Raw genomic sequence first — 144,179 nt, 5'->3', positions numbered from 1 at the left:
TAAAGAAAATCACACGTTTGTAACGACGTGAGTGTGAGTAAATGAGTTTGCTCTAAATGAAAAAAAAAAAAAAAAACAACAACAACAACAACAACAACAAAAAACCTTAAGGTTTAGTTTTATATTTCATTTTTGCCTTTGTATTATAATCTGAAAATGTAACCGTAAAGCGGCACACGGACAAGCACTTCACATAGCAAATAACTGGTTGATTTCATATTACTTGTAAACTACTATAAATAGATTTAAACACCTTAAATACATAAACGTTCAAAAACACAAACCTCTGTTGAGCCAGATGAGAGCGGCGCAGTCTTATGACGTCTGAACGCCAGGTCAAAATAAAAGTCCTGTCTACTCACTGTTCTCAATCGGACTACTGTTCTTCTGTTCGTCTGTGTCATTTTAACAATAAAATCTGTGCCGGTTTTTTTTTTTTTTTTTAATTATTATTATTTGTGGAGGAAGTAAAATAACTACATTGGCAGACTTTACAGAAGGAACAACGATTAAGTAAACAGAATTAAATAAATAAAATAAAATATGACGATTTATATGATAAATAAGATATATATGATATATGAATATTTATAAAATATATGAAAATATGACAAAAAATGGAAAGATCTGTATAACAAATTGTAAAAAAACAACAACAACAACAACAACAACGGTATAACACATTGTGCAATTTCTGTGTAAAAGATGGACCAATATGTCAAACATACAATTCTTGAAACACCAGTTAAGAAATTGTTATTTAGTGAAACTCTTTACTTATTAATTAAAAGTTTGAAAATACACAGCTTTGTCATTTCAGCAGAACCAGAGTCGGGGATCTTTGAACCACTGCAAAAGTGAAACAGCTAACAGAAAAAATGTCATTCAATGTTTTCACTCTCTATGATCTTTCTATACATCAAAGTGCAATGCCATTCTTTGAACAAATGTAAAAAAAAAAAAAAATTAAAAACATTTTCTGCATGTATAGTAGAAAATAGCAGGATATTAATAATAATAAAAAAGATTGGACCAAAAACAAAACAAACCAACAAAAACCAGTGATTGCAGGAGATAATAGGCCTGTAATGTGTTGTCTTGACCTTATATGGGCCCATAGACTCACTGTTTATGTTTCACTTTGCCCAAAGCAGAAACAGAGAAACAGTCTTTTAGTTTCATTCTTAAAATGAACATGTTGCTGTATTCATATCACTTCATAAAATAGTGTACTCACATTACTCTGTGATGCCTCAGAGCCCTATCTTTATAAGAATTAAATTGTTTAATCATGTTAAATACAGAGTATCACTACAGAAACATAAACTGCATATGGTGAACTTTGAAAGAGTGTTTCTAAAATAACTACAGTTTGGTTTCTTTTTCTAACTGAATTTACAGAACATTTACATCAGCAGCACATCTCTTCCTCCATGTGATGAGTGCAGCTGTGATAAAAACAGCCAAAAACACGAAGCCCAGCTCTCTGAAAACTACAGACTTACTGAAGGATACTGGGTCAGATTCAGCCGTTTGAAACTGTGGTGGAAAGAAACAACAGGAAATGAAATCTGTACGCAACAGACAAATTTTGGACTGATTTAAATTTCATTGTAATGTTTACAATGACAATAAAGTAACTGGATCTAACGTCTATCTAATGTTTTGCAGTTTTGATTGTTTGAATGTTTGTTAGTTTTTCTTTATCAAAAATAATGTCCAGTTTGTTGTCCAGAATGAGGTGCTTCATTGTGCAGTTGTATTTATGTTCCTCACGTAGCTCTTCTTCGCTGATCACCAAACTCTTCCTCATCTGATAATCCATACATACAAAGAAAGCAAAACAAATGAGTTCAGAAATTAAGTTCTGTGTAATAAAGTAGAATGACACTGGCAAAAAGTATTGAACACATGAAGAAAGAGAGGTGCAAAAAGTCACAGAAAGCCAAGACACCAGCAGAAATCTATCAGTAATTAGAAAGCAATCCTGCCAGTAACACTTTATAATAACTTTCATTAATAAATCATTAACAAACATTATATATTGTTTACCCAATCCTTACTTAATATATTCACATATCTAGAAATATGAGATAATGTGCTTGTTAATGTTAACTAATGAACTTATCAAACATCACCAAATGATTAACAGATCATTATTTAATGTAAATTGAAATGCTTACAAATGTCATTAAACTTTCAATTCATATGATCATAGATTAAAAAAAAAATCTTCAAATGATTTTGACAGATGGTTTACAATGATTTAAAGCTTCATTAATAAATCATTAACACACATCATATAATGCTTAACGGATCATTAGTTAATGTTTACAAATGTCATTAAACTTACAATGCATTTTGAAAATCTACAAATGATTTTTACAGAAATTCTACAATATTTACAAGCATATTTGTTCATGAACTTTTGAATGCTTATATAATTGTCATTGAACTTCAGTTCACACAGCTAATGCTCATTTTTACATTTACAAATGTTGTGAAAATATAGCTTATAGGCACTTCACAAACTATTCATGTTAATATATTAATTAGCTCATAATCATAGTCTGTAAAGGTCATATATTTGGCCTTTGTATGTTCTGTCAACTTCTACTATTTGCACATCTTAAATTATTTATTAATCATTTGTTCATGTTTTTGCAGTACCCAATCTAAAATGGAGTCTATTCATCATTTGTAAATGTTTATAAAACATTTACAATTTTTTTTTAGTAGGCTATCTTTATTGGCACTGGACTTTTAGCTACTTTAACAATGTTTGTGTAAAGGGTGGTTAGTTAAGTAAAAACATATCACACATTGTAATTTGGGTGAAAAACATGTTTTTATCACCTCAACACTTATATTAGTATACTATTGTGTATCATTGTGACGACCTGGGTATTCATTGGGTTTTTTCCAGTAGAAGACTGATGACTCCGCCCCCCCGTAACCCGGTTGCATCAGTGACACCTGTGCCCAATTTCCCTTGCCTCTTTAAGAGAAGCAAGCTCGATGGCTGGGGCGCGGGCGGCCAACTTGATTGTTTTTCGTTATGGTTTGATAATGGTTCTTTTTGCATACATCACGAGACTACAGCACAGCACATTACATTTTCACACATACCTTTAGGACGCAATTACTGACTTTTGAATACTACCATACTTTGTTTTGTATAGCCTATTTGTCTTATTTAAATAAAACGTTTCTTTACGAATTGGCTCTCTTATGTCCCAGTTTTTGTTGCGTCCCCTTTTGAGTCACGGGGCGTAACAAATGGGGGCTCGTCCGGGATTAGGCTAATTCTATGCCTTATTTGAATATGTTTGATTATTTGGATTGTTTTGTTGTTTCCTATTCCTTTAAAGGGGATTTGAAATTATTTGGTCGTGACGTCTGGGGGATCCCAATTTGAATAATTACTTCACGATAGGTGCTTTGGGGACATCTGAAAGCATTTTGTGCAGTCGTTTGGTCGTCGTTTGAATCCTCCGACTGGTAAGTTTCCTTTGTGCAATAGTGTTTGTTTTGACTTGGAATTTATCCCTGTTAGGTTTAGCGGTGTGTTTCCTTTGAGACATATCGGGTTTTGTTATTTTTGTAGTGTTGTGGTGAACGCGGGTAGTAGCGGTTGTCTCGGGAGCATTTCCATGGTGTTGAGAATTGTCGCTGGTTTAACTAGTTGCAGTTCCACCCACTGGGCTTGTGTGCTTAATTTCCCCCCGCCAGTATCCACATGAAGATTTAGGTTTTAGTTAAGTAGGTAGATTTTTAAGAGTTAGATAGTGGGTTAATTTCCAAGTATTTGATTGCACATTTGAAAACTTTCAGTCTGTGGTTTATTTGCTTATGGCTGATATTGACCAATTTGTTGAATCGCCGTCGCACGTGTTGTTAAATAAGTGTACAAAAGAACAACTTTTGAAAATCGCTGAATATTATGAAGTAAAACTTAGCGATAAGAGAATAAAAGAAAGTAGCATTAAAACTGAGTTGAAAAATAAACTGGTTGATAAGAAAGTTCTGATAGCTGAAATGAGTGAAAGTGACCAGCACGTAAAAAGTTTGACTACACAGTCTGCTTTAACTTTTGACCAGCAAAAAGAGTTATTATTGTTACAAATGGAACATGAGAAAATAAAGCAGAAGTCGGAGCGTGATAAAATGGAATTCGATAAAGCAAAGATGGACTTGCAGTTCTTAAAACTGAAGCTCATTGAAGAAGGTAAAGTTGGTGACGTTGGGTCAACTGTTGGTGAGAGTGAGAAGTTTCCACTGAATCAAAGCTTAAAACTTGTTTCTAAATTTAATGAGGTTGATTCCGGATGTTTTTTTTACTATGCTTGAACGTGTTGCTGTGTTACAAGGTTGGTCTAAAACCGATTGTGTTCTGTTACTACAGAGTGTATTGGTTGGTAAGGCGCAGTTAGCTTTTGCTGCTTTGAGTACAGATGACTGCAGAGATTATGAAACCGTTAAATTCGCGGTTTTGAAAGCATATGAGTGTGTACCAGAAACATATCGACAACGTTTTAGGTCTTGTAAAAAGGAGCAGGGACAGACTCATTTGGAGTTTGTGCAAGATTTAAGACGACATGTTACTCGTTGGTGTGCGTCGCTTAAGGCCAAAACATTTGAGGAACTGCTTGAATTGATTATAGTTGAACAGTTTTAAACTTTCCGTTTCTGATCCAATTGCGATGTATATCAGTGAGCACAAAAATTGAGTCTCCTGAGGCGGCAGCATTGTTGGCTGATGACTTTGTGCTCACTCATAAAAAACACTGCTGCTGATTGGAGAACACGTGAAGTTGCCACGAATCGCTTTACATATGCTGGTTCTCAGGGTGGGTTACTTTTTCTTCAGGGAAGTTTGATCCGTCTAAAATCTGTAATTACTGTCGGGGAAAAGGCCATTGGAAAGGGGACTGCCCTATACTTAAAGAGAAAAATAAACCGATTGATGTAAATAAGTTTAAGCCTGCTGCAGTTGCAAATTCTGTTCATTCAAGTGGTGTTGAGTCTGGGAATAAACTGTTTAATGATGATTTGTCCACTTATGCTCCTTTTATTACAGAAGGTCGAGTGTCATTGTCAGAAGGAGTTGAAGTTCCTGTCAGAATTTTACGTGACACAGGAGCTATGGATTCTTTCATTTTAGAGTCCATTTTGCCGTTTTCGGTGCAATCTGAAACTGGTAATAGTGTGTTAGTTCGAGGTATGGGCTTAAATACATTAACAGTTCCTCTTCATAAGGTTAAGCTTCACTCTGATTTAGTGACTGGGGAAGTAGTAGTGGGTTTGCGTCCTGCTTTACCAATTGAGGGTGTACACCTTATCTTGGGAAACAAATTAGCAGGAGACAGGGTGTGGCCAAATGCGTCTCCGTCTCCTATGGTTTCATCTAGTGAAGAGTTGAGTGAGCACGAAATGGTGGTAGACCCTGTGGGTGTTGTAACCATAGACTGTAAAAAAATATGGACGTAGTGTCCGTGACGTCACCCATAGACTCCTCAATAGCGGTTTTGAAGCTCAAATTGTGCAGAGCGGGCCGCCGTCATTTTTTGGCAGCGCGTCACCGCGCGACTCTCCCGGAACCGGGGAAAATGGGCAAAAAGGCGGGAGCTGGTTGCTGAAGCCACGCCCACCTAGCGCGCCGGCATTGTCAGCAGCGGCAATCCACCTGTCACTCAAGTGGCCACGCCCTTAATTATGCAGAACTTTAAGGCTTAATATAATTTAAAAGGATTAGTTATAAAAAAATTCACCCTCATCACAGTTGTCATGAAGGGCAAAATTAGCAATATAGACCAAATCATTTTTTCAACCAGGCTGTAAATATGTTTTTTTTTCTGCTGTAAAGTTGGGCATTTTAACATGGAGAGTCTATGGGACTGACTCCCTTTTGCAGCCAGCCTCAAGCGGCCAGTCGATGAATTGAAGTTTTAGTCACTTCCTTATTGGCTTCACGAGAGAGAGCGGGAGGTTGCCGCTCGGTTGTAACTCGCGCTATGGCTAAAAGTATGGAGTATTTGAAGGCCTCAAGAAAGAAGTGAGTTAAAGGCACAGCACGTTTTTTTGCCTGTACCTGATTTGTCTACTCTGCCTTTTCCTCTGTCTGCAGATGAGCTGAGTAAAGAACAACAGTTAGATTCCACTTTGGATGAGCTGTTTACCGCTGCACTTCAGGATGGCGACGTACCAGATAAGGCTAGAAGCTATTTTGTACAAGATGGGTTGTTGCTGAGGAAATGGAGTCCGCATGGTGAGAATTTTGTGGGAGATCCTATTGTTCAGGTAGTGGTTCCCACAAAATTTCGGCATGGCGTGTTGGAGGTTGCACACGAAAAGTCGGGTCATTCTGGGGTGCGTAAGACCTATGATCGTGTTTTGCAGTATTTTTTTTGGCCACGTTTAAAGAGCAATATTTCAACCTACATACGGTCATGTCACGTTTGTCAGGTAACCAGTAAGCCAAATCAAAAACTGAAACCGGCTCCATTACATCCGATTTCTGCTGATTGTAATCCCTTTGAACATCTTATTGTTGATTGCGTGGGCCCTATGCCCACCTTCAAAATCGGGAAGCAAATATTTGCTTACGGTCATGTGTTTGGCTACACGTTTTTCCTTCGGCCTATCCATTGCGAACAATTACATCGCGATCAATTGTAAGAGCTTTGTCACAATTCATGTCATTTTTTGGCATTCCTAAAATCATTCAAAGTGATCAGGGTACTAACCTTACCTCTCATCTCTTCCAACAGGTTTTAAAACAGCTTAAAATCAAACATAATCTTGCTAGTGTGCATCATCCGCAAAGCCAGGGAGCATTGGAGAGATTTCATCAAACGCTGAAGTCTCTTCTTCGTGCTTATTGTGTGCAGTTGGACAGAGATTGGGAGGAGGATTTGCCCTGGTTACTACTGGCTGCACGTGAGGTTGTGCACGAAACCACTGGGTTTAGTCCCAACGATTTAGTTTTCGGTCATAAAGTTCGTGGGCTTTTGGCAGTGTTTACAAAGTTCCGTCAAAATTTCTGACTCGCCGAAAAAAATCTGTTGTCGTACGTTTATGGGTTTAGACAGAGGTTAATTGAGGCTAGAGCATTGGCCAGAGTTCAACTAAAAAAACAACAGGCAGGCATGAAACGGTTGTATGATCGCCAGGTGGAACGTCGTGTTTTTGAGCCAGGAGACCAAGTTCTTGTGTCACGTCTTTTGCCATCTTCTTTTGAAGCAAAATTTGAAGGCCCGTATGTGGTGAAGCGTAAACTGAGTGATGAAAATTATGAGATTTTCACTCCGTCTCTCGGAGAAAGTTAACTCAATTATATCATGTGAATTTACTGAAACCATATTATGAGAAGTCTAGTGCGGAAGTAAACCCTGTTCGTTCTGCTCTCCTTGCTGTTTCAGGTGCTGGAGCTGGGTTTTGCTCCGGGCAAATGGAGAATGAGGGTAAAGAACCAGATGATGGTATATTTTACGTGGACGTTTAAATAATTCTGAGTCTCTGGAAAGGGTTAAACGATGTTCTGGTCCACTTGTCTCCTTCGCAGGTAGCGGAGTTGAGTGCACTTTTGCGGAGTTTCCCTGGGTTGTTTGGAGATACGCCGTCGCGAACAGATTGGGTTGAGCATGATATTGATGTGGGTAATGCTTCCCCTGTCAGACAGCGTTATTATCCGTGTGTCACCAGAAAAAAGAGATTTGATGGAAACAGAGATTAAGTATATGCAAGAAAATGATATTGCAGTTTCTTCGTGTTCTGACTGGGCGTCTCCATGTCTATTAGTAGGAAAACCTGATGGGTCTGTAAGGTTTTGTACAGACTTTCGAAAGGTAAACGCTGTGACAAAGCCTGATTGTTTTCCACTCCCTCGGGTGGATGATTGTGTTGACCAGGTAGGCTCAGCTAGGTATGTAACTAAACTTGACCTGCTAAGAGGTTACTGGCAGGTGCCTTTGACTCGGCGAGCTCAAGAAATCTCTTCCTTCATTACTCTCCATCAGGTCTTTACTCCTACAAAGTAATGAGTTTTGGGCTTAGAAATGCTCCTGCCACCTTTTCAACGCCTGATGTACCGTGTGGTATCAGGCCTTGAGGGGTGTGCTGTGTATTTAGATGATCTGGTTGTCTTCAGTGACAGTTGGGACTTGCACTTACAACGTCTGCATGCAGTTTTTGATGCGCCTTTCGGAAGCTAGCTTGACTGTGAATTTAGCCAAGTGTGATTTTGCTCGGGCCACTGTGACATACTTGGGTAAAGTGGTCGGAAGTGGGGAAGTTCGACCATTAAATGCAAAAGTTCAAGCTATTCAAGAATACTCTGCGCCTACTACCAAAAGAGAGCTTATGCGTTTTTTGGGTTTAGTGGGTTATTATCGTTCCTTTTGCTGTAACTTTTCGTCAGTTGTTGCACCACTTACCGATCTTTTGAAAACCAAAACAAAGTTCATATGGTCGTCAAATTGTGCGCTAGCTTTTGAAAATGTTAAGTCTCTATTGTGTTCATCTTCTGTCCTTGCGGCTCCTTGCTTTGAAAGGTCTTTCTCTTTGCAGGTTGATGCAAGTCAGGTTGGAGCTGGAGCTGTTCTCCAACAGTCTGATGAACACGGGGTTGTTCGGCCTGTCAGTTTCTTTTCGTGCAAGTTCAACTCATACCAGCTAAATTATTCCGTGGTGGAAAAGGAGGCTCTAGCTTTGGTTTGGGCGTTACAGCATTTTGACATCTATGTTGGCTCAAGTCAACCTGTTGTCATTTATACAGACCACAACCCATTGACGTTTTTTAAATTCTCTTTACTGTCCTAACCAAAGGCTGATACGTTGGTCTTTGTTTCTTCAGGCTTATTGCCTTGATATTAAGCACATTAGAGGGTCTGAAAACGTTGTGGCAGACGCACTGTCACGTTCCCCTATGAATGATGCTTAAGTTGGTGTTAAAAAACACTATTTTGGCTCTGGTTGCTGTCCTTGGTACTTAATTTTTTTTCTGTATGGGGCTTATGTTTTTGTTTTAATTGTTTGTGTTTGTTTGCAGGGATTCTTAACAGATCCCTGTTCTAAGGGGAGGAGTGTGACGACCTGGGTATTCACTGGTTTTTTCCAGTAGAAGACTGATGACTCCGCCCCCCCGTAACCCGGTTGCATCAGTGACACCTGTGCCCAATTTCCCTTGCCTCTTTAAGAGAAGCAAGCTCCATGGCAGGGGGCGTGGGCGGCCAACTTGATTGTTTTTCGTTATGGTTTGATAATGGTTCTTTTTGCATACATCACGAGACTACAGCACAGCACATTACATTTTCACACTTACCCTTAGGACGCAATTACTGACTTTTGGATACTACCATACTTTGTTTTGTATAGCCTATTTGTCTTATTTAAATAAAACGTTTCTTTACGAATTGGCTCTCTTATGTCCCAGTTTTTGTTGCGTCCCCTTTTGAGTCACGGGGCGTAACAATCATTAAACAGAATATTCCTTGAGTCATACATCAACAGGAGGGGGCAAAAAACTATTTTTTCAAGAAAATACTTCATTTATCAAAACAATGCAATATAAACAGATTGAATTGTGTTCCTTTATAGTAATCAAATTGACCCTTGCACACTTGTTAACCCCTTACCCAACCTTAAACCTATACCACCAAACCTGTCCCTAACCTTAGTATTACACCTCAACAGCAGCAAAGGTTGTGTATTAACAAAAGATTTTAATCACTGTATAACATCTGTTAAAATCATTTGTAGATTTTCAAGATGTGCATGATCATATGAATTAAAAGTTCAATGAAATTTGTAAGCATTTGAATGAAATGTTAATTATTAGGTAATGTTTAATACATTTATTAGTAAACATTAACAAGCACATTATTTCACATTTCTAGATATGTGAATATATACTGTATGAACTAATGATCCGTTAAGCATTACATAATGATTGTTAATTATTTATTAATGAAAGTTATTATAAAGTGTTACAGAATTAATAAATGAATCAAGTACATATTTTTTACTTGTTTCAGACACATGTGAAACAATGAGCTCATGACTAAGAAAAATGTAAAAATGATATTAATTCTTACAAATTTTAATCTTATATGTTAACCATGTGCTGAAAAGGACCCACATTTCCCCATCCCAGGAGATTTTATTCTTATTGGTATAGAGGAGATACTATATATATCTATATATATATATATATATATATATATATATATGTATATATATGTATGTATATATATAGATAGATAGATAGATAGATAGATAGATATAGATAGACAGATATAGATAGAGGTATAGCTTGATATATACTTTACTTAAAACTTTCACTCAAATGTAAAGAGAGAGAGAGAGAGAGAGAGAGAGAGTTTGCCAATTTAACTACTTCTACTGGACCCACAATAAAGATAAGGCCAAAATATAGCCTATTTGTAAAAAATGTAAAAATGATCAAGGTTATGTTTTGTCTGTTATGTTTTGAATCTATCATTTATGTATTTGTTGAGTAATTTCCAAAACATAAAATTATGTTTTTAAAAATAAATTTTCCTAGTTTCACAACCAACTCCACACACTGTTGCAATTCACCTAGAGATAATAATATTTTATAACTTTTATTTGGGAATAGCGACTAATGGTAATAATAATGACGATGATGATGAAGATGATAATAGGCTAATAATAATAATGATGTCGGGTTTTTTTTTTTTACGCTAGCAGATATTTCGTTGTAAATATTTTCAACGATGTTTTGTATTAGCTAATGGTTATCTATAATATTTCGCGGCGGTCTCCGGTCTTCTCTCTGTCCCGATGACAGCGCGGGTGTGGCGCAGGTTCCTCCCACCTGTTGTGCAGCAGTGATGCGCTGCTCCTCTTGGGAGACACGTAAGACCTACAATCCTGACAACAGCCTCCTGATATTTACTGGAAATAGCGTTTTAATCAGCGTCTTATAAAGAGTAATTTACTACCATTGTACAATGACTGCGAATCATGTACGAAAGCGTCGAAAAGGAGGCTCAACGGAAAGATAACGGTAAGAAATAAAGCTGTAGCCTATCAAAATATCTGTTAGTAGTAGGCCTTCTTAGAATATTCATGACTCAGAGCTTCCGTCGTGTGAAAACGCTACTTTTCATTGTGTGCTGTGATTCTCAATTTTAGATGCATTAGTCAAAACCGATCGCTGTGATCCACTGGAAGACGCAACTCCAAACTGGAGTTGTTACAAACTGATTTTTGATCCGGTTTTGATCGGCGGAAGTCAGAAACTGTACCGCTATGATGGACAGCACTTCAGCGCACCGGTGAGTACATCTGGTTTTAAGCAGAACAAAAAATAACGACTAACATTTATATAGATGTTAACATAAAGATTAGTTATCCAACTTAATGAGATCTAATCCTACTGTATTTACACTGTCTGTATTCTGCATTGTACAAATGATGCTCACATAATTGTTGTCCGCCAGCATCCTGAATGTTTCCCTGTGGATGTTATACAAGATCCCAGAATTGCACGTTTTCGGACAAAATTCAAAGAAGCAGATCTCCCAGTCCCCAAATTTAAGGTTAGTAGGCTACTTTGTTAAAGGCAAGCTATAAAAATTAATAAACACGTAACCCTCTAGTTACAGTATATTGGTATTGACTTTCTTGGTGTTTGGAGTCCCTGAGAAAATAAAATGTGTAAATCTTTTTTTTTATTAAATATTTTCATCTATCTATCTATCTATCTATCTATCTATCTATCTATCTATCTATCTATCTATCTATCCAATTTAACATTGTTCCTCTGACTTTGTGAGATAAGGTATTTTTTTAAGAAAGGTGATTGTGATCAACTCAACCCCAACAAAACTAATTCTAGAAAAATCAATACAGCAATTTTAAGATGTAAACATTGATTCAATAAAATGTAATTGTTTTATTCCTGTGGTCTCTGAGATCCCAAACAAGTCATGTAACATTTTTCCTCACATCGTCTGTAGCGTTATCAAACTTATAGTCGTTTCTCAAAAGTATCAAACAGATGTTGATGTATGCTATCTGGCCAATTAAAATTTCCCTTGGGTTTCTCATATCCAAAACACAACAACGAAAATAATGCCATATGTCAATAAACCTTTTTTTTAGGTTGATGAGAATTATGTTGGAGCACCGAAGGAGCTGACATTTGCAAGGCTTAATGACAACATTAGAGATGGATTCCTATCTGAAATGTGTAAAAATTTTGGAGAGGTTCAAGATTTGAAAGTTTTATACAATCCAAAGAATAAGAAGCATTTAGGAATAGCAAAAGTTGTTTTTGAATCTGTAAAGGCTGCAAATAATGCAGTAAAAAACCTCCACAACACTTCTGTGATGGGAAACAACATCCATGTAGAGTTTGACCCCAAAGGTAAATACATTTCTACCTTTTTTTTGTTTCTATAATACCTTATCAGTATCTTCTAAATAAAATATTTCATGAACACATGTATGCAATCAGTTTTAATTACCGCATTTACTGTATTTGCATGCATTAAATGATTCATGATCTTCATTGTTTTAGGTGTGAAGAGGAACCGATACTTCCAGATGCTTGTTAGTGGTTTATATACACCTTTTACTCTGCCTGTTGGAGAAGAGGCCTGGGGGCCCCAGTCACCATCCTCATTCATTGACTCTTTAACTGTGAGTACAAGACCATAGGCTCTGCTTAACATATTATTTATTTATTTTTTATTTTTTTTGGAAACCTGTGGATTTATTGTTTTAGTTCACTTGTAAATATCTTTCAACATTTCAGGAGTGTGAAACGCTGAAGAAGCTGACATACACATTATCATCATCATCCTCAATATGTAATGGCTCCCCTTCGTTAGATTGTTCTACTCCTTTATCCATGGATACCGCCTACTCCAGCATGCATCAGGACACACCCAGTAGCTTCTGGCAGACCCCTCAATACCAAGATACCCCCTGCACCCCTTCTCTGACCCACAGTAGACCAGGCACACCATCTCAATGTGAGGAGAACCCAAATGAATCAACACTGATAAACAGTGCCTTCAATGTCTCTTTCATTCAGTCCATTCCAAACATCTCACAGCTTCAGCCTGATCATGTGACCCAACCAGCCTTAAGTAAACCTAGCATTATTCAAGGTGCAGTGCAAAACTTTTGGAAGCTAGGTGGAGCTCCTTGTCAAAATAGCAGCTTTTCAAATAGGCAAAGAACTCCAGGACGCAATCCTCACTTTACCAGCCATGTTCGTAAAGGACACCAGGTCAGACCTCTTGAGAGCAAGTACCAAAACGCATATAACCGTAGGCCACAGCACCACTATATACATAGACCTGTATATAGGGGAGCTCACTACCGATCTACAGCCAATCAACTGCCTTTTAGAACATTTCAGGATGCTCCGGATAAGCTCACAGGCCAAAACTTTACTGGCTCAATCAAGGGCCTCAGTGTTAATCACAGATCTGTTGGTGAAGATCCTCCATCACTTCCTAATTTAGATATACTGCCTCAAAAGGCTATTGGAGTGGATGTTTGTCACATTCTTCTTGATAAACATATAAATGCAAATAAGTCAGAAAATCATTTCAGTGCTACTCAAGTACCTTTTAAGACAACCCATGAGGTGAAGCAAAATCATTGTCCACCACAAGGCCAATCTTCTCACTCATATACCCCAAAGCCGTGTTCTTCCTCTGAAACCACAGAAGATCTTTCAGAGCCTACAGTGCACTGTCCTTCTCCAGAATTGGAATCTCCTGCTCTGGAGTCAAAGCCTGACAGCCTGGACTCTCGCATCCAGATGCTTCTTAGTGGTGGGAGTCCAGTTCTGCTTCTTCTAAACCAAGAAAGTTCAGACTCAGAGACTTCAGCTACTGAAGAGCATGGTCCAGACTATTATCCTCAGGCTTCTCCCAAAGCTCCCAGCCCCTCTCCTTCTCGTTCCACAGATGTGGTCCTAAACTGTGACCAAACATCATCTATTGCGAGTAATAATGGCTCTCATCCAAGAGAAAGTTTATCTGGTATTGAGGATGTGAGTCTCACTTCACTATATGATGTGGGAAAAGAAGACCATGAACTTCAGTCAGCTAAGAAGCCCAAGGTCAACCCAAATGAAGTTGAAGATACTTCAGATCAGCCATGTAGTATACCAGTGATCTGCAGTAACAGGAGCTCTCCTCTGACCATTCCTCAAATGTCCCCACCTCCAATCCCTATATCACCATCTGCTCACTACCCCTGCCTTCCATCTCCTAATTTACCCTCAAAACTTGGTCCTTCTCCACCAATGGCTCCATTGTTACCTGGATACACTCTGCCTAGTTCTTCTTGCTCATTGTACCCTCCTCCAAAGATCCAGCAAGTCTGTAGGCCACCCAACTGGCAGGGTAGCCAAGTACCTCTTCCTATTCCAACTAGAATAACACAAGTGCAAACCTCATTCTCACCTCCCTTCCTCCCTCCAACCTTCAATTTCATGACTTATCGCCCACCATTCCCTTCCGCTGGGGGTTCATCTACAATGTTGAGGTACAGACCACCTTGGCCTCCACCCCCCATGCCCAGGTTTGACCCCTCAGTACCTCCACCGGGGTATGTCCCTATGAATGAATCACCCCATAAGGCAACAGTGGATGGAGTTCTAGCTGTTGTTGCTTCAGAGCTACGGGCTATCGTAAAGAAAGACATACATCGCAGAATGATTGAGATCGTTGCATTCAAAGCATTTGATCAGTGGTGGGATGATGCAGAACAGGCATTTAAGGTGGGATTTATTTTTTTATTTCAGCAGTAGTGATGGAGCGAATAGTGTCAATCTGTATTTCCATTAACATTTCAACATTGTTTTCATATATATCATGTTGTGCACTTCAAGGTATCTACCCCAACTGTTAAATCGGGAGGAAATAAAGATACAATGCTCAGAGTGGTGGAACAGAGCCTAAGAATGGGGAATGCAGGGGTTGAAAGCTCTGTATTGGGCACAGGAAAAATAAGTCTGCATGGTGGCATCAAACTACCATCTTTTAAGGTACAACTTTGGCACTTCAGTAAATTTCAAGATATACCATAGAAGAGCTGATTTAGTATGCTTTGTGCACTTCAGTAAAATTTTGATTAAAAAAAAGTTTATGATTTCTGATTTGTGTTTATGCTCAGTTAAAGAGGAAGGACCCATTAACTGAGGCCTCCAGTGATGTCAAACGGATCTGCCCTTATCCTGGTCTTGAGCACTCGGAGGATGAAGGTTAGTTTGGAATGCTGTTTCACTTGGTTTTATAAAACCCATGATGTGAGTGTGGAAAAATGATCTGTTTTCTATGGAATCCTACCTTACTACCTTAGAGATAAAAAAAGATGACTGTGACTTTATATAGTATCTTCTGATTGTGATTCCACAATGGAGCTTTATTTCTTTATCTTACATTTATTTCACAATTACATTTTTTATCTTGTACTAAGAGGTGGAAACATGCTCCCATAGTTTTTTAATATTATTCAGAAATGTACTGTATAAAGTTTAAAGTTTAAATTTAAATTAAAGAATTTGCATTCTACTTACATTTAAAGTAATCTTACACAATAACAAAATATGGTCAACCTTTATTCTGTAGAATCAGAGCCGCAAACAGCCCTAGATATTGTTGAAGAGGACACAACCAAAAATTCCAGTGAGGACTCAATGGTGAAACGCAGGCATTCCAGACCTCTAGCATTAGATAGTGAGGAAGAAGAAGATGAAGAGGTTTCTGACAAAGCAGAGAATCCAAAATCTCATGTGTCTGCTCAGGTATTGTTTCACTTTTATAAACAAAGATGTACTTTTATAAAAAGTAATATTTAAGCTGAAATTGTGATTAATTCCCTGTCACAAATGGACACGAGTTTCATGTTGTCATTGTGTTTTTCAGGAGGGTGATGAGATGAAAGTTGATGAAGTACGTAAAGATGAGAAAAGTGATCCTAGTGGTATCATAGAGGATGAAGATCTCTCAGATACAGGTATTCACTGATATCTGTTAATAAATAGTTACACTGAAAACTGGAGTAATGATGCTGAAAATTTTGATTTGCTAAATATATTGAAGCACAATATATATAATTACTATCTATCTATCTATCTATCTATCTATCTATCTAATAATAATTTTATTTTTTTTACTTCTTGTATGACAAATTTATTGTATGTTTTTTATATCTTTCAGATACTATCAGTCACACAAGTTCAAATTCATCTACTTCTAAAAGCCAAGGATACGACTCCTTAGACTCTCCCAGAACTGTCTCTGATTCCTCAGCTTCTTCTCCATCTGGTATTGACTCCTCAGTTTCCTCTATATCTGTCTTTGACTCCTCAGATGACAGAAGCTATGATTCCTCGGACTCTCTGTCTTCTGGGGAGGACGATCAGTTGGATGGTGAAAATTCTTTTCCTGAAACTCCACATGAGGACAGAAAAATAGAAGAGACTATATGGATTTCTTCAGATGAGGATGAAAATGAAAATCAGGAGATCATTCACACTCCTGTTTACTCATCTTTTACACAATGGGAAGAAGATCTTGACCCCCCTGTGACCCCGTCTGCTCCAGATTTAATAGAAAGTGATGTGGACCATGAATTGTTCGGTTAGTTAATAGATTTTCTGTTTTCACATAAAACACAAATCAACCCCCATGTTTCCAAAATTAAAATAAAGGAATCATATATATGTATATATATATATATATATATATATATATATATATATATAAGCAGTGCAGAGTCTGTGTTCTCATATATTAGTGTTGTCAAACAATTAATCGCATCCCAAATAAATGTTTTTGTTTTCATAATACTGTATGTGTGTGTACTGTGTATATTTATTATGTATATATAAATAAATGTTATGTATATATAATTACACAGACATGCATGTATATACACTGAACAAAATTATAAACGCAACAATTTTTTTTTTACCCCCATTTTTCATGAGCTGAATTCAATGATCTAAGACTTTTTCCTATGTACACAAAAGGCCTATTTCTCTCAAATATTGTTCAAAAATCTGTCTAAATCTGTGTTAGTGAGCACTTCTCCTTTGCCGAGATAATCCATCCACCTCACAGGTGTGGCATATCAAGTTGCTGATTAGACAGCATGATTATTACACAGGTGTGCCTTAGGCTGGCTACAATAAAAGGCCACTCTAAAATGTGCAGTTTTATCACACAGTGAGGGAGCGTGCAATTGGCATACTAACTGCAGGAATGTCCACTAAAGCTGTTGCCCGTGAATTGAATGTTCATTTCTCTACCATAAGCCATCTCCAAAGGCATTTCAGAGAATTTGGCAGTACATCTAATCGGCCTCACAACCGCAGACCAGGTGTAACCACACCAGCCCAGGACCTCCACATCCAGCATCTTCACCTCCAAAATCGTCTGAGACCAGCCACCTGTACAGCTGCTGCAACAACTGGTTTGCATAACCAAAGAATGTATGCACAAACCATCAGAAACCGTCTCAGGGAAGCTTATCTGCATGCTTGTCATCCTCATCGGGGTCTCAACTTGACTGCAGTTCATTGTCGTAACCAACTTGAGTGGGCAAATGCTCACATTTGATGGTGTCTGGCACTTTGGAGAGGTGTTCTCTTCATGGATGAATCCCAGTTTCACTGTACAGGGCAGATGGCAGACAGTGTGTATGGCGTCGTGCGGGTGAACGGTTTGCTGATGTCAACTTTGTGGATCGAGTGGCCCATGGTGGCGATGGGGTTATGGTATGGGCAGGCATATGTTATGGACAACGAACACAGGTGCATTTTATTGATAGCATTTTGAATGCACAGAGATACCGTGACGAGATCCTGAGGCCCATTGTTGTGCCACTCATCCACGACCATCACCTCATGTTGCAGCATGATAATGCACGGCCCCATGTTGCAGGGACCTGTACACAATTCCTGGAAGCTGAAAACATCCCAGTTCTTGCATGGCCAGCATACTCACCGGTCATGTCACCCACTGAGCATGTTTGGGATGCTCTGGATCGGCGTATACGACAGCGTGTTCCAGTTCCTGCCAAAATCCAGCAACTTCGCACAGCCACTGAAGAGGAGTGGACCAACATTCCACGGGCCACAATCAACAACCTGATCAACTCTATGCAAAGGAGATGTATTGCACTGCGTGAGGCAAATGGTGGTCACACCAGATGCTGACTGGTTTTCGGACCCCACCCCGGACACCCAATACAGTAAAACTGCACATTTTAGAGTGGCCTTTTATTGTGGCCAGCCTAAGGCACACCTGTGTAATAATCATGTTGTCTAATCAGCATCTTGATATGCCACACCTGTGAGGTGGATGGATTATCTCAGCAAAGGAGAAGTGCTCACTAACACAGATTTAGACAGATTTGTGAACAATATTTGAGAGAAATAGACCTTTTGTGTACATAGAAAAAGTCTTAGATCATTGAGTTCAGCTCATGAAAAATGGGGGCAAAAACAAGTGCTGCATTTATAATTTTGTTCAATGTATTTTAGAAAATCAGGTTATGTTTATATATTAAATATATTTATTTATAGTATAAATTATACGAATAGAAATATAGACATGTAAATACATGTATAAAAGTTTTAAAATATATGAATGTTTGTGTATTTATATATACATAATAAATATACACAGAACTCACACATATATTATGCAAACAAAAACTTTTATTTTGGATGTGATTAATCGTGATTAATCATGATTAATCGTTTGACAGCACATATATATCTATACTAATATATATATATATATATATATATATATATATCAGAGCTAGTTTTCTGATCCAACTGGTGTAGCAAAGCATTAAGAAATATCTAAATCATCAGTGTTGTCAAATGTGATTTGTGGTTCGGCTCTAGCAGATTTGGATCCAGCTAGCACAGAAGACCCAGAGGAGGAACTGAGCGTAACAGTTTATATGCAAGGTCTGAAACTGCCTGAGCCTCTCAGATACACCTTACAGGACCCAGTTAAACACTGTTTAACAAACAAACTACAGCTCCCAGACCCAGTGATATTCTTCTCAGACCAGGAGTCAGAGCTGCCAAGCCCACCGTCTCCCACATACAGAGGATTGTCAGGTATGGTTTACTCTTCACTGATCCATTTCACATTTCCAACAATTATTATTATTATTATTATTTTTTTTTTTTTACGTTTCTTTCATAACTTCTTATAATACACTTTTTTCAACAGCAAGTTTACACAAAATAGCAAAATTAAGCCAATAAAAGGAAAAGAAAGGGAAAACAGTGCCTTACAACCCCACAGTGAACAAACCGAAAGCCACATATTTCGTCATTTATATGACTTTTGATTTAGAATTTCGAGTTTGTACATATCTAAACACAAAAATGTAGAAACACATGCACATACATATATATGTAAATATGATAATTTTACAATTTTCTTTTTATAGTAACTGATTTCACATTTGTCTGACTACTGCTAAAACATCTTTGTCTAAATAAGAATAATGTTATTATGTATTAAATAATTTATATATTTCTATATTTTTTCATTTTGCAATAATATATGACAAACTTACAGGGCTGCCATTAGAAAAATCCTATATATGTATAATAATAATCAATAACTAATTAGGTTTTTGCACCATAATAACGTAGTAAAAACACATTTATTTGCAAAATATTTACAGTACATGCTGTTATATTTGGATAATGTTACTTTCCTTTATGCAGTATTACTGTAATGTTGGATAATTCAGCTGATTCAAACTTTTTTGTATTACATTTGTTTTGTAATCTTTATATTTTCAATCATTTTTGCTTTTAGATGATTTGGAGACACAATACACTTCAGATTCAGAGGACCAGAGAGTTATTACAGAAACACTGGAGGATTCTGAGAACCTCAGACCCATCACACCCACTGGATCTTTGTCTGACATTGACCCTGACATGGAGCTGGGACGGCGATTTTCACCTCCTACTATTGAGGAGGTGGAGCTGCCTCACACACCTGGGGGATGTCTGGAAATGGAGGAGACTGAGGATCATATTTTACCTCCAGGACCACCTACACCACTACCACCTCCTCCCTCTCCCACAGGCATCCAGGAACTTCCCTCATCACCCATTTACCACTGTCCTCTTCTCCCTTCCTTATACCCCACGTATGAGGAAATACCAAAAACACCAGGCCGGGTAAATGGAGCACGCCACGTTTATCACTCTGAGGGAATAACACCAGCGGGATTACTGCAAGAGACCTCACCAAGAATGGGAAGCCCCTGTAACCCCGTCCTGTCTCCATGTGCTGACAGCGGGATCCCAAGGACTCCAGGGAGAGACATGTCTCTATCTCCACCTGTCCAAACCCATAGAGAGCTGTGGGCTAGTGCACACCATGATCACAGCTCAGAGGTGCAATCTAATAATTTCAGTATAAATAGTAGTCATGCACCTCATGACCGTCATATCTCCTCACGACGTCGAACAGCTTGTTTAGACACGGCACGCTTGAAAAGGCGGCGAGAGCGGCTTAAAATGAGAAGACGAATGATTGAAGTACAACGGACAAGACAATACACAAATATAAATACTCCTTCTCCTTTACAAGTGAACAATGTAACAACAAAATCTTCTTCAAATCGGGTTTTGGGGCCTTTGGATTGTGTCTCAGATAATAGGACTGAACAAAAACCACCAGAAGCCCATCGAGAGAAGTGTTCCGTAGAAGACAAACACAAACAGAATGAGAATCAAAGGCTTCAGGAGTCTTCTTATGTGTGGAGAAGGTGGAGAGAACCATCATCTACACGTCGCCTCATCTTCTCTCCTCGTTCTGAGAGAAGAGAGAAGTTGGTCCTCCATGCTGTGTGGACCAAAGGGGTGAATGAGGAGGAGATCAATCACTTGAAGGCCACTTATGAGAGGCTTGTGGTGGAGGATAAAGAATGTGATTGGTTGAACAGCACACGCTGGGTCCCACATCCTCATATCCTTAAACACATACATGTCATAGTCACAGTACTTGATAATGTTTTTTTTTTTTCAAATGTATTGAAAGATATGTTAAAATATATTGTCAAATATCTATTTTCCATATGCATATTGCTCTGTTGTTTGTTCCTTGACTCTCTTGCACCAACCAGCACTCCTGACGACAGGCCAAGAAGGTGGCGGGATGGCATCAGGAATCATGTGACAGGTTGTGCACGCAGTGAGGGTTATTACTTCATCAGCAAGAGGGAAAAGCTGCGATATCTCAGGGATGAACTTTCTGCTTCAGAACAGTTTATTTCAGATAATCAGGTGAGAAAGAAATAGTGTTGTTATTGTTAACTGAAACCTTAACAAATTGTTTTTGGTAATTGAAATAAAGCTGAAATAAAATAAAACATAAACATTATATTAAAAACTTCAACAAAAAAGTAAAAACTAATTAAAAAAATAATAAATACAATTATAGTAATCTAAAAGTAATACTGGAAAAAAAATTATGATTTATTTGTCTGTTACGGTTACCATTCATTTGTAAATAATTATATAAACGTGTTTAAAGAACTTAAAAATACAATCAGTTATTTCTCTACATTATGTCTGTGATTTAAAGTCATTTTCTCACTACAAAAAAGTTTTACTCCTAAAGAAATTGCAAGTATAACTCATATGAAATGAAAAACTAAAATAGAAAAAAATAAATGTATTCTACCATGGCCACCATGTTATGACATAATCATGCATGTTGTGCAGTTTGACCCCTTTACTGTCATGAACAAAAACTCTATGCATCCACACCAGTAGGTGTCAGTATAAAGTCCAAGACCAAGATGTTTTCATTAATATGTCATGTCTTGAAAGTCATGATTTAAAGGGGTCATATGATGCGATTTCAAATTTTCCTTTCTCTTTGGAGTGTTACAAGCTCTTGGTGCATAAAGAAGATCTGTAAAGTTGCAAAGACTAAAGTCTCAAATTCAAAGAGATATTCTTTATTAAAGTTAAGACTCGTCCATACCCCCCTAAAACGGCTCGTTCTAACACGCCCCCACATGTCTACATCACTATGTGGGAAGATTTGCATAACGCCGCCCAGATGTTCACACAAAGAAAGAAGGCGTACCTTTTATTCTCGTTGTAGTATTGTTGTTGCCGCACCGCCATGTCGTATAGAAGCTGTGTGTTTCACTGTGAAAGCGAAACTACTTTGTTTGGCCTTCCAAAAGAAGATATCCGCTTCGTCATGCCTAGAGCTGATCCGTGCTGGTCGCTGAGGAAATACATCAACTTTGCGCTGTGGATCGCCGGATCGGCTTTCACCGTGGATGAAGCGGAGTCCACAATATGATAAGAGGCGTAACATTTCCATCACACGCTTGAGGTATTTGGCCAATCACAACGCACTGGATAGCTGGCCAATCAGTGCACACCTTGCTTTTCAGACCGATGAGCTTTGTAAAAATTGACGCGTTTAAGAAGGCGGGGCATAGAGAAGAAAATATAATGTACAGTATGTGGAAAATAATGTGTTTTTTAAACCTTAAACCGCATAAACACATTTCATTACACCAAATACACAAATAAATGTTCTTTTTAGCAACTTCATATGACCCCTTTAATGCACCTTTAAACGTAATTTACAGTCATTTGAGATTATGTGCTGATCTATGCAGGGGAAAAGTGTGCCAGCTCAGATTCCATCCTCATCCAGATCAGGATCAGAGCTCAGAGCGGAACAGCGTCGCCTGTTGTCCTCCTTCAGCTGTGACAGCGACCTCCTCAAATTCAACCAACTCAAGGTGAGAGCAGCTGTCCTAACAACAGCATAACACTATTTAAGAGATGCCAAAGTCTTCCACAACAGCACTGTTTTACTACTTCCTTTTTTGCATTTTTTTTATTTGGTCCACAAGGAATGTAAATATTTTCCCTCTTTACAGTTCCGTAAGAAGAAGCTGCGTTTTGGCAGGAGTCGTATTCATGACTGGGGGCTGTTTGCAGAGGAGCCCATTGCTGCAGATGAAATGATAATTGAATATGTAGGCCAGAGCATTCGACAGGTGAGATACACAATACAAAAAACTGAACTTAAAACACATATATAGAGATTTCAGCACTTATTTCTGAGTTAAAACAGTGAGTTCTTTTTCTTAAACTAGAAATATCAAGTTCCTGAATATTTGTATTTTTTATTATATCCCAAATTCTGTTTGTAGGTGATCGCAGACATGCGTGAAAGGCGCTATGAAAAGGAAGGTATTGGAAGCAGTTATCTGTTCCGGGTCGACCAGGACACTATCATTGATGCAACCAAGTGCGGTAACCTGGCAAGATTCATCAATCACAGTTGCAATGTAAGACCAAACTGATGTTTTTATAATACATTGTCAATATGCTAAATAATTATTTTTGTTGTTTAGTGTTTAGTATGACTGTAATTAATTTTCATTTTAACATTTTATGTTTACTGGTTTTATGTGTTTTTCCTTCCATAGCCAAACTGCTATGCCAAAATCGTCACCGTCGAAGCTCAAAAGAAGATAGTCATCTACTCTCGGCAACCTATTAATGTAAATGAAGAGATTACTTATGATTACAAATTCCCTATTGAGGATGAGAAGATCCCCTGCCTGTGTGCTGCGGAGAACTGTAGAGGAACTCTCAATTAGACAAGCACTCATCTTGCACACTCAAAGTATTAGTAGTAAACATGTTTCAGTCAACTTTAAGTCTGTGAGGAATAAGGGTTTTAAATATATTCTCAAGGACGTAACATATTCCTGACTGTCACAGACATTTGTCATTTTTCACAGGGGCAAATGAGTAATCATTTCCAGAAGCTCAGATTTTATATTCTGCATGTTTAAATTCGGAAGAATGTCCAGAGCAGAAACTTCAGGGCATATTTGAAGTTCTCTGGTAAAATGTGATTTTCATCATGTTTATTGTTAGATTGTTTGTATTAAAGTTAAATATGCTTTCATGAGTTTTATTGTGAAATATAAATGAAAATAAAAAAGTATATGTATTTTTCCAAATAAATGTTTTTTTTTCTGCATGCTATCAAACTTTAATACACTATTTAGTATTATATAATAATTAAAAATATACCTTCATTACAATAATGCAAACAAGAGATTTGATCACCTTGTTATTTTGCTTACTTCCATATACATAGCATAAAGGCAAAAAAAGGATAAAGTTCCACAAGTAGGCTAACTAGTGTTGCCAACTAATTTTTAGAGAAAGTTGCTAAAGGAAGGTTGATTGGTTGCTAAAGGTTGGTAAATGACGTTGTGATGTCATTGCGCGATGATGTCATAATCACAACTCAAAATTGGGTCACATCAAATCTCAGAAAATTATTTTATATATGTTAATTTAGATTTGTTTGTAAAAAAATAAGCATAATATTAAAAAAACTATTTTAAATACATTTAATTGTTGAACACTTACACATTTTTGAAAGATTACAAGTTTTTTTTTTAATAGCTAGTAAACTAGTAATACTACACGTTCTCAACAATTATGCTTTAAGCAGTGTATTATTAGTTAGCTAGTAGGCTATGCAGCACTCTTAAGAAATGTATATAAAAAATAGAGCACAATGTACTATGTTAATATAAAATAATTTTCCGTATTTTTATTTATTTTTTACCTGCATTTTAAATTATGCATTGTGTTTTTGGGTTCCAGGGTTACAATTGATAATGAATATGTCCTGGAAAATTACTGGTCTTTTCCCTATTTTCTTACAGTGTAGGCCTACTACTGATCAACAATCACAGGTACAAGCTAGAAGCTGCTAACAAGTATTACAAATAAACAATTATTCAATTATTATTATTATTATTATTAAACTGAACAATTGCAAATAGCAGCAGTCTTAATTCATGTGATATGTGTACTGCTAGGCATCTTTGATTTCCTCTTTTTGTGTAATTTGGATGGAAATTTTGTGCCTTGCCCTTTTTATTGTCTGAGTCACTTATCAAAAGTTGCTAAAAGTTGCCAAATAAATTTTAAAATGGCCAAGTTTGTTGCTAGGTGCGTTTGAAAGAAAAAGATTATATAGACACGAATAACGACTCTCGTTGTTGACTTGTGGCGTTATTTTCAGTGAGATTTCATTGTGCTGTGTTAAAATCAAAGAAAAAGGTTCTATTCTCATGAAAGGAATCTTTTTATTGTGCTTCATTTCCAATCAAGGTGTAATATTGTAAATTATGCATAAAGTACGTGTGAAAATACAGGATACATAAAACAATGAAATAGACCTCAGGAAGAAATTTGATTCCAAAATTATAATTTCCACTACCATATTATAATATTATTTCAACCATAAAATGGTGTTAAACATACAGTATAATTTGAGATATGATGTAAATGAAACTTTGGTGAAAATGTCCATGAGACATTTAGGTCAGATGTGTCTGTGGTTGCAGAAACACTTGGGTACAAAATATTGGCACATGCTTAAAAGCCAAACAAAAAACATGACAAAGTAAAACATTAGAGAGTTTACTATGCATATTTCAAAATATGTGTACCATGCATTTACTGTAAACAGGAAGAGCCAATTCAGAGTTTCTGTGATGTGCCATTTGGTGTAAGGATGGTGAGGTTTCCTCTGGCATTCTGGTCTGCTTCAATAGCCTCAAACAGAGATTTGAAATTTCCAGCACCAAACCCCTAAAACAAGAAAGCAATACTGTTATAAAGTTTTTTTTTTTTCATGTAGTAAGAAATACTACATATCTATGCATTTAGGAGACATTTCTAAAGAATAGTTTTTAATCAGTTGAATGCAAATTTATAGATGATGAACATTCATGAACTATTGATAGATTCTTGCTTACTTGGTGGTTGTGTCTCTGGATGACCTCCAGAAACACTGTAGGTCTGTCCTGTACTGGTTTGGTGAAGATCTGGAGTAGGTAGCCATTGTCATCAAAATCCACCAAAATTCTAAGTTCCTGTATAAAGCAATGCCACACTATTTTCACATTCTGTTTCAGACTTGCTACAGAAATTTGCATTCATGTGGACTGTAAGCTGGCCAGTTACTCTTTGCTGCATTTCCTTCAACTAAAAGGTCAAATTTAGACTGTGCATAGCTCCTCCTTCTTAATAGCTGATTAAACACTTTGATTACTTGAACTGGAAATATTGTCTTACCTCCAATATGCTGAGGTCCTCAACAATTTTGACTTTGGAAAACTTCAGCTTCTCCCTGAGCTGCTGGTAGTAAGTGTCAGGCACTGTCATGAACTCCATACCACGTTCCTTTAGGTTACGGATCTGAAGATATATTCAAAATGCCAACTTTTTCAGCATTCACAAAGAACAACGTAAACCTTTGCACACTACCTTTTGCCTTCTCTATCAATGTAAAACCTCTTATTGCTGTGGTTTACTCACTGCTGTGATGATGTCAGAGGTGTTCATGGCGATGTGTTGAACCCCTGCACCACCATAGTACTCTACATACTCCTAAAAGGAGAAAAATAGTCAGATAAATAGATGCATGCATTGTATAGATGAATGTAAGTACAGTAGATGTCATGTCTATAAAACATGCCTGAATCTGAGACTTGCGCTTCCCCATGGCTGGTTCATTAATTGGCATTTTCACAGTTTCTTCATAGTTGGCCACTACTATGGAGCGCAGCGCACTGTATTCCGTCTGTAACTGCTTGTCATCTACAGACCAGAATCTGTGGAACAGCAGGTTCCTCTGATACTTCATACAAACACGCACAGGTCAATTAACACAGTGATGCTGATGTAAAAAGCAATGGAAAAAATACAAGTGATAAGGGATCATCTGTAAAATTGATAGCAATAGTTATGGACAAGGTTAGAGTCGTTAAACGTTTATACATACATACATATATATATATATATATATATATATATATATATATATATATATATATATATATATACATACATATATATATATGATATATATATATATATATATATATACATACATACATACATATATATATATATATATATTTATATGTATATATGTATGTATGTATGTATATATATAAAGTTAAATTTCCCTTTCTTAAATATAAATCACTAATAATTCATTAATTAATTTATTTATATTCCTTTATAATTTATTATTATTTAAAATAATGTGTTATTGTAGCTTTAAAAAAAGCCAAAAACAATACTGTTTTCCCTTTGAATTACATTTTAAATAATTTTCTTACACCACTGACAGACTTTGTCTATTTGTAAGCATAAACTCACTAAATTTTGATACATTTCTTTAGAAAATAGGTATCTCGGTTTAAGAATATTTTTTCTGAAAAATCGACTAACATTTTTCTGCAGTGTATGTTCAAGAGCTGGACCTGATGACATGTGGTCTGGTTTAGATAATTTTGCTATTCCCACCCCTCACCACCCTCTTCCCCCCCTCCGTGCTGTGTCTAACTGTCTCCAGATGGTGTCTCAGACCCTTTGAAAATCATTTTGCTGAGTCATAATTACTTTGGTGTTTTCTTGCATAATAATCAGTCGTCCACTACCACAGATTAAAATGCAACCATCCCATCTGTCGTCTCCATCTATTCTCTCTGAGACTCTCTCTTCGGATCTTTCCTCTCTGTCTTCACGCCATCCTCACCATGGAGACACACTGCTGATCACTGGGGAGGGGCTCTCTGTGTATTCTGACTGGATGGGATGGATAGGGAGTTTCCCCCTAAAGACTTGCGCTGTTCTGAGCGAGTACCTTCGTGACTTCTTTTATGCTTTTCAGTCTTAACAACCCTGGCACAGAGGTCTGGTGCTGTCTGCCTGTTATTATTTACACATTTTGGAATAAGTTCAACAATGTGTTTAGATAAGTTTTATACCACTCCACTATTGGCACCATCTCATTGTCTGACTGATTTCCAACCACATGGTCAATGAAGTCCAGCTTCCCACTTGGCCTGGGAAAGAAAAATCACATTAAGAGACAAAGGAAGTGACTTCGATAGAAAACGATCCAAGTGTGATCTGAGATATGGACCTCTTATATGATAAGATGTGGATACATCATTTCAACACTGAACAATAGCAAACACAGTTTAACCATATTTATCATACAGTTTAAATACTACACTCACAGTTTTGCCAAGAAAGGGTCACAGAACAGAGGAGCATGGAATCCTGGGAGGAAGAGCCCATTATATCCTGCCCGCTCTACAAATGTATGAGTGGTATCACCATACTAAAACAATAAAGAAAGAGATATAGGAGAAGAATTATGACACACACACACACACACACACACACACACACACACACACACACACACACACTACCATGTAAAGGTTTGGGGTCAGTAAGATTTGAAAATGTTTTTGGCTATTCATTCAAATATGCAGTTAAATATTTTAAAATGTAATTTATTTTCTGTGTTTGCAAAGCAGCCATTTCTCCAGTTTTCCATGTCACATGATCCTTCAGAAATTATTCTAACATGCTGATTTGGTGCTCAAGAAAAATTTCTTGCAGAACAGCTTTTATTCGAAATTTCATAAAATATAAATACCTACTAAAATTTTTATTAATTTAATACATTCTTGCTGAATAAAATTATTAATCTGTTTTTTTTATATACATTAAATCATGACATTATACATACTGTCTGCAGAACTGCCAGCTTCACCCTGCCAAACTTATCCTCCACAACGTGAGGCTCTTTAATGATGATGGCACCTCGTTCTCTTGCTTTCTGTAGAAAAATAAGCAAGCAATGAGTTATTATTGCAAATGATGTCCAGAAAGAAATGAAACAAAAGAAGAAAGAATCAGCATTCACCTCTACTAGGAAGTCACAGTTCTCTACGGTGAATGCTACATCTTTAACACCATCTCCATGTTTTACCAGGTGATCTCCCATCTCTGTTCAAGGAAAAGGATAGATTATACAAAATAGAAAACAATCGAATATCAAGAATCTACAATATTTTTTACAGGCCTAAGTCTTACCTTTATTACCAGGATTCAAGGCAGAGGTGAAGACATAAATTATCTATGGGAAATAGCCATTGACATAAACATTGATCGAAGAACATGTTCTGAAGCAGAATAATTTGGAAGGCTTCTACAGAATGTATTAAACGTTCAATCCATAAGTAAAGAAGAGGATGGACAGGAATAATGACACATTCTGACTCTCACCTTGCCCTGTTTCACCACATGCGACACAACATCACGACTACCAGTCTCCAGCCCACGATACGCCAGGGGCTCAAACCCCAGTTTGGTACAGTAATAAGATGCTGCCTGGGAACATCACAGAGAGGAAAGCAAAGGTGGGGAGATTTAAGAAAATTCTTTATCTGTATCCATATACTTCAAATTTAGAAAAAGTATACAAACTATTTGCAGACTGATACTTCAAAGTGAAACTTTAGATATATTTAACTTTTTCTACATGTTGGCTATAGTATGATAATGGCGCCATCTACTGGCGAGATCTGAGAATTGGCCAAAATGTCTCAATATGGAACACATTAGTGAGTGGAGGATGGTGGTTTCTGCAGCTGCATGCTTATTTCTCCCACCCCTGAAAAGAGCCAATAGCATCTCCCTACAGGACACCTCCTCTAATATTCACAAACAAACAAAATCTATAAACATATATTGTTAAAGAATTACCTGTTTGGCATTTCCAACCCAGAAAGTGAGATGATCAAAGCAGACAAACTTGCCCTGCTCGTGCTGTTGACATAAACACAATTACAGCAATGAACACGATCTGCTTAACTGTTGGATATTTTCTATTTCAATGAAGAGTCTTATAGGATATAATTTGAATAGTGTAATGATGTTGCCTACAAGTTTAATGAGAAGCACAAGCAGACAAGTTCAGAATGTAGATGGCAGTGAAATATTAGTATATTAGGAGAAGGAAAGGGGGCAAGTTATTAAAAATAATGACCTACCTTTTCACCTTTGTCAGTGTAGGATGTCTAGAGAAAAAGAAATGAGGAATGAAAGCATGTTTGCAGTCAGTTTGCAAATCAAAGTCATCTTAAAAATGAAGTCTTACCATGTTTTAGTGGTTTTTGAAGGTAGCTTCTTCTTGGGTCAGTGGCAGAAATGAGGAGAGGTGAGTGCAGATGCTGCAGATGTGAATTTGTAGTATGTGAGACTCCGCCCACTGGCGCTCCGGAGAGGAGGAGAGCAGCAATCAAGATGCTCTACTGTTTAATATAAGTTACTATTTTACTACACTATTTAATATACTATTATGATTTCTAATGTAATCTTATCAAGTAATAATAAAATTAGTTTAATAAATAATTACTATGATTTTAAAACTATAGCCTATTTGCAGTTTATAATAAAGAGTAAGTCCAAAGTAAACAAAGTAATCTCTAAACGTACAAAACCAGTCAAATATACCTCAAAATAATTGATCTTCAGATTTTTGTCTATTTTAGAAGATACGCTGTGTTTTTTGAGTGCTTTTCTTTTTTCATGTTTTGTGAAGTTGTTTGTCTACAAGAAAAAGAGGAGGCACACAGTTCCTTCAACCCTATTGGCCAGCTGAGTTGCTTATGTAGTTTTCCATGTGAGTATGCAAGACCATTTCTGTAGTCATGTTTGACACACTTTTTTCTATCTGGGGTAAAAATTTTAATCAAATTGAAAGTTATCTATTAATGCTTAAATTGACAAAAATGAACAATAATTATAACTTTAATTAAAATAAATATAAAATAAATTCTACTTTAATTCCACCCAGAACTATTTTTCCTTTTAAATGAGTTTGTATTTCTGTTTAAATGTACAAATGATTTAAACTAAAATGATTAAATAATTACTTATGCAATTAGTTATTTTAACTTAATTTTAATTAAATTAATAGATAGTCGCCTGAGTTAATTTTAAATATGGTAACAATTAATGTAAATGATTCTAAAGAACTGCAGTGTCATTGTGACGCCTAAAATTCAAACTCCTCCCTGTCACTCCCCTTCCAACTAGAAAATGCATCTTAATAGTAAACATCAGGTTTACTGTTGCAGCCTCACTCCCCCATTTTGAATAGTTTGCAAAATGCTTTTAACCCACTGGGGACTTCATTAACAGTGTTTGAGATGATGCTGAGAACAGTGTTGATACTCAGGACAGTTATAACAGGTGTGATGTAACTTACATATAATTATTTGCATTTGCATTTACTCATTTAGCAAACACTTTTATCCAAAGCCACAGGAATACAACAAGTGTTTCATTATAGATAGATAGATAGATAGATAGATAGATAGATAGATAGCATTTGCTTTGCTTCTAAAATTGTAGCATATGGTCACAGAGCTACTGCTACTGTGAATCCCTGTAGTAAGAAACATGTACTATGTGTTCTCAGAAGTCCAAGCCTACTGAGAGCGGGTATTTCACCTTACACATACATACACTCGCAATAGCTGAAATTTACATGAGCAGATATGTAAGTGTTTGGTGAAAGGTGTTGATGCACATGAGGTATGTTTCCCAGAGAACAGTGAGTGACTGTCTGTAGCCAACGCTGATTGGACAGCTACAGTTCTTGAGGGAAATACAGCGCTGTTGGTCTCTCTTAGCTCAATGTGATCTCAACACAAGTCATAACAGAGATCAGAGATCAGATGAGAATGAAGAAACAACCATGAGACAAGCATGAGGAGAGGAGACAAGTAAAGTAAAGAGAACAAATAGAGCTAAACACCATGAATGAGCAGACAGCAGAAAATCCAGCCATCCTGGAGAAGTGGTTGCAAAAGAGGAGAAGCAGAGAAGACAAAGAGAAGGAGGAAATAAACATGCAGGTTGAAGCTGCGGAACATGCTGTTCATGAAGAAATGGAGGAGAAGATTGAAGCAGCAGAGGCAGTTACAGAAAAAGAAAAGCAGGCTAGAGTCCATTCAGTCTTCTCTTTGGTGAGGAGTCAGATCAGAGCGCAGGCCGGTTTGGATGGTCAGCGCATGGGCATACTGGAGGTTGTAAACCAACTCACCAAGGAACTAGAGAACAACAAGAAAGAACAAGAAGAACCTGGACTCACAGTTGAGATCAGCTCATCTGAGGAGAACGCAGTGGTTCAGGCGGCCCAGAAAGAGACTGAAGAACAGCAGATGACAGATAATGGAGAAAATAGTAAGGAAAGAGGAGAAGAGATATGTGTAACCTTGTTGGAAGAGATATTGTTGAACATGGAGTCATTAAGGAAAGATTTTAGAGAGGAGCTCGTTCAGCTTCGCAATGAGATGCAAAGCTACACAGACCAAGCGCTCTGCGGCTTGGAGACCCGCTTAACTAACTTACTGACAATACAAGTGCTGGCTCGCACAACTCCTTCTGCGCTTCCAAGAAACCACACAGTCGAATCCATGGAGACCAAGAAGCACAGACCTCCCAGCATGCCTCCTCTGGGGACATCTAGAAGACGAGTGCTCAACCGCACAATGACCACTATCACCCCTAAAACTTGCCTACCTCTGTCCCTGGGGCCCCGCTCCAATTCAGAGCCACTGGGGGGCTGGGGGACTGAGACCGCCAACAGCAACAGCGCTCAGATGTTGCTGAGGAGAGATCAGGCGGTAAGTCATCCTCCTGGGCCATTGCCTCCTGCTCTACCTCCTGCACAGAAAGGCAAGAAGGCTTTGCGAAGCAGGACTCGCATTGGTAAGCCAACATGCTAATGAGGTCTGTGATCCGAACACACACTAAAAGGTCCATCAGGGAAGAAACCATCATTATTCTGAACTTTCAGAATCAATGAAAGAGACTGCAAGATAAAATTGTTCAATATGAACAGCTGCAAAGAGAGCTAAGGAGCAGAATGGTTCTCTTCTGTGCTATTTTGTGTTGTTTGTCCATGAAACTATTGAAGACCTCCAAGAAAAATCCTTCTAAAGGACTCTCAGAGAGAGAGAGAAAAAGAAAGACACCATGGAGGTGAATTGTGTGTATAATGCTGATTTCTAAGACATAGTGACAAAATATACAAGATGAAGTACACATTAATTTCTAAATATGGTTATAGTTTTATCGCCTAGGTGCTATAATTTTACAATCACATTGCACCAAATGATTTGTGTTACTGAATAAATATATAAATATAAATGTCACTAAGTAAAAATATCTTTTTAAGGATACTAATATATGTATTTAAATTTGTTGTCCAACTGCATTAATCAAATGTACAGGTGCAAGTTAATGCACATTAAAAAAATGTAATTGCTAATGCTATTTTGTATTTTGGTTAATGTGTTTATTCTTGTAGATGTTTAATCAAAGAGGTGATTTTATAAAAAGTGTCAATTCACTTTTTTTTAAGTGAAATAAGGATGTTATGCAATTATATAGTCTGTAATAAAGAAAAACAATTTGTGTTGTAATTAATTTGTATACATTTGCTTACAGTTCCACTAGAACTTATAATGTGTTCATTGCATGGATTTAAAAATTCAATTACATTTCAGTTACAAAGCTTCTATTTAAATATATCTATTAACAGTTTTCCTAGAAAATCCCCATATCAAATTAAAACACAGTACAACTGCACAAGTTAATTTCAACAGTTCTTATAATTATGCATACAGTACAGGGGGCTCTGTGACCCCACACAACTGGTTTAAGAATGTGGTTTAAAACAAACAAAAACACACAAGAAAACTAAAAACAACAGAACTAGAATAAAACATATCTATAAAAGTGTCAGATGTTTAGGCACATCTTTTCCAACATGTACATCCCTCTGCAATATTTAGGAACACAAAAATATTATTATTGTAACATCAACAAAGGGAGTCATATCTAAAAGATTTACAAACCAAATCTGAGAATACAACTCACTTTTCCACAAAGCATTCTTCACAGCATTGTACAATAAAGAGCATATTTTGGATTTTTCAATCATGACAAGCTGGTAGCGACACCTGCTGGTCAAAACAATTTAATATCTACAATGATTCAGCCAATTTCAAGCGTTCAAGTGAAATTTATTTAATCCTCAAATTTTAAATATAATGTTAAAAATAAATATAATGGCGAAAGAAAACGGTGATCGTAAATACAGAAAACAAATCGCATATACAAAACAAAAACACATTCAAAAATTCCACACGCTGCAGGCCTGCTCAGGTTCTTTTCCTCTACATATATTTATATATGTTTTGTATACTTATTTTGAATTCATATTTGTTGCGAATTGTAAAAGTGTGTACAAATGTTTGTACATATTCTGGGAGTAAAAAAAAAAAAAAAAAAAAAAAAAAAAAAAAAAAAAAAGTCTGCGCAGGTTTGAATTGCGCATGCGCATGGCGCGCGTCCCCGTTTGATGACAGCTGTGCGCTGTGGCTGTTGCTAAAGGGAGGAGAAAATCTCACGACGGAGGGCTTTTTATCTCTTTCATTCGCAGCTAGGACCTTTGGAGGACTGAAACGAGAACTAAACTGTAAAACCCACCCATACCAGTCGCGACTGAATTCAGTACTTCACACCCAGCCGTCAAGTTAGTCGGTAAGTCTGCTGTATACTGGCTCGAGCTGGTTGACACTTTAGCGAGCTGAGCGTTAGCTGATTGTTGGCCTGCTTGTCTCGGGTCATGTTGTCACCTTTTGTTTTTAAGCCCGTTTGTTGCCAACTTAAGCTTTTAGGAACACGTTTGGGTTTCTAGGCATATTGCTACCTGAATGTAGATTTCTGTACGCTACAAAGCGGGGTATTTCATTTATTCTTGCGCTATAAAACACGATGAATCTTCGCTGACACACCGACTCTTGCAGCTTTTGTTGTTGTCTTGCACTTATCATTGACAGTCATGCTGCTGTGATAATTTGTCGGGAAATATGTGAAACCGAAAGGTAGGTTTAGTTGGCACATTTTCAGAAAATGGTAATTTGGTGTGTAAAATGAAACTAAAATAGTCATATTAAAAATCCATAATTTAGGGACATATGATTAAATAAAGATAAAAATGAAAGGAAATGTAAATACAGGAGTGCTGATGTGATCCAACTGCTGATCATTACAGTTACGTTGATATTCAGACCAACAGCACAATTGTGAGTTTGGTATTGCTTTTATACAGCAAATTATTAAGTGAGACGTTAGTGTTGAGTTTATGTTTCAGACAAAACTGCCCAATTTTTATACTTCTTAAAGTTGTTATGAAATGTATTGTACAGCATGAAAATTGTATCTCTTTTGTTGTAGATGATTTTATTGTGATCAGGATTTCACTAAAATGGCATAACTCAGTCTTCTTGTGAAAACACAGACTTGTCTCTGGTCTTGCTTGCAGAGCTTCTCCACTCATATAGTCGACTTAAACCCTGCGCTTTCATAATCAACTGCAATATTGCATTAACAATTAATGGACAGAACCAAGTCGCCGTCCTATTTTAATTTGTTTGATAATCCAGTTCACTTGGATGTACCGCACAATACAGAAGAAAAGTTTGTTGCTACTTCTTTTTCATTGTGACTTTAACTGCCTGTGAAAATTATCCCAAAATAAGCCAAAGCATTAAGCTTTGGTTATCACCATGTTATGCACAGAACACCGGTTTTTCTGAAAGTCCCATTGGTTTTAGACTGAATCAGCACTGGAATGCTCTGATTAGACATAATTAAGAGCAAATACAAAATACATGTGAATGGGTTTTGGGTAATTTGGGAAACTGTGATCTGTACTCTTGCTCAGTCTCAGAAAAGCGGGTCTTGTTTCTCTTAGAAGTCTGTCAAATCCTAGAGCGCTCTTGTTTTCCAATCACTCAGCTGTGAGGCTGGCACAGGATGGACTGCTTTTCTGATCTGGTTCATCCCCCAACTGTTCGGCCGTCCTCATGTAGCCTCATATTGTGGGTATGAAGCTCCTCCCATGACATCTCCTCAACACATGCCAAAGCTGTGACATTAGATCAGTGGCGCTCTTTCAGTAATATACTGGAGTTTATTTGATGCAGTAACTATTTTAGTGGTGCTTTACTCCTATCTCCACCTTCTTTTGCCTTCTAGTATTGTTGGAGTGCTACGTACTGACAAACCATTTCAGCTTTATTGGGTGTTTTGCATTTTTTGACAGGCTGCAGTTTTGTGTCATGTGATTGAGGCAGTGTATAAACTGTTTCTGGGACGTGCTATGAGGTGATGCTGAGGTCAAGCAGGATATGTTTCTAGCAGGGTCAGGAGTTAGGAAGTGTGAATCTCCTGATAGTAGGCCTATGTGTGTGATAATGTGCATGAGAGAGCATGCATTAACACACATAATAATGTCAGAGGGGCTCTTAACGTATTTTTCTGGTGCTCTCCTGTTGGTACTTAGTAAAACTGAGAAAATACTAAAAATTAATTTTAGATTGGGTCAATGGTTCCAGAGTCTTTTTTTTATTTATTTCTGATGACTTTAACAGAGGATGCACCTATTGAAAATTCTTACAGATAGTAATTTTTTTTTTTCATGGTGATAAGCAATAAATTTCTGATTTTAGCCTTTTAAATATTTAAAGGGGTCATATGATGTTGCTAAAAATAATATTATTTTGCGTACTTGGTGTAATGCGATGTGTTTATGCAGTTTAAGTTTTTTTTAGTGGTGGTGTTTATATCACGTTTATAATGGGCTCATCAGTAAAGCCGGTTCCGTGATTAGCGGTAAATGTCTGTCACCTGTTTTCAAACGGGAGCTAATACACAGAGCCGTACTTCACTGACAAGCTACGCAATATTCTGTTCATAATTGAGATTAATCGCATTCGATTATGAACACGATATTGCGTAGCTTGTCAGTGAACTACGGCTCTGTGTATGAACTCCCGGTGCATTTGAAAACAGGTGACGGATATTTACCGCTAATCACGGAATCCTGTGACGGATTGAGACACGCATGACAAATGCATGCGATTAATCATGCAGCCCTAAGTTTAAGGTTCAAAAAACACGTTATTTTCCACATACTGTACATTATTGTTTCTCCTCTATGCCCTGCTTTTCTGAAACGTTTATATTTTTACAAAGCTCATCTTTCTGAAAAAGCAAGGTGTGCTCTGATTGGCTAGCTAGCCAGTGTGTTGTGATTGGCTGAATGCCTCAAGCGTATGACAGAAATGTTACGCCCCTTAACATACTGTGATGCCGTGTCCCAGCAGGACGAGACTCAGTCCGGCTGCTCTGCTCGTGCACATCCCATCATCGGTTCTCTTTTAGCAGTTCAGTCAATGTACTGTTAGGAGTAACTGAATAACTCGGGATAATGGTTTATTTCGCATCAGAGGGAGTGTCAGGCACGTTTATAAATCAAATAACTTAAGTAATTTGTGGATAAGTGCGTACTGGAGATGCAAATAGTTTCAAACGATTCAGTTCGATTTGGTGAACTGGTTTGACCGGTTCACTATGAAGATCTAGTTAAATAGAATGATTTGTTTGCGATCCGGACATCACTAGACCAGACAAAACCAGTAAAACCCATTACAAATAAGGCATTTGTTCCATCCAGTGGGGACATAATTACTGATTATAATGACTTGTACTGTCTTTTTACGTGTTGCGTTGCATAACATAAACAACAAACAACAAACATACACTACACTGATCAAAACGCATTTGAATCATCATTGGCAAATTATTTAAATATAAAAAACGTACTTACGGGCTGTTAGTCAGAAGCGCCAGACTGCCCTTGCAAAGTTGGAACTGCCCCACTTTATAGAAACAGCCTTTGTTCCACAGATGCATTGAAAGCTAGTCTGCAGGTTCAGAGCTTTTTTGCTATTCTTGGCTGAATAATTTTGGTTGCCGAACATTTGGTGCATCCCTATTAAATATCTGGTATGGGCCAACTAAATATCTGATATAGTTAATTAATTTAAATCTCTAATACTGGGCGATAACAGTTGTGGTCATGTTATTCGTATCTCTGTTTTAAAATATTATATCTATGCCAGCATCTGTTGACTTGATGGTAATTTAAAAACATTTACTGTTTTTTTATTATAATAAAGCAAAATATTGTATGTGACTCAATGTATGCCCACTTCAAAAATATAGAAACATGAGAGAAATGTTTGTTTTATTTGTTTATTTCATTGAGGGATCATTTGTTGGCCTTTCTTTACATAATTGACCACTTTTTCAGATCTGTCAACAACTTCCCTATCTAAAACATGAGAGCTGTGATGATGGTTTCTGGGAGCAGCATGAAATTGTAATTCACAGGATTATGAATGTCATCTGTGTGCTGATTAGTCATATATAAAGGTTTTTTTTTTTTTTTAGAAAGTTTTGATTCATCATTTGGTTATTGGCAGTTATGCTATTCCATCAGCAGTCAAATTTATGGTTATTCTAGGCATAATATCCCCTCCATGTGTTGGCACAGGTGTTTCTTAGACCAATTATATTTAGTGACTTTGATGGGAAATCTCAAAGATGACTGATGTTAAACTGTGCATGTGGTCAGGGCCGCATTAATGCATGGGCTTACCTGGGCTTAAGCCCAGGGCCCCAGGCTGAAGGGGGGCCCCCGGTGATGCCAGGAAATATTGTAACTGCATTTTATAATGAGTCAACTGTTCCCGTTGCAAGTCCTGTGCGAGAGGGGTCAGCCAATTGCTCCCAAATACGAAAGAGAAAAAATGACAAAAATAAAGTGGAAAGTCAGACAAATTTGTTAAAAAAAATTCTAAATCTCACGGCACGCAGGCGGCAGGCCTAAAGGATGCAGATGCAGATCATGACGAAGGTAGGTTAGGGCTGGACAGTAATTCAATATGTATCGCAATATATAGTTTTTTCAGTAATGGTGATATGATTTTTAAACACACTTCCGATATTTTGATATACATTACCAGTGTTTCCCATACATTTAATTATTTGTGACATTTGAATTGGGGTCATATGATGTGCTAAAAAGAAAATTATTTTGTGTATTTCGTGTAATGAAATGTGTTTGTGGTTTAAGGTTAAAAAAAACACATTATTTTCCACATACTGTACATTATTGTTTCCTCTCTATGCCCCGCCTTTCTGAAACGTGTTGTTTTTTACTTTTATAATGTTTATGTTTATGAGAGGTGTGGTGTGATTTGATTGGTGTGCTGTGCATTGTGTTTTGATTGGTAGATTAAATGTGTGGTGTGAGTGATATGGTACTGACCTTACTGTGATGCTGTGTCCCGGCTGGAGCGAAAAGACAAAAAACATTAAAACCCATTATAAATGAGGCATTTGTTGCATCCAGTGGGGACATAATTACTGATTATAATGACTTATACTGTCTTTTTACATGTTGTGTTGCATCTCACTGTGCCGTGTAAACATAAAACCATGTCTGCATTTGTGATTGGAGAAATGACAAACAACAAGTTCTACTCTACACTAGGGCTGTGTATTGCCAAGAATCTGGCGATATGATACGTATCACAATACAGGGGTTGCGATACAATATGTGATACTGTAAGCAAGGTGATATATTGGGATATTTCTTATTTTAGGAATAGGATATATTTTTAGGAAAGCTGTCATTAAGAACACACCACCATATGCAAACCTTAGCAATAAATAAATACATAAATATATATATATATATATTTTTTAAACCAGTACACAGTGGGATCTGCATTTGTAAAAATCAGTCCCTGGAACATTTAACTTTATTGAACCACATTTTGTGCAGTATGAGTAAAGAGGGAAAAAATAAAGTGCTTGCAGGATCCTTTAGTTAAATGTATAATACGTATAAAATGTATTTTTATTAAAAAAGACCATATATTTTTATACCCTGCTTTAAAGGTTCACAGTTACAATGTCATAACATTTTGATCTGAACAAAATAATTACATCTGCTAATATCAATGATCTAATATCAATGAAAAATAAAGTGCTTACAGGATTCCTAAAGAAAACAAAACGATTGTAAAACAATAAAATATATACAGATATTGAACCTTTCCACTTGGATTTCACAGGTTTTTCAGTTTGTATTTATGTTCCGCGTGGAATCAAAGATACCGCGATGTGAGCACAGCCTCAACTGCACAAAACGCCCCCAAAATGAGAGAAAGCAGCAGCCGCGCGGCGATCCTACTGCCTGCTGCGCCCCGCGGGAGCCTCTTCACACAGAACGTGGTAAGCGGTTGAACCAAGGCAGCTCCCGCACCACGGTCCCACGGTGGACGTTACCACAAAAGCCCAAATGACGGCACACTTCAGCTTTGTACACCGAAACCGAAACAGGGACAATCCTTTCCTCCTCTTTTACTAGCAGAGAACTATATTAATGCTAACATTAGTGGCATCCCTAAATGCTAGTATTTCCTGACACTCAGGATTTGTTCACAGATGAAGACTGCCATCTAGTGGTCGGGATATAAACTCAAAACTAAACAACTGTCATGATTGATTTTTTTTTTTTTTTTAAATATCGATATTCCGTTTTTGAGAATCGATGCAGTATCGCCAAACAAAATATCGCGATACTCATGTGTATCTATATTTTCTTACACCCCTACTCTACACTGCTCAAAACTCGTGTTTGAATCATCTGTGGCAAATTCTTTAAATATAAAAAACTTACTTGCAGTCTGTGAGTCAGCATTGTAGTCTACTATCCCAGGATCAGGAAACAGTCCTCCATAAAATGCGTTGCACACATCTGAATATTTGGGTTGAACCGTTTTGGAACAGTGATATAAATACAACTTAACCACTGATTTCTAGTTGTGTCCTCTTTTGGAAGACCGATCAAAGTAGTTTCACTTTCACAATGAAACACACAGCATCTCCACAACATGGCAGCGGCGGCAACAACAATACTACACAGAGAATAAAAGTAACGCCTTCTTTCTTCGTGTGAACATTTGGGCGGCGTTATGCAAATCTTCCCACATTGTGACGTAGAGATGTGGGGGCGTGTTAGAATGAGCCGTTTTAGGTAGGAGTGGTTGACTCTTAACTTTTATAAAGAATATCTCTTTGGATTTGAGACTTTAGTCTTTGCAACTTTACAGATCTTCTGTATGCACCAAGAGCTTGTAACACTCCAAAGAGAAAGGAAAATTGCATCATATGACCCCTTTAAGGAACTTTAGTGATTTAAAAAATTGCATGTGTAGAGCAAGATTTGTGAAAACACATAAATAAACTTACTAGCCTGATAGAAAGATCCACAAGCAGAAAGACGTATTTGTGAAAGCGTGAATCAAAGTGCACAAAATGTTTTGTAAAGGTGTACCTTCACTAATTTACATTTCTACTCTGTTCCTTATTTTAGTATTAGTTCATAATGCATTTAACCAACATACAATTTAATGCTACACATTTTTATATGTAGATATCTGTATAAAACAGTCAGACTATGTGCATATGTGTAGTGTATGATATTTTGTATATTTTATATGACAGACCTATAGGTTTGGATGTTTTGTTTATGGCATATTTTTACTGCAAAATAAAATGCTGACAACTAGCGTGAATATATGCATTAATTTTGGTGGATGGAGGGCCCCTCAAGATAAAGCCCTGGAGCCTCTCACAGTCTTAATGCGGCCCTGCATGTGGTTATTTTATCTCAGGATTTTTGCCAAGGTCCTCAAACTTGCTTGGTGCACTATTTCTGTAAACCAAAGAGATATTGTTTTGCGTTGTCTAAAGAGAGCAGAAAGCATCCTGGTTTAGAGACATTTCCGTACAGTACTCCCACACCCTCCTGTATGCCTGGTTGGTGTAATAAAATAGATTTCTCAGAAAAGACTTAATGCTTGTTTATGGGATATTCAGTGGTCAGTCAGATACTAGTAGAAGCAGAAAAATGCAGATATGAACACAGTGAAAGGGCTTTTAGTATTGCCAAGTTTTTAAAAGAAATGTGGTTGGGATGCCTGGTCATAGAGAAAGCATCCCATTCCTCATCACATCCCCATTCACGTTAGCTGCCCTCATTCCTTAGATGTTGTCTTGCTGTATTCATAATGGCCAGGAAACATTTATTTTCCACTCTGATTTCTCATCTGCTCAGTCACTAGCACATCCACAATGCTGTCCATTGCCTAGTCAGATGGCATTCACTGCTGAATGGAGTGTGTGGGTAGTTTCTCATGAGTGGTCAGGTCTGCATTGCAAACATGTGAAAGTGCCTGATGTTGCATTCAAGCTGTGATTCATACTCCACACTGCTGTGTTTTAAGGGCACTGAGAGCAATGCCTCAACCAGATACAAAGAGGAAGGAGAAATGAAAAACGGATCCTTGTTAAGGCACCTACCTAACCTGAGAGTTACAAGCAACTCACACAAAGTGTTTCCGGTCAGTCTGTCTTAAACAGAATCGCTTTGTGTTGTGTTTAGACTTTAGGAAATGTTATCTGCACATCCCTACTTTAAACCACTGGGCTATGTGCTTGAAGACATTTAATATACAATATTTTGTTCTCTTACATAAGAATACTCTAAGCACACATTCATATCTCTCTCCATTCCTTCTCAGAGTGCGTCTGATCTACCTGCTCAAATGCTGTCAGATCTAATCCAAACGCAGCTCTTCAAAATAGAGGAACCGAAAAAAAGGACCTTCCTCCTGTTCCCAATGCTTTTGGAAAGTGCGCCTTTCTCTCAGTGTTGCTAAAAACAGCATCGGCTGCAGTCCAAAACCTGAAAAAAGTGAAAGTAGATGGATCTCTTGGTTTTAGTTGCTTGTGTGTTTATCACTGCTGTGCTGATATTGACAGCAGTGTGTTTTTTTTCCACCAGAGAAACATCCCTGGGATGTTTTAGAGCACAAACAATACTGCTGCACTCAGCCTGTGTCTTCTTGTATAAGATGTGAAACGTTTCCATTTTTTAAAAATAGATACATTGATGTTCTGTTGACCTTTTTGATCTTTTTGATCATCAGAATGGGACATCTGTGTCTAGAAAATGTTCTCAACTCCTTCAGCTTCCCATATCAGAAATTTGGCATTGGAAAAAAAACGTATGTTAGTTAAAAATGTCCATTTTTATTTCTCTGTGGTCCTTTCCTTTTTGTTAGGCTGAATAACTTATTATTTGTTTGTGGACATGTTAACCATGTCATATCAATACAGTAAGTACCACTTTTAATACATTACCATTCAAAAGTTTGGGTTTGTTATTTTATTTATTTATTTATTTTTTGAAAGAAGTCTCCTGTGTTCATCAAGGCTGCATTTATTTGATGAAAAATACAGTAAAAACAGTAATATTGCAAAAAATATAACAGTTTTACATCTTACAATTATAAAATTATAAAAGCAGTTATAAAGGACATTCATTTAAAATAGAAATGTTTTGCAAATTGTCTGATTATCTGTAAATATCTGTGTAATAAAAAAATCTTGCTAGCCTCAAAACCTCATAGTGTACATAAACATGATACCATATGGCCAACTAAGCAAAGTTTAGATCTATAGAAAGGTAGTCCTATTTGATTTGTGCCCATCTCTGAACTATTTATAAGTTTACTGACAAAAAGCAAGAAAGCCATTACAACGAGCTTAAACTTTATAGAATAGAAGAAGTAGGTATGTGAATGGGTGGCCATTTCCTCTGCCCCCAAGGCTAAATCTTCACATACCACTGCATTCAACCACAAAACACAGTGAGAACAGTGATGTGCTGTATTTGGCAGGATGACAAGAGGTTGAGCTGATTCAGGAGTGAGTGGTACAAGAGGTCTCTGCGGATGTACTGATATTCCGCTCTGTGTTTGTGGGCTGCTTTTACGGATGCGCAGGGGCCCGGGCGTCTCTGGGCTGCTCTTTGACCCACATTCTCCTGTGTAACTGTGCTTTACAAAGACCTCTTTGTGGCTGAGGAACGTTCCAAGAAATTATTCAGATTTTTTGCATTTTCTCTAGTTTGAATGTTTGTGTGTGTACGTTTACTTGTGTGTGCGTGCATGTGTGAGAAAGAGAGAGATTAAATGGGTGTTGTGTGGGTGTTTTCTGTTTGTCTATATCCCTCCATTATATGAGAAAGCAAAGGCGACTAATGTGATTTGCATATTATTTTTTGGCCATTCATGAAGCATGAAGTGTCTGTCAGGTCACAGTAGCAGGCTTTGTAATTGAGTTGTAGCTGCAATATGCACACTTGCACAGTGTTTCTCAACCAAGCTGTTAAATCTGTTTTTCACATTCTCTGAAGTTTATATATATATAAAGCAAGAAAGAATTTAGGATCTGGATCCTTTGATATATTCAGTATGCTGATTAACATCAGTATGTTGTTTATTTTAGTATTATTCATATGCTAGCTATTTATACTACTATATTAGCTTTTTATTTCATTTAAATTGTTTTAAATTCCATTTAGGCCCAATTTTTTCTAATTGCCAAGGCAGTTTTTTTTTTTTTGAGATTAAGTTTAGATTTTCTTCTAATATTTATATTTTAATGAATAACTTTAACAATAATAACACTGATTGATATAGACATTTAATTTTTTAATGAATAACTTTAATAATAATAACACTGATTGATATAGACATTTAATTGTTACATGGTTTGGAACATTTCACTCTGATTGGTCCTTCATATAAGATTTTAGATTTAGTTAGAGCTTGAGTAACCAGCATTGAGAATAAATTTAGTATTGTCCATCTGGGCAAAGGTCCTAAAAACATCTTCGACCAAGAGCAAATCTGCATCTCCATCCGTTAGAATTTTCTGAAGCATTGAAAATACATTTTGACTGTTGAAGGATATCAAAAACTACTTAGATTAAATGGGTTTATGTGTTTTTTTTTTTTTCTTTGAAGCTCTTGACTGTTGAAGGATACTGTTTAAAAAAGAGCAAATCGCATGCTCCATCTCTTTTCATTTCTAAGAAGCTCGAACTGCTTTGTTTGACCTGTCGTGTAGATAAGCATTAATGGTCAAAGATTTAAGCTGCACACTTTTTTGTTCATGGCTGACACTCCCTCTGAGTTGCAAATAGAACAAATAAACGGAATGATTAATTACTCAACAGTACACTGCTGAACTGATTTTGCGGCAGTTTCACGAGGAAAAATGAAACGCATCAAAGTAAATGCATTGTTGCATCGGTTTGTGATGACTCTGGGTGAAAAAGGTGAAGTAATAAAAAACCTTTCTTTCGCATGCCCTTTGTACCTTATAAAATTCATGCGAAAACGGTTAAAATTCATGCGATTTTCTTACACTGTGTTTTTGTTTTTTTTGAGTCTGGTAAGTTTATGAATGTTTGTATATTGTTTTATTTTTTAGTGTTTCTAAAATTCATGCGATTTTCTTACACTGTATGTTTGTCTTACACAGATGGATTTGCGCTATTCAGCAGCTCTGTTTATTTTTTTTTTTGACAGATGGATTTGCGCTATTCAGCAGCTCTGTTTATTGATTCTATGTGTAGTGATTCGTATCGTGTAAATGGCTCGGTTATGCAGTGTCCAGCTGTTATGAATGACTCCGGGATATTATCTACTGAATCCCTGTTGTGAAAACTCATACCACACTAATGACACTACACTTCAGAAGGAACCAAACTTGCTGCTAGATGAATACTTCTGCTTACTTCCCAGAAGTATTTTTACAACTTTTTTGTAGATTAATACTTCTGTTTTGTTACTAGAATTGTTTTTATGTGTTTTTCATTGTTTACTTATTGGGATGATTTTTGTGATATTATGTTGTGTTTTTACAAAAATATAAATACAGTCTTGGTTAGTACAAGAGAATTGTGAACAATTGAGACAGCAGGGAACAATCAGCCTGAGAAACTTAGCCAAAATAGCTTTATTTTTGGTCTGTCATAATTTTATATAGGCATTTAAAATTGACACGCATTTTAACTTTTAGTTTACAAAAATCTTTAACAGGTACGGAAAATTAAACATGTCACACAACTTAGGAACTTAATACACTACGATGACACATTTAATGGGCTGTCTTTGAAAACACTGTTATCCAGGTCACTGCAAAATCTCTAGTTGATTTATTGTAGTTAAAGGGGTCATATAATGCTGCTAAAAAAGACTGGAAAAATTGTTATCCAGGTCACTGCAAAATCTCTAGTTGATTTATTGTAGTTAATTAAAGGTTCCTAAAACACATTACTTTTCCATATAATGTGGTCTTTGCTTTTATTGTTGCATTAGTACCTCTGTGGATTACTGCCTTTCTAAAACGTGTGGCTTTGTTGACCTGTAGTGTAGAAGCTCATCGTTCTGCAAAGCGAGGTATGACATCTGTTTTGGCAGAACAACTATCTAGTGATTAATTTTGTGATTGGCTTCTTTTTGAATACTTCAAGCGTGTAAATGAAATGTTACGAAGCTTGTTGCGATTGTCGGTGTTGACCGGGGTATAAAAGGTGAAGTTTAAAAACCTACTTCGGTCATAGCACTTGACCACCATGCGATTTTCTTCCCCATCGTGTTGAAGTTTTAGCCCTGTATGAAAAAAGCACTTAATTCCGTTAGAGGACTACGTGCCTTCGTAATGGTTAGCGTGAAGCGGAACGATGGCGCCGCAGTAAAGCAGCAGGTGTCCGATTTCATTTAGTCATTTTGCTTTCATAATAGGGCCTCAGCTGGCAAAGGATGAGGGAAGATCTGGTTTCAAAACGAAATGCAAAAGCACCTATTTATAAATATTTTGGATTCAAACCAAATGTGAAAACTCATACCAACCTGACACTACACGTTCACGAGGCAACCTGTAAACTTTGCTAGATGAAAGTGGCAGCATCCGGAGGTCCCACTGCGAATTTGCACGCACATATTCCAAGCTGACTTAAAAAATGAAGCTGCCAACATGATGTCCAGCGGCAAAAAATCGACCACAAACTGTGCCCGAAACACAAACACAGCCTTCGGTAAGTGGTGCAATGCGCGATGCACAAAATACAAAAGGGACAATGCGAGGTGGAAACTTCGATGTTTGTGCGGTTTTTTTTTTTTTTTTTTTTTTTTTTTTAAAAGGCAGGCACTTTATTTAACGAATAGTGAATTTTTTTTTTAAATATCTTTCTTGTTTGATACTTGCACGATGTGTGCAGTGGTTCGTTTTGTTAATACGATGCACTTTAAAGGTGTCTTTCATAAGTGCTTTTGTCCAGTTTTTGCATTATTATTCATTTTTGCAATAAAGGGGTGTATACAAGCGAGTGTCTTATTGTTTTGTGTATTTTTATTAAGAATAAAATAAATTTACCCATGATTAATTCAAAAAAAATGCTACTGAATTTGCCATATAATGTAAAGTGAAAGTAAATTGAGACGTGTGCCTTTCTGAAACGACCGCATTTTCGGCCAGCGAAATCCCTGACACGCAAAAGCCCGGTATACACGGGATTGCGGTTTTTTTTTACATGTGATTGTGATTGGAAAAAATACTTATTACCGGTTTTTTTACATGTCGATTAACCGGTGGAAAAAATGTGATGCTGTCTCCCAGCACAACCAGACAAGACCAAACCCATTACTGATTATAATGACTTATACTATCTTTTAATGAGTTGCGTAATCGCGCCATGTAAACATAAAACCATGTCTGCATTTGTGATTGGAGAAACGACAAACAAGCGCTACTCTACACTGCTTAAGACTTGCGTTTGAATCATCAGTGGCTAATTCTTTAAATATAAAAAACGTAATTAGAGGCTGTGAGTCAGAAGCGCCAGACTGTCCTTGCAAAGTTGGAAATGAGGAACGGATGGTGGGCTGAGTGAGCGAAGGCCAGCTTGAGAATGGCGCGGCTGGTGGGCAACCACATGTGATAACCCCGGGCTGGACTCGGGCTTCACGGTGATTCACAGTGCGAAGTTGAGGTATTTCCTCAGCGACCAGCACGGATCAGCTCTAGGCATGACGAAGCGTATATTGTCCTCTTTTGGACGGCCAAACAATGTAGTTTCGCTTTCACAATGACACACACAGCATCTCCACAACATGGCGGTGCGGCAACAACAATACTTCAGTGAGATTCAAAGTTACGCCGCCTTTCTTTGCATGAACATTTGGGCGGTGTTATGCAAATCTTTATGTTAGAATGAGCCGTTTTAGGTAGGAATGGTTGACTCAACTTTTATAAAGAATATCTCTTTGGATTTGAGACTTTAGTCTTTGCAACTTTACAGATCTTCTTTATGCACCAAGAGAAACACTCCAAAGAGTGGAGGAAAAATTTAAATTGCATAATGGCCCCTTTAACTTAATTTTATCTTGAACAACAGTAAAAACACATTCATTTGACTAGAACAACTGTACTAGACAAACTGTACTTCCATCACTCACAGCCTATTTCTTAAAAAAAAAAAAGAAATCATGTCTAATTAATTATGGTCTGTGCTCCAAATGAAATTTTATTGTCTTTTGATCAGTATTCATTATCTCTGAATCCCGTTGAAAACAGCTGTTTATTTATGCAGTTGTGTATATATTCTAAAACTATTATTTTTAATTGCCCGGTGATTGTGATGTCTTCTGCAGCCTGGGATATACATAATACTGCTCAGGTCTTGTTGTTCATAATCCTCCCAATTCTTGTACTGAGTTTACATTAGTATTTACATGATGCTCTACTTTCATAATGCTGTTGTAAATATTCCTGCAATACCTCTAATTTGCTTGTCATGCTCTCCACCTTCAGCGCCGTGGCTGAGCTGAACGATGGTGAAGCCAGACATTCACACTCTGGCCCACCACCTGAAGCAGGAACGGCTGTACGTGGCATCAGAGAAGCAGCTCATCCAGCGGCTTAACAACGAGGTGCTCAAGACAGCAGAGAGGCTGTACCGCACAGCCTGGATCGCCAAACAGCAAAGGATCAACCTCGACCGCCTCATCCTCACCAGGTGACTGCACTCCAGACCAGTAAATCTAGTAGGCTCACCTTGTGATTTTCTTTCATGACTCATTACCTGATCAACTGAACCGGAAGAATTGCTAAATTCACATTGTGGATTATCTCAGTGGTTGAAACTAGGGAAAGAGCCAAATGAGCATTCTGGCTTGGCAAGTTCTAACATCGGATTGACTAATTCTTTTTTTTTTCAAAAATTTCTTTCTTTGTGGTACAAAAAATCCTGGATTTTTTTGTATTGAATGGATCCGTTAAGTCATACAGGTTTGGAACATCATGAAGTTGAGTAAATTACATTTTTAATTATTATTATTTTTTTTTTGATGCTAGAAACATCTTTAAACAACCTTCAAGTTTATTAAAGACTTTGATATTCAGTTGGGATTTTATAAGCTTGTTTTGAATAGTTAGCATAACCTGCTGAATTGCATTTGCACATTCATTACAGTACATCTCCAGCATGATCAGATTTAATCACATGATTCTCTGCAGTCCAGTTCTCTGAATGCATTCTTTCCTTTCTAGTGCGGAGGCCTCTCCTGCGGAATGCTGTCAGCATGCCAAGGTTCTGGAGGACACACAGTTTGTGGATGGTTATAAGACACTGGGCTTTCAGGAGAGTATCTACGGGGAGTTCTTGGGCCGCTTGAGGGAGAACCCACGATTGGTGGCATCTTGTCTGGTGGCAGGAGAAAGACTCAATCATGAACACACGCAGGGTGTCATCCACACAGTCTTCACCTCCCTCTATGGCAACTGCATCATGCAAGAGGATGAATGCTACCTGCTGCAGGTACATAAGATATATGTGTGTAGTGGTAGAAAAATAATTTTTTAAATATTATTTTATTTATTATAGTATATAATTTTGGGCATATTTATTATTATTAGTGCTGTCAATCAATTAAAAAAAAAAAAACGAACTAATTAATCACACCTTTTTTCCTGAAATTAATTGTGATTAATCTCATTTAACATTGAAGTTTTTAAATATACTTTTATATTGCAATAACTTCACATGCAATCTTCAAATTACACAAAGACAGTCTATTTGTAAATATTTGTGTAGTGAAATATTTTTTATGACTGAAGGTGAGTATCACTGATACCAATACTGATGTATTTATGAAACAGATTTTTTCTCCCCTTAATATTTAGTCATTGATTATAGCCATTAAGCATTACAAAATAAATGAGTTATCAATTTTAATCTTTATTAGACTTTAAAAAAATAACAATTTATAATTTATCTCGAAACAATATTCACATAAACCCATTATAATAAATGTCATATTTAGCTACCTGTGCCCTTCAGCAAGTAGGAAATATACAGACATTGAAAAAAGTTATCAGACACTAAATTCTAAATTAAATATAGATAATCCTTAAAGCTACAAAAGTTATAGATTTCCTCTTTTTTTTTTTTTTTTTTTTTTTTGTTCTTTGATTAATAGACTTCACAGCAGCTGGTTTATTCGTTTTTTTGGCTGCTATAACTTTAAAAGATGCCGCAGTTAAACGTGGCGCAGATCTGACATGCATTGAAATTTCTCACAACTTTTTATATTTTATTGCACTTTAATATGAAATGGTATACAGTGTGCTGGTGCATTTGTATGTGCAACTGAAAAGCATGTGTTACAAGCACAGTATAATGGCAAACAGTAGAGGAAAATTCATTTTTACTGACATATGGCCTGACAACATCTCATCTGACCACAGTTCACTGTTGTTATACTGAAGCTGCCTTGTCACCTGTACAGTTTCCATGCTTATTTGACTAGCGCTTGGCGCTGAGGCAAAGTTAAAACGCATTACTGAAAAGTCTCCTTTTTGATGTGATCGTAAAGACATTCTGCGTCTAAATAAACACAAATCTTCAACCCTAGGCTCCGCCCCTGCGTTAACAAAGTTAAATATTTTTAGATCCTTTAAACTGGAAAGTTAATCGCCTGTGTTAACGTGCTAATTTTGACAGTACTAATTATTATATATAATATTTAATTCATTTATTTGTTTATTATTTTATATATATTTATTTATTTTTAATTTTACTTCTTAAGTATTAGATCAGGGATGTGCCACTGTCCTGCAGAGTTTAGCTTCAACTCTAATCAAACACATTTTAACAAGCTAATCAAGATCTTAAGAATTACTAGGACTACAGGCAGGTAAGGTTTTTTGCAGGGTTTGAGCTAAACTTTGCAGGACATCGACACTCTATGACTGAAGTTGCCTATCCCTGGATTATTTATACCACATACCACATTGTGCTGTCCTACTTTCTCCAGGTGCTACGTTATTTGGTGGAATTTGAGCTAAAGGAGAGTGACAACCCTCGTCGTATGTTACGGCGAGGCACGTGTGCCTTCAGCATCCTCTTCAAACTCTTCTCTGAGGGCCTGTATTCAGCTAAGCTTTTCCTCACTGCAACCCTCCACGAGCCCATCATGCAATTGCTGGTGGAGGACGAGGACCATCTAGAAACAGATCCAGCCAAACTGATAGAGCGCTTTACCCCGGCCCAGCAGGAGCGTCTGTTTGGGGAGAAAGGCACAGATGAGTACCGCAGGAAAGTTCAGGCAGCAGTGGAGGCCAACGAGGCCAAGCTGGTAGCCCTGGTCAATACCTTTATTGGCTACCTGAAGCAGAACACCTATTGCTTCCCACAGAGCCTGCGCTGGATTATGTCTCAGATGTATAAGACGCTGGCACGTGTGGAGAGGTTAGAGGTCGGGGAGGTGAGGACGATGTGCACCGACTTGCTGCTCACCTGCTTCATCTGTCCAGCCATCGTCAACCCTGAACAGTACGGCATCATCTCAGATGCACCCATCAATGAGGTGGCACGTTTCAACCTCATGCAGGTAGAGGATAATGTTGTTGCATCAGTATATTACAAAACAACTGTAATGTGAGGGTCTTTCTTCAACTGCTGTCAGCTAGAAAACCACATTTTTTACGGTATGGTATATAGAGGGTTATGTACAGAGCAGAGTACAGTTTTCAGTTTGCTTCAAGCTCTGATTCTGAAGGTAAACATGGGTGAAAGTTATGACTTGCAGTTCAGTCAGTCAAAATTTAGTTCATTAAAATAACCAAATTATAAGAATCATTTGTTCATAAATTGTACTGCTATTATGTTTGCTTTTTCAAATGGCCAGCACAGGTGACAATATAGAAAGACATCTAGCCATATAAGTCAATAAAACCCTTTTCCTGAAACAGATATTTAGTGTGGTTCATGTCTGGCTGTGATATTAATATATTCTAAACAATAAAACCTAATTTGATGTTTTAGGTGGGGCAGTTGTTGCAGCAGTTAGCCATGTCTGATGCAGATGATGGAGATCCTCGACGTAAAAGCAGCTTATCCAAGTTTGATAAGGTAAGAGACAAACCCAGATTTCTGGAGCTCCTTTTTTCTTGTTGTCTTTTTCATCTTGTTACTATATGAAGATTAACATAGACTATTGGCGTATTGCATACTGTCCAGTTTACAATGTAATATGATAACAATAGCAACATTTCATTAGTGGAAACCAACTAACACCAGTGAAATTTCATGATTCTTAATACAATTTGACCGCAAAATGTTATATGCTATTGAACATACTCCTTTCTTTTAAAAGTTAAATCATATTTTAGTAAATGTCATCTGGGTATTCCATACATACAGAGCTGCACAAAGTACATTGTGCATATTACGCAAGCAGTATAAGTAATACATTGGTAGTACGCTATTCCAATCATAACCAGGAAATGTGAAATGGCTCTTTAACATGTTCCAACACTCTTTTTGAGGATTGACTCATTGCAGTTAGCTTTTACATCTTTTTAGACGTGTGTTGCTGCCTTTTTGGATGTCGTCATCGGTGGAAGAGCTGTCGAGACTCCGCCTATGTCATCAATGAATTTACTGGAAGGCCTCGCACGGACGGTGGTTTACATGACTCATAATCAACTTTTAGCTTTGGTATGTAATGCAGTGAAGAAAGAGATGTGTGGAAGGAAGTTAAAGGGATAATTCTCCCAAAAATGAAATTTCTGTCATTAATTACTCACTCTCATGTCGTTCCAAACCAGTCAGACCTTCGTTCATCTTTTTAAATTAAGGTTTTTTTTGATGGTATCCGAGAGCTCTCTGACCCTCCCATAGACAGCAAGGATATTACCACGATCAACGCACAGAAACGTAACAAGGACATTGATCGTGGGAATATCCTTGCTGTCTATAGGAGGGTCAGAGAGCTCTCGGATTCCATCACAAATCTCTTCATTTGTCTTCTGAAGAAGAACAAAGGTCTTATGGGTTTGGGATGACATGAGGGTAAGTAATTAATGACAGAGTTTTCATTTTTGGGTGAACATAAATAACCCTTTAACTTCATCTGAGTTTTATGATAACATCATCAGAACTACAAATGAGCTTAATTGGTTGTTCACATGGTCACAGTGAAATCACATCCCTCTAAAATATTGGTCTGAAGTTTTGTAATAAGTTGCACTATGACTTATATAAATTCCTTTGCAGTTTCACATCCTTTTCCTGCCTGAAATGTTAAGGCTTCATTAAAATGTTTATAGTTTAAACATTTTCTGAGCAGTTTAGCACACAGTGGGATGTCCTAAACATTGTCATATTCACAAACTAGTCTACCTTCAGTAAACTAAGACTATCCATTTAAATTGTAATTTATTACAATTATAGAAAATATAATGTAATACTAAAATGAGCGCATTTAATCACCTGCATGTGAATCAGCACAAAAGGCCTGTGACAGGCTTATGCTAATTATATGTTGATAAAGCAAACTTCTAAAGATGTCATGTCAAAGTATGATGTCATGTGATGTCAATTCAAAGACATTTGATTATTGTATCAGGATTGAATTTTCTTCATTTGAGAGCTTTTATGTAATATTGATGTGCAATAATTTACTGTCAATTTAATTAATCACAGTGTCATGTAATTAATTTAACATGAATAATCACTTTTTATTAATTTGACAGCCCTAATCAAAACATATCTCAGTGCTTTTACTGTACTTAGCTGTTACACAAGATTTAGATCAATGAAAAATGACTCGTCTACCTCACCCTCTTTCAAACCTCAGCAGAACATGTCTAAACCCATCCCATTAATATAGCAGTAACAGTCATACTGCATACCTTTACAGTCCTAATGCTTTAACTCTTCCTGCCCAACACTGTCAAGAGGCAATAACCCTCAGTTTCCCTGTGTTTTTCTTCTCAGCATGAGCAGCAAGATGTTCATCATCACACTGTCATTTACAGAGCCAATTAGCCCGACTCCTATGTTGTTATTGCATTAGACTCACTGTTTGAAATTCACTAATGATGATAGCTGAATAATGAGGCCCACCTGCTTTAATTACCAGCACTGATTAAGAAATTAAGTTAAAAAATTACCTGAAGATGTAAAGAAAGCTTGTTGTACATCTTTGCAGGCCTTATTTCACTGGATATCAACTTGGAGTGATTGCTTTATGGCATGTTTGTGCCAAAGAAAATAGAAATGTCTTTAACCTCATTTCTGTGTTCAGGTGGACTTTGTGCGTAGTGTCACTGCAGGAGATCAGCTCAGAGAAGAAGACCACCTGGCTCTGGAAACCCTACTAGCCAATGTACCTCAGTCCCGCACGACAAAGAGCAACAGCCTGGAGCTCACGCCCTCTAACACGCCCCAGCTCTCCCCAGCTACCACACCCGCCAACAAGAAGAACAGACTCCCTATTGGTATTCCTTCTACATTAACTTCACCGCATGTTGATTGCTGCAGATTCTTAGGAGACTAACCGTCTGATTACAGAAAGTGCAGTCGAGTATAATTTGATTCAATAATAAATGACACTTTATTCTGGTTCTTTGAAATTTTTCAAAAAGGATTGAATCAATTATTTCATCCAACTAAGTCAAGCAAAAAGTGTATCTGACTTACTTTTGAACTGCAAGTATCATTACTTTCAGTGATGTTCATATTGAAAGTAAGTTCTGTGCACTAAGGATGTGAAACTTAAAGGGATACTCCACCCCAAAATGAAAATGTTGTCATTAATCACTTACCCCCATGTCGTTCCAAACCCGTAAAAGCTTTGTTCGTCTTCGGAACACAATTAAAGATATTTTGGATGAAATCCGGGAGGCTTGTGACTGTCCCATTGACAGATAAAGTAAATTGTCCGAATTAGTCAGAACAGTCCATCTGCCATCAGTGGTTCAACCATAATGTTATGAGGTGACGAGAATACTTTTTGTAAGAGAAGAAAACAAAAATAACAACTTTATTCAACAATTTGTCTCCTCTGTGTCTCTCCGCATCACCTAGTGCCATTTTGGAGAATATGAGCTGAACGCAGGCAACGTACACTCTTCTGTGGGGTGATTTTCATTTTGAATTTTGGGGTGGAGTATCCCTTTAAATCCATGTTATTCTTAACTGGTTGTTTATATGATTGTGTAGTTGAGGACACACACGCACTATTTTTAAATAAATGATATTGTAATGATGATAATAATAATAATATTTTATTTAATGGATGACAGTAATTGTTTATTATTATTTATTTATTTTAAAATATGAGGATGAAAATAACAACTAACACACATACATACATAAATAATAAATATTTTTAGAATTCAACAAAAAATCTGAGTTGGCATGTATTTTTCACTGAGATCTTAAAATGAGCTTAGAGGAAAAAGTCCAAGATGATTGAGGTCAAAGAAATGTTGATTTAAAATCGTACAAAAACATTTTTCATTCAGTATTAAAAAGGTTTAATCAAGGTAATTCCGTTTTTTTTTTTTAATTGATTTAATTGAATTGCATTGATATATCGGTTAAGGTTTTTTTTTTTTTTTTCCTGCATGCAGCATAGTGCTGTTAGCTTAGCTACATGTTGATCTATATATAGCAATCCGTTATGAGCATTGGAGGTTTAAGAGTGGAGTCATAAGGATGCTGGAACTGCTAATATCTCTTCTGTACAACTCACTTAGACATGGACACTAGTTGTAGTGGTCTTCTATTAATTAACTACTGTCTGTTCTTACACTCATTTACTGATCTTTTACATACTGTTTATCTTATCCACCAACTCTCTGACTTTCCCCTTCTGCCTCTTCCACCTTTTTTTTTTGCCATGCTGCCAATGATCATCAGGACAACAGTTGGCAGCCATAACATGTTGGGAGCCCTCTGCCACTGCCCTGTCCGCTCATATACCCTTAGTAACCCCATTTGGTGGGTAACCCTGACACCCTGCCATGACCGACATGTACAAATACTCCTGTCCAGCCTCTCACTGCTACACACATGCCTTGCCAGCGCTTGCTGTGTCTGCTGTGTGTGTCCCTGTTATGCATTTTGCTTCTCGCTGTAGCACATCTGTGCTGCGTTACTTCTAGTAATATAAATGTAGTTGTGGTTGCTCAGACAAGCAAGACTGTTTATAGGGCCTTTCCCATCGCTTTAGTTCCAGAACTAAATGTACAGTACTAAAGTTCTGGGACGATTTTGTGCGAACTGTTTTCCAGTACCATTTAAAGGGTTGCATTCACACCGACAGTGTGTACTAGGATGTGACGTAAGCCGGTCGACAGCGATGTCATTTGTGCGTGGCTTTCAACAACGTTAACAAACAAGAACAACATTAACAACAGGAGGATAGAGGACGCTGTGATCGGATCTGTGTTTTTGTTGTGTCTCGCGGGTTTCTCAATAATAGACATGGAATGTCGATGTATATTTAAAGTGATTGAAAGAACGGGAAGGAGGACTAAGATTCTCCAACGACAACTGGCAGTGCTACAAGTGCCTGCACTTCAGCGTCCGTATATTTATCTCTGTTCGTCATACTTGCGAAAAAAGTTGACACAATATTTTATGTTTTAAATCATGGCGGGTGAGGGCGTTTTCAAATGCGTCTGGCCAATCAGTGTCTACTTGCGTCACGGGGAGTACCAGTTGTGCTGGTTAGACCCTGCTCCACAGTAGGAGCTAATTTAGTTCTCGAAAAAGGCAGTCCGGTACTAAAAACGGCCAAAAGTGGGTAGTTCCACAATTAGTTCTGGTACTATGAAAAGGTTCCTGCGGTGCGAAAGGCCCTTATGAGTGTCATAAATTTTGTAAGATGTACCTGCACCTTTTCCATCATATTCCACACTAGCTGTTTTCTTCATTTGATTTGTTTGCTCTTGTTTTATCCATTCCAGTTTCAATTAATTATACAGAGTTTTTTTTAAACATTAGAATTAGGTTTCATCAGCCATAAAAGGAAGCAGTCAAATTGGTCTTTAAGCAGGAAACAAAACACGTTTATTGTCTTAAAGTGTTATCTGTAAAAGCTATTTTGCCACAGTTCTCTTAAAAGTTTATGTTCACTTGTATGAACATAAAGTGCTAGTTCTCATGTAACACACTTAGCAGCCTTGCTGTTTCTCTAACCCTAACAGTTTGTCTCCATTCCCGCTCTTCCTCACCCAGCAGGCTCTCGCAGCCGAAGCCGATCGAACGTGGCTCAGGAGGGTGAGATTGAAGCCAGCTCCCAGGAGTCTCTGCAGGAGGTCACACCTGAGGACGTGCTAGTCATCTCGCTGGGAACCTCACTGCAGACCGTACCTGGGATGATGTCTGAAAACGAGGTCAGAATCTTGTCATGCTGTGAAGGTCCAATTGTAGTAGTTAACTAGTATAGTGATATTGGAAAGTGACTGCTGTGTCTGTCTGTAGGTTCTGACTCTGCATCTTGGAGATGGTGGACAAGGAGATGCCCCTGTTGATGACACCAAACTGCACGGGAAACCTGACAAAACGCTGCGCTTCTCACTCTGCAGTGACAACCTGGAGGGCATTTCTGAGGGTGTGTTTTCACCAGACAACCAGCAGATGGCTCTCTTGTACATAAGCTGTCCCATATACACCTAGTCTCATGTAGCCAGACATTCAGACTGACAGTTGAAGGTTTGGAATCCATGGCAGCTTTTATTGAATAAAGCCCATCCATGAGTCTGTTTGACCGACATGTCAAACAACCAATCATCATTCGTTTCGTCAGCGTCACGTTTCGGGGCGTGGAAATGTCGCCACAATAATAGACCGGAGTGTAAAACTCTGTGTGTATTTTAAAGATTCTATGCCATAAACTAAATATTTCACATAGTTTTGTTTTTAATGTGTTTTGTTTATTTTGTTATGATATTGTCTTGTCATTTGTGTTGTCATCTTGCTTTTTTCTTTCGTGAGGCAGTTTGGGAATCTTTGTTTCCAGGCGGAACATTAAAGAATGCCACTCACACGTCTCCCAGAAATCCTGTATAATTCAACCAATCTGATGACGACTTCGAAACTCCTGAAGTGTTTCCACGTTTGTGTCCCATATGCATCAGACGTTCAGCCAGCGGTCTGCGAGTCTGAGACTAATATACACCTGACATTTTCTTTTCTCATTATTACCTTTTGTAATAAAATTAAATATAATAATTTATATAATATTATAAATATTTTATTTTTTAATTTAATTAAATTTTTAGTTGAAGTTTAATGTAATGTAATTTAATTTTATTTTATATTTAATTTAATTAAATTGTTATTTTACTTCACATCACGTCATGTCACTTGCAGCCAGACAGGTTTTTTTGTGGGAGTACTGTTGTTGCAACAAGTGTTTTGTTGGATAATACCATCAACTAAGTTAGTAGTAGCTTGATGGTTAATAAGAATAATTGTGGCCTGTCTGCAGGGCCGTCTAACCGCTCCAATTCAGTTTCTTCTTTGGACCTGGAGGTGGAGTCTGTGTCAGAAGGAGGACCAGGGCCGTCTGGTAGCAATGGTGCAGAGGCCTTGCAGCTACTGGAACATGAACAAGGTGAATGTGTGTTTTAGAATAATTCACCATCTCTAGCAACAAACTAAATATGATTTATTGTGGAATTTTACAGTTAGAGTGGTTTAGCTTAATTATTACTCTGGGTTGCTTTTTATGTAGCCACTACACAGGATAATTTGGATGATAAGCTGCGTAAGTTTGAGATTCGGGACATGATGGGACTGACAGATGACAGGGACATTTCTGAGACAGTCAGTGAGACTTGGAGCACTGATGTCCTGGGCAGTGACTTTGATCCCAACATGGATGAGGACCGACTGCAGGAGATGGCAGGTATGATTACATTTCTGCAAATACTGCAAACCGTTCATATAACCTTTAGTAGTTTTTCCTCTCGTTGCAATTGAAATTTCACTTTGGGAACACATTTGATAAGTTTGAAAAAATCACAGTGAGATAAGGTTCATATTGGCGTAGTTGTCAGCAAATCTATTACTGCCACCTTGTGGTTAGCTGAAAAGTTGCACTTCTCAAAAAAGAGCTGAAGAAAGCAATAGATTCTGTTGTTGTAATTATATTTTATAATTATGTTTTCATATTGAAGACATTCTTACAAATCAGTTGTCATTTTAGCCATTTTCGTTCATATTTGCATTCCATTAAGCAACATTAAATAATTATAAATGAAGCCATTATTATAATAAAATGTAACAGTTTTTTTGTTTACACTTTCAAATTAGATTGCTATTGCAACAGTGCTCATTCAGACAAAATCATAAAACAGTTTACAAAATATACGGTAATGTACACTGCCACTCAAAAGTTTGGGATCAGGAATTCACTTTTTTTTTTTAAGAATTGAAAGAAATTAATACTTTTATTCAGCAAGGATGTGTTAAATTAATAAAAATTTATTATCAAAATAGATATTTTATATTTTGAATATGCTGTTATTTTTAACTTTTTTATTAATCAAAGAATCATGAAAAAAGGTCACAGGTTTCCAAAAAAAAAAAAATTAAGTAGCATATTGCATATTGATAATAAATCATGTCTGAGCTTTGCATCACAGGAATAAATGATATTTTAAGGTATAATAAAGTAGAAAACTGTTGATTTAAATTGCAGTTATAGTTCATAATATTGATGTTTTTTTTCTCTATTTTAATCAAATAATCAAATAAATGCAGCCTTGAGAAGCAAAAGGTACTTCTTGCTTCTCCTAAACGTTTGAATGGCAGTGTATTTCTTCCAACTCCCAGTTTTGGATAAAACATTTTTTGTCTCTAGTTCAACCTTTCCTAAATCAAGACTACAGGGTTAGGTTTATTGACTTAAAAATGTCAAGTGTTTGTAACATTTCTGTACAGGAACAGAGTGATGTGCAGAACAACCTAAAACTGCTTCTCATTTAATCCCACCACATTCCATCTCTCTCTCTCCATCTTTTTCTCTTCCTCTGTCTTTCAGTCAGTCTCTCTGTTTCACTCTGTTCCCTTGTCTTCCGTGTGCTCTCTCTTTCTCGCCTCCCTCTCTCTGACATTCACACAGTCCCTGCAGTCTTATTGACCTTGGTTCCTTCTCATTTGCATCCTCCATTTTTCATTCCTCGGAATATGGCGTTGGGGGACTTTTCCATCATTAAGTGAATTTACAGCGATTTCCTTATGTGTTTTCTCCGAGGGATTGGGTTATGAGATACACATTAAATATCCATTAATACCTCATTATCCCACTGATAAGATTACCATGATAATGAGGCAGAAATTCTAATTGTTTCACTACTGCGGGTGCCACTCATTTAATCATGCACCTGAAAGACGGGCGGCCCAGAGCCCCTGCCTCACTCACTGTAAACAGGGCCAGCGGGGGAAAGCTCTCCTGCAGGCCGACAAAACCTGCCCTTGTGCGTGTACGTATGCATGCGTATGTGGGGAGACGTGACCTGTGGAGAGCTTCATACAGAGCGCTCATGATCTCCGCTTCCGCATGACCATCAAACCCCCCTCCCCCACCCGTCATGCTGGCTGTTCACTCTCCCCCTTCCCTTCCAGCGCTCCATCTCCATTCTTCTGCCTTGTTAGGCGTCAGCTCCTGTTGGGAGTGTTTCGGAGAGATGAGGCGCTGTGTGGGATGCTGGTTGAGAGAATAATGAGGTTATGAGTGATGCTCTGCTCGATCCACACCTCAAAGTCACAACCCTGATGATACCGCATACGCGTGTCTGCGTCTGTGTGTGAGGAGGGAGGCTGCAATTAACCTTTGGCCATCTCTGTCACAGTCCGCCTACCTGCTGCTTTAGATCACAGACACCTCATACCCATGCGCTTCTTATGTGTGTGTTCTCTTCAGGGGCTGCGGCGGAGAATGCCTTGGGCAGCCTGCTGTGTCTGCCAGTGCTTCTGGACCCGTACGGTTCTACCATCTCTGAGACAACGAGCGAGGCGTGGAGCGTGGAGGTTCTGCCGAGTGACTCAGGTGAGCGCTGAACCCATACAAGGATGGTTCAGTTTGATGGTTCAGGTTAGAGTGTTAGTATTCAGATTTGGCTTTACTAAATAGAGCTATGAAACTCTTTAATAAATGTAGCTCTCTTCCTGGCTGCTGGGAAATACAGCATTCCAGCCATGCTAAAATACACAATTTACTAACACAAAACTGCTGATATCACTGGTCCAAAGATGGCATTTATTAACTTACTATACCTGTGTATAAGACTATAGCTTACAGTGGAGGGTTTCCAAAGCATCCCTCGTGATCTAAAATATTAACCTAAAGTGTCCCTTGAGAACCTGACAATAAACCTGTCAACTTATTTTTAGAGGATTTTATGAACGTAAATTAACTATTTTTAATAATTTTTACTTTTAATTTTATATACACATTTTTTAACATTTTTTAACTATTTAATATAGATATTTTATATTATAGATATATATATATATATATATATATATATATATATATATATATATAGATATAGATAGATAGATATTAATTTTTTTCATTTCTATCACTATTTCTGGTAGGAAAACATGAATAAATCAAGTGGGGCAAAAAAAAACTATTTGTATCAAAGCATTGGATCTGTGCTTTGGGACTTGAAGTGTTAATGCAGCCTGATGATGATGATGATTATTATTATTATTATTATTATTATTATTATTTATAATAATACTAATAATAATGTTAAAGATATAAAAATAATATTTAAAATAATAAAATAATTTATTAATAAAACAATGGAGCCTGATTAATAATAATAATAATAATAATAACAAATAATAAATATTTTTTAATTGACATCACTCACTGCTTTTTTTTTCTTTATTACTGACCATTTACTTGAATAAACACTCTAATTATATTTTCCATTGTTTTAGTTCAGTTTTATAATTAACATTTAACGTTTAACTTTTTCTTTTTTTATTAAACCAATGTGTTAAGTAGCATATAATTTTTTTGTTGTTGTATCAAGATCTTTTAAATTTAAATAATATTGTTGTTATCCATTACTGAAATTTGGTTATTGTGACAACCCCTAATGATAATCCTATAAACAGGACTAATTATGTTATGAATCATGCAGTTGTGAATAAGAAATAATGTAAAACCAGACTGTGCCAGTAGCAGGCATACGGCAGTCTGTGTGTGGTCTTGTCTCCCTGCCCGTTTTGCATCACAAACACTAGAAAGAGAGAATGAGCGATTGTTTTTTCCTTTGCTGGGGTTTGTTTCAGTTCTAGGCAGTGGAAAAGTAGACTCCGAAGACCAATTGAGACCTGCATTATTACAAATGAGCACGTAAATGAAAGCCCTCCACGGGGATGCCCTGGGTGTCTTTATGTGTGTGTGGATACGCTGTTTTCTACAGTTAATGAATCTGTGTTGCAGAAGCTGCAGACCTGAAGCAGGAGGAACGATTGCAGGAGCTGGAGAGCTGCTCGGGTGTGGGTAGTACTTCAGACGACACAGAGGTCAGAGAGGTCAGCTCCAGACCCAGCACCCCGGGACTCAGTGTCGTTTCAGGTACACATACACAAAAACCTAACTGTCTAAATGTGTTCAAATGAGCATTCGCTGTCAGTCTGGAATCACAGAATCGTGCAAAAGTCAACTTGCAGAATTCAACAATCCAAATGTTTTAACATCTCGCATGTCACATTTGAATGCTATTCTCTGCCTCGCCGAGTTCTTTATTCAGTGACTCTTCTTCTCTGACATGCTGATGAAGACGAATAGCCATGTAACACAACGGCAAACTCCTTGTGGGGAGTTTTCCCTGAGGACTTCGGCAGATGGATCGCCTTTCCCTTCCTCCTTCGTTCATTCTTGCCGTTTCCATCTCTCGTTCACCTACTCTGATCTCCCTGGGGATTCTCCTGCCCTCTTTGTGTGCTCAAGGGAGCATTGGCATTGGTTTCTTCGCTTCCATGAAGAGCTTGAAATGAGATTGGCTGTTCAACATAGCCACCACTCCATCATTACATGCTATACTTTTGCTTACTCTCTGAACTATTCTGTAGATCTGAGAGATATATGCACAGTCAAACTCTAGGCTCGTTTTGCTAAGGCAGCAGAATAAAGTGTTTCTTTTTTTGTCATTTGTTCCTTGTATCAGAGGTAGTATGTCATGAAAAGTTTCCTCTTTGACAAACCAAACTACTTCACAGCTCTATAGGTAATATGTTTCCTTCTGTGATTTATAGTTGGAGGTTTTGCTGATTTGTTACATATTGTTTGTGCAGGCATCAGTGCCACGTCAGAGGACATCCCCAATAAGATTGAAGACCTACGCTCCGAGTGCAGCTCAGATTTTGGAGGCAAAGACTCCGTGACCAGTCCAGATGGAGAGGACTCTGCTCATGGTACAAACACACAATCAAGTGACTGATTGAGCACATGCACACACATACACACTCATTCATTACTTAAAGATGCACAAAGAAAGTTTCACTCCTTAAGATATGAACCGATACAAGCTGTTTTGTGGTGCATAACACAAGTAGACTCTCATTGTGGCAGCCAAGATGCCAAGGTTTGGCTGGTTAGCATGGCTGTTATCCCTTGCTGGTAGATGATTCAACTTCAGTGAGACGCAATTCAGACAACATTTGCCAAAATGTGTCAGTACCATTTCTGATATTAGTGATTTTTTTTTTAAATATCTGACTTTTTGCATACATTTTCACTACCTTTCAAAAGTTTGGGGTCAGTAAGTTTTTCTAAATAAGTGTTTATTCAGCAAGGAAGCATTAAATCCAAAAGTGAATAAAGTCTTTTATAATGTTACAGAAGATTTCTGTTTCAAATAAGTGCTGTTTACACTGAAGACTGAAGTAATGGCTACTGAATATTCAGCTGTGCCATCACAGGAATAAATAGCATTTTAAAATATATTAAAACAGAAAATGGTTATTTTATATTGTTAAAATATTTCACATTTTTACTGTTCTTTGAACAAATAAATGCAGCCTTGTTGAGCATTAGAGACTTCTTTTAAAAACATAAAAAAATTGTTAATGTTTTTGGCTATAACATTTTATATAACTACTGGCTCTTCTTTATCAGTCAGGATTTTAATATCAGTGCGTCTGTATTTTTCCAGTGACTGTCTGCTTATGTTTCGGACCAGTTGATGAAAAATGGGTAGCAGAGAGCATAATCCTGACATATCAGTTGCTTAAAGATGGTGATAAGAGCCAGAAAAACATATAAACATGTAATAACTTGGTGCATCTTTAAGTTTTGTAAACACATCTATAAAGAATTATGTCAAACTATTTATCTTCAGACATGTTTTTATTCACTATTAAATCCTATCCTGCACAGCTGTTGAATATGTTTCTCGGGATTTCTTGTGTGGGAATAACTTATCCTTTGTTACTCATTTATTTCATCCCTTTATGCACCCCTCCATTTTTCCACCTCTCTAGGAGCTCACGGTCTGTCCTGTGCACCCTCTCAAGCAGATTCACTGCTGGCCATGTTCGATCCCCTCTCCTCTGGAGAAGGTAATGTCATTTCCCAGCATGCACTGCTGTAGAATGCAGTACTTACACATGTAAGAGCTAGAAAGGAGTGCCATTAATGTGCCTAATGACAAGAGCCCACTAAACAGCGTGTGCGCGGTGAAATAAAGCAAGCAATTGCCAGACTTCTATCCTATTATGGCCCATTCTTGTTGAATAGAGGTTTTTTTTCTGTTGGTGTTTAAAGGCTGAATTTGATTTGTGTCTGTCTAAGCCTACAAATCTACAATGGAAAGTTGCATAAATGTGTTGGAGAGACATTGTGAGAATACGTGTGTGTGGGGCAAGGTGAGGGGATGACAGGTTGCTAGACCTCACTGCAGGCGTTTTGGCTCAGCGGCCTGTCCCTACTGAGCTAGTGGCACAGAGCTGGCATTGGAAGGCACACAGCAGAGATGCTGTACCCTTGGAACAGGTGGCCTACTTTCACCTGAGGTCTGTCTGACTCTGACAGCTCTCTCAAGCTCTCTCTCTCACACACACACACACACACACACACACACACACACACACACACACACACACACACTCCTGCTGACGGTGTGCATGCAACCTTTTTTATGAATGCCAGTTGAACAGAAGTCATGTCAAGACCCTGGCTCTAGTTTTGTTTGTTAAGAACTGGAGGTTACGTTGCAAATATCAATATGCATAAACATTTTTCTCACAGGTATAGAGTTTAGCCTGTGACATGGTTTAAATACAAAAGTAAAGACCCTCTAAATTTGGGTCAAATGTCTTTGCAGGTTCTTCCACTGGCACCATCGTGAGGCCCAAGGTACACTATCCCCGGCCCCTTCACCCTCCCCCTGACCCCCCCATTCCAGAGGCCAGCATAACGGGCCACCAGGAGCCTCGTCCACCCCTCTTCGCCCCCCACCTGGCGCAGAGTGACCTGGAGCATCCCAAGCAGAGGCACTCTTACCCTGAAAGGCTGGTCAGGAGCCGCAGCACAGATGTGGTGTCCGCTGGCCGCAGACCCAACAGTGATCCCGGACTGAACCGCAGGACCGTGATGGAGGAGAGAGAACCGGCTGGGGCTTATTCCACAGGACCCACCTCCTCTCCCAGCAAGGATTCACTCAAAGGAGAGGTGAGAAAGATGGATTTATCAGTTTTCTGTAATCAGTATTATTTCTCTATACTTGCACTACTGTATCAATATTATTGCAATTTAAAATAACTGTTTTCTATTTTAATATAATAATTAAAATGTAGTTTATTCCTGTGATGCAAAGCTGAATTTTCAGAAGCCATTACTCCAGTGTTCAATGTCACATGTCCCTTCAGAAGTCGTTCTAATATGCTTACTCCAGTGTTCGTTGTAATATGTTATTTTATTATTAGTTTTGATATGGTTACTTATTTACTACACATATAATTTTTTGTTATGACATTAAAGTTCAAAAGAACACCATATTCTTTCTTTTTTTTATGTATTTAGTTTTAATTGAGTGATGAATAAAAATATTTCTTTATGTATGTTTTTTTTTTATTTGTGAGAAATTATTTATGTTTACTCAACTGTTACATAAACTGAAACTTAAATTAAATTTTTATTTTTTATATTTATTTTCTTAATTCACAGTTCAAGTTAATTGAGGTCAAGTAATTGACAGAGTGTAAATGTTTGAGTGAACTTGTTTCTTAAATGATCATGTTTTTGTATGTGTTCAGTCTGAGGACAGAAAGGACAGCGATGATGAGAAGTCTGATAGGAACAGACCCTGGTGGAAGAAGCGCTTTGTTCCTGCCATTCCTAAAGGTGAGGAGCCCAACTCTTATACCCTGAAGGTTTTTGTAATGAGTACATGCCTGCATTCATCATGTGGCTCGGGATCCAAATTGAAAACTTTAATATTGGCTAATACTGATATGGTCACTGCTCTAATGTGCATTCCTACAACTATAAGACTTCTTTAAATGGGTACTCAGATTGTTGCATTTCTGAATGTGAATCATTGTTTCTAATTGGAGAAGAAATTGTCTTTGTGATTTTCTTCTTTAATTTATTATTCTTTTAAAAAATCAAGTGTTTTCAATTGGCTGTTCTTTTCTTTCAGATGTTTGACTATTAAACACCACAAATGTGTTTTGCATGGAATTGCCTTGTATGTTTAAATGTTTGGGCTATAAAGTATATATTTTATTTTATACATATTTTAAATATTCTTTGACGAATCTAAAGTGCAAAAGAACAACATTTATTTGAAAAATAGAAATCTATTGTAATGTTATAAATTTATTTTCCATCGCTTTTGATCAATTTAATGAAAAACTAAAAAACTAAAACAATTTTTGGACAGTCAAACTCCCAAATGCAACTCGATTTGGTCTTACTTTCTGATGCTCATTAGCAATTAGCTTTTAGCATGGCCTGGGTTTGTGTTTGTGAAGCCCAACCCTGTCTGTTGCTGTCTGTGTTCCTCACACAGTGCTCTATTGGACTGCAGAGGGTGAACTCCCAGGTAACCCACTCTTCAAGCTCTCTCCCACTCAGTCTGGTGCTGTACACTAGCAGCCAGAATATTTGCTAGCTCCTGTAGACTTCTCCTCGCCACTGCGTGACGGCTCGAGCTGTGATGTGACAGTCACATCTTTTCCTTCATGCAGCCATCTTGGTTTTCCATAATTTATTTTGCAGTGGTTGAACTCTAAATAAGTATTTTGCTTCAATATGCACTTGAAAAAGATGCATAATTTTCTGGAGGGATATAAAAACTACCTTCTTTGGTATCAAGTCAAAACTAAAATAAATAATTTAGAAAGTTAAATACTTTATTAAATTAAAAAGAACAAGATTGTTTACTAGCATATAACTTTTTGTTGTGAAATCAAAATTAGTGTTGAGAGTTGAGATATTTTACTGTTCTTGGTAACTATTGAAATTTTAGTATCGGAACCTCAATTTTCATAGACTTTTCATATTAAGACGATCACATCAGTTTCGCCCACAGCCTTCATACACGCATGCACAATACATTCTGCAGCACAGAGGCCCACATCTGTGTGTTTTCACTTTTGTAGTGACATGCTTCCTGTTTTATTTCCCCATTACTGAATATTTGGTAGTGGCTCAAAAGCATTCAAAGCATGTTTGTCCGTTTGGTACAGTGGACTGGAGAGGGTCCGTGTCTTGAGGTTTTCCTTCTTGTAGGAGCACAGCTGCAGCGTTGTGTGATTTAATTTTTTTTGAGAATAACTGTTCCTGTTAAATTTTGCAGTGCCGATCGGGGGGCTGCGGAAGCGGGACAAGCTGGAAAAAGATGAGCAAGGAGCAGAGAGAGTACAACAAGGTCTGCTTTCATTTAACTCTTATCAAACATTCACTGCGGCCATTGTCCATGCTGATCACGTGTGTATGCATCTCAGGTATACCAGATGAGCCTTCAGCATTCAGGCAGAGCTCTAAGACCCAGTCAGCAGAGGCAATAATGGACAAGTATAAGTACATCATGGAGAGGCGACCCACCCACAGTGATGGGGCAGTTGCTGGATCTTATGTTGGACAAGGTTTGTCATATGACAATGTTCATACTCTATGTAGAAACGCTCTCTTTCTTCAGTATTGTGGAGTAAATAACTAAAAGTAGTTATGTTTTTAACAATTTATAGTAGTTTGGTACAGACATTGTCCCCACATGTGTAGCATTGTCCAATTCATTTGTTTTTACAGAGCCTTGTAGAGAAGGAGACAGTGAGCATGACTCCCCTAAAGACGAAGCCCTGCAGAACATCTCTGCAGATGACCTTCCAGACTCTGCCAGTCAGACAGCGCCACCTCAGGACAAGACATTCTCCTTCAGGTGTCTCAGACAAACTAACTCTACCTCACACTTTATTCTCTTGAAAGTAAAACCAGTACATTCTGAAAGTCTAAGTCTCAGAAACCAAAATCGCAATGAAAATTTAACAGAATCAGAATGAGGAGTGAATTTTGATCTAATGTGTGCATAACCCGTCTGTTGTATCTCTGCAGTGACATTAAGAAAAAGCTACGCCTGGCGCTGTGCTCTGCAGATTCGGTTGTATTTCCTATCATTCCACCGGCAACAACACGTAACGGTCTCCCAGACCATGCAGATCATGAAGGTTACTTATTATCTAGATTATCTTCTATTATATATACTTGCCTCATACTATTACACTACTTCTTACAAAGTTGTAATATGTTTCTTTTAGTTTATAATATTAATAATGATAATAATAAATGAATACTATTTTAAAAGAGTATTAGTTTTATATAATTAAAACTATTAACTGCAATAAAATTATCAAATTATTAGTGTTGTTAATAATAATGATAGTCATTATTATTAATACTTCAATTATTTATTTTTTATTTTATTTTATAAACTATTATTACTCTTGTCGATGTTGTTATTATTGTTTTCATGCTAGTATGCAGCCCTGTTTAAAAGGAACCTTCATCTGAACTTAAATTTTTGTAGCTCTGTACACATGGGGTGAAAGTAGCTGTTCCGCAGGTTTTGAGGTTCAAAACGCTGTGCATTTACGTCTGGCCCCTGTCTCCTCTCTCTCCTCAGACAACGAGATCGTGTGCTTTCTGAAGGTGCAGCTGGCGGAGGCCATTAACCTGCAGGATAAGAACCAGATGGCTCAGATCCAGGAGACTACGCGCTGCGTCAGCCACCTCGACCCCCGCACCTGCAGAAAACTGCTCACTGCCATGGCAGAGGACTACAGGTACACACATTACTCTCTTATTCTCTCTCTCTTTTAATATCTCCCTAACTTTGTCACATTGTTTCTCTCCTTTACTCACTTCTTTCACACACATCTATGAATCACCGTTTAATAAAAGATTGTGCTGACATATTTTGGGGCTCCATGTGATGGTTTTGTGCAATAGGAAACGGGCTCCGTACATCGCCTATCTGACGCGGTGCAGGCAAGGCTTGCAGACGTCTCAGGCTCATCTAGAGCGACTCCTGCAGAGAGTGTTGAGAGATAAAGAAGTGGCCAACCGCTACTTTACCACCGTCTGTGTCCGACTGCTCCTGGAACACATGGAGTCAAAGATGCTTGACTTCATCAAAGGTCTATATACGTCTCTGTGAATATGAAAACTGCTTGTAGTTGCACTTATGGTGTTGATTGAAGATTCCAGTGCATTTGAGTCCATTTGAGTCATTCTCATAGCAGAAGTGGATATTTGTCTCAATACAGCTGAGGTCTCAAACTTTAATTACCCAGCGGTTACTGGCTAGCTGGAGTTCTCCATTTTTACAGCTACTACTTGTATAGTTATGTATGCGTGGCTAGCCCTTTCCAGACTATAGTGACATATATCACGTACCTATCTAAAGTACTACTCTGTAGTTTAGTGGATTAATGATGTCTGAGATTGTATTCATGGAGAACTGCAGAGAGTAAGTAATTTAAAAATACAGTACTGTTCAAAAGTTTGAGGTTGCTTAAGTGTTTTAAAGAAATCTCTTATGTTCAGTAAGCCTGTATTTGTTTGATGAGAAATACTGTAAAAATCGTAATATTGTGAAAAAAATTACAATTTAAAATAAGTTAAAAAAAAATTATTATACATTAGAATGTAATTTATTCTTATAAGGGCAAAGCTCAATTTTCTGCAGCCATTACTCCTGACTTTAGGATCCTTCAGTCTTACATGATCCTTCAGAAATCATTTATTCATGTGTTTCTTATTATTATCAATGATGAAAACAGTTGTTCTGCTTAATACTTTGTGGAAGCCACAATGCATTTTTTTGCATATTTGTAAATAAAATACTTGTATTTCCTGTAAACAGGTAAAATAAATTGTCTGAAGCAGCTGCATCTGGTCGAAAATCTAAAATATTTTCTTAGTGCAAAATAAAATTACCCATGTGTACATTTAATTCAACTTAATTTGAGTGGTTGTATGAAGTGATAGTGTGAGATCCCTGCATTTAAGTCTGACTGTCTTTGTGGTTCTGCAGCATTTCAGTGCTGCACAGCAGCTGATGATAAGACAGCAGCCGTGGAGGATTTCCTGCGTTACCTGTATGGAGCCATGGCCCACGATGCCATCTGGCAGTACGCCAGTGAAGAGCAGCTCCAGGACGCCCAGATGGCCATCGAACGCAGCGTCATGAACCGCATCTTCAAACTGGCATTCTACCCCAATCAGGATGGGGACATCCACAGAGACGAGTGAGGAAACACATAAATGCTTATTCCTGTTAATTTCCACATTGTGTCTAAACCAGATGTGATGCATGATGCAACCTCCTCTATACTCATTTGTCTGACATTTTGTCAGTCAGACACAGTTTTTGTCTTTGTTGCACCCACAATGAAATCTTATTGGACTAAAATTCTGTTTATGCCTGCTTAAACACTAAATATGTTTCAACTGCCTGTGATTGTGTACAAGAAAATGGTATATGTGGTTAATGGTAGTATTTCTCCTTTATTCAAGCTATTCCATGAGCACATTCAGCGTCTGTCCAAAGTGGTGACGGCCAATCACAAAGCCCTGCAGATCCCAGAGGTAACCATTTGCACTATGTCTCAGAATATAGTTCGAAACAAAGACAGAAAAATAGCATTTAGTTTTTGCGTGAATCTGTGCAGGTGTATCTGAAGGAGGCACCGTGGCCCTCAGCGCAGGCTGAGATCAGGACCATCAACGCCTATAAGACCCCACGAGATAAAGTACAGTGCATCCTGCGCATGTGCTCCACAATTATGAACCTGCTCAGCCTGGCCAATGAGGACGCTGTACCCGGGGCGGACGACTTTGTCCCTGTGCTCGTCTTTGTGCTGATTAAAGTGAGTTAAGAGACACAACCATAGAGTGATAATGCTCATAACTGCGTTAAGTGTGTTGTGCATTCTGTAAGAGTACAATGATCATTTCTGATAGTTGGCACTAAGGCCCATAAGCATTGGGGTCTAAGTAATCAAATATGGCATTTAATAAAAATTTTCTCTTTAGAAGTTCGTTAAATAAATTCAGCTTGTTCTGTAATCGCAACTACAGTAAATCCATAACACACATTGACTTTATTAAACAGCTTTAAGATGTAATGAAAAACTTCACTTCATTTCAAATATAAGCAACTTGCAGTTTTAATTTTATAAGAACAGGATTCATTGCTTTGTCCTAAAAAGATACCTAATATTTATTTGTTTTTGCCTCCCTGATGCTTAAAAACCAGCTGCACAGTTATATTTCCAATAGGGCTGGGCGATAAAAGGATAACGATAATAAGCGCAATACAGTTTTACTTGATAAAGTGATAGCAAGAGTTTAATGTTTTATGTAATTTTTATTTGCCAAGGCATTTCAGTCTTTTCAATCTTCAATCAAAAAATTATTTTTCTGTTAAGTTATTTATTTTGTTAAGAAACAATGATTGGAAAAGTGTAAAGAACTCAAAAACGTGAAGTGTTTGTCATGTTGTGACCATAAGAGTAGTTTGAAACCACAATTAACGGTCTGCTTTCTACAACTTTCACGTAGGAGCAAAAATCTGCCTTTAAACTTGAAAGAAAGAAATATTTTAAATAGTGCTGACAAACGATTAATCGCATCTAAAATAAAAGTTTTTGTTTATATAATATGTGTGTGTGTGCTGTGTATATTTATTATGTATATATAAATACACACACACAAATGTATATATTTAAGAAAAATGTTTTGTTATATATATTACTATACAATATATTCAATATATTTATATATGATATAAATTATATGAATATACATGTAAATACATGTAAATATTTTCAAAATATATGCTGTATGTGTATGTATTTTTATATACATAATATACACAGTACACACATTATGTAAACAAAATTTTTTATTTTGAGTGCGATTAATCGTGATTAATTGTTTGACGGCACTAATTTGAAATTTATCATGATAATTCTCAATATCGTGACTCTTTTTGGCCATATCGCCCAGCCCTAATTTCCAATATTTGCTGATACGATAAATTAAAATATATATTTTTAAATTACATTATTAAAAAAAAAAAGAAAAAAAAATATATATATTGTGCATCTGCTAAAAATGATATTTAAAAAAAATTGTTGAAGATTATTCTTTTTAAGGATAATTTTATATAAATTACAGTTTAAATGTTTTGTGGTTGGTAAGATTTTTGTTTTAAAATGTTTTTGAAAGAAGTCTCTTATGCTCACCAAGTCTGCATTTATTCGATCAACAATACAGTAAAAAATTTAAAAGAACAGCATTTATTTGAAAAAAAGAAATCCCTTTACTGTCGTTCTTGATCAATTTTATGCATCCTTTCTGAACAAAAGTATTAATTCCTTAAAAAACTAAAAAACTTTTTAATGCTACTTTGCTTCAAGGTTAAAACCTGAAAAGTCTTCGGAAAAAAACTTAATGTACTGATACTACTACTAGAGCTTTTGTTTGCTTGATGTTAGTGTAAGTTTAGTTGTGTGTGTGTGTGTGTGTGTGTGTGTGTGGGGGGGGGGGGGGGGGTTCAGTTTTCCCCACCCATACCTATTTGCATTTGCTGTGCACACGCCCACACCAGATTTTCTAAACTTGTAAGTGCGCTTGAATGTGTAAGCATGCACAATGTGGGTGGTCAGATGTTATCTCCTGCGTTAATTCCCCCCTCTTGCTCGTTCTCTCCCTCCCTCCAGGCAAACCCACCCTGCCTTCTGTCCACCATTCAGTACATCAATAATTTCTACGCCAGCAGGTTGAGCGGGGAGGAGTGCTATTGGTGGATGCAGTTCACTGCTGCCGTGGAATTCATTAAAACCATCGACGATCGCAAGTGAAGCAGAACAGCCACCTGTATGGGCAGACTGTAGAAAAGAGAGAGAGAGAGAGAGAGAGAGAGAGAGGACAGCGCGGACATCTCTCCCCTTCATCGAGAACGTCTGTATAGCTGTACATAGAGGCAAAAACACTTCAAGTTTAAATTCGATCAAACATTAGCTATGATCATGACAGGTTTTACTATGCTGGGGTGTTAAAGGAATAAAACAAATAACGCGGCAGGTGGCTGCTCTCTACTGATCTCGCTTTTAACACATGTCTTTTTCTGTAGTACTGGGGAGGTGCTGGGGCTTAGAATCCAATTTTATATTAAACACAGATTTAGCAAGTAATTAGCTCTGTTAAACATACCTATCGAATGAAAAAGGGACCAGGAACTACCTGCAATGATCATGTGTCGGGACGCTTCAGAGGGAATCCATGATTCTGTCCTCCTTGTATAAACCGTGCAATCTCACCCCGTTCAAAGCTAACAGTCACACATCGAGTCATATCGAAGAGCGCATCACTATAGATGCTGCTGGTGTATCAATGTTACAGTTTATCAAATTAATCACGCCATCATTTTAATAGGGCAGCTTGTTCTATGAATGTAAACAGGTGTTGTCATTGTTGTACTTTCATTCTTTCCTACGTTTCCCAGACAATTTGGAAATAAGGGCCCACATATTTATATAAAATAAAATGTATTTATTACTTAACTCCTGTATTTAATGTTTCATTATATTTACTGACTTGTTCCGTGAATTAGTTGTGGGGCAGATGCACGCGGTTCGGTTGAGAAAACAAGTTCTAGAAATATTCAGTCTCACAGAGAGCTGTTAAAACAGGGTGTCTTCACATTAGCGGATAGAGTTGTAAATTAGTGCCTTGCTGATATTTGCAGTAACACTTGTTCTTTTAGTTCTGGTGGATTTTCTGCCACATCTCACATTTCTTGCGTCTTCCTTGAAGTGAGGAAGTCGGATCTGTCAAAGTCAAGCCTGGCTAAACACCACTATGCTATTAATAACAAACCTGAAATAAAAAGTACAACATGCCAAGTAGAAACACCCTACGTTTGGACAGTCAGTATGATGATTGTTATTTGTGATAATTGACTGCTGGGTCTTTCGATATGGTCTTACATGAGCGTTATTGCTGTCATCCCCAGAAATATTTTTATTTAGTTTGCTACTGACCTTTACTTGTGTTGAAATTCCATGTACTGTTTCAGAGTTCTTACTTTTGTAGGATTAAATCATTGCTATTTTTATAATGCAATTCCCAAGTAAAACTATGAGTTAGGAGGAATATTTTTTGTTTACTTTGAGGTTCACTCTTAGAAAGAAAGTGTAGGATGTACCCTCAAAGGGACAACTTATTTACCTCTAAATGGTTCATAGTAGTACCTTAAGTATGAACACGCACCTTTTAGGGGTAAATAAGGTGTGCATCCCAAGCTGGTACCATATTTTTTCTGATAGTGTGTTGTTTGAGTTTAGATAGCAAAGAACATTTTAACACTGTGGCATCATCAATGCTAGTGTATTGATGTTGAGGAGAATACATATATTGATACAGGCTACCTCTTGTCATAACCCCCTAACAGCTAGCACACATTCTTCATAACATAAACAGTTTTTGCTGTTGATATCAAATGAATTTCAGCACAGTATATTATTTAAACAGGAATATAAAATATCATGCTTTGTGTTATTGTTAAATTATCTTTATTAGATCAGAACTACCACTAACCTTTGCACACCAGTAGAACTAGGGCATAAGAAATGTATCTTTAATATTTTACGTGGTTGTCAAGAGTTTCCCGCTTCAAATCTGTCTTTTAATGTTACTCCTAAACATCTAAAAGCAAACGCTGGGGGCTTGGTGTTGGTTTTGTTCCTAAATATAGTAGATGCACTTAGAACAATTAGTTCTACCTCTGACTATGTACATAAAGGGATGAATAAAATGTAATGCATTCTTTTCCTCTAGCTTTTGTAGCCTTTAGAGCTCTGTATATACTTTTTTCTTTCTGATTTGAATGGTGCATGAACTCTATGTTGCCGGTTGCTCCCATGTATCTCTTTCTTGCACAAAGTGTAATACGAAGAGCATCGGCTACAAGACTCACTTCGCAGTGCACTTTGGAACAACACTGATATTCTGTGTATTATAGCATTTATATTCTATATATATGTTATTACAGAATATCTTTGTTTTTATTTGTTCCCTTTAAGTTGTAATGTGTTATAAAACAAAATCGCCTACATTTTCTGTAATGTGGAATTGGGTGTTATTGATTAAACATCTCAATATCTTGAATGGTTCAGGCTGTCAGACTATGTTGGTGCTCTGTTTGTTTGTAGCGGGTGAATTTTTTTTTTCTCTACAGCAGCAGTGTTGCATTTGGTGAAAGTAGTTGCCAAAGGAATCAAAGACTATATTTTCATGACATTCTTATACTGACGTTTTTGTGTACAAAGCCTGTCCTAACTAAAACATGCACCTTGAAGGTTATGTAACCAGTTGCGAATATTTGAAGAGGACTTGTTTCTTTAGAACCCCCCCACCACCCCATGGTTTGCTTGAGATTGAAAGGCTGGTGTTTTTGATGTAACTGGAAAAAATAAAAGGTGACAGTCTCAGTGTTCAAATATTCTAACTTAAGACTAATTGCATAATCTTTGTGATTTTCAATAGGGCCTTTTTTAATTAAACCAGTGAGAGCGTTTGAATAAATACACTACTATTCATTTGTTCACTGTTTTAGCAGAAGCGACTCCAGCGATGATTTCTGGTGTAAAGAGGGTTTTGGAGTACTGAACTGGCTATGTTGACTGAGAGCAAGGCATTGTGTACTCGATCTGTATTTAAGAGCTTTATATGTTGGTCCACTGTTTTGAAGAGCATGCTAAGAGAATTATGGGTAATACTTGCATTTGTAAGCTTACTCACTTGGGCTCCTGTTGGGAAGGCATTCTGTGTGTTATGTGATTTTAATATAAACCTGTACATAATTCTTTAAAAAAAGATTAAAGACTTTTTCCGTGAACATGCAACGTCTGTTTTTACGCCAAATGTCCTTCTGGCTTTTTGATTTGATTTTAATTGCACTGACCTAAACTTCCTGAAGCAGCCAAAGCCAGACAGTGGAAAGACTTTATTCACAATCGATAATCCCAAACTATTCCTCTATAAAAGCCTGATCATCAAGGGCCGCTTTTAAAAACTGGCGTTCTGTCAAACTTTACACGTCGATGTCTGTCACCTTCACGTCACGCACCAGGCTTGAATATGACGAAACAAAGGCTGCCACAAATAGCAAAGCCCCCGCACTCGCCACACATTTAATTACCACTGACAACTGTATAGCGGATTTGTAATTGGAGATTTTTTCAGTGTAATAGGCTCTCGTTCGCTCTCTCTCTCCTGCCCTTACCACTCCAGTGCTCTAATTGTAATCTTTCCATCAGAGGAAAAGAACACAGCGGGGCGCCTTTGCTTCTCTTGATGATATCTCCGATTGTTCATTTAAATTCAAATTTGGCCAGAAAAAGGGTAATTAGTTGTATTAATAACCCGAAATGACTCGCTTGGTCGGGAGATGAGATGGCTTTTGTTTAGGTGAGATCGGGTGGATATCGGCAGCCCGCTGTGTGAGATGGAGGCCTTATTGGTGAAACAGGCTGGTGATATGAATAAACTTTGATTATACAACACGAGGTCGTCGCCCCCCATCTTAACACATTTGGCAGTCCTCTGGCCGTGTTATTGTCGTTTATCCGTTTGTAAACAAAGGTTCTTGGGGGTTTGCTGATTTGATTGTGCATGCTGGATTTGGGAATGGGTTTTGTCTGATGCAACTGTGTTACATATTGATGTCAGATTGTTGCATGAAGATCTAAACAGCCTGAGGGCCAAGCCCAGATGGCACTGAAATCACAGATCATCAGTCCAGTGAGGCTCACACATGACTACACGCACTCACACAAACACAGACTATTCAGTCAGGATTTTTTTTTTTTAATGTTATGCTTGTTTTATTCACATGGTTTGTGATTCACATGCAGTTGCAAGCTTTATGGGTCAGCTACCTTTAACATAGGCTACCTTATGTATGTAATATACCCAATATGTGACCTTGAACCACAAAACCAGTCATAAGGGTTAATTTTTTTAATCTGATGGTGCAAAAAATCAAAGTCCTTAGCAATGCAATGATATATTTGCTCTAGGAAAATTACAAAATATCTTCATGGAACACGACCATTAATTAATATCCTAATGATTTTTGGCATAAAAGAAAAATCGATCATTTTGACCCATACAATTTATTTTTGGCTATTGCTACAAATATACCCCAGCGACTTAAGACTGGTTTTGTGCTCCATGCTCACATATATCACATATGTATGGTGCAATGGCAAGTTGTTAATACCATTGTCTTTACCCTGTTGTACCTGGGGGAAAAGACTGAGTAGTGTTTGTGTGTGTGTGTGTGTGTGTGTGTGTGTGTGTGTGTGTGTGTGAGGGGTGATTCCTTTCTTTTTTGGTGTGTGTGTGACATGATTAACTACATGGGTTCTTGCAAAGTTTTTTAATAATAGTAATACTACTACTAATAATAATATAGCTGTAATTCAATTTTTTGGCTATATTAATAAGGAAATAAAATTAAAATAATAAATCATTTTAGTTAATTATAGCTTATTATATACTTTTTTTTTTAATTTCTTAACCTTTTTTGACATTTAAAACCACCCAGACTTTGACTATGCACTGTGCAAAAAAAAATTATTGATTTTTTTTTTTTTTTTTTACCACCCAGACTTTGACTGCACTGTACAAAAAAAAATTATATGTATATAATAAAAATATATATATATAGTTATTATTTTTATTTTATTTGATTGCACTCTATTTGAAATTTATATGGTGTAATTTCAGCCTCGGAGTGTGAAAGTTTAATGACCACATGTACCATTATGAAGCTGCGCTAGGTTGCTCTGAACTAAAGTCATAATAATTATGCGATTGATAGAATAATGTCAGTAAATGTGCGGACATTAATAGGGCTGAGTTGGTGTGGTTCTCGCAGTGACCGCCAGATGGCAGCCGCGCCATTTGCGACCAGCGCTTCTGCTGTTCCTGAAACAAAGAACACATTCAGATACTGTAGCTAAAACACACACCATTTTGTGAAACCTTCCTTTAAAATAGTCTACGTAATTTAGAAAATCAGTAATGCTGATAAAAAATACAAATAAATGTCTGCAAGATGGTACGTTCAGATACAAACGCATAATAATCCAAAATAACGTGGCTGAATTATTATTATGTATGAACTTGTTCTCATTAGCAGGGTTATGTTTATAAAATTTTAATTCTCATATGTTTAAAAACCACAATGTAAGATTTTTCAGATTACATTTAAAAATTATAATAGAATTTTGTTAAAGGCTACTCTAAAATCTAAAGTTTTACTTTTCAATTAATTCTTAATAAAATCATTCACAACTGTTTTAACATTCATTGAAACCATATTAAAATAAAAGTGGGAGCTCGTGGCTCTCATATAACTGTACTTTTGATAAATATTTCTGGTCTAGGCTCAAGAGTAGCTTCATATGAGCTAAAAGTAGATCTAAAAAAAACATTGTACAGCGTAAATAAGTTTAACAATTAACTATAAGTTTATGCTCTTGAAAATCACAACCCTTTCTTTGCTCCAGTTTTCTCAAAGTGCTTTTTGGAAATAAGTTTACCATCAGTCTACACTATTAAATAACTGCTAATTTAAAGGCAACATTAACCAATGCACATAATCGATAACCAACACAATGGCATTCTCATAATCTCAGCTGGTTATTATTCAGTCAATCAGATTACACATTACACAATTCTGCTGATGCCCACAGGTACCGCATGCAATTGTAATGCAATGAAAAAGTCACTGGCTTTTACCTTCCCATAAGCATGCTTGCATAAATTCATTTGCTCTGTCTGTCCACACACAATAAAAGTTCTAACACAACCGCAGCATTATAGAAGCATTAGAAGATGAGGAAAAAACCCATCCCTACACAGGCGAGAACAAACAAAACAAGGCAGCAGCATGTCAATTAAATTAAAGGGGGAAGCTAAATGAACAAAACGTCAAATGCACATATTAAAGCTAAATGAAATAGCCCCGAGGAGCCTGCGAGACGTGCAGATTAGAGCTCAGGAGGATCCGCAGAGATGTAAATAATGAAACCCAGCTCAACCTGCACACGCTGGGATTGCAGCATGGACACGAGAGACGTTCAGCATCCAAACTAAACACCAAAAAAACAGGCTATTCAGCTCCAAACATGTTGTTCATCTAGAAATGAGTTGAGCTGGCTGCCTAAATTGTGTTAGTGAAAAGCATGACCAGCACAACGGGACTGTGCTGTGCGTTAAAAACCTGAGGATGTGAGTCTTTAATGCAGAAGATAAGCTTATTATACGATATGGCTTATGGAAGATTAATACCATCGGCATAAAAAATGTGGCATTTTAAAGATCTTGTAAGAATATTAGGTGTTTCAGCTCCTAAGGACTGTCTCGTAATATAGCACAGAATTGTTTTTATGTCCTGTTTTCTTGCTGTTAGCAGAGTATATACTCTTTAAAGTCAACTTGTCATTCACAATTTTACATGCGTAATGTGACATATTTAACAGAGTGAAACAGGATCTTGAAAAAAAAAAATGTAGGGTGGGATTTTTATTGTTATTTTATTAACCCAGTAGTTCTCAGCAATTAGGACTCCAGTACAATATTTGAAGGTCATTCTATCACAGCATATATTCACCTCTGATACTTTGACTGTAATAAAAAATAAATAAATCAGATTAAATCTGTTCAGTGCTGAACATCTTTATTTTTTTAGTGTTTTTAAAAAGCATTTTAATTAAGATTGTTAATATAATCTACACAATATTAAGGGTTTTGTTATAATTATCATCATCCTGACCTGGAACTACTGATAAAAATTAGCTATCCTTAATCTGGCTGCTTTTATGTTTTATTAATTTGTATCGTCCCTGATTTAAAAAAAAAAAAAAAACTGAGGTTACAAAGGTTTGCCGAGGCCCCCTGAGAATCACTGTAATCAGTATAAAACTGTTGATCTGATGGCAAAACAGAATAGAATTTGCTTAAATAAGGCCTAAATAGCTGTTTGAGTGTTATCCAATAGCCTGCATGGCCTAAGTGATGTCTTCATAAAAGGAAAGTCGTTTCAGAGTATGAGCAAGATATTTGATTTTAATTAAAGGTAAACCATTTACTTTGGAACACAAAAGATTGTATTTTGAGAAAAGTCTCAGTGTTTATTGTTATTTTTTTTAAAATAAAGAATGTCAAAAGGGTTCAGGGTTATTTTGGACCCTATATTGATTTCAAGTGCATGGCCAAAAAACATTCTTTGAAATGTATTTTGCAGTAAACCTGGTCAGTTTACTAAAGCAGATATTTACTTTATTCTGTGGAACACAAAAGAACATTTTGAGAAATGTCTCAGCATTTTTTTTGTCCGTTAGAGTCAGTGTCGTTTTAGACCCTGTTGACTTTCAGTGTAAGGCCAGAAGCGTTTTCGAAATATCTTATTTTGTGTTCTGCAGAGAGAAGAAAGACATTCATACAGCCGGGTTTGAAGTGACAATTTTTAAGGTGAACTGTGCCTTTAAGATCACTTTATGTTAGTGTTCACCTCAGCCTATAGAATGCTCATCTCAGATGTTGATATATTTCATCTGAGACGTCTCTAAAGTCCACCAGCACGATCAATCAGACATGCATCATCTGTAGCCAATGGCTCCCTCCGAGTGAGAGCGATCTGGCCTAAGTGTGTATGCTTGACGCCTGCTTTGCTGATTTCTGTCAGCGTTAATATGAGAAATGAGCTCTGAGCTGTGCCACTGATGTGCCTGAGGAAACTAAATTGACGGGCACACAGTTTTCCGGTTTCAGATGGGGCCTCCGTAGCTTCTTCTGCACTGATGTGACTGCTCTCAGTCATGCTGCCTTGTCCCTCAAGCAACAGGTGACAGAAGTTACAAGCAAATGTGTCTTTGGCCATGGCGGCCCTCCTATGAGGACCTGACCCAGGGCAGGCTGTCTGGCAACATGCCCGATGGAGAAGTGAGCTGTCTCGACTCAGAGGATGTCAAGTCACGTCTTCATCGGAGAAGAGTTTAATCCATGTTTGAGAAAAAAAAAAAGTTGTCATGGCTGAAGAGATCTGATCTCAGAACAGAGACAGATTATTGGTAGGAAGCTTTTTGTAATTTTCTTACAGTAATAGATAGCCTTAAAGCATTTGTTGTTGTTTGTTAAAACTAAAAATGATGAATATTATCATACAATTATTGTTGTAGACCAATTCTGGTCTCTCATTCTCTCTTTTGCTCTATAGGGTTGTGTGTCTGTGTGGTGTGTGATCTGTTTTGGTTAAGGATGGAATGGCGCCAGAGAGCAGGCTACTAGGAATGAAAAGGTACATTATATGATAACTTTTACTGTAAAAGAAGGTAATGTTTTGATTGACTATAGCAAAGCAACACTGAGCCTGAAACTGTATTATAAATCATTTTTGTATATACTATGCCTTCTTATGCTCACCAAGGATGCATTTATATAATCAAAAATACAGTAAAATAGTAAAATGTATGTGTTCTTTGATGAATAGAAAGAACAAAAGAACAACATTATTTGAAATAGAAATCGTTTTGTCTTTACTGTCACTTTTGATCATTTTTAATGCAAAAAATATCTTTGAACGATAGTGTTTATATTTGTTATGAGCAGCACAGGTTATTTCGTAAAATTCCAGTGTTGTGAAATGTTGCAGTTATAAAGTTACAAGCCAACTGGCAAATATTTATTTATTTAGCTAAAATGATTTGTTTTCTATAACTGCCAAGGCCTTGTCTATTGGCCGTGCTGCTATTAAAGCTATGCTGCAGGGTGAAATGTAACATTTTAAACTTCACAAAACTATTACTAAATATTTATATTTTATGTAACAAACCTGTGAGTAATTCAATGTTTTGTCGGTGTGTTTCAGACCGCTGCTATTCTGAAACTTAGTTTGAATTACATCCTGCAACTTATGTGTGTCATCAAATCCTGCCAGGTGAGAGTTCCTGTTCCCCATCTCTCCTTTTTTTAGATGCCCTAGTTCTTTTTCCTCCCTCCATTTCTCTCTTCTTCTCCCCTGGTTGCCTGGAGTATGCCCTGCAGGTATTTAACACAGGCCTGACTTTTCTGCTGCGCAATGCTGTTTTACAGGGCACAGGCATTAAACAGGGCTGGTCCTGGCTTCCCTGCCCTGCTTGTCAGCCCAGCAGGCTAACAAAGGTGAATTTGCTCTATATTAAAGAGGCTCTTGTAGAAAAAGTGCTGTGTGATAGTGGCACCGCAACACTCGGTCCAGTGTCCCGCTGACCGTTAATGCCCCGGCACTTAGTCTTACAAGCAGGGCTGCTAAACAAAACCAGGTAACACATACACACCTAAAAAATAAAAGTTCTTTATTGGCTTTGATGGTTCAATGAAGAACCTTTAACAATGATGCCATTAAAGAACCAGTTTTTGGTTCCCCAAAGAACTTTTCAGTGAACTGTTTTTTAAGGAAACATTTTTTCTTACTTTGGAATATTTACTAATCTAAATAACCTTTTTTTATGCACCATAAAGAACCTTTTGTAGAATAGAAATAATTATCATCAAACCATTAAAACCAGTAAAGAACTTTTATTTATAAGAGTGTAAAAAGTTATACTCTTAAAAAAAATATAGGTTCCAAGAGTTTTTTTTTTTTCCCTCAGCAATGCAATAGTAAAACCATTTTGGGAACTGAGATCTCTCTGACCCTCCCATAGACAGCAATGATATTACCACGATCAACGCACAGAAACAGCAACAGGGGTTCAACCGTGATTTTACCAAGCTATGACAATACTTTTTGTGCGCAAAGAAAACAATAATAACATAATTTATTCAGCAGTTCTTCTCCCCGATTTACTATCTTCCACCATTTTGGAGAGTACCCCAGAACGTAAACAACATAATGAGCGTTGTTTATGTTCAGCATGCGCGCACTGTCTACTGAACATAAAAAAACGCTGATTCAGCGTTCAGCGAAAATGCGCGCATGCTGCTGAATCACATTGACTATATTACTGATGTCCTTGCTAAGTTTCTGTGCGTTGATCGTGGTAATATCATTGCTGTCTATGGAGGGTCAGAGAGCTCTCAGATTCCATCAAGAATATCTTAATTTGTGTTCTGAAGATGAACGAAAGTCTTTAGTGTTTGGAACGACATGAGGGTGAGTAATTAATGACAGTATTTCCATTTTTGGGTGAACTAACCCTTTAAATGTCCTAATTGAACTATGGCCTAATCCTGGCTTAGTGTTTTATATCAAAACCATATGTGGCATTGCTTAATAGGGTTTTTTTTTCCACCTTATGAATTTATTTGAAATACAGATCTTTTGTAATATTATAATTTATTTACTGTCACTTTCGATCAATTTAATGCATACTTGCTGAAGAAAAGTATTAATTTCTTTAAAAAAAGTAAAGTACTTAGTACTGTAAAACAAAACTGGACAACACATATTTCATATCTAAACCATGGATTGCACCATGGGTACTCTCACTTTTAAATAAATTAAATGCATCCTTGCTGAATACAACTAATAGCCTAATTTCTTAAAAAAAAAAAAAAAAAAGTAGTGCTTAGTACTGCAAAACAAAACCGGACAACGATTTTTACCAAAGTTTGTTTCCATGTCATGATGGACACTTCATTCGCAAACATCCATGCGCGTAAACGCAACTAAGCGGGTTGTAGATTGCATGTCATTTCAGGAGACACTGTGCTAAGATTAATACACTATGCTTGTCAACCTGTTTAGCAGGGAGGCCATTTAAATTGAATATTGTCATGGATATAGAAAAATACCATTCCACAGAAGCCCAATGAGGTAATTCGATTAGGCTTCTAAAATGGGAAATCTAACATGAACTAGCTCACAACTCATACAAATCTGATTTAAAAAGACATTAATAGAGAGGCCTAATGGGAAAAATGGCAATTAAGCATTGATTGCCCTGAAATGAATGTTCTGAGTGTTATAGAAGAGATGTGTGTGTATGTTTGTGCGTGTATGTTCCCGAAGCAACCGACCTGAGTGTGTGACCTCGGCCCTATATGACACACAAGCCTCCACAGGCCTCTCTCTCTCTCTCTCTCTCTCTCTCTCTCTCTCTCTCTCTCTCTCTCACACACACAGCTATAGCTGCTCGCCCATGGAGGGGATGACAATGCTATATATTAACTGAGGGTTTTCAGAAATAATAATAATAACAATAAAAAAATACCTCTCCACCATATCTCTCCCACTCCATCCGGCCCCCCGCTGTCAGACTACATTAAGAGGTGCATGCAGAGAAAGAGCGAATGAGAGAGAGAGGCTGCAATGGAAGAGACGAGACACCATCTCATCTCACCTGAAGGCAGCAACAATTTCGCTCCATTGTAACAAGGTGCAGCCTAAACTGATAAATTGCAGATTAAATGACGGCCACACTTCACTTGCTCTCTCCCATCACGCATACACACACGCACACACACGATGCCCTGCTTAATTTCACATGTTTCTGCTATTCGCTACCTTCTTGGCCTGTCAATTCTACCTAATAGCAAGAGGCACTAAAACACCAGGGCCTGACAGACTCAGATCAAGAATGATGAACATCTCTTAGCAGTGAGAGACACGTTTCCTCAGTCCTGACTTCGCCGGATGGCTGAAACTTCTTATGCAGGAATCTGCTCATAGAAGAGCTCCAGCTGACGAGGGCCGTGTCGACACGTCTGGGTTATGAAAAGCAGCAGAGAACGTCAGACAAATTAGTTTTAGTGATATTATAGTCTCAGGCTGTGGCTAATGCTGTATTAAGGCAAAGTTATGTTTTGTGGAACAGAAGGCATGAGGATGAGGGTTTCTGAACTTTTCCATGCCAAGGGCCCAAACTATACCCACAAATATACGGGCAGCTTTTTAATTTCATGTATTCACTGTGTCAGAGAGGAAATAATCATGATCTGATCATGATTTTTGTAGTGTTTTAAGGGAAAAGAAAACATAATTAAAAAAATAAAATAAAATATATATAATATATAATATGTCATAATTCCAACTTAGACACAGCATTAGCTTACATTTAGGTAATTATACAGTACTCTTATGGTATTTATTAATACTTACAGTTAGCTTTTATTTTTATATTTTTAGTTTTCATTTTGTTTACTTTTGTCATATTTATTAGTTTTTGTTTTTCAATCTAAAAATGTAGAATGGATAATAGAATCTAGCTTTCATTTTTTTCAGCTAGTTGCCACCTTTTTTGTTTTTTAAGTTTACATATTCATCTAATATTTTTATTGTTGTTTATTTCAGCTTTATTTCAATGAAAATATTTTTAATAGAATTTTTGTTAACAATACTGACACAAACACACACATACACATAGTCCTATTTTCACATTCACAACCCCATATTGGACCCCAATTTAATTTGGAGTCCTTTATTTTTAATCTAGCAAACAGAATCTTCACTTGATTACAAAAACAAGACCAGGATGTCATTTGGAAGATGTCATTTTTTTTTTTTTTTTTAGTTTTTGCTCATCAACAATAAATCACGGAAATGTGATGACATTCAGCAAATGTTTTGCACTATTTATAAAATATATATTATAAAATAATAATAATAACTATTAAAAAATGAATTGTTTTCAAAGTATGTAATTTTTGGATGTTAAAACACTTTCACTTAACCCAGCATTATGCACAAAGTAAGCCAAATAAGCCATTTGTAGTATGCCTCCCCTGAAAAAAAGTGTCTGATCTACAGATCTCTGAGGTGTTTTCAAAACATCATTCTGTTTGTTTCAGCATCCCGACCAGCCCAGCACAGCAACAGTGGCTAACCAATGGTGTGCGTTTTGGGTGGGGCTATTTGTTTGACTGACCAATGACAGATAGTGTGAGTGTTTAGGAAACCTGTTTGAAAACATTCTACTTCTGCACACTTTACATTTAAGATGTTTACTGGATATTCTTTTGATGCTTAAATAGCTCAAAACTTTATTTTAGACAGTGACTTTTTCTAGAAACTAGTTAATCACAATAGCAATGCTACCCTTCCTTCAGCATTTGCTGTTTTAGTCAAAGATGTTCTCACTTTTAAAGAGTTTCTACCGCTAATATGAGGCTAACTTCCTATACAGGCCTCAAAATATTCCACCATTTTCAAAAATCGTATCTAAACTAATGGAGGAAAGACACAATTCTCATTTCCACAAGTCTGTCTAAGCCCCCACCCCTAAAACTAGAAAAAAGTGCAGGAAGACATGAAACAGGGTCATTAAAAACCAAAACAGTGAGTAGATGCTTGTCTTCCATGGGTAGATTTGTATTGTATATTCTAATTTTACTGCCTAAATTAGAGAAATAAGCATTCCCATGTAAATTTATTCATGGTGAAGGAGAGGGAGTCTTAGGGGGGTGCACTAAGATCTGCCAGATAATGCATAATTTCAGAGCTGAGACCCTCATTTCTGCATCAAGCCCCTGCCGTAGAGCCTGGTCATTAAATGCTAAAATAATGGCAACCTCGCAGCTTCCTCAGCCTAATTGCCTCCTTCTCTAGCACTGCATTCTCAAGACAATAATGATGTAGTGTGCCTGTAGCACCAGCCTTTCTATTAATAAGATTGTATTTCTAAGTGCGCTGGATGACGCCAACGTCTTTGAAGTTCAATGCCGTGTGTGTGTGTGCATGTGTGAGAACAAGAAGTGACTGCCGTTTTCATGTTTAACGCATGGCGCTTTAGCGCATATTGTGCTCGCCGTTCTTTACTGTAGCGGCCAAGGATTTCATCCCTGATCGTCTTGATGCAGGAGGGCAATCAAAGAAGAAAAGTTCTCATTAATAAAGCGTTATGTCCGCTTGTTTGGGCTTGTTGGGTTGTGGTGGTGGATCAAGACTAAGCGTGTGGCATTTTAAAGAAATTCACCCCCACTTTTTTAATTGGCGTGGTTTAAGGAGAGTGGTGTGTGCATTTCAAAGCGAGATCATTGCGTTTGAGTTATTTTCGTGGATGAGCAGTTTTTCTCTTTCCTCCAAGTGTGGCCGTAATTAAGCTTTCTATATGCCTTTAAGCTTACAGGCTAACATGATTAGCAACGTACAATCAAAAAATAAAGGTTTCATCAGAGCCAAGAACCATTTTTAGTTTCTACAAAGTCCTTTTCAGTGATCAGTTCTTAAAAGAACCTATGTGGGAAGAACTTTTTAATAATCTAAAGAATCCTTTTCCATTACAAAGAGCTGAGAATTCCCAAACATACACTCTAAAAAACACTGGGTTAAAAACAATCCAATTTGGGTTGTTATTAACCCAAGGGCTGGGTAAATATAGGTCAGAACCCATCTTGGGTTAATTTTTACCCAGCAAATTGGGTTGTATATTTAACCCAGCATAAGGGGTTGATTTAACCCAGCTATGGTTTATTCATTTTTACTACTTTACTAGCTTATTTTTTACTTCATACATTAAATAATGTTTACAGATTAACTTAAATCCTCTAAACGTTTCTAAAATACTCAACACAACCACTGGTTTGCATGATAACTTCCTTTATTTTCCTTTATTTATCATTTATAGCATTGTTTATATCGTTTTTAATAGGCTATACATATTGCCCATATTTAAACACATTAAAAGTAAAAAATTAAATGTTAAAAAGAAGAAATTTACGTGTTATTAACCAGTCTCTGTTATTCCGTAACTGAGTTGCGCCGCGCTGGTTCTCGTGCCCGGGCTGGAGTCGTGTTCGGCGGGGAACTGCTCACGGCTGAGGCCGCCCCCCTGCGTTTCACTCATAGCCAAAATATACTTGCATTGTCTTTATAACCTGCCCAAAACAAACAGTAAACATTTCTGAGAAAATATTTTAACATCCAAAGTATTTGTATTCTGTATCTTTATGAATAAAATTGTTTATTTTATGCAAAGCATCAGGCTTTTCCATCACGCGAAAAGATTGCGACACTCGTAAAAGGTGATTCATACCGCGCACCTGTATGTAGCTCTGCATAAAATTGAAAAATATACAGCACATTAACAATTTTATAGATAAAATAAAATGTATACAAACCTGTATTTTACCGATGAATGCATCAATTCGATGGCGCTTACAACTGCTCTCTCTAGAAGAGAACACAAAATCCCCGCTATAAATAACTCAACCGCTGGGTTACGTTTGACCCTGGATCTGAGTAATACAAAAACTACCCAAACATTGGGTTGTTACATTTGACCCAGGAGCTGGGTAACACAAAATCTACCCAAACACTGAAAAAATAACCCCCCCCAAAAAAAAATTACCCAAAAGGCTCAATCCAGCATTTGGGTAAAAAAAAATAACCCCAGATTTTTTAGAGTGTAGATGCCAAAAAAGTACCTTTATTTTTATTTCTAAGTGTAACTCACCAATTTTACCATTGAAAGTGCACATTACACTATTAAAATATAATGGTTCTTTATTGGCATTGATGGTTCCATGAAGAACCTTTAATATCCATGAAAACTTTTCATTGCATATAAAGTCCTTTATAGTTGAAAAAGGTTCTTTAGATGATCAAAATGTTCTTTGCAAAAAAAAAAAAAAAAAAACAAAAAAAACATTTATTTTAAGACTTCTTTAAAGAACCATCTCTTCCTTACCTTTTTATAATTTGAAGAACCTTCTTTCACTACAAAGAACCTTTTGTGAAACGAAAAAGTTCTTCAGATGTTAAAAGTTCTTTATGGAACCATTTAGTTAAAGAGGTTCTTCTATGTCACCGTGAAGCAACTTTATTTTTAAGAGCCTATTCAAATCCTTTGCTGGCTCTCTGGAATGCTTTTTAATAATGTTGATTTGGTTGATTGTTGGTTGGCTCAAAACTGAGGTTCTCTACATCAAGGTCGGTTCTCACGTAAACTTGTGCACAAATGTTTATAAACTCCCTATTTGTGACGGCCATAATGGCTTCGGAGTTAACACTCAAAGCTCTTCCCCTCGCACTCAGGCTCAGAGGAGTCTTTCCACAGGGCACTTAAGGCTTTATCTGGCCGTTGAGGGGAACCTCAAGTGGTTTTGACGGCATTGACTACTTTAAGCACCCTCTCAGCGCTCACTCTCTCTGAAACATTTAGCCTCTGCTCATCCTCTCGCATCCTTAAAAGCTGAAATTAATGACAGGAGCTCAGCCGCTCATTTATAATTGCTTCATTATACGGCCGTGTTCTCCTGACAATAATGGTGTTTGTGGTGTATTTCTAATTATGTGGCATTTTTTGCGCTCGTTATCAAGGACTTCAGGTTTCCTCTAATTGCACAGAAAATAATGACTGCCTCTGCCTTAGCCTCGTCTGCTCGCTTGCTAGTCGTGTCTCTATTGGATTGCATCACAAACAGTCTCTCCGTGTCGCTGGAGTCACGTGAGGACGGCCACAAATGCCCAGACGTCACTTCTAGGTGGCTTCAGCTGTCCTCTTTTGGCCCTCTGGTTCACAGCAGTGACTTTCAAGAAAGATTCTGGCAGTGTTTATCAAAGGGATTTATTGTACATGTATCATCTATCATTCTAGCTATCTATAGAACGCTCTGTCTGTCTCTGTCTGTCTGTCTATCTATCTATCTATCTATCTATCTATCTATCTATCTATCTATCTATCTATCTATCTATCTATCTATCTATCTATCTATCTATCTATCTATCAGTCTGTCTGTCTGTCTGTCTGTCTGTCTGTCGGTCGTTCTATTATTCTATCATTCTGTTATTCTTTCTATCTTTCTTTCTATAGAACTCTGTCTGTCTATCTGTCAGTCTATCTATCTATCTATCTATCTGTCTGTCTGTCTGTCTGTCTGTCGGTCGTTCTATTATTCTATCATTCTTTCTGTTATTCTTTCTATCTTTCTTTCTATAGAACTCTGTCTGTCTGTCTGTCTGTCTGTCTATCTATCTATCTATCTATCTATCTATCTATCTATCTATCTATCTATCTCTGTCTGTCTGTCTGTCTGTCATTCTATTATTCTGTCATTCTTTCTATTATTCTTTCTATCTTTCTATACAAATCCTGTCTGTTTGTCATCTATCTATCTATCTGTCTGTCTTTCTGTCTGTCTGTCAATATCCATCCATCCATCCATCCATCCATCCATCCATCCATCCATCCATCCATCCATCCATCCATCCAGTTATAAAAAAAATAACTCCCACACTCCGAGGGAAGTGACATGCTGCACACGGCACTTCAGCACAAAACATCGCTCTGCCCAGCAGGATAAGAAAATTTCAAACTAAATGAAAACAAACAAACACAAAAATCATAATTATATCCAATAAGGCCCCTGAGGAGATAATCTCACCACCCGATGAGTACGAGCGATGACATTTGATGATGCATCCCGCTTAATAATCTGTTGCAGTGATGATGATAGCATCACCAATAAAGTCTTCTTTAGATAGAAACTTAATTCAACTGCAGGAGATTAAAAACCTGCGCTTAACGCCCACTGCGCTCAGCTGTTCCTTCTCTCCGTGTTACATCGATGGATATGGATAATGCCATTATAATAATTAAAGTGTGTCATGAGCTGAACAAGCCTCGCTGTTTGGAGTGGTGTGTAATGGTGACCACCACTGGTACTTCCATTTGGGAAAGAAATCCATTTACGTCTGAAACAAATAATAAAACACCAGGAGCATTAGAGTCAGTTTTATTCCTCGGTTTAAAGAAAGACGAAAGCAAGTCTAACTGTTACTCTCTCTTTCTTCCTACCTCTCTCTCTCTCTTCTCTTTTTTTGGATTCTGCTGTTGCAGCATCTACCTCCACCACAGCAGGAGCCCTCAGAGGCGGACTTAATTAGTTGCTAAGAGAAAGCCGGCTCTAGCGTGGAGCCGCTAGTTCTGAACAGATCCAAGTTCTACTGTGAACTTTGCTAATTATCAGGTACTCTGTAATTTCCCCTCTCCCATGTGGCCCCTGACAAAGAGCTGCTAGAATAGAGGGAACAATTAGATGAAAATGATGCATAGATGTCGAGAGGGGGTGAAAAGCGAATGGGTATATTTCATTTTCCACTCTGAATAAGCTCGGCTGCCCAGCGAGCGCTCATTGTTTTAAAGTCATGAATGAGATCCGAAGGAGACATTATAATGCATTGGATTTTCGACTTAAATGCACATCTGAAAGCAGCATGGCTCGTTTTGCCAATGATACAATGATGAAACTTATTTTAGCATTTAGCACATACTTAAAGATAAGTCCGTAGCAGATGATGTAATTATGATATCATATTATTTTTACCACTCATATTCCAGTTAAATAAGGACACTTTAGCATACTTTTAAAAGAGTACACATTATGGAAATATTTTACTGTAGAATAATATACTTTAGGTTAAATTGAATGTAATGGTTTTGAACACTTAATTACATGTTTTTGTGGGGGTTTTTTTTGCAGTTAAATAAAAATGTATTATATTAAGTTATATTTGTTGCCATGCTTTTTGACCCACTTAAGTAGGATTTTAAGTACATTTTTATATGTTATTTTATAATTACTTCTATTGTCTTTGAAATATAGTCATGGTGAATGTATTTACAAGCATTTCTGGTAACTAAAATACTTAATGTGCAAAAAAATTAAATAATGACATTGACATGCAAAATATAAAATATAGAATTTCTATTGATACTTATGCGTCATGTATTTAAATATACTGTACATGTAAATATGTATGATGAAGTTGCATTTTATTACAATTAAAATATATTTTTAAAGAAATGTAATATCAAATAATGCACTACAGTAAAATTTATAATAACATAACAGTACTTGACATATAACATATCAAAAAGTGTTCTACTTTAAAAGATTATTAAGGCATAATTATTAATTTAAAGTAAACCTTTTTACATTATTACAAAGTGCACTTTTTAAAAAATGTGTTTTGAAAAAAAGTCATGAATTGCCCTTATTTCAGTAAAATTATATGAAAGTTAAAAGTATAAAAATAAATTTTCAAGATTTAAATACACATTTCAAGAGTAGCATGTTAGCTGCAATGTTAGCTCATCTGGTAGCACATGATGATAGCAATGTAACTTCGCTGTTAGTCACTTTGGATGGAAAATTGTCTGAGAAATGTGAAAGCAAAAGAATGTGCATTAGCAAATGGCTTTGAATGGCTTTGTGCATGTTCATTTTTGTGATCTATTATGGAAGAGGTGTGACATGATCAGATCAGGATTCAGGCATTTGCCAGGACATTTATGAGGACATTGCCATCTGCATTAACCCATTAATATATTGAAATGCCAAGAGTGCCAGGATAAGATTTCTGTTCTGTCTTTTAAATAGACACCCGGTGTCACTTCATGCCAGTTTGGTAATGGTCTTTGCTTCTTGAGTGGCCTTTAAAGTTCAGTGTGTCAACATCACAAGCCATTTCAAAGTCTTTAGCATTATCATGGAAAAAATATGTGATCGTTTAACACCCAAGGGGATCCTGATAATAGCAGGACACCCTATCAGATAAAGGAAGCGTGTGTGAGAGAGAGAGAGAGAAAAGACTCAAATAATTATTTAATTATAACTATTCAACAGTAAGTTCTGGTCCTCAAATCTTAGTGGTTGAGTGTTGTTATGATACAGTCCAAAAACACTGGTTGTATCACTCTGAATCACTGATTTAGTCTAGTGAATCAATTTGCTTGGTTGATTCATTTACATGAACAGATTCACAAAAATGATTCTCATATTCAAGTCCCTGTATTATGTTCTATGTTTGGAATTGGTTATGTAAATTACGGTGTTTTATTTACAACCTAACTTTACCTGGTCAGGTTACCCGCTCCCAAAATCATCATTAGCCAACTATTGTTGCAAATTCTGTCATTATCAACATAGTTCAATGATTCAGTGTTTCCCAAAACTATAGTTCAAAGGAACACTCACAAACGCCATTGCAAACCTACATGGTTGGAACCACAGCTCTCGACCTGTGTTTAGAAGCAGTTAGTTGTTAGTATAGACTTAAATAAATTATGCTCATGGGCAAAATAAGCAAGCTTATATGCAGTACAATCTATATCTTCCATTCTATTAAAATATATGTATTTTAATATATTTGAACATGTCCTCAATAAGCTCCATTTTTGCAAAGTGTGGAGGGAACCCCAAAGTATGACATAAGAGGGAACCCACGATGACTCAAACATTAAATATGACAGGGAACAAAAAAATATTAAAGTCGTCGTCAGGTGCCATGTTCAATACAGCAGCATCTTAGAGAACTCGAAACAATTCATTAGCAGGTATTACTCCACCACATGCACATGACGTCATTAATGACGGAACTATATTGTTGAACTAATGTGGTTCAAACTGCATGCGACCGTGTTTGGGAAACAGTCGTGACTAGCTAGTTTGTTTCCACAACAATGCATTGTACTATGGTGGTTAATCAGCGAGTTACGTTGTTGTACGGGAAACGCACCCCTGTTCCTGTCCATGTGTTGCTTTCATGACACAAGCTTGATTGTTCAGCTTCTCCTGTAACTATTAGTGGAGAGGGAAAATTTTTTACTCAGAAATTGCTAGTAAATTTCACAAATAATTACGAAGAAACGGCAAGTAACAAGTTTTGAAGCAGAAGATAGTACTTTCTTGTAAAACATACTCCAATAATCTTTGTTTAAACACTTTTTACAGTTTTCTATAAAAACAATATCGCACTATAATGCACACTACGCTTATTAGCCTTTGTCACAACCATCATCACACAAGTTCCTTCTCCCTCAAGACCTCTTAAAACCAAACAAGTTTTGGTCCTGCTAAACATTCATTACCCTCCACTGGTAGGCGTCTGAAGTCGGTTGTTTTTAAGATGCAAGTTTCTCTTTCTCCCCAAACCCCTCCACCCCCTGCATGCTCTATCTCTCCTGTCCACCCTGTCGCTACAGAGTCTCCGTGTCAGTGATACCAGGGGAAAAACTTTTAACATGCACGCCAGAGAGCTTGCAGAAAAGAATCCACTTCTACCACACTGCCTTTAATTGTCCCTCAGAGACCAGTTGAATTGGAATCTAAGTGGAAAAGCAGTCTAACTCTCCATCCCTCTGTCTCTCTTTCTTCTCTCCGTCTCTCTAGGGTGGTGGTGCGCAAGATGGAGGAAGGAGTGGCAGTTTGTTTTGGGGCCTGCGACGTGGCTGTCTTTATATTGTTGCGGGAGCCCGGTCTTTTCCTGTTCTTCGGCACTCTCTCGCTCTCTTCCTCTCAGCTCCAGACTGTTGGGCTTTATTAACCCTCCTAAGCACGGGGGACCTAAGGGAGGTCAGACATCGGTCGTTAAAAATCTATTGTGACTCGTCGGGAAAATGAATAAATGAGCACATTATTCCCCCCTTCGTGTTCCGCGCTGTTTGTCTAATCAAGTGCGAGCGGCGGGCGAAGTCAAGCGGGGCTGACGCGCACATTTTATTTAAGTTTTTTGGTCTGTCAGAGGAGCTTAGAGGTGTAATGAAGAAAGGAGCGGTGATTTGAAATATAATCCCATTACCCTGATGAAATTACAAAGACGGTGAGAGTTCACAAATCACACGCTGTGTTTTCTATCAGCAGTGATGCCCCTGTTGAGGTGGTGGCACCCAATGGAAACCGGCACAGCCAATGAGAAGTGACAGCACTGTAACAGCACAGAGACTGCAGAGCAGGGGAGGAAAGCGGGCGTCTGGATCCCTCTGCACCTCACGCTGGTGCTGCGTTTAGCTTATCTCACTCGCTGAGGTCTTCACACCGACCACTTTCATGGCAGGCTGTGTTTGTTTAAAAAATCCACTTCAGTGCCATATTAAGATGCCTTTAAATAAAGACTAAATGTTATATGTAGGCTGCACTTTGTGATAAATATATTTAAAATATATAATGAAAATATTGAATTATAATAATAATAATGACAAATTGTTATAAGACCTCTTTTTATATTATAAACTATAAAAAATACTCAAAATTTTTCACAAAAAAAAATTTTTAATTAAAAAATGTATTTTCTATAACTTTTTCAATTCTTGAAACCAAACAAGCTGAGGCTTTTTCACATATCTAGGTTTTGTAAGAACATAGGAATCCTGGTTCTTTAAAGACAAATGTTGTTGAGGGGTGAAATAAAATAAGAAGTATTTTGAATTTGAGTGGTTTTAGCTTATTTTAGTTAATTCATTGATTAATTCATGAGACTTCTTGAAGCCCCTTTGAACCCCTGGTTTAGAAGCGCTGCTTTAGAAACATAACTGGGGTTTCATTTATTAATATTCATGCATAAATATTTTTACTTTGTGTACAAAATGTGCTCACATGAACAGGTGTATTCTTTCAGAACTAATTAAATTAAAATTACCTGATTTTTTACTTATTTTTAGGATGGTCAAGTGTTTATTCAAAGGGCTATGCTACAAAAGAGTTAAAACTATATTTTTCTCACAGTAATGACTGAAATTATTTGTTTATTTCATTATTTTAGATTATCATAGTCATAAATGTCATGATTTATATTTGTATCATGGAATTTAATAGTTTAAGATTGAAAGTATACATAAAAGGTGTTTAAAAGTAGCAAAACTGGTCATTACTTTTTTTTTTTAAGTCACATAAAAATTAATAAGACCGATCTCTTGGCCAACTGTTAGTTCGTTGAACTAGTTTTTAAGTCTTAACATAATGGCTGTATTTATGCAGCTGGGCCATGATTGTGATAAAAATCAACCCCTGGGGCATGAAAGTGCTTGAAGTAAAAGAAACCCTCAAGTTTAAATTCACTGACTCAACATGCAGTAATTACTGTATTAAAATGCTCCCACACAAATACATGTGTACATACAGTTAGTGACCCAATGTGTGCAGAAATAAAGATACGTCAAACCCAGTGACCATGTTGGCGAGACATCTGTGTGGTAATGGAAAGATTATGTGCGTCCTCTCTCAGGTACTTGCTGTGTAATCTCACAGTTCAATCTGAGGCAATCCCAGCGAAGTGGGTATTGTATTATTTGTGAGCGTGGAATCCACATACCCTCTTTGATTTTCCAATTTGATAAGGCCAATGCGAGCTATTCATTCCTCAGGAAATAAAATACAGTCACATTCCGGAGGGTGTGGGGGGTAAATATTATCTTTCAGAGTTCCCCTGTCTGTTCTTTCTCAGAGTTTCTAGTTTAATTGGTTGCCTCACGCGCCCTTTAGGAGAACATTACAGAGGGCTAATAATGCTCAAATCTACATCTGCCTATAAAATGCTAGCCATTTTTAACACTAATGAAGTCAATAGTGTCTTGGTGGGTGTGAAGCAGTGAGTGTGCACATGAAATGTGGATTAGGCTACGGTGCAAGAGTACGGCGTGCCGCAGATTGCCCTTTCTCAGAATAGAGTTGTATGGAGGTTATTTGTGTCTAATTGGTGTGGTGGAATGATAATGACTTGACTGAAATGCCCTTTTAAGCATCGCAAGCTCACACGTTGCTTCTCCATTGCCCCGGCGCTAGTGACTTATTGACCACACGAACACGTTTCAGGACTATAATGTGGAAACTTCTTCAATAATTGCATTATGTATTGCAGCTGTCTCCAATTAGGCCCAACTGTACATTACTGATGAATGTTGAATTTTCGAGTCCTACATAATGCAACTAGTTGCAACACTTGACCGCATGTGGAAAGCAGACCAAGCGACATTCATAATGAGCATTGCCAAAAGAATATTTGTGCTTAAAGAGACACTCTGAAAGCCAAATCTCAACTTATTGGCTTGTTACTGACCAGTCAAGTTTGAAACTTGATTCGCTCCTCTATTGCGTGCATGCGACAGCTAATCATGTGCATGGGAGAAGTATAGAACAATATTTGGCTGGAAGCCTTAAGAGGCCATTTATTATTATTACTTTTCTTTCTTGTTTTGATAACAACTTCATTTTCCTGTGATCTTGACATGACGTTATATTTTTATGATCACAACATCATTTTCTCATGATCTTGAGATAAAAGTTGTTTTCTCATTATCACAGCCTAATTTTCTCGTAATCTTGCCATGACAAAAGTTGTTTTCCCACAGCAGTACTAACTGTAGACTAACCAAATGAAATAATAAAATACTGTATAAATAAAGCATTCAGGCTGTCATCAAAACATAAGTCTATTTTGATCAGATGTCATACATATAATGGTCAGATAGCCTATCCTATATGATGAATAAAACGATTTAGAGTAGTTTTCTGATAGCACTCCGCCTGCGCTTGCTGTGTTGAATGCTCTGTTGTCAAACTATTTAAACATAATCAAACAGCAACTGTAAAATAAAAACAATCACAAGAAAATTAAAGGGTTATTTTACCCCAAAATTAACATTTTGTCATTAATTACTCACCCTCATATCGTTCCAAAGACGTATGACCTTTGTTCATCTTTGGAACATGAACAAAGATAGTTTTTGATGAAATTCTAGAGCTTTTTGACCCTGCATAGACAACAATGTAACTGACATGTTCAAGGCCCAGAAAAGACATCGTTAAAATAGTCCATGTGACATCAGTGGTTCAACCATAATGTTATGAAGCTACAAGAATGCTTTTTGTGTGCAAAGAAAAGAAAAACAAGGACTTTATGACTTTATTCAACAATTTCTTCTCTTCCGTGTCAGTCTTCACAGTGCGTTCAAGAGAGTACCACAAATGCATGCGTGTGGTGTTGCTGATGCAGGAACCAGATGCGCTGTGCCTTGTTTACAAGCAGAGGAGGATGCATGCTGAACATAAAATGGTCTTCAGAAACATCGATTTTGATGGAGAGGATGACTTGCAATTTTTTTGCCCAGTCTTACTTATTCAAACCAGAATATACAGACAATGAACTAAGAGAGATGGACATTCTACATCAGAACACCGGCTGCTGCATCAGCAGCACCACGCGCATGCGTTGTTGTACTGCGTGATGAAGACTGACATAAAAGAAAATAAATTTGTTTTCTTTGTGCACAGAAAGTATTCTTGTAGATTGTTTTATTGTAGGTTGATAAAATTGATGTTGGGTGGACTATTTTAATGATGTCCTTACTACTACAGGGTACAAAAGTCATTCGGGTTTGACATGAGGGTGAGTAAATAATAACAGATAACTTTTAATAATTTATGGGTGAACTATACCTTTAAGTTATCAAGAAAACAGCTTTTGTTGACAAGATCACAAGAAAAATTTCAAGTTGTGATCACGAGAATACAACTTATGCCAAGATGATGAAAAAAATAAGTTCATTAACAAGAAAGAAATATAATAATAATACAAGAATTCTTAAGGCTTCCTTGGCTCCTTTTTGCACAATATATCTTGATGGTTTGTTCCCTTATTTAGTTTAGATTATCATAGTTATCATTATCAATTTTATAATGGATTTGAATATTTTAAGATTGAAAAAAATTACTCGTTTATTTACTTTAAGACTGATCATAACTTTAAGTCAGTTGCATTAAAACTTAGATTGGTATAAAAAATATACTGATTATACTTTGGCTAACTGCTAGTTCACAAACTAGTTCTTAAAACTTAACGTAATGGTTGTATTTATGCAACTGGCCCTTGACTGTAATAAAAATCAACCCCTACGACATAAACGTGCCTGAAGTCGAAGAAACACAAAAGTTTGAATTTAACGAAACTTTAACACACTGACCAATCAAATTTGAAACTCACGCAATCCTGCACTCGATCTGATCATCTATTCCATGCACGCGACAGCTCGTCATGTGTATGGGAGCAGATTGCACAGAAAAAATACTTTGCTTTCCCCTCTGCCCAGTGGAAAACATGGCTGTCATGTGCCCGTCCACGCTCATCTCCATGCTCAGCTTGCCCGGGCGCCTTTATTCAAAGTGACAGTACAAGGGCTGGGGACCCTCTCCTCTGGCACCCCGGCTCCAGGCCTGCCCATGCGTCTCTGCGGCAGCACATTAATTCTAATAAAGCCTCGCTTTAGTGGACGAGAATCCCGCATGGGGGGTGGGGTGGGGTTGCGGAGAGGGGGGCCAGCAGGAGTGGTATAAATACACACTTTAATGAAGGGAGGACATGGGCGCAGGTGGCACGGCTGGGCAGGTGGCACCTCACGCCCTCGGGCTCCTGGGCGACACCGCTGTTGCGGCGTGCCCCGCTCTGGGGGGTTGAAGTGGTGGAGATTGCATTTTAATTACCAACCACTTCTTCTCTGTCCTTTACAGGGGTCACAGCCTGAGTGTGCCTCTTGGAGTTGAAGGTGGGAGATGCAGCATAGGTAAAGTTTATGAATGTTTACAGGTATTAATGTATTAATTTATGTATAAGGTCTGTGTGAGATCATATGAGACTCTGTAAGAAGCTATAATAAGGTTCAACATAGATAATTAATTAATGCTTTTGTATTAATAAACTTATAAGGTTTGTATAAAGCAATAATTAACCCAAAAATTCAATTGTATTTTAGAGCTGAATGAGCTAGTCACTTTTTATCATCTATGAAAAAATATTTTTCAGTTTATGCTGTAAAACTGAATTTTGCATTATTTTTGTTCCGGTGACAGGGAAATTGTTTAGATAATTTTTCTTGCATATTTGTGACAAACAGTTCAGGTGTCACATCATCATTTACAATATGAGGCATTTTTCATAAAAATGTGACAAAAGTGTCATTTTCTTCCTAATATTCTAATTTTGGTGGCTAAATGTAAGGGATTATTCCATATGATTCCACTTTTGAATACTTAATTCTGATTGGTTAATTGCATCATTGAGTGGTCAAACATTTTTGAATAGTTCAAAATGGGAACACTGTATAACTGGCCATTCTTTCTGGAAACCGTTTAGTATCTACAGTATCTGCAACTAGACTAAAAGTAATTGCAAATGAATATTTCATGTCTGTATATTTATTTTGTATAATATTAAACAAGTGAGAGATAGGGAAAGAACTGCACTATAATTATTAGTATAGTACTTATATACACTACTGTTTAAAACGTTGGTGTCAATCTGTTTTTGAAAGATATTAAGACTTTTAAATTTAGATCAACATTTATGATATCAAAAACTAAATATTTTCCAAATAAATTGTATTATTTTGAACTTTCCGTTCATCAAAGGATCCTAAAAAAAGAGCATCACGGTTTCCACTAAAACATTAAGCAGCACAACTGTTTTTAACATTGATTTGTTTCCTGAGCAGCAATCATCATATTTGTATGATTTCTGAAGGATCATGTGACACTGAAGACTGGATTAATGACTGCAGAACATTCAGCTTTGCATCGCAGGAATAAATTCCATTTTAAAATATATTACAATAGAAAACTGTTATGGGGAAGAGAGAAAACTTTTGGCATTCTAAATATCTTATGTTCATTTTTCCACTGAGGTAAAAGTTCAGGCTTTGATGGAGTTTGAGAGCAAAAGTTTGTATTTTGGATTGTGACGATCCACATACCAAGGTGGCAGTCCGAGTCCAATTCCTGAGTTATCCTCAAACCGCGAGAGAACTTGACATATTTACAGCCTGCACTCCTCAGTCCCTGAATCATGTGTATGTCCAGTGCATTTCCATGGGGGAAAGGGGGAAATGTAGAGCCTCGCTCATGTGTTAAACCACCCTGGGGGCCCATTCATTAAACATCACTTAAAACTGAAGTCCACACCTGGTTTTCTTCTCTCATTTTTCGCACATTCTCTCCCTCTCTCTCGTTCTCCCTCTTGGGGTAGGCCATCCTTCTCTCCTCGCAGTGCTAACTCAAAACTCCTGACGTTTTAAATGTTTCTTTTCTGGGATTCGGGTTTCAAGCGTGAGCAGTGACCTTGGCGGGAGATGCTTTATGGATTTGACCTGGGAGTCCCCTCAACAAGCTTGGCTCCTCGATCGGCAGGCTGATGGAGGGAAGGAATGAAGGGAACAAGGAGAAGGATGGAGGAGGATGGGGGTCGGGAGGAAGGGGGGTGTCTGGAAACACGGGACAGGTGAGGCTGCCCCCCCCCCCCTCCTGTCCCGTGACTCTGGGGAAGAGGCACTTCAGCACGCCAGCACAGATGTTGTTGCATTGTCTGGAGCTCCAGCCCAACGGGGAGCAAGCTCTCATTAGCTATTGTCTTCCACTCACCGTAGATCCCTGTGATAAATGCAGCAGTCGCTGCTACACCGCCATGCCGAAGAAAAGCACCTCGGATGGTTCAAAAAAAGAACAGGAGCATCCTCAACAAGTCTGGTTTAATTCAACATATTCATTTTCTCTAGGAGTCTGTACATATTTTATCATGTTAATGTGTCTATGGGTTAGTAGTTTAAAACATTCAAACTCACTCCTGTCTGTCAGTGTGCTATATATGAGCTCCCATCAGCCTCACTGTATTTGTCACAAAAGCAGATCTTAATGGTGAAATCATTGGGGTGTGTGGAATACAGGAAGCTAGTGATGTTTTATGAAGATTAACCATCATCTAGAGCACAGAGCATGCTGTCAGGTAGGAACATGCCAGAGGGATTTACACAATATATAATGTACTCCACCATGAAAAGAAAGAAACAAGAATCCTATAAATCTCTAGGCCCTAATGCTGAAATAAGCCCTTAGTGTGCAACAGTTGGATTTCTGAAGTAAAAATCCTGTACATTTTTTTTTTCCATAAGAGGAATTTTATTTAATGATATCTTAGAAACTGTTAAACGAGTTTGTTAATAGATGGTATATGCTTTTGTTGCAGCCATCAGTCCACATTATCTCAGCTTATTTTTTAAATAATCTTATTCAGTGCTAGAATTCCTAGTGGTGAAAAACATTACCCATGATTCAACAGAGAAACCTCCACCAATCAGAACTGAAGCAAGCAAATTGTGCAAAACACAATATATAGATACAAGTACATACATGTATATACAGTGTGTGTATATGTATGTATGTATGTATGTGTATATATATATTATATATATATATATATATATATATATATATATTATATATGTATGGTATGTATATATATATATATATATATATATATATATATTATATAATTGTAGGCCAGTGATAAATTTAGGTCTCTTTCCAGCAGAAATGGTCACTTGATTAAAGGCACTGTGAGCATTTTTAAGGAATGGCATGCAGAAAATGACCCTACTCCCTAATAAAATATATTACCGCCAATCTCTGTAGTAAACAGTAAAATAAAAAGTGGCGTTTGAGGCACTTTCTACCTGTCAATCATTTCGCGTGGTCACAGCAGGCACTCCATATATGGGCAGCAGGAAGCTCAGCGCGCCATAGTTAAATTGAAAAGGTCGTCGGGAGTGCAGGACATCCTAAATCCTCCAGATTTCATTTCGTATACAGTTACTCTCTCTTTCTCCGTCACTTACTAGCATGACCAGCCGTCCTTTCTCCGCAAACATAACGAGTTTGAATCTGGCTGTCATCCATGAGCTGTAACAGGTGCAGTAAAAACTCATATTCAGCTTCATTTGTTGATGGTTAATAGGGCCGACGAGAATGACGTTTTGCGTTCGACGTACATCATTTTTAATTATTTTTCATATTCGTTTGCTGCATCTTTAAGAAGGCTACTTTTTTTTAAAAGACACAGTCAAGTTAGAAGAACTTTCTTGAGACCCTGCTTTCTTTTTTTATTCCGCTGCGCTGAGTCAAGGGATTTTAAGCACAAGAGCATGTTATGTAAAGGCTCCTTATTTTGCTGACTTATAGTTTCATTAGGGATATGCCGGTATCAAATTTTCCTGTTGCGATTAATTGATAATGTTTTGTCACGGTATGCGGTATTATCACGGTATTGGAATTAAGTTTTAAAAAAAAGTGGTCATAATACAGTATAACAGGTTAAATAACTTTTTTCTTATAACAAAAATAACTGAACAGTTAAATACAATAAAGCAATACAAAAAAATATATTTAAAGTTACAAATTTTACACCGATTAAAGTGCAAAAGAACTTTTAAAGACCCATAGGTATCACTTTACAATAAGACCTCATTAGTTAGCCTTAGTTAATGCATTAACATTCACAATGAGCAATAGCTACATTTGCTACAGAAGTTACTAATCTTTGTTAAAAAATACAAGTCTTAGCTCATGTTAGCTCATTAAATAACAAAGTTGCAACTTTCGATTTTAACAATGTGTTATTAAAAATTGGAATACCTAAGATTAATGAATGTTCAGAAGAATTTTTCATTGGCAGTTTGTTAACTAAATGAAGCCCTAATGTAAAGTGTTTTTAATGAACAATAAAGAATTTAAAATTTCAAACAAACGCGTGGGCATTTTAAAGTTGTCATTTAGGACATGTCATTTTTGCAATAAAGACATTTTAATTAGGAGTGCCTCGGCATCAGAGATCTACACTGCCTTTTAAGATGTTCTACCTTGGACCGAAGAGCACCCAAATCAAACTTAAAAGGGATTGAGCACGCCATTCATCTTGAATCTAAACAAAATCTAGGACATGTTGTAGTCCAGATTAAAATGGAAAAAAAAAATATGGAAATATATAAATATTATTTTATATTATTTAGTAGCAGCTGTTTTTATTTATGGGGTTTCCAGGGTAAGGGCTGCATTTTCTGCAGTTTAGCGCCATCTGCTGTCAGAGAGTGAATGTGCTTTCATTCAGCGCATCTCTCACATGTTCCTCCATGTGCTTCTCGTGCGTGCTTGTTTAAATCAGGGTTCACATGGGTCTTTAAAGCAGCATACAACGGTGTTATGCATTTTGACCAGTTGATGGGAAAAGTATTCTTAAAATGCATTTCAAATTCTGAATAATTTGTAATATATAATTATTCTCGGTATTTGGAAGTGCCCACAATAACAATATTGTGCATATTCATTACCGCGATATATCGCATTACCGAATACCGGCACAAGTCTAAGTTTCATATATATTATATTTTCCTGTGACACCGACCTAATGCACTGCCACTAGTCTCCTGTTTCTGTTTGTTTACACCGACCATCATATACAAATGATGTTTAAATTATATAGCCTAGGCCAGTGCTTCCCAAACCTGTCCTGGAGTCCCCCCTGCCCTGCACATTTTGTATGTCTCCCTAATCAGACACACCCAATTTAGTTCTTGCAGTCTCTACTAACAAGCTGATGAGTGGAATCAGGTGTGTTAGATAAGGGAGACATACAAAAAGTGCAGGGCAGGGGGGCCTCCAGGACAGGTTTGGGAAGCACTGGCCTAGGCCTAATGTGTCGCATATATGGACGCATCCAGTGCGCATGACTATGTCAGTCCATTAAATCACATCCTTTGTTAATAATTCTAATTCAAATGTTTTTTTAGAAATCAAATTTTGTCTGGATAGTGCTTCAGACACCATTTAAAAAGACCATGACACTTACATCTCTGTGCAGGGAATATTATGAAAGGCTCAATGTTAGATTCACCTCTTTAATGTCCTCATCCAGCAAGACATGAAGGCCATAGCATTGTTTCTCTAATCCTTTCTTCCTAGCCCTCTCATCCCTCGTTTCTTTTCCCCAGCCGGGGCTGTGAACACATTGCAGTGCCCGAGGGCAGTAGCGTGGACAACCTGTGCTCTCCTCACATGAGTGAGCGGCGAGCGGTCCAGGGATCCGAGCTGGCACGCTCAGCCAAACAGGTGTATGATGGGAAGACGCGGGCTGTGAAGGGTGAATTTTCTTACGTGGAGGTAATGTTGCTTTTGGAGCCAGTCTTGCTGTTTGGACCTGACTCAAGACGCTTTTACACACATTGCAAACTGACTGTTTTGAATAAAAGTGCCTCACGGGTATAAATGGCATGAATTTTTGATTATGCCATGCCTTTTTTACTTTTCTTAATTCTATTGGTTATAGTTTGTGTGCACTTAAGTCATTATGTTCACATTTTGAGTTTCATTACCATACTGTGTTACTGCAGTCTTCTCATATTATTAACCTGACAAGTATGTGTGTGTGTATATATATATATATATATATATATATATATATATATATATATATATATATATATATTTATATTTATATATATATTTATTTGGCTTTTTTCCTTTATTTGATATGATTCGATTTAACTTTATTTGAACTGCCTTGAAATCTGCAATGCAATGTGTATCAAGTTATTTAAATCGAATGCGTTAGTTATGCATGTCAACAGATATATTGTTGTTTGGGGTGTGGAGTTACATTATTAAAAAGGATACACACTAATGCACCTTCCTTAATAATGTAACACCACACCCTAAACTCAAATACAATATATCTTTGTACTCAAAACAATATCCTGTTGTCTACAGATGTCTGACTCTTAATAACGTGGTGTAAAAAGCTGAGTTAGTCCCACTCTACACATTGAAATAAAGAAATGACACAGACTCCCTTAGGAGTCACTAAGCCATTGGACATAAATCTCAAGCAGTCCCGCTCTTGATGGCTGGACCTTGGGTTACCATAAGAGACCATGCTAGTGGTTATTAAGTGAAAGTTTCCAATCGATAGCTAGGGAGGTGTAATCAGGGAGGGTTTAATTGCACTGGGAGACGACATCTATTCAGGTTATTGCCTCAGCTGTCCAGTGAGGGTTCATTTCCGCTTGGCGCCTATTTCTCTCCTACTCATGAACCCGTCCCGGGCTGTGCATGAGAGCAGAGAAATGGATAAGAATGACCCTAACCTTTGACCCGTTCACCTTTTTAGTGTGAGGTCACCCAACTGGAATAGATTTTTAATTCAATGCATTATAATATCACTATAGCAGACTGATTGCATGCGCAATAACGAAAGAGTACAAAAAACGACCGCTTTATGGGTCTTGTCTCATCTGAAACAATGAGCCCCCGAAGTCTATTAAAACACTTTGTTTTTTTAAGATTTACCAATGAATCAGCTAATGGAAATCTAATGTTCTTGGTTTTTAGAAAGTAAAAGATTTAAAAATGTACCAAAAGAAGGCAATAACTTGGACTTTAAATTTATTTTGTTCATTTAATATAATTAATAATTAAAAAAAAACAATGCTGTAAAATGAACTGTATGTAAACCAAACCAACCAGACTTAACAAGAAAAAAAAGTATAGTACAGAACAGAATGCTGTGGTTTCAGAATGTTTTATTTTTTTCTCAATTTTATCTGTCTGCATTTTAGAAATATGCTAAAATACACCAAGACACTATACAACAGCTAAAGACACCCATCATCTGTACAACTGCCCACAGATTGAATGCAAACACATACGGTCCCAAAAACAGATTCCCATGGACCGTAGATCTTATGTTTAAGAAACAAACAATATACTGCCTTCTAAAGCCACTTTGCATCTGCTATTGCATCTGCCTCGTTTTTTTTTTTTTTTTTTTTTTTTTATAGACGCAGTGCAATTAATTATTGTTAATTCTATATTATCATTTACATTTATTCATTCACATTTACATATTAACTGACATGTTATTAATTTGATTAATCACTTGATAGCCAAATAATAAAATGTTCAATATGACGGTCCAAAACAGATAAAAACATCTCAGCATTTAATCCTTTAACTGTTAGAGAAAGAGTGCCACAAGGAAACTGTGCACCATACGGGACAGTCTGTGAGAATTGGAGCAGTTTTTTGGAGAGGAGCTGATTTGGCCCCGTCTCCCCTGTAAAGGCTGCGGGCTATTAATTTCTAGCTCCATGTGCTGCCTGATCACCAAAAAATTCCACGGGGCGACTTATTGCGGGGCAATTTAGTGCCACCAAATGACACTGATGTGTATGGATGGCTGGTGTTGCGTCAAATCTGGTAGATGTCAGTAAATTGGAACATATGTTGCTTAAACTATAACATCAGGATAATTCTCCCTTTTAAGATGGCTCATAAAATGGCAATTTACGAGCTGAAATTTGAGGTGATGATAACATAGATAATTTTTAATGGAAGGTTAATGTGGGAATCAAAAGATAAAATCCAAACCCTTTGGCCTTTTGTGAGAGAGCTGTCTACAGTATGGCTGCAAAAAAGGAAAAAAAAAAAGTACAAGTATTTTATGCACCGTGGGGTGTTCCCCTTTCATTACGTTTTATAGCTTAAGGCATAAAAATATACTGAATATTTTCATGGACAATAAAATGTAAGATCCATGCATGACAGAGAGAGTCTAAAAGGAAAAAAGAGAAAGAACGAGTAGTCCAGATAAACCGGTGCATGCAAGGAACTTGTGTTCAAACTGTTCCCCATCACCCAAGATTTAAGATCCCTCTGGAGTGCTGGATTGTGCTGAGGCTCTTTGTAGCGTCTCGTCCTCACCGGTTCTCTCTCAGGGCCCAGGACTGAACAGTTGGCAATTGGCGGGCCACGTTATTCCCAGTGCTGCTCCTTCCTAAATAGGCCACATCAGTGAAAACATGACTTTTCACTATTTTAATAAATGGAGCCCTGTCGTCTTCATTATTAATAGCATCCCAGCATACTTTTCGGATTTGGTTTGTGCAAAGCTACATGAGTAATTTATATTCACACGCACGTGCGAGACTTTGGCCTCCAGTGTATGTATGCTCACTGTCTTTTCTATTGTCAGAAATGTGTAGCAAGATAAAATTTTAATGTTTACCAGGGCATTTCTGACCTCTCTAATCCACCTGGTTATTCGTAAAATCAACCCAGCACAGAGGCACAATTAATCAGTGTACGGTGACCTATCCCATTCAAACACAGTACACACTCTGTGTTTGAACAGCGATCTGCATTGAGAAATAAATATGTACACTGACTAAAAATGAATGATTGTATAGTCCAGTTTTTTTTTTTTTTTTTACTTATATAATGGCAAAATATAGATTTCCTTTTAAGGGACCCTGTTACTAAAAGCCAGAAGTATGTACATATAGGCTATCGATCATATGTTTATATTGTGTATGAAAATAAAAGAGCTTTATATTATAAAGATAACATGTTTTTAAGATTAAATAGCTTTTATTTAGTCATTTATGGTAAAAAGAAACAAATATGTAAAATATTACCTGGAAAATATTAGCTTTTTTTTACAGTCTGGCAGTCTATGGAACAGTCACAGGCCTCCCAGTTTCCATCCAAAATATCGTAAATTGTGTTCCGAAGATGAACAAAGCTTTTACGGGTTTGGAACGACATGAGGTTAAGTGATTAATGACAAAATTGTCATTTTGGGGTGGAGTATACCTTAAAAGCATCTTAAAAAATGCGTGTTTCAATCATGAAATATATTATTGGTCAGAGATGAGTATTATCCATTCGGCAGTAGTATACTATACAATAATACAGGTTATGTGTCTAGTTAACCATGTATTCAGTTAAGTAGACATAGTAAACACATTAGTCGATGATTACAGCTTGTGATCATAATGATTACAAAATAAGGATAGGATTTGACAGTATTGTATGTTGATTTATTTGATTTTTTTATAATATTACAATTGTACAACATATCTTTTTCTGTAGAATGATAGAATATTTGAGAAACATTGTTATTCAAGTTTAAATAGTATTGTATTTTTATATTTTATATTTTCGTACAATGTTATTTGACAAAATTTGGTTTGGTTGGAGATTTTTATAGCATTTTTTGGACCTCCTAGCACCCATCTTGTAACCTCCTGGGGGTCCTTGGACATTAGTTTAAAAATCCCTTATATACAGTACAGTAGACTGCCTCATTCACTAATCAATGAATTTAAACATGAATAGATGCAGCCATTAAATCAGTAGTAAGACAAAGCACAGATTTCAGCTCATTCACAGGCAGTGGTAGTGATACTGTGTTCTCTGGCCTACTTTCCCAGACCCCCGGGCAGAGAGAGGAGCCCGACTATGGGGGGCCACAGACACAGGGGCTCACTCACATGTCTAGACCAGTCCTAACGCTGCACTGCTGGTCTCTCCATTTCACAAAAATAGAGAGAATGAGTGTGGTCCACTGCAGCTGCAAGAAATATGATGTCTCCTCTTGTCTGAGTGTTGTTCTGTACGCACTAAGTTTGGTTATTTTGAACTGAATTCACACCTGAAAAATTCAGCTAGCGATACTAAAGTTAGTATTTATGCTGTTGTTCAAAAGTTTGGGGTAGATAAAGGCAGCATTTATTCAATCAAAAATAAATTTAGTAAAAATTGTGAAATATTATTGCAATTTAAAAGAATGGTTCTCTATTTTTAATTATTATACTTTAATATGTAATATATTCCTGTGATGGCAAAGCTGAATTTTCAGCATCATTACTCCAGTCTTCAGTGTCACATGATCCTTTAGAAATCATTCTAATATAGTTATTTGCTGCATTTCTTATCATTTTCAATGTTGAAAACAGTTGTGCTGCTTAGTATTTTTGTGAATATTTTTTCAAGATTATTTGACAAACAGGAAGTTTCAAAGAAAAACATTTATTTTGAATATATATCTTTTTATTAGTGCTGTCAAATGATTAATCACGATTAATCACATCCAAAATAAAAGTCTTTGTTTACATAATATATGTGTGTATACTGTGTATATTTATGTATATATTAATACAAACACATGCATGTATATATTTAAGAAAAATATGCTGTTTACATATTAAATATATTTATATATAATATACAATATAAGAATATAAATATATAAATGTATATATGTAAATATTTTCAAAATATATACTGTGTGCGTTTGTTTTTATATATACATAATAAAATTTTTAAATTTATTTATATTTTATTTTGTAAATAAAAACTTTTATTTTCGGATGCGATTAATCACGATTAATCATTTGACAGCACTACTTTTTATGTATTATGAATGTCTTTACTGTCACTTTTTATAAAGTTAATGCATCCTTGCTAAATTAAAGTATACATTTTTGTAAAACCCCAAACCTTTCTTAAACTGTAGGTTGAGTACTTTTTTTATTTTATATATATATATATATATATATATATATATATATATATATATATATATATATATATATATATATATATATATATTAATATATTAGTGCTGTCAAATGATTAATCTGACAGCATATTAATATGTGTGTGTTCTGTGTATATTTATCATGTATATATAAATACACACACATACAGTGAAAATATTAACATGTACTTACATGTCTATTTATATTCATATAATTTATATTATAAATATATTAAATAAACATAACCTATTTTTCTGATATATATACATGCATGTGTGTATGTATTTATATATATATATATATAATAAATATACACAAAACACACACACACATATTTTGTAAACGAAAACTTTTATTTTGGATGCGATTAATCACGATTAATCATTTGACAGCACTAGTATACATATCACAATTTACAAATTGTCCAGTTTTTATTAATGTTGTATTTGAATGCACTAAAAAACTTTTAATATTAATTAATAATTAATTCGAAGATTGAGTCTGTAATAAAGATAATTTCTCAATTTTAAACAACTAAAATGGTCCGTTCTCATTGACAATCAAACCAATCAGTGATCAAGCACACTGGCTGCCTATTTAACACGTTTGTTTTCTTGTTGTTTTCCAAATCAGTGATTTGTTCAGTTTGTTTCCTCAGTTCACTAGCACAAATGCAGTTGTCACTCCCAAAAAGTTGGATCTGTGTGTTCTGTACTTTTAAAGGTTAAAGGTCTTTATACGGGAATGCCTCATTTATCATAACCATTTATCTTTAATGTTGTGATAAATTTGCTTCCTTATCATAGTGTTGGGTAAACTATATTGTGTAGAATGTCTAGTGTAAATGGACAGTTTAACAGAACAAGCCTTTCTTCCATTAACAATGTTACCATTTATTCTGGAGGGTGGAAGCAGACCCTTGGTCACATTCAGACACTGGACCGAAAGAGAAGAGGCATTTAGTCATGATGGTTGAGATATGAGAGCTTGAATATTGCATGACCTACAAGGAGAAGGCAAAGACAATTTGAGCAAGAGAGGAAAGGAGGGGTGGATGGATGGAGGAGAGCGAGAGGAGCTTTGGTGTGGGGGCTGAAGAGAAGGAAAAAGAGGAGGAGGATAGGGAACAGATGGCTGTGGCCCCCGTCTCTTCAGCACAACAGACGGGGGCCGCAAGATGGCGAGAGCACTCGCAAGAGTCAGCTGCGTTCTGGGAGAATATGCGACGTCTAGCAGGCAGCTTCGGTTTTAATAACTGTCTAAAAAAAAGGTAGAGTTAATCAGAGTGAGGGACATGCAGATGCAATCCTCAGGATGGTTTATGAACATGCACGTACGCGTACACATGTTCTCACTCATGCTTCTGAAGTGACATCTTCACGGGGTGAAGACAAATGATAATGCAGCAGCACTGAGAGACACAAAAGTTTCCTGTGAAAGTCAAACCGTAGAAGCTCCTTTGTCTAAGACACCCTTCACTAACTGATGTGAATCTTACAGCCAAACACTTAGAGTAACAAAATCTATATTTGTGTACAGTGTACCACTGTCTGGCTTTAATTAGCATTCAGTTGTTTAGCGTTCAGTTGTATCTGGTGAATTATGACAAAAGTGCCACATCTGAAATTTTTTTTTTTTTTTTTTAAATTACACAATGTAAATTAAGGAGTTTTACATAAATAATCAAACTGAAATTGTGATATGGCTTATTGTGATTATCATACCTACAGACATTGGAATAGTAATTTTACAATTGTACTATAAAATAAAAAGCTATTATTATTTTTTTTACTATTTAAAATTTCAAAAGGCCTTGAAACCTTTGTCAACATGCAGGTGTATAATGTCCCACAAACTTAGCAAATTAAGCAATTAAAAGGCATCTGTGAACCAGAGTTTGCGTAATAAAACTTTTTAGCAAATGCTTGCAGAGACAGGTGTGTAAAACATGCTAAATGATCCTGCAAAACAAATGCTTGCATTGCAATAGAATCCTTTATCTTCTATTTTATCTTCCTGGTTTCTTTGTAAAAATGATTTATTTGTGGCTGACTTTGAGGTAATTTGTGACAGTTTGACACATGGGGTTTGTCAGAATGCAATATTTTTGCAAGAATTGTAAGGAGGCTATTTTAATGACAACAATCATCTATGAAGCTAAGCCTTGCCTTTTCTATATGCTATAATTATGTCCTCCTTCGGACATCTTTATTGTCAGAGGTCTGAGATATCAAACAGGAACATCTCACACTTATAACCTACTCTTAATTGGAGTGGTAATATTCAAAGACCAACAAGCATGCTAATTCATGTATGTCCTACTTTGCTAAATGACATTAGGTGCGTTTCTGCATTTATATGCGCACAAGTGATCACATTCAGCTTCAAACTGTCTTTAAACAACCGTACTTTGAAGAATGACTGGTCAAAGTTCCAAAACCTTGGCATTTCATCATCATGTTAATTAAACATCATTATGATACACCAATCGTTAACATAAATTCCCTGTACAGAAATGGTTGAATAATTAAAAAAAAAAATCCTTTGAAAAGCATTTGATAAATTAGCCTCTGGTGTTGCTAATGTCCAATCCATATTTTACATCTCACTGATAAAAAAAGAACAGTCAGCGCAACTACTAATTGAGGTTTAATTAGTATGTTAATGTATGCACGGTGTCTGCGATGAGTAAGAACGAGAAGAGAGCAAAGAATGATGAGGAGGAGAGGTACGAGGTGGTGTCGCAACATGCTTTTCCTCCATCTCTCTTTCTATCTTTCTTTCTCTCTTTCTTCCTCTGTCAGTCTGCGGTTTTCTCGCTCAACCACAAGGGCCACTTGAAACACCTTTGCTTTCAGATCCAATCACAATCTCGGCTTCTTCAACAGTTAATAGATTAATGAGTACTAATGTAAATCAACCAGCAGGGCCTGTAAGCAAGTGGAAGCTAGCATATGGAGATTTCTCAATTCCCAAATGGAGACCTTTTATATTCAAGGGTCCTGATAGTTGGCGTAATCAATGACAGCATCTAAGTGGTACTCTTTCTCTCTCTTCATCTCTCCCTCGCTCTCTTTCCCTCTCTTACTGTGCTCTTTGCAAAGGGCAAAGGACCAGAGCGAGAGAATCATGCATCTTTGGGAATAAAAATTAATAAAATCATAGGATGTCAAAGTGTGCTGGAAAAATGGTGCCCGCTAATGGATTTTCAAACGAAAACAGCTTTTATGCAATCAATCTTTTGGTGCGGGGACCAATTATTTAAGTAATTGTTCATTGCAAATGCTACATGAATTTGCCCATTTGACGTCATTTCAAGTAAACATCTTTTTCTGTCATAAGGGCTGTAAGAGGTCTCTCATTAACTCTTTAGAGCCCGGGCCTCTTTCTGCCTGCCACAGAATAAATCATTCAGCTGCTTTTAATATAATCCACTCGCTTTATATCACATCAGCAACTCAATGCGGAATGTTTAACCTGGGGCGGCAGAATCTCTCAACTTCTGTGCCCTCAGATGCATGCCACATTCACCTTAAAACAAGTTTGTTTAAAAGCTGTGATGAACAGCAGGAATACCTATTTTAAGACATAACCTACAAACTATATCATGTCCTGAATATACTGATACCCCCTGTTAGCATGAGTTGACCTTACTGTCTTGTTAGTGAACTCTCTCTGTAATGACTATTAAGGTTCCCTGTTGATGTATTTCCAGGTGGCTCCAATTAACAGACTTGTATATCAGGTATTGTCTGCTGAAATGCAAGAGCTATACTATAGGTAAACACAAAAACTGTATGTTTCTAACACAAAGAATAGCACGTGTGGATGTGTGTTTTGTTTTGTTCTCTTTTTTTTGTTTGTGCTCAGCTGCTGTCAGCCTCCAAGGTAACCTTACGTTTAACTGTTGTGTGGAGGTGGCTTCGCCAGATGTTCCTGTTTTGATGAGAAGGGAGGATGAGGAAACAGCTGTGCTTTTGCTTTCTATAGATTCTCCAATGCAAAGAGTACCTCATTCTGCAGAAAATCTAACATTATATAGTTCACTGCTGTGGTAACACTACCTGTTGGAATGACATATTGTTTGATTCTATACATATTATATAGCAGGCCAGTGGAGTAGCAACCATTACGAAATAATTATATGTCATTATATTAATTTTGCTTGGACTGAACAAACCGGTAAGCAGTAAATCAACTATTGCTAGTGGCTAGCTCCTTATAGAAAATCATTTTGGAGTGAAGGTCATGTTATGCAATTAATATTCGTGAGCAAAGCTGATAAGTTTGAGATCATTATGACAACATTGCAACTGCCAACAATTTTGTATATCATCGATATTCCACAATTCAGTGTAATGTGGTATTGGTTTTATGTAACCTGATCAATAAACAAGTTGTTAGTATTGTATAATTTACATTTTAGGCACAATATTGTCAATTACTACTGACATTAAGATCAGATCATTTTCCTGAGTCTTGTTCAGCAAAATCAACAGTCTTTATTAAAGTGGTTTCATTGGTCACACTTTATTTTAGGGCACAGTTCTCACTCTTAACTAACTGTTAACTACAACTTTTGCCTTAGTAAATTTCTATTTACTGCTTACTACTAGTTAGGTAGTACTAATAAACTGCAAATATGCATGCTAATAAGCAGGGGTGCACTTAAATTTTTTGTTCTGGTTCTCATAAGAGCATCTGGAGATTTGGTTCGGTGCTCACATTCCACATAGTATGACCCACTAAATATGATTATAAAAATTAAATAATAGTAATAATAGCATTATTGCACTTGAATTTTCATCATTTTCAAACTTAAAATCAGCAAGCTTTTATTTTGCCGGGTTGCTGGCAAGTATATAAGTGCCACCGAGTGAAAAACATCAGTGAATGTCACTTTTGCATTTTGTTCTGAAACCGACAGCGCATAGCCTATATTTATGCTTTCAGTTTTCACAAATGGAAATCTTATTCAATATTACAGTTAGTCAGTCTCAATCAGCGATTGTGCATTAACAACCATAAACCATGTCATGTTCTGAACTTATATATCCAGCAATTTTTTTTATTTTGGTCACCCATACATGCACCCCTGCTAAAAAGCAACTAGTATCCAGCAATTTTTTTTATTTTGGTCACCCATACATGCACCAATTATAAATGTTGTGTATTTAATTGTGAGAATTATTAGTAGTGATTTTTTGTTCCTTTATGTTTTTGAATGATGTTTTCTGTTCTGGGAATGAGTCAATCACTCACTCACTCATAAAGATACTGTAAAGTGACTGCATCTGAAATCACCTTCCTGTATAGTAGGCAAAAAACAGTATGTGAAAAGAGTAGTATGTCCAAATTCACAGTATTCATAAAACAGTACCCAGATGACCTACACCTTCTGGCAAGATAATTAAGTGTGAATCCAACGGATACTTTACTGTCCCATAAGGCCACGGGGGAGGATTTGTGAATGGCACTGAAGCGACTGATGCTGGTGGGTCACATGACAATGACAGCATGACGAATGTAGTACCTCATGTTGTCACTGTCATACTATATAGAACATACTTTTCAACAGCTGCAGTTTCTACTCTTAATCCTGAATGGATTAGTGTTTCTGAATGAATCAGAAAAAGTACACTTCCATAATGTACTTAAAGTGCTCTATTTTTGTGCGTTAATTTATACTTAATATACTACAAATTATTCTTTAGTACTTCTTAAGATAAACTTAAGATCAACTAAGTGTACTCAACTGTTCTATTTTGGGGCACCATGAATATGAACTAAAATGTGCTTTTAACATACTGTACTATCTCTGTATTAAAAAAAAAATTTGTTACCACTTGTAGTACACTTGAACCCATCTTTCATACACTAGTGAACTCAAGTGTACTCTAAGTGGTGACTAATTATTATTATTATTTTTTAATGCAGAGATAATATGTTAAAAGCACATTTTAGTTCATATTCATGGTGTCCCAAAATAGCACAGTTGAGTACACTTAGTTGAAGTACTAAAGAATCATTAGTATATTAAGTACAAAATTAACGCACGAAAATAGAGCACTTTAAGTACATTATGGAAGTGTAACTTTTTTTTTTTTTTTTTTTTTTTTTGTAGTGTTTTTGATTTTGTCATACTTTCCAGATACAAATTTCTGGAATATTTCCCTTTGAAGATTTAACATGCAATGGCCAAGTCCAACTAATCCAACTAAATCCAACTAATAGCTGTTGATCTAATGCAAAAGGTTCGTGGTTTTATGTGCAAGGTGCCGTTTCTATGGCAACCTGCACAAACCGCGGATGAGATAAGGGGCCAGAAACGGGGCCCCGTGGGAGTCGTTAGGCATCTGTCTCCCACCACACCCCTTCTCCATCCCCTCTCCCTTCAGACCTCAGCTGGGGAGGAGCAGCCACGCAGACAACGCTTAGCTAACAAATTGCAGCGTGTCTCCCTCTCTACAGCGGCCATCACCTTCCTACTGGGTTAATCAAACATTCGTTCCCCAGCTCCCTTACAGCTCGCTGACCAGGAAGTGAGCGTGGACGGGTTGCCACTCTGTCCCAGCATCAGAATTTGGGACTGAAGGACACTTTTAGCCAGGAGAAGCCCCATCAATTGTCCTACTCCATTATAGTCACACTGTCTCAGTCAAGCTCCATTGCTCATGGAGTTAGATCTCCACAGCATAATTCCCCCATGAAGTGCGTCGTGTTACACGTTGGAGGGCAGGCGAGAGGCCTGTCAGAGGCAAGGTTCATCAGAGCGCTGTGATTAGACATTTGCAGGTATCTGCAAGGGGCACTCATGCTCCACTGGGTCTCAATGCACCTTCCCTTCTCAATATGTTCCAATCAAGACACTTTTCTATTCTGCCTTTCTGAAAAGCGGACAGATAAGAGCGAAACCCGTGTGTGTTCCCCGCGTGAACGATTCCATTTAACTAATGCAATGACGAGCAACAAAAGATCAAGTGTCCTGAGCAGTGGTAAAAATAGGCTTGTTGAAATGGATGATGATGACCATTCAAAGGCCGCTATCTTCCATTGCTGTCATACAGGAGCGTGTAGAGAGTAGTTTTTCATTAACTCTGACAAGCCTTTTTATGTGTATCCTCATTAAAGGGAGTATGGATTCATTACCAGGCTTGTCTTTTTGATGAAAGTCGACCACCCATTGTTCTTAGCGTCTATGCTACGGAGACGCAGCTCCCGTGTCTCGGTGCAAGTGAATAAAAAAATTAATTCCTCCCCCCACCCCCCGTTTCATTAAAAGATGTAACTCGGATCATTTTATTTTCCCGGCGCTTTTCAAGTTTAAATTAGTCTGAATCTTGGTCCAGTGCTCTATGTAGACACCATTAGGGTGTTTGCAGCGAAGTGCTATCTGCACACTTTACCCATCAAGATTGAATTATTCCTGCAGATTCGCCATTGTTGAGGCTTGACAGCTGACGTATGGTTTGATTCTGCCGACTGATATTCCTCCATGCAATTAAAAGTTATTTTTTTTCCCTTTCTAATGCAGACAATGCATTATTTGTTTTGCTGTTTATTAAAGTCTTACACATTTTAATTAGCTGTCATGCTAGTCTCTCAGGTTGTTCACTGTACAGTGAGAATTAGTTTCTATTTAATGATCAGGACTTCATGGCTGTGTGGTTTATAAGGAACATCAGTAAGTCATTTTTTAATTGAGATGAGGCAATACTGTAGTCGCTGTAAACAAGTAATGAACTGTAGCATGTCATCCTTGGAAATTCGAAAAGGCAAGCTAATTTCTCTAGACAGATTATGAATGATTTAAATCTTCTCGTTGCCTCTGAACACCTTCACAAAAAATGTGGTCAATGTCCTAAAAAAGATGCTGGGTAAATTGCTACAAGTACAGTTTAATTGGAAACAGTGAAACATGAGAGAGCTGGAGTATTTCAGGATATAATTAAAACTGCGATCATAAGTTTTAAAGAGAGCTTACAATGCTCTAAGAAAATAAAAAAAAGCAACATCACCGTGGAGATTATTCTGCTTGGTTTGGAGCAAGCCCTGTTGCTCATTTAAAAGTGTTACAAATAGACCTTACAGAGGAAAGTTAATTATTTCATAATTAGATATATTTTTTCAAAATTATGAGAGAAAAAGTGCTGTTTAAATGTGGTTATTTAGTAGGGCATTGCATTGCTAAATTTTTCTGATCAATAATTTTAAGTAAATTAATTAAAAAGAAAGAACTTGTAATGATGATTAAAATTTTGCAAATGTATATAAGTAATAAGAATACCTGAAATTATCATGCATATTTTTAAAACTAAAAACTCTCTCTCTCTCTCTCCAAAGATTTTAATTGGTTTTAAAGGATGCACAAAGTGGACCTGTATTAATACCAATTAAATTGGAGATTAATCTAGGAAATATACCTATATTAACATTAGACGAGACAAAACCACAAACATTGTATACTGAAAAATTAACATTATAGTGATAAAATATCGACTTTAGAAAATGCCAAAAGTGATTAAACACTTATGTATATCTTGAATGAGGTGCCTATACTGTAATATTACTCAAAAATATCATGCAGAAGTGTATGCATATGGCATGAAATTTGGACTCTTAGAGTGTGACCTGTCCTGTGAAAGACAAGTTAGGCTCAATCATATGCAGTTCAGTCAAAACCCTTAGGATATATCCTACACGGTTTATAATGTATGTGTAGGACACATTATAAACATCCTTTACAATATCATCTGACATGATCACATGCCTGTCATGGTTTAAAGTGACTATCTGCATATAATCAAGAGAATGGGCAATTTCTGAGTTATATCCACAGTGCTCACTGGGTGATATGTTAAAAACATTGTAGTGGTTTCAGAGCACATCCCTGACCACTACAGATAGATGGGGGGTCTGAAAGACAATAACAGATCCATCACATCCTCCTGCTGCTTTTTCAGCCTCATTGGCTGTAGTGTGTACATAAACCCTGGTTGAAACGCGCTGTCCATCAAGAAAACGGCACATTATTTTCCTACGATGCACTCCTGCTAACACGCTTCCATTCATTTTCCAAATACCCTGTTTTTACGAGTCTCTGTCTGCCCTGGGAAAGCACAATGATTGTCCTGACAAAGACCTGCGGTTTTTACTTGGATTATCATTATTTATTTTTAGACATAGGAAAGAATTTTATCTTGAGTGCAGCGTAAAAGGGAGGATGGAAGTCTCAGGAATATTATCCTTTCATTGAAACACATTTCAGTAGTTTTCTGCACTGTTTTCCTTTCTGTGCTTTATGGTTTTAATACTGCAATAATGAAGTGTTACACGTTATTATCAGTTACCATCAGTACTATCAAAAGATAATTGATCTGCAGCATAGTCATGGACTTTTTAACATGGATTTTTTAGCCAACCTCAACATTTTGGGTTAAATTCTGAATGAGTGTTTAAAGTATATATAAAGGAAAGTGTATATTTTAGATCGTGATAACTGACCATTTATTAATAATCTTATTTTTCTTTGCTTGTTCAATGTAAACTGATGTAAAAAAAAAAGTACAAATTGCCACTCAATTAATTCTGCATTTAAATAATTATATTAAATAAGAATATTCAATTATTATTAATACTACTACTACTACAACTAATCATAATAACAGAAGAAGAAGAAAAATAATAATGCAGTATATGAAGTATATATAAAATATTTTAGATGAAACATGTCTAACTGTAGGACAAGCAAACTTCCCAAAAAGTATTTTATGTCTACAGCAGTAAATAAAAATGTACATTGTTTAGTAAGTTATATCATTTCATTGAGCTGGACACTTTGGTTGATGTTGATCCATCACTGAATGACACAAAGTGAGAGAAAAAAAACATAAGTACACATAAACTAAACTCTGCCCACCTGTGAATCAACACCTTCTCTCTCTCTCTCTCTCTCTCTCTCTCTCTCTCTCTCTCTCTCTCTCACACTCACACACACACACACACACATACGTGTTCTTGCATCAAGGCTGCCTTACACCTCTCTAGTTCCCACCTAGTGGTTTAGGGGCCAGGCAGAGGCAGGCAGCCTTGTTTTAGAAACAGATGATAAATAAATCAAAGTGCACTAAGCACTGCTTCCACATGGCAATCGGCCTCCTTCATAGCGTCTGCACCTCATCAATCACGCCATTGTCTGCCTGAAAGGCGAGCCTTGTAAATGTCATCTCCACTCAAACCCAAGGAGAGGCGAATCAGAATGCACCCACTGAAGAGGGTCTCTCTCTCCCTCTCTCTCCTGCTCTATCTCACACATATATATTTTTTTTTAATTGAGTAGTGTAATTAAACTAAAAAACCCAGCTGGACTGCCTTTTGACAGGACGGATGAAGACCCCTTTTAATAGGGCTATGAAACATATTTGTTAAAAGGGATGAGGCAATATGTGGGCATATGATTGGTTGCCCTTATGTGTCAGAGTTTTCTTTTATGATTAAAACCCAATGAAACGGGGTCCTTGCATTCAATTACACAAAAACTTGAAAGAGATGCCAGTGGAAGAATGAAGCATAATTGTTTTTGTAACATAATGGTAATCAAATGATGTTATAGATTGCAGCTTGTTCTCAGTGACTATCTACACACTTTGAGTCTGTTTAGCTACATTTGTGGATTGTTTTCTTGTGCCAAGCCAATTAAGAAATGTCATTTGTATTGCGGATTGAAATAAGAAGACTAAAGCTGCGTTCTGATTTACAGGGTCCTTATGTGGTGTTCATTGCATCCTACGCACTGAGCAGGAAAGAAGTTCAATTCACCTGACAAAATTTGACAAGACCTGACATGTACACTACTTTCAAAAGTTTGCGATCAGTCTTTTTTTTTTTCTTTTTGAAAGAAATTAATACTTCTTTTCAGCAAGAACACATTAAATTGATCAAAAGTGAAAGTAACTTTTAATGTCTATTTTAAATTAATGCTGTTTTTTGAATTTTCTATCCATGGTTTTCAAGAAATATAAAGCAAAACACAACTGTTTTTAACACTGATAATAAGATTTTTTTCAAGCACAAAATCAGCATATTAGAATGATTTCTGAAGAATTATGTGACACTGAAGATTTGAGTAATGGCTGCTGAAAATTCAGCTTTACCAGCACACAAATAATAATAATAATAATTTTTACTATATTTTTTATCAAATAAATGCAGCTTTGGTGAGCACTTCTTTCAAAAACATAAAAAGCTGCTCAAGTGTATATAATTGACATATTAATATATAAAATATAAATTAATTTAATTTAATATAAAATATTATATTATATACTTAAACCCCATAAATTGAATGGTAGCATCGCAGTGTTTACTATGAAAATAAATGTGATTTTATTGTTAATAATTTTATTTTCATTACCATCTTACATACTTTAAACTACTGTACCTAGAAATTGCACCACAGGTGAATTACGCTGAGTAAAAATCCCTCAATAAAGAGTAAATTTCTCTCTCCACTTACTGTAACTATATTAATATACATTTGTTCCCTCTGCCATTTTCTGCCATTTTCAGCCCTTCAGAATGAACGTTTTGCCTACCTTTAATTTGAAATTTCACTTCAGATGAAACCCTGTGAAGCCGATTGGAACGTACCCTGAGATGATGTCAGGGAAGAAAACAGGTCAGTTTCGTTAGCACATGTTTTCAATTCCATTTCATTTAACTCTGTTTGTGCACTCGTGGCTGAGCTCAGGTTTCATGGTGCATCGCCCTCCATGATTATCATCAACGCTCTGCTATTTTAATCCACAAACCCCATTACCCTTTCTGATGCACCCATGTTGGGGTAGCATAAGCCACTAGGAGAGGTGCTGCTCATCGGTGGGCGAGCCTCTAGAGATATGAACTCTGAGACCCCTCATGGCGGATCAATAGGACAGGGGTGCTGAAATAAATCATGATGTTCAACTGCTGTCTGTCAAACAGCCGCATCCACGTACACACAGACAGCACTCAGTTTTATGGCGGCGCTCAGTGTTATTGCAATCTTTTGATAGCTGCAGCTAATTTATCTGATTGCCAGAGCACCTCGCACTTTCCACCGCTCACGCCTGTGATGCAAAAGTCTGCTAAACTGGAGCAAGAAGCGCTTAAAGTGATTTACGGAGTCTGTCAATAAAGCCGGTGCTCATCATAGCCTGTTGTGAATATGGAAGCCATCTTTACATTTCAGAATAATAATGTGTCTATAGGGAACATGGAAAAAACAATGGTAGATATCCATCAGGAGCATTTTTTTCCACTCCAGATCTCTTGATGGTTTCTTTGCACGGGCTGCAGACGTGAAATAAAAGGCAGGCGAACGATACGCCGCTGCTAGCAGCAGGGCAGACCCCATCAAAAGCAAGAGTGGCACACACACTGAATGAACACGTCAGCTACCTTTTGGCTTTTTTAAATGAAACGGCATAAAGGGCTCCCCTGCCACTCCGCTGCGCTGGCAGCCGCCACCAATTGCGTTGGAAAATCTATTTTGGAGTGAGCGGCCCCCCTCCCTTTCCACCCCGCTCCCCTTCTTCTTCCCTTCAAATCAAAAGGAAGAAAAGAGTGACTGCTGGACTGACATCAATCAAAGCCGGGGACGCGCTGGCGGCCAGGAACAGAGGAGGACGGGGTCCAGAGTTCACAGGTTAAAGCAGGCGATGGAGGGAGGAGGGAAGAAACAAGGGGAGGGGGTGGACGGAGGGAAATCGGGCAGCTTGTGCCTGACTTCCGATATCTCCACATTGTAAAAAGTGCTGAGGAGAGAGAGAGAGAGAGGGAGGTAGCCCCTCCTGTATTCGCCTGCCCTCATTAATCTTCATGCCATCTTCTTTACCTAGTCATGTAGAACGGCTCGATAGAGGGCCGTATAATGGGGAAGGCCCGATGCCAATTACTAGGTTAACATAGTGTTCAGCCCCACTGCAACAAAGGAATGAGATCTTGGAGGATATCTGGGGTGCAGGGGAGCAATGCATAGCATTATGAAAGAAAAAAAAATAAGAAGAGGGAGTGGTTGACAGAAAATAGGACGTTACCTCCATTTTTTTATGATAACTAAACAATACCGATTTATTATTGGTATATTTCAGGGCTAATGCGATGTTGTCATTCTTCATTAATTCTTTTGGTTTCCTGTTAAAGGAGAGTTGTATTTTTCAGGGTTAAAATGCGGTTATATAAAGCACTTATATATTTTTAAAAAACATAAAATATTTATGAATATCTAATTGAGCATCCCAACATGTTGAACCAGTGGTGTGAGTTTGGGGTAGTACTTACTCTTTGGAATATTGTCCATCAACAAATCTGCATTTATTTGATCAAAAATACAGTAAAAATATTAATATTGTGAAAAATTATTACAATTTAAAAGAACTGTTTTCTATTTTAATGTATTTTAAAATGTAGTTTATTCCTGTGATGGCAAAGCTGAATTTTAATGTCACATGATCCTTCAGAAATCATTCTTATATGCTGATTTGGTGCATATTAAAATTTAAAATGATAAAAAAGTTAGAATTATTGTGCTGCTTAATTTTTTATTTTTATTTTTTATTTTTTGGAAAAAAATTTAAGGAATCTTTGAATTTGTTATATTTTAAAAAGACCATTTATTTAAAATATAAATCTTTTTGTATAAATGTCTTTGGTCAGTTTAATGGCTCCTTGCTGAATAATTTTTATTTTTTTATTTTTTTAATAAATGATAACATATATATATTTTTATATAATAAGATTCAGTATATATTTTAGGTCCTATAACTGTAAATGGTCCGATGTTGTGACACAAATTTTTTTTTAAAATGTTTTTCTCGTTTTCTTTATTTTTCTCGTTTTCACACTTGAGGGATTTTTGGAGTGATCCTCTGGTAATGAGTGCTGTCAGATGCAGCGCTGTTGTAAAGTGCAGTTATTTAATTCCAGGTGATTAAAATAGGCCTGGCTTAGACTGGCCTGAGGTTTTGTTTAGGGACAAGCTCTATATTACATGCCCCATAACCAAAATGTCATGCAATCACTGTGCAGATGCTTTGGGAGAGTGTTGATTCAGTCCTTACTGTCTTCACTACAAAGTACCATTTGTGTAATGCACCTGTGCTGTTTCTCTCTCCTTCCCTCTCTCTCTCTCTTTCTCTGTGCTTTAGTTTTGATGTTGAAGAGCTTGACAAGGGCCAACAGGACATCTCTACCTGCTGACGTCATGTCAAACTCCCACTGTCCTTCAGTGTTGTTGGCCTCAGCGGCTCAGTAGGTGCTGCTCTTGCGTTACACATGCAAACAAATTGCATTTATTCACTATAGCTAATAGCTTCTTTCCAGCAAGTTATAAAACACTGTTCATAAGAAAGAAAAAACACAAATGAGATCTCCTTAATATCTCAATTGTTTCTCTTCGAAAATTAGATTCAATGCAAAACAAATGGAGATTTTATCCTTAAGAAAGAACCTTCATCTTAATTTTTTTTGCATCTCAATTTTTTTTTCTTCTTTAATTTGTGGTGAAGTAAAGGAGGTAATTTAAAAGTTAAGGTTTGGTAGTTTTTTTTTGGTATGTTTTTTTATAGTTGTTTTGTTTTAATTTAATTGTTTAAAAAACAGTGATATTGTGACATACTGTATAATTACAATTTAAAATAACTGTTTTCTACTTTATTATAATATGTATTCCAGTAATGGCAAAGTTAAAATTTCAGCAGCAAATACTGTCTTCAGTCTCAAATGATCCTTCAGAAATCCTTCAAATATGCTGATTTGTTTCTCAAGAAATATTTCTTATTATTATCAATGTATAAAACAGTTATGCTGTTTAATGTAACCTTGATATATTTGAAGGATTGTTTGATGGAAGTTCAAAAGAACTGTATTTATTAGAAATAGGAATCTTGAGTAACATTATAATTGTCACTTTTTTCATCAATTCATTTATGCTGAATAGACATATTATATAAAAAAAAAGTACTGACCCCAAACTTTTGAATGGAAGTGTATAATATGCCTTAACATCCTAATGTGCAATAAAATAATATACGTGTACACATTTCATTTACTCTCTTCAGACAAAGATCAGGCAATAATAAGCTCTTGACAGGAGAAGACGGTGTGAGGAAACAGCTTTACATTCAGTGGGTTGTGAGCGGGGTTGGCTGATAAGCAGCATTTTTGTCTGAAATGATAAGGCTAGGAAAGCAAACGTATTACAGGGCTCGAATTTCTGTATCTATCGCTCCCCAATACCACATGTCCAATAATTCATTCATTTGTAGCGTGTGAGGATGCCGCCTCCATCCGTACATACATCGCGCTGATAAGAGATCTGGAGACAGAACTGGTAATACAGAGTGAATGGGACACTGTTTGAGCTGATTAAATGAATCTGACTCTCTGCCTGGATACAAGTAGTGACGGCCCAAAAGAAAGAGAGAGAGAGAGGGAGAGAGGATGATTTTGGTGATATGCACAATTTCATACGACATGTGGCAGCTGCGGTAGAGAGCTGTTAGAGACGGGCCGTCCCTCTCTGACCTCTGTGTCATAGATAACGGGGACACTCACAATAGCCAAACGCATCATTACAGACTTGAATAGAATAATGATTGATCTATTTCAGGTGACGGCTTTGACGGTTACATTTTGGGCCAGGGATGTCAAGAGAAGATATATATGAAGCAAACATTTGATTAAAACATAAGCTGAATTGAATAAGTCTTACAGTGATAAGATCCATCATTATGCTTTCTTAATATAGGGTGAATTCCAAATGCCATATTTGCACCCTTGAAAGGCAATATGGACACTAACATAGGGTTGATCCAAATGAAGGTGAGTGACTGAATCCCGTCATAAAGGACCCTTATACAAGAATTACATATGATTGAATTTCTCATAAACACCATCATTTTAAGTTTTTTTCTTTCTTTTAAGAAATTAATAGTTCAATTCAGCAGTGATTCACGGAATTAAATGGACCAAATGGGACAGTAAAGACATTTCTAAATTTGATTTTATATTTATAATTTATAATATTAAGCAGCACAGCTGTTTTCAAGATCGATAATAGATGTTTCTTAAGGAACAAATAAACATATTATAATTATTTCTAAAGGATCATGTAACACTAAAGAATGGAATAATGGTTGTTGAAAATCAAAGAAATAAATTACATATTAAAATATATTAAAATAGGAAATATTTTTTAATGATAATAACAACCCCCCCCCCCCCCAAAAAAAAAGTGTACATCCAATGACTTTAAGTGGAAAATATGTATTTACTTATTTATTTTTCAAAATGTATCGTGTGCATTATTTAATGCTACAAATTTGTCATATAAAAAGCTATAAACATCTAAAAATATTATTTCTTATTAATAAACTTGGTTATTTTGGTTTATTAGTTTATTGGTTAATTTTTGGTTTATGTGTATTACTATTTTTCATTTTACTCATCTTAATATATTTCAACAAAGTATTATGTATTCCTTAAAGGATACATAATACTACACTAATAATGATTCTTGTTTTCTATGAGAAAAAAATAAGAGAGCAGACAACTGAGCCAGTTATGGCCTTTATTAGGATCACCCATGATTAGCTAGAGTTTAAAATGGGTGTGAAGTGTCATTCAATTACAAATGCCAGAGCAGGCAGGGATCACTGCAAATATCAGGAACACTGTTCTGAATGAGTGTAATGAGGCACTCTGAACTCTGAGCTATCATTATGGACAGGACAATCTGAATCATTTTATGACTATATTTAATAAAACAGTGGAGTTTTGGTAAATTAACTTATAATGCAGATTAAAGTGTCATGGCTAGGGTACAGACATTGTTTAAAATGTATCAGTGCTAATTTGACACAGTACATGTGCTTTAGATTGAAATATTACAAGATCTTCTTTTACAGAAGCATTTTGTAATGACTACTGATCAATATTTTGTCAGTAGCTTATTTCAAGATTTTGTCTGTTTTAGTGAGGAATAAATATATTTCATACTGTTTTTCGCATGTTTTGAAATTCTAATTCAAGCATGGCAATACATCCTCCGTTTTCATCTTTTCACCAGTCTACCATTCCATTACAGAAAAACACCGGGAGCAAAAGGTTACCTTCTCCACAGAAACATGTAAACAGACTGAAAGGTCATCAAACAGAGCCCCTTGCCGCAGCACCCATCTCTAGCAGAGGAGGAATTTAAAAAAGAAAGGTTGTGAGGAAAAGTGGCTGGCCCTTTCAAAAGCACAGAACAGGACAAGAAGGGTAAGTAGAAGAAAGAGAAGCAGAGAGCACATGCTTTCTTCCATAACCTCCTCCATAAGTCTCCTGCAACTCAATTGGGTGAATTAGAATAGCAAGCATATATCAATGTGTAGGACTAACCTTGTTTACCTCTGGGTCTCACGTCTGTGCCGCTGTTTCGCTGTGATGTAACAACACTAAAAAGCATTTTAACGTTTGCTCTCATTTTGGGTTGTTCACGGTCAAGTCAGGTCAAAAAAAGGGGTTCAGATGAGTTTGATACTCCAGAATGAAATAATATATGCTAGATGCCTCAAGTTAACATGAACATGATGTTGTACTGTACAAACGTTTGTAAGAAGATGGTCACTCTTTGCGATATGTTTAAACATGAATTCCCATATTGCTAATGTACCGCCGGGATTAACTCAGCGACGACAGAGTAATATAATGCCGTTTGGTTTCAAATGACGCTAGTGACATGGATTATAGCAATAGAAACAGAAGAGGAATATAAACCAGAGATGACACCTAAAATGGCTGCTGATTTATCGCCGTGGTGAGTTTGGTACTGGGCTTCCATGTATATTAGCGCAACAAATCTGGGTCCATTTAGCAAGGAGATGCTCATACATACATCACCAGTTTCAGCTCCAAGCCAAGGTCAGAACTCATTGCATCAATCTTTTCAGCAGAGGCTACTCCACACAAGGGCAGGTTTGTAACTGTCGCCACGGTAATAGAATCTTTTTTCCTCTGCTTCATCTTTTCTCTTATCATGTGAAATATATATTCAACTTCTCCTCTTTCCCTCATTCTCTTCCATTGCATTTTTTTTATCTTTAAAACATTGGGTGAACCTCATTCTTTTTCCGCGGACACATGCTCCGAGGATCATAGATTTTTAACGCTTTCATTTCTGGCCCTGTCAGGGGGCCTTTATAAAAAATAACAATCCTTCTACAAAAAGCCTTGACCTCCTGACATATCTTTGATAGGTTTTTCCTTTAAAATGTATTGAAAATTAAATGTGTGTGTGTGTATATGAACTTACATACAAATCATTTGTATTAGGGCTGGGCGATATGATGATATTATCGTATATCGACGATGTCTGGTAAGTATCGCGATGTCGATGTCGACAGTCAGGTAACAGACGATTATCAACATTATCGGGAAAAAAAAGACAAATGATAAACCTAGTAATTTGCAAAAAATATTTTACATAGTCCCATAGTCACCATACAGATCTTTTTGCATGCAAGAATTAAATAATTCAGTAGGAGGGTTGGGAATCTATTCCAATTTCGGAAATCAGATCAGATGCGTAAGGTCAGGAATCAAATTACTTGTTATAAAATTACATTTCGATTCTGCTTCTGGATTTCTGTTTGTGCCTTTATTGTGATTTCAAGAGATTCAACTGCAAGAAGATGAAATACAACTCATTTCTGCACTCGCACTCTGTTTGTTTCGCTGCACACACACACATACACACAAAGCACACACACAAAAGCCACTTGCCCACCTCTTATATAAACGAACACTGGACAGAGCTCTCTTTCTCACATTTTTACATATTCAACTGGACAAATACACACAGAATTATATCAAAATGTACCATAAATACAATCGGTTATGTCTTAAGTGATCGTAAAGAGTTAAGAAAGAAAACAAGGGTGTATTGGATCCGTGCATTGACAGCAGCCGCTGCTGCCAGTCATTAATGTTAATCAAAGAACAAAATAAAATTTTATTTGCCTTTTGTTCGGCACTGACTACTGTAATGGCAACGTGCATCGGTGTATGTGATTATTTTGGAGATCCGTTCCAATATAATTTATCCTTAGGGTATAGGCCTATTCTTATTTGATCTGCAGAAAAATGCAGAAGAACAGAAAAAGACAAATAGTAGCACTGCACGTGTTTCTGAATATTTATTTAAACAGACTGTATAATTATGAACAAACATGACGTATAATTAAAATACGCAAATTCCTTCAGCGCACATTTCAGTGTAATATTTTTACAGATTTTTTAAAACCATGTATACAATATAATTATGTTTAATTAAGATGAGATATAGCACTATGAATTCTTAATTCATTTGCAGTAGATGTGAAGACATTAGTAGGCTTCTCAGCTTGCCCCTCAACATGCACGTGTTTGGAGTTTCGGCAGCCCTACGATGAATGTTATATTATGGGCATTGTATTTTGATTAATAAAATATAAATTACAGAAATGACAATACAAAAATTTAATTTAAATTACCCTGCTTCTAAATTAATAAAGCAGTTATTTTTATTTTGTTAAAAATGGGCAAAAAGAGACCTCTGAACTAGTAGGCTACCAGAAAGGGGGGAAAAAAAACTTTTACATTAATTAGTTTTTAATCCCTGCATGATTTTAGTCATACATGATAAATATCAAATATGTTATAGCTTGACTACAAGTTTAAAAACAACACTGCAATTGTTATAATAAAGGAAATTAAACTTACCATCATAAGATGTGTCTACACAGGCGATAATGCCAAAAAGAAAGAAAAACATTGGAAAATAGGCATTTTTTTCAAGGCATTATTATATGACATCAACATGCGTTTATCATTATTATAATCACCGCCAGAAGGTCAGACTTCACCATGATGAACTTAAAATGGGGTTCTATTATTTTTTTTTTCCTCAACAGTTCTCCCCAAAAAACGAAATTCATTTCAAACACAAAATTTGATAAGAACAGAGTAGAAATTATTAGCAACACCAAAATAACAGCAAGACTAATGTTTTCTGTTATTTTAAGCACAAACTAAGAAAAGTAAAACCAAACTTTGTGGCAATAATTAAGACCAAACTGAACATGGTGTGTGTTTGGTGCGTGTTGGCAGTGTTGTCTCTGTGGGGGCGGGGCTGTGGAGGTGGGGCTTAGGTAGACGATATTATCGGGTATCACGATATTTTTAAAGGCGATTCTCGGTTAGATATTTTTGACATATTGCCCAGCCCTAATTTGTATGTGTATACTTATTTTATACTGTGAATCTATGTATTTGGGTATATATACATACGTTTTTTTTTTTTTTTTTAAAGAAAGTAGTAAGCAAGGATGCATTAACTTGATCAAAAGTGAAAATACTGTACATACTGTATATCTATAATGTTACAAAAGATTTCTATTTGAAATAAATGCCCTTTGAACTTTCAAAGGATCCTGAAAGAAAAAAGTACCACACTTTCCACAAAATAACAAGCAGCACAACATGGAAAATAACAAGAAGTGTTAATATGCATCAAATCAGCATATTAGAATGATTTATCATGTGAAGTATAATGTGAAGTGACACTGAAGACCGAAGTAATGGCTGTTGAAAATTTAGCTTTTCATCAAACGAATAAATTACATTTTAAAATATATTAAAGTAGTTATACAACAGTTGTTTTAAATTGTAATGAATTGTATTTTGATTAAATAAATGCAGCCTTTGTGAGCACGAGACTCCTTTCAACAACATTATTAAATTATTAAATTAACATTTAAAAATTGTGTTATTTACCAAACGTAGCGCATGGATTAGTGACTTCTTATATCTTTATATAAATTATGTATATACATTTATAAAAACAATACTTAATGGTGTTTGTTTGTGTTATTTCAGTTTTTCAGACCCAGTCTTTATTCATCTTCTCACTGAAAAGAATGACCAGGACATTCTTCCAAAATTCACCATTTGTGTTCTGCAGAAGCAAGTCTTACAGATTCAGAAGAACATGAAGGAAACAAAGTAAATGATGACAGAATTTTCATTTTTGGTTGAACTGTCCCTTTAAGGGTAAAATGTGAGCAGCATGAACATTTTTTTTAAAGCATCTACAGTACTGTCCACTGAAACTCTTAAGATACATTTGGTTTGAGCAATTGTGCTGTGTCAATATTTGCCATTGTGATTACTCATGCAAAAGTGTGTTATGCTTTATGTAAGATTAATACTAAAATCAATCACTCACAGAGCACTTTATGTGAACCAGTCCATTTAGTGAGAGACGGGGAGAAAAAAAAGAGAGAGGGAGAGAAGTGAGTAAATATATAAATAAAAAAGCACCTCTTTTAATTGATGAACCTGACCTGCTTTGCCTTGATGCCAATTTTCATTTGATCTATAAAAATATGCTTGAGTGACATTATGTGACAGCATCTTAATCACTGTGAGAGTAAATAAGAATAATTTATGCTGGTTGATTGTGGGCAGAGGGCCATGAATCAGTGCTACGTCAAATATAACGCCAGGTGCATTGATGAGGTGGAGAGGCCGCAGACAGCAGATTGGGCTGTAAAGGGTATAGAGGCGGGAAGCATTGACACTGTTACCTCATTCCCAGCATGCATCAGAGGACACTAGTGGCTAATCTTGGCATCAAAACCTGTGAATGAAGAATGAATTGTGCTGAGTATGTTATTATAGGAGATACAGAACTCTTAAAAACTATTTTTTAATTTAAAAAGTAATAGATTTATAAAATTTATAATATAAAAGATAAAAAGTAATGAAGTTTCATTATATTGTTTTAATTTAAAAGAAATAAATTTTAAATTGTATCCCATGGTTTGCCCAAAAATGTAGTTTAATAGGTCCACAGATATGACAAAAAAAGTCTAACTTTTTTATCCTAAAATTATTAAACAGTCAAATTAAATAATAATAATAATAATAATAAAAAAACTAAGCATCTCTCTCTCATTTCCTCTGCAGTAATTAATAAATCATATCATATTCGCAGTCCCAGTTGCTCCTTAGGGGTTGCATGGATTCATTGATCTTCCCTTCAGGTCTCAGTGTGTGTGTGTGTGTGTGTGTGTGTGTGTGTGTATGTGCATGTGTCTCTTCACAGGGAAAGCCCCTCAGATAAAGTCCATCATGGAGATGGCTTCTGACAAATATGTCGAGTGTGGCAATGACATGACAGCTGTCAGTCAAGGCCCAGGCACTGGGAGGTAAAACATTTTGTTGGCCACAAGGTTCTGTTTAAGCAGGGACTATGTGTATGGCAAACTTAGTTTGCACACAGAAAAATGGCAGGGTCATGCAAATATCCCAAATTATTGTAGTTAACTTAAAAGGTCAAGTCTTTTGTAACCTAATTTGTTACCCAATGTTAATAAAAAGGTCCATACATTAGGGAGTAGATGTTTGGGTCAAAAAGTGAGATAGTTAGGGTTCCAAAATTAACATAAAACACAATTTTCAGCTTATATAGTTTATGATGTATTTGATGTATTTTTGAGTGAAACAGGATATTCAGATGGAAGGTGAACAGATGATTGCTCACAACAAAACCATAAACATGAATTAAGAAAATAGGTTAAATTTTCAATCATGTGAGCCTAAACTTTCAATCTCGTCAAAATCACTATTTGTTTAAGAGAACTATCAGCATCATTCCACACAGAGCAAAGACACATGCTTATTGGTTTGGTAGATAGTTTCATCCAAGGTGACTTAGTAATGAGATTTGTTTAGACAAAGATGTGTGTGTTTTCCTTTGCATTATTGTGATTATCACAAGACAATGACCAGATTTTTGTCCCTGGAAGGGTCTGAACAAAACACACTCTAAAATTGCTTCCTACCTGACCAGGGTTGCAGAAACAAAAGACAAATACAGTTTAATCTACCACTGCCTTCATGTGGCATACAGTATTAGGAAAATGCATGGCATATCATCCGGTTATGTTATTAGCATTACAATACCATATTCCGTCGATCATCAATGGCCCGTCTTTATGACTGCGTTCGATCTCTGCCTTCAAAGGCCATTAGCAGTTTTCCCTCTTGAGAGGACAAAGGCATGAGCTCTAGTCCTTGAGTTTTTCTCACGCTAACACAAAATGACATGTTTCCAATGAGTGAACCGATAATCCCTTCTATTTGTTTTCTGCTCCACGGTTAACAAGTTTCATTAAACAAATGGGGTTGTAAAATTTCTGCTGACATATTATAACTAGCTGTTGCTTGAGTGAGATCTAGAGATTGCAGCTGTATGTTGAGGGCCAGAATGGATTCTTTTTCATGTCTGAACATAAGGGAAATACTGCTTGTGACTGTTATCTTCCACTACCATAATTTGAAAGTCTGAGAAAACATTGAATGTTATGATGTTTAAATGAATGTTTGGTTTAACTGCAGTGTATTTTATAATAGTTACACTATACATATAAAGAAAAAAAAAAAAAGATTATAGATGTAGCACCCCCTGTTAGATATTTTTAAAGCCCTAACCCCAACAGTATACAAAACATTTAATGTAATAAAATATATATGTATTTATCAGGAGAGATGTGTTTAGCACATTTAATCTGTCTTTAAAGAAGAGGACAAGTCCTTCTGGAGGACACATGCTGGGCCCGGCATCTTCTGTGCTGTTGGGGATGATCCTTGGCCCCAGTTTTGAGAGACACTGGTGTTCCCCCTTCTCCAAAACAGCTGTCCTCCCTACTCAGCATTTATCTTCTCTGATCTGTCCCGACCTTTTAGGGCTTTCTCATCTGACAGCTTCCAGATACACCAAGTCAAACTTCACTGGGAGCTAATATCGCATGCATATACAGCACACACTAACACTTACCCTGCTGGTTAGACATCCGGTGCCTCTTGACTTGTATTCCAGTAAAAATTTCTGAACATTTAAATATGGATAAAAATGCTTGGGAAACAATTTTAGGGGAATATATTTTGAAGTTTATAATTCTGATCACATTGGCCTTTTTTCTTCTTCTACCATTTAGTGAGGTGTTCTGTTTAAAGAAAAAAATAATAATTTAATGTCATTTAATTTAGATTTTTTAATGGAAAGCAGTGTTGAGCATAATGCATTACTATGTAATTAATTACTGTTATTTAATTAAGTTTTTCCTTTAAAAAAAAAAAGAAAAGTAAGGGATTACTTCTGATGTAAATGCATTATAGACTATAGAACAATTGTATATAAACATAGTGAATTTAACATCAAAATATAATGTATAATGTATATTAAAGACAATTAAAAGAGCAGTTTGATCAGTATAGGATTTAGAAAGTAAGCAATGTAATGTATTTTAGAGAGAGTAATTAGTAATTCAAATTACATTGTTGAAGATGTAATTATTAACTAGTAATTACTTTTTCCATCAGAAATGATTCCTAATTATAATTTAGAAAAAGACTTAATTGGATAAACATATTCACAGTTTTATTTCTGTTCATAACTACTTACCCCATCAGGAAAAACAACCAAAAACATACTTCATACAGTTAAAAATATGATACAAACTTTTGCAAACATCTTTTTTGCACAAATGACAAAATATTTTAATCCTTCAGAATGATAAATTAGATATTTCCCTATATTTGCTGGAAAAATATATAAAATTTCGAGAGAAAAAAAAAAAAACTGGCAATAATTGAATTCTGGAGATGTAGTGCAGGTACTGCAGCTTGTTGACTGTTCACTGTCCACTCAAATGTTCATCTATCACGCAGGAGCAAACTGCGGAAATGCATAATATTTTTAAAATGTTGATTAGTGAACCTCGTGCTGCAGTTTATCAAGGTAATACATCACCAGTGATGAGATATTAATCTCAGGATGAGCCATAACCGTTTCTTCCCCTCTGACAGGTCTAGAGCTCACAGGACTTTAATATGACAACAGAGCTCCGAGAGCCATCTCAGAAAATTAATTAAAAACCGAATCAAACCTGGTAGAAAACACAACCAACACTTAATGAGGACTCAACGCCATGAATCAGCCAGCCACTGCAATAGGGGCTTTATATCCATGGGCACACTTTTAGATGTGCAGTGATGTATTAGTCCTGCATGTTATGTACAGATGTGCTCCATGAGTTTTAATGTATTGATTATGCAAGCTTAAAAAAAAGCAATGTAAGACAATGAAAACAGCTGACTGACAACATAAAGACAACTCTTTATGTCTTTCTTATAAATAAGTGAATGCAAAAAATTAAACAATAGAATGACACAGAGCAAATTTAGATTTGATGGGCCAATAAGTCTCTGTGTTTGTGCCACTAATCATGTTAATTGATCTTTCTTTTGTGGCACAGGAGCTGGGCTCAGATTGCATTAGGCATAATGAGGATTTAATGTGGGGTCAAGAGCAGGCCGGGGTCCTACCTTGTCAGGACATTGAGGGAGACTGTGTTTGTTTACACCCCGCTAGGCTCACCGTTCCACACAACAACTGCACCAGGGGACGGCAAGGGGAGGGGCCCTAAATGTTCTAGCAGATACACATGTATTTTATTGAAAACAAAGACCCTTTTTTTATTATTTTTCTTAAATATATATATATATATATATATATATATATATATATATATATATATATATTATATATATATATATATTTAATTTTAAGAAGATTGAATGTATTAATACATACAGCAGAACAGGAAACCAATAACAGTCAAATTTATTTATATATGTTTATTTTAGTACATTTTTGTTCAATATAGAACAAGAACAATCAGAAGTTAAAATGTATTGTGATTTTAGAAAAAACAAAACAAAACAAACAAACAGAAAAAAAAAAAAAGCTATATTCCTGTGTTTTTGTGTGCACACAACTCCTGAGGTCATGCCACACTTTTCATGACAAAGGGCATAGTGAACCCAGCTCTCCCGTCTGGCGAACAATCCCAGCCCTGTCTGTCTTTCCTCTGCAGATCAGCCCACACAAAAGACCAGATTCAGCTGTTTATGAACCCCTCTGCCTCTCTATTCATCTAGTGCTGCCATTATTCCAAGGTCATGCCAAAGAGCTGGATTTAGAAAGCCCTAACTGAAGTTCAATTAGATTCACAGTCCTTTCCGTACACAGCCCAACACTAGCAAGGAACTGGTTGTTTTTTTTTTTTTTTTTTTTTTTTTTTCTTGTTGGACAGGTGACCTCTATCTAAGAGATACCTAGGTATGTAGTAGTCTCCAGGAAGCGATGCATTGAAATGAAATGAAACTTATACAATAAAAGGAAAGAAGATCAGATTAGTTTCCCTTTCATGCTGTTTTTGTTTTTGCTTTAGACTAGGACGAAAAGATTGCAAGTGCATTCAGAAATGAATTAGATGTAGTTTTCTATCACAAGCAGATCTCTCAATTTGAAGTTAAAAGACCTGAAAGGGAAGAATAAAAATACCTAGTGATACCCCAGCTAACAGGGAACATTCTCAGAACGTTCCTCCAAGGTTCTATCATAGTTATGAACAAACATTCTTTAAGTAAAATAACTGAATGTTTGTTTAAAATTGTCCGATCTTTAATAATGTTCTGAAAATCTAAGCACAAAGACATTGTTTATACATTGTTCATGGAATTTTTTACATTTTAGTTGGATGTTCATTATTTTAAATGTTACTTGTTTCAAAATGTTCAGAGAACATTCAAAAGTAATCTTTCCTTAATGTCTAAAAAAAAGAAGAAGAGAAATTGGAATGTTCCCTTAACATTCACATAACCAAGAAACAACATTAAAAAACTGAAGCTTTTGAACAGCCATATTCAGAAATATGTTTTATAACTTAATGGGCATGTTAGCTAAACATTCTTATTTTTGTTAGCTGGATACATAATGAGAATTTCATTTTGATAACATTGATGGAGAGATGTTTGAAATATATAATAAAGTTGTCATGCAATGAAGGGCAAAAACTCAGGGCAATGTTTACCCTTTTAGAAACCGTTCCCAAAATGTCAGGAGAGCCTTTGCCATCTTTGGCACTAACAGAGAAAAGGCCTCGGTCCCCAAGGGCATTTTCAACAAAGCGCATTGAAAGCACCTCTTTTCAAAAACAGCGGTAAAGACAGACAGTTATAAGGTGAAACTAAATACATTTTGGCTTCGAGACTGAGCGGTTAAATCGAATACAAAATCTTAACACAGTTACCCTTTACTCTGGTTTAGCTGTGTAGCAACTGATAGAGTAAAGCCAATCCTAATGTTTACTCATTAACTCAGAGGACAGACGGTAGACAGGGACTTGCAACTCCAAAGGGGACAGATCCTCTAACTGTGTCTCCTTGATAAGTTTGCATTTCAAAAGACCTTGGTCTAATCCATTAGGGGAGCTAGGAAAACAAGATGTTCCTCTCCAGTTTGGCTAATTAGCTTTTTTTCCCCCCTCCTCGTCAGAGCAGTCCATATTCTTAAAGTGCTGTTGGGATCCAGATGTGTAACTAGGCTAATGACTGACTGACTAACAAAGAAAAATGGATGCCCATTCTTGAGCAGCGATGGAAGTCTCTGGTAGTCAGTGCCCATTTTAGGCCCACAGAGTTAATCACCCTGAGCGCTTTGCCAAATGCATCTTTACATCCATTTAGTGACATTTAGGTCATTGTAATCTGGTAAGTCAGACAGATGTTGCCATTTAGGAAGTGGCAATGTGGTAAGTATTGGACATACACTTATTTGTCTAGTCCCTGATTTTGACTCATTTTTTTTTTTTTTTTTTTTTTGTGTATGTTCATGCTGTTTAAAAAAGTCAATTTGTAACTGAGTTACAACTGAAAGAAAGTAACATTTTAAACATGCCATTTAGGAAGTCAAAGCAATATGCATAGCTCACCTGTATTATGACATCAGTGACCCCATTTTAAGATTGTAATTTTTAACTCGATCATATTTTCTAATTTCTTATGAGTAAAATTCGAAAGTGTAGCCAATGTATTATGCATATGCAAAACAGAACAAATACTTTCAAGACAAAATGCAATATTTTCTTATAGTTACAGATACAAAATGGCCTGTGTGTATTTGTGGATTATTATTGTGATCTCACAAAACAATTTATTGTACATAGGTGTCATTTTTGAAGTAGCTTTATGAAATGTGTGGCAGTGATGAAGCTATTTATAACAATGCGTGGCTGGATTTTAATTTTAATGCTGCATGTTTGTTGTGATTGTTATCAGGTTATGTTTGTCATTAAATTATCTAATTAAATGTGTCACCAGGTTATCTGTTCACTATAAACTGTAAAAGATAATGCTAAATTATTTGTGCATCACCTAATTAATATTCATGAGGTGAGCTGTCATAATTATTGTGAGGTCACACCCAGCCAATCAATCACCTGAACCTAAACTCACTTATTTTTGGTCCACTTCATCCTTATAAATGAACAGATGTTGACTCAGATGGAAGATTTACTATATTTAGAGGAAATTAATCTGTGTATTAAATGACTGAATGTATTTTACATAAGACTAAGAACATTATGCTAATGAACCTCTCTCCTGTGACACCATCTAGGTCCAGCTACAGTGTGTTTGCAGGGATATCCCATGCCTAGCGTCGCCCACGGGGTGAGGGCAGGGAGATGGGTGGCTGATGCAGGCCGCAGCGGCTATGCTACCTATCTTCCTTTTGAAGCAAATCGGAGCTGACAGAGGCCACCTCAGGAGACGGCTCACTCTCCATCACAGCGCTGAGAGGAAGAGGCAGGGTCTGTCAGGGGTCCTCTAGCACTGCAGAGAGCTACGTACCCCCATCCTGCTGCTGTCTCCACTGCACCCAGTCACTTCACATGCCATCCATACAATGAGGAAACGTACAGGTACAGTACAGTCAGCAATATCCAATGTGTCTTACAAGTATAGGGGAGACCGGGGCAAGTTGTCACATGATATGTATTTCAGTAACTATGAGTTTTTTGGGCCAATTGTCTGCCATGCTAAAATATTTACACATAATGTTTACTGTATATATAAACTACCATTTATAAGACTTTGGGGTTGGCTAGATATTTAATTATTTATGCAAGAAACCGCTTATACTCATCAAGGCAAAATTTATTTGATCAAAATTACTGTTAAAACAGTAATGTTGTGAAATATTATTTAAAAAAATTTTTTATTGTAATATATTTTAAAATGTATACCTGTGGTGGCAAAGCTGAATTTTCAGCATCATTACTCCAGTCTTCAGTATCACATGATCCTTCAGAAATTATTTTTTGGGAGTTTTTTGCACCGCAGGAACTGGGTGCGATTTTAGTACCGGACTGTCTTTTTCGAGAACCAAATTAGCTCCTACTCTGGAGTAGGGTCTAACCAGCACAACTGGTACTACCCGTGAAGTAAGTAGACATTGATTGGCCAGATGCATTCAAAAACACCCTCACCCACCATTATTTAAAACGCCGTGTAACATTGTAAACATTGTGTCAACTTATTTCGCAGGTATGACGAACAGAGATAAATATACGGACGCTGAAGTGCATGCACTTGTAGCAAATGTTGTACTGCCAGATGATGTTGGAGATTCTTAGTCCTCCTTTCCGTTCTTTCAGTCGCTTTACGTATACGTCGACATTCCATGTCTATTATTGAGAAACCTGCGAGACACAACAAAAACACAGCTCTGATCACAGCGTCCTCCATCCTCCTGTTGTTAACGTTGTTCTTCTTTGTTAACGTTGTTGAAAGCTGCGCACAAATGACATCGCTGTCGACCAGCTTACGTCACATCCTAGTACACGCTGTCGGTGCGAATGCAGCCCTTTAAATGGTACTGGGAAACAGTTCCCGCAAAATCGTCCCAGTACTTTAGTACTGTACATTTAGCCCTGGAACTAAAGTGGTGCAAAAGGCCCTAATATTGTTCAATTAAAAAAAAATTTGTTTTTCTTTCTTTCATTCCTTGGTTCCTTCCTTCCTGGAGGGGCAATAATGTCTGAATGTCCAATAGCTTTTTTTAAGCCAGTACTTTAAGGTACTGTGTGTAACTTTAAAAATAAACCGACCCTGAGAAATATTTACTTGAGCAAAAAATCTTTCCCCAGTCTCCCCTGCAGTACACATATCAGGCATAATTATTAATTCATAATTTGTTGAATTAAGCATTGCCACAAGTACCTGTCTAAAGGAAAAAATTAGACTCAATGGTCACTAACAAAATTATATACGCTACAAGTTTGACATTCAGTCAAATACATAGGTCAATATATTGACCAAAAAAAAAAAAAAAAATCTGTTACACCAGTATACCACACTGCTCGCTGAAATCCTCCAGCCATTACTGTATGTCAAGTTGCACTCTTTACCGCAGCAAATTGAGAGCTTGTCACCTATACCCTTTCATCTAGGGCAATCAGTTTCAATTCTGCAAACTTTCTTCTTCTGTCAAAAATGGTGTGGAAGAAGAGAAACGAGTGGAGAGAAAAAGGAGACAAAGGGAGAGCACCCTTCTAACTTTTATCTGTGCAGCAAAATGCTGTTATCCTCGAGTGGTGTCAAGAACTCTATCTCTCGTACGCTTTCTTTCCCCCCTCTACCAGGTGACAAGCACAAGACGAGAGAGAGATAAGATTGGAAAAGAATCCCACTCCACTGAGTAAATAAATAATCAATACTCATCTAAATGTAAATGAGAAAGTAGCCCTCTTTGATAGCATCGTTTTTATCAACCAACCAATTTTCCTCAGACACTCACTGGGCCTCAACCAAATCACCATCCTTCAGCGTCCGAGTAATGGAGAAGAAAAAAGAACTGTGGAAAAAAAGAGAGAGAGGAGGCGGGGGGTGGTGGGGGGGGGATCAAGTGTGAATGGGTCACCTGAAACCTAAAGTTCAGTCAACCTTCCCCAACACCATTTCACCAGAAATGCCATTTTGTTGCGTCGCACTCTTATTTTTTCACCATTGTATTTCTGATACTCTTGTCAGTTACCATTTGCACTGAGCTCTCAGCATATCGTTGTCTATATCAATAGCCATCACCAAATCGTCTTTTGTCCTTGTTTTGAGTCACTTTTTATCTTCATAACTTCTGCATGTCAGACTGCGGTAGTAATTTTGAGTCATACTCACGTATCAGTGCCTTTTTAAAATACAAACCGTATTGATTTCACCTTCCCAGGTTTCGTGAGGGCAGGTTGCATGAGAGGGTTTTCACTTCACTTGTCAGTGGCTGTCAAACTGCTGTGCGAAAGATAAAAATGTGTTGGCTTAGTGAAATAAAAAATAAGGGCAGGTTTTAAAATATAAATTACAGCAATAGAATAGATTAGGGCTTGGGACATGCTGTTTGAAAAGTGTTAACAGAAGCTCCTTGACCTGGCTGAACACTTGATGGTTTTGTGGAGAACATACACATATAATAAAGATGGCGATGACAGCTCTACTGTAACTACACAATCGTAAAATCATAGAAAAGGGAAACAGAACCACAAAATGAAACTTTTGGGATCATTTATTTCATCGCAAAGTTGATCCAACCCTGTATTATTTTCTTTCTTGATGTATGTAAAGCTTCTTGTGGTCACATGACAAACAAAAACCAATGTTGTTTTGATGGCAAAATTGGTGTGATGTCTAATGTAATGTTTTCAAATACAATTTTAAAATATGTTATTTATATTTTTTTTAAACATGACCTGAGAGCTCTGGCGGACAGGAAGATTTTTTGTGAATTATTGCTTGATATTCATTTTATAGAAGTATAAATCATAGTAAAAAATTAATTAATAAATTATAAATCAGCAAGAATAAATGATGAAAAGATGTGTGTTTTTGGCATGTAATATTCCTTTTTGAGACCATATTTAGGCTGAAAAGAAAGTCTTTTTATCTACGCTACTGTTTAAATGTTTAATGTCAAATTCATTTTTGAAAGAAACTAATTATTTTATTCAGCAAGGATGCATTCAGTTCATCAGTCATTGTAATAATATTTCACAATAACTGTATTGTTGATCAAATACATGCAGCCTTGGTGAGCATAAGAGACTTCTTTCACAAACATCTTTCCAACCCCAAACTTTTGAAAAATGACTTGACATGCATGCATTTCTAAACGCTTGCGTTTGACCCTCACCCCTTCCCTGACTGATCTAGTGGGAAGAGTTGAAAGTGGTTCTCTCCATCTTAACTCTGTCACACGCAGAGGTGCTAAACATGGCTGACAGGTCGAGGAGAGCGGGGAGCACGAGTCCCCTCTTACTCCGCCCTGATCCGAGACCTGTAAGGGCCATGTCCAGAGCGAGGGCAGGGGCCTAAACTCGCCCTGACAGCTCCTCGACAGATCTCACAGCCTTACTGACATCTGGACGTGCGCTGTAAAATCGGAGGAGTTCAAACCAATTTGGCGATGGAGCCCAGGTGACACGGGGGATGGCTCGGCGGGATTAAGGAGGTCGGAGATACCTGTCCACTTGCAATTTGCAATCTCTGTGGAAGGGAAAGAAAGGAAATTCTGTATTAAAAGAGCTTGGACCAATTCCCAGCCTAAGTTTAATCTTGATGCATGAAATCATCTGTCTGATTGAATTAAGTACTGACTTGGCATTCACCTCCGTGATTTTTCAACACAAATGTGAGGTACGTCATGTCAGAAATAAAATTATATAAGCAGAAATGTGATTTTTAGGACACAAATAGTTTAAACGGCTGTTACAAAGATCAGTAAATAAATAACCCATATAAATGAATGAAAGTGAGGTCCGCGTATTCCTCTGAGTAACTCGGCTTTAGGCTTGTAAGATGAGGACGTGCCGTAGATGCTCAGTGGGCTTGCTGGAAAATGTCAACAAAGCTGCAAACATCTGCCAGGGACCTGTCAGTTAGATCAGATGGCCCTCTCTGATTCTCCTGTCGCGGCTCCTCACCGATACCGCGCTCCGGAGGGGGGTGGGAGGGTGGAAAACAGGCGGGAGAGGGATGAAACTGAAAAGGGAGGCCCTGAAAACCAAAACTGAGCCAACATCTGCCTGATTTGAGCTGTGGAGAAAAAAATGACGCTTTTTTGTGTCTTCGGTAGTGAGGAATCAGGGATGCATGTGGTAGAATAAGGAGACACCTGTTATTGCAGACAAAGCTGTCAAAAGCCTGGAAAAGTGTGGAAAAGGAGTCAGGCTTTTTGTGAGATATGCAGAACACAATATGCCAGGCTGCTTGGCTGAGACGATTACAGGAGTTGTAGAACAACAAGACGATTATCGGGGTTAGTATGACTATGAGAGTCATGTGACATACTATATCTAGATACACAAACACACAAAGCATAAAAATAACACTGGCGTATAACATGTCACATATGAAAGCCTATTATGGATAATTTAATGTCACTTAAATTCACACAGTGCAGAAAAAAATAGGTACGTTAGACTACTTAGCACTTTAGTGTTATATATAACATATATTTCTGATTGGATGATTAGAGTACTATATTAAAAC

The 144,179-nt window shown here is 36.9% G+C and overlaps 4 protein-coding genes and 1 long non-coding RNA gene across 12 annotated transcripts in view; 3 read left to right on the top strand and 2 right to left on the bottom strand.

Moving 5' to 3' along the window:
• Positions 1–389, bottom strand: part of LOC109078835 (gastrula zinc finger protein XlCGF57.1-like) — a 4,935-nt gene extending 4,546 nt beyond the window's left edge. The window contains exon 1 of the mRNA XM_019094025.2: positions 285–389. The gene's annotated coding sequence lies outside the window, so the exon portion shown is untranslated. The remainder of the gene's footprint in view (positions 1–284) is intronic.
• Positions 390–10,578: 10,189 nt separating this feature from the next.
• Positions 10,579–24,022, top strand: LOC109078826 (histone-lysine N-methyltransferase SETD1B-like). 2 transcript variants are annotated; one of them, XM_042729993.1, is made up of 18 exons: positions 10,579–11,050; positions 11,179–11,321; positions 11,487–11,585; positions 12,151–12,415; positions 12,569–12,690; positions 12,806–14,791; positions 14,903–15,058; positions 15,187–15,274; positions 15,642–15,817; positions 15,939–16,029; positions 16,233–16,655; positions 18,935–19,156; positions 19,872–21,035; positions 21,186–21,352; positions 22,714–22,839; positions 22,981–23,100; positions 23,257–23,394; positions 23,536–24,022. In XM_042729993.1, exons 1-18 carry the CDS (start codon positions 11,008–11,010, stop codon positions 23,707–23,709), a joined length of 5,703 nt encoding a protein of 1,900 aa, XP_042585927.1. In that variant the 5' UTR covers positions 10,579–11,007; the 3' UTR covers positions 23,710–24,022. The 2 variants fall into 2 exon arrangements, with proteins under 2 accessions (XP_042585927.1, XP_042585929.1); XM_042729995.1 differs by having other exon boundaries at positions 10,580–11,050; positions 18,938–19,156.
• A 1,167-nt stretch (positions 24,023–25,189) lies between these two features.
• LOC109078814 (4-hydroxyphenylpyruvate dioxygenase-like) lies at positions 25,190–30,266 on the bottom strand. The gene is made up of 14 exons (XM_042729992.1): positions 30,111–30,266; positions 30,004–30,030; positions 29,717–29,779; positions 29,237–29,341; positions 29,045–29,087; positions 28,875–28,957; positions 28,698–28,787; positions 28,177–28,280; positions 27,922–27,999; positions 26,622–26,784; positions 26,462–26,533; positions 26,219–26,341; positions 25,900–26,016; positions 25,190–25,732 (listed from the first exon to the last, which is right to left on the bottom strand). Exons 1-14 carry the CDS (start codon positions 30,111–30,113, stop codon positions 25,622–25,624), a joined length of 1,182 nt encoding a protein of 393 aa, XP_042585926.1. The 5' UTR covers positions 30,114–30,266; the 3' UTR covers positions 25,190–25,621.
• A 4,106-nt stretch (positions 30,267–34,372) lies between these two features.
• gapvd1 (GTPase activating protein and VPS9 domains 1) lies at positions 34,373–75,876 on the top strand. Of its 7 annotated transcripts, none has more exons than XM_042729986.1 (29): positions 34,374–34,570; positions 48,680–48,884; positions 49,418–49,685; positions 51,184–51,759; positions 52,194–52,280; positions 52,734–52,868; positions 54,460–54,652; positions 56,079–56,159; positions 57,405–57,559; positions 57,648–57,777; positions 58,657–58,782; positions 58,903–59,076; positions 61,096–61,221; positions 62,638–62,772; positions 63,492–63,611; positions 64,680–64,757; positions 65,522–65,868; positions 66,453–66,540; positions 67,211–67,243; positions 68,000–68,071; positions 68,148–68,288; positions 68,452–68,581; positions 68,755–68,867; positions 69,323–69,482; positions 69,649–69,836; positions 70,736–70,949; positions 71,217–71,289; positions 71,373–71,570; positions 73,428–75,876. In XM_042729986.1, exons 2-29 carry the CDS (start codon positions 48,700–48,702, stop codon positions 73,566–73,568), a joined length of 4,467 nt encoding a protein of 1,488 aa, XP_042585920.1. In that variant the 5' UTR covers positions 34,374–34,570; positions 48,680–48,699; the 3' UTR covers positions 73,569–75,876. The 7 variants fall into 7 exon arrangements, with proteins under 7 accessions (XP_042585922.1, XP_042585920.1, XP_042585919.1 ...); XM_042729985.1 differs by having other exon boundaries at positions 57,402–57,559; XM_042729988.1 differs by lacking the exon at positions 64,680–64,757 and having other exon boundaries at positions 34,373–34,570; positions 57,402–57,559.
• Positions 75,877–78,464: 2,588 nt separating this feature from the next.
• On the top strand, positions 78,465–95,127 carry LOC109093303. The gene is made up of 3 exons (XR_006155451.1): positions 78,465–82,078; positions 82,649–82,717; positions 94,873–95,127. It is a non-coding gene; the product is annotated as an uncharacterized LOC109093303 (long non-coding RNA).
• The last annotated feature ends 49,052 nt before the right edge of the window (positions 95,128–144,179 follow it).

Source organism: Cyprinus carpio, chromosome B8 (genome assembly GCF_018340385.1).
Source record: "Cyprinus carpio isolate SPL01 chromosome B8, ASM1834038v1, whole genome shotgun sequence".
Taxonomy (NCBI): Eukaryota; Metazoa; Chordata; class Actinopteri; order Cypriniformes; family Cyprinidae; genus Cyprinus; species Cyprinus carpio.
This window is presented reverse-complemented; position numbering and strand designations above follow the sequence as displayed.

Coding starts and splice junctions, on each gene's coding strand:
- LOC109078814 (XM_042729992.1), bottom strand. Junction 29,780..30,003: donor ACACTGACAAAGGTGAAAAG/GTAGGTCATTAT, acceptor TTATGTCAACAG/CACGAGCAGGGCAAGTTTGT. Junction 28,958..29,044: donor CTTGAATCCTGGTAATAAAG/GTAAGACTTAGG, acceptor TTCCTTGAACAG/AGATGGGAGATCACCTGGTA.
- LOC109078826 (XM_042729993.1), top strand. CDS start 11,008: ATGTACGAAAGCGTCGAAAAGGAGGCTCAACGGAAAGATAACG. Junction 11,051..11,178: donor GGCTCAACGGAAAGATAACG/GTAAGAAATAAA, acceptor TCTCAATTTTAG/ATGCATTAGTCAAAACCGAT. Junction 14,792..14,902: donor ATGCAGAACAGGCATTTAAG/GTGGGATTTATT, acceptor GTGCACTTCAAG/GTATCTACCCCAACTGTTAA.
- gapvd1 (XM_042729985.1), top strand. CDS start 48,700: ATGGTGAAGCCAGACATTCACACTCTGGCCCACCACCTGAAGCAGGAA. Junction 52,281..52,733: donor GCTTATCCAAGTTTGATAAG/GTAAGAGACAAA, acceptor ACATCTTTTTAG/ACGTGTGTTGCTGCCTTTTT. Junction 71,290..71,372: donor AAGCCCTGCAGATCCCAGAG/GTAACCATTTGC, acceptor GAATCTGTGCAG/GTGTATCTGAAGGAGGCACC.